The following is a 144179-nucleotide window of genomic DNA, read 5'->3' on the forward strand; positions in this document are numbered from 1 at the left end:
TATATATATATATTTTTTTTTTTTTTTTTTTTTTTACTGTAACAGGCTACAAAGTGCCTAAAAATTAGTTGTTTATGTAACAACTTTAGCAGTAACCTCATTTCCCCTCTCGTCTGTTCCAATCACACAGCATTAAGCATCACCAGCATGCTAATCACCAGCCTGATCATCTATCATCATCTGCACCTGTTTCTCACTTACACATGCCTTAAGTTGGATGTTTTATGCCTAAAGGATTCATAGGTCACTGTGTGGCTTAGCAAACAAAACACATTCCTCTGTCAGATACAGGGACTGGACTGCAAATGAGAGCCAAAAACTTGCCAAAAATGAGAGATGCAAAAGAGCCTGGAGAACTATTCCTCAAACTTACATTAAAAATACAAGAAATTCTGGCTCTTTGGAAGCAAAATATAAAAAAATAAGGGGTGACTGAAGGCTTTTGCACAGAACTGTACATACATTTAGGGGGAAAGAAGTTACAAACCCAAAACTTGAAAACTAAATAACTAAAAATATTTAAAAGGAGGGAGCAGGCTTCACTAGAGATTATGAATGTTTAAAGTAGGCTTTGAGCAACAGCATGTTTAAGATTATGTCAGATACACTAGCTTAAGCCTAGACAGCATTTGGTGGTTGCCTCTGTTCCCTCTCCGTACTTTCTTTAAAAGCAGGCTTTAGAATGGAGCTTAGGAATACAGATGTAAGGCAGAACCAGTTTATGATATCTTCCATGGTTTAACACCTGCTGTGAAAAAAAAAAAGATAACTTCATCCACAGCATGACAACATTTGATCACAGGAAAGTAACGGACATCTGATTATGTAGCCTGTTTTGCATACACCAGAAAAACACATTCCACAATAACCAGTCACGAAATTTGATTATAAGTTAGGAAATAAAATGTTATTTAAATGTTGTACCCTATCTGAATCAGGCTACAGAAATATTAACTATGAGATATTATACTCCTAATAACTATATTAACTACCTGTCAGAGATTTGCCCCCTGTTCAGCGTGCCCTTATTCTCCTGGGATAGGCTCCACCCCTGTACACAGGATAAGTGGTAGTGAAGATGAATAAAGATGAAATTGACATGATTGTTCTCAAATTAGGACAGCATGGCGTTTTAGCAGGTAGCCTTAACATAACACTGCTTTGTTGCTCCTGGTTCAATTCTGCTCTCTAGACCCTAAAAACTACTGGGTTAAAAAACAACCAAACCATATCCCAGTCACTTGGTCACTATTGGACAGAACATGCGCTGGGTTGTTTTGACCCAAGTGCTGGGTTTAACCATTTAACCCAGAATTCTGGGTTGTTTATCTGACCTAACCAGTGGGTTAAATTGACACTCTAGCTGGGTTAAATGTTGAAGTGCTGAGATATTTTATTTGAGCCAACCAGTGGTTAAAATTAACACTCTTGCTGGGTTGACACATTCCATTTGATTATAATTTTTTTTAAACGCAAAATGTACACAACTTCACATAACGTAAATAGTTTGTCACAGAATAAGAAAATGTGAATAACTCAATTTTGGAAAAAATTTCACAAAATGACAAAACTATAAAATCCCAGGGATTAAATATTAAAAAAAATGTAAAACTGATTTGAATTGCATTTAATACAATGTTTAAACACTTTTTATATAAAAGTCTTCAATACAAATCGTATAATGCCCACATGAAACATTCCCCATCTTAATATTTTAAGTATTAGTTATTTAACTATTACTATTTTATTTCCCTCAAAATGACACTAAAAACAAACAAACAAAAAAAACAAATTTCTTGAAATATTAATAATTAAATGTGGGGTGGAAAAACTGTTGTTCTTAAAAATTTAACAGATGACTGGTCATGTCCATCAATCTGATCCACACTATGCTAGAGAAACTTGCAGGTGGGAAGACACTGTTTTGTAGTTAACATCAAAGAAATAAAATTAAAAAAAACACCTTTAAAACAATCAACAGCCTTCACTAAAGAGTCTGTATCAATAAAATTGCCTCCAACAATGGGAAAGGTCCGTCAGGTCCCTCTTGTCTCATTGTCAAGGCACAAAACATGGAAGAATGCTCCAGTCATCTCCATATTTTGCAGATATCATTCCCATCATGCTGGTCCCCACCTGTGGATTACACACCATCACTTAATGTTGCAATATAACTTACATTTATATTGTACATTTATATTTATAACTACATCTCATTTGACCCAACATAGAGCAACCCAACAATGTGTTTAAAGTACCCAAAATGACCCAGATTTTCAACCCAGCATAAAAAACCCAACAATGTGTTTACAGACACAACCCAGCATTTTTTTAGAGTGTAGTCACTGTCTGTGCAAACATTTGCATATTCTCCTCATGTCACTCATATTCTCCTCATGTCACGACATGAGTTCACTGGTTTCCTCACACCTCCTGAATAACGAATGACCCATGGCTATGAATGAGTGAATTATATTTTGTAACAAAAAGTATGCATCTAAGCAGACATGTGAAACAGCGCCCTCGTGTGGAAACACTTTATAACAATCGACCACCCAAGTGAAAGATCAGTACATCGGGACGTTAAAGGTTTCCAGGTATGTAAATGGAGATTTGGACTAACAAATCGTTTGTAATGGAGTGTGATCAAAGGTCAGGATGATGGAGTCAGTTTAAATCTGTTTGTTTAGTTGTATGTTTAAAATAAATGTTTGCAAATCTTTTCTATAATCGGATGTGTTATAATGGGTGCACTTTGCTGGTTTATCAGGCTCCTTTAACATGCATACTTGTGGTGACAATTCTGTACACTCTGAACTCACTCTGAACAATTGATCCGTGTCGCTGAAGAAGACTTTCATTGTATCCCGCACGTCTCTCTGCTGCTCTCGCGCTCACTTCCTCAGCGTGCGCGCGGAGCAGAGGTGCTCTCTGATTGGCTGAGCGGGAGATGGAAGTCCACAGTCTCTGCGCGTGTTTACTCCTCGAGCGAGTGTACACCGTGCAGGAGAGACGGCGCGCGCTCGCAGGATGGACGCTCACAGATAACAGTCGGCACCTTCGTTGTTTTCTTATTAGTTAGAAAGGTGTTTTTTTTTTTTTTTTTAACTCTAGTGGTGTATTGCAATTGAACGCATTTGGTCTGGCTTGTGGATGAAAATGGAAGACTCGTCGTGAAGTTGCTGTTTTTTTTTTTTTTCTTTAATCTGCCGAACTTTACGCATATGCCCTTTGCTGCTGAAACCCTGCCGGCGGAACTTAAGCGTATTGTGAAAGTTTGAGGACGCACACTGATTTTGCAGCTACGGAAGAACACATTTGATTTCACATTCTAAGGAAATTATATCTTCCTTGTGCAGCGGCGCGAATACCGAAGAGACTTTTCAGATCTAGAGCGGCGCGTGCGCTCCGCGTGAGCTGGGGAAGATGCTGTGTGTGGGGGGAGAGCGCGCGCGAGCTGCCGGGCCGCTCCTCGCGCTGCTGCTCATCGGCGGAAGCTTCGTGTACAAGACAGGTAATGTACTTACACACAAACCCCCCCCCCCCCCCACATTAGTAAAAATGCCTCACAATTGGACACACTTTTTACGTCTTACTTATTATTTTCTTATCGACGTGTTTTAGCTTAAATATAGATTTTCTTCATCTAAAGAGAAGCAATAACAGGCTTGTTGAGGAAGATGGTTCCCTGGTCGACATAAATCTTGATAATAAAAAAAAAGGCAATGCTGATTAGTGTGAATGAATTCCTTATGAATCAAGACCCTGCATGACTTCATTATCTCGCATGAGCATCTGACGTGTTGTTATGTTCCGGATATGAAACCCTGCTGTGTGAAGCGGGTGAAACGTGTGTACAGTAGCAGTTTCTGGATTGATAAGCAATACAGGACGCTGGAAGCTCGCGAGGGAAACTGCGCTCGAGGCCTGTTTAACAGCGGATGGCTTGTGTGTGTGTGTGTGTGTTCAACTTTATCAGAATGTCAAGAGCGAGAAGCAGGTGACTTCTGTCATTTACACGGAGGTCATTATTCAGGCCTTGGGGTTTTGTGTGCACTAGAAAAGGGTTTTTTTCTCTAGTAAATGATGTTCACGCCTAGTTTGTTTGTTTGTTTGTTTGTTTCTGCCACTCTGTGTTTTTAGTTAAACAAGGGGACGCACTCTCTGTAAAACATTTTTGAATAAAGTGCTTTTTCTTCTTACTCCACAGTGTGTGAGTGTATTTTAAGGACGTAGTTATAGTTTGAGTGCTCCCTGAGCTTTTTAATGAAGACAGATTAAAGTTTATCTTGGTGTTTTCATCACATTAAACATCAAGAAAAAAAACAACAACAGCAAGTGAGTGGAGAGAATATGTTTGGCAATATTTATTCACCTCAAACATATTGAGGAAATAAACTAATACTTAAATTCTTGACAAACTTTATACAGTTCCTGAGAGTTCATATATTACCTGTAATAACTTGCAGTCTTTTGCAATTAAATAATTTGTGAATTTTTTTTAATGCGATTAATTACTCAGCACTATTGAATCCAGAGCCTACATGTTGGAGAAATGTTTGGGGTAGTTTTATATGTTAGTTAGTGTGTGTAGGGGGGGGTGGAAAAATGAGCAAGAGAGAGAGATTTTTTTTTTGGACATAATTCAATTATTTAAATATTTGAATTTCAATATTGAAATGTGAAGAGTGAGTTTCTGCTTGTTCGCCATAGAGTTTTCATATTCCTGATGCAACATTATATACCTTTTGTTAATGCTGTTTTAATTAAACCAAGTTGATTAAAGTGACCAGTCAAACTTGCTGAGAACCCGTGATTGGATACAATAGTAATAATAATAATAATAATAATTACTATGTGCAACTCCTCCTGGTTACATGGGCTGGACATTCCCCTCAACATTATCTGGATTTCTTTTACAAACCTGGTTGAGTAGTAAAAAATACTGCCAATGCATACAGAAATTTTATTCCTACCATTTTTATTAGAGACGCAAGCTGGTCCAGAAAAAAAAAAAAATCTATTTACGTCTCAGTAGGAGTGCCAAAACAGATTTTTTGCCTCCTGACAGGTTAATGCAGCAGAACCCCCCACCTTGGACAATTTTTGTTGCCTTTGTGCCCCCTATTTACTCAGGGCACATTGAATCATCCGTCACCCTCCCTTGCTTCATGACACTCCTTTATTGTTACACTCTTTAGAAAATTTCACCTGCTTAAAATTTATATTTATATTTTTCCGTATAAGCTCCTCCAGCATATTGTTTTTCGGGCATGACGTTAAAATAAAACAAGATGCATATAGAAAACAGGATAGATTCAGGCTTGGCTTATTAGAAGTTATTAACTTTGTATGAAAATGATACATGGTACTCGAATATGGCATTTACATTATTATAACCTGTTGTACGTGATATATTTAGGTGCTCACAAAAGCTTACATAAGCAGAATGATTTAAAACCCTTCCTCTGTCATCCTTTCTCTGCACGTTTGCACAGGAAAAAAAAAAAGAAGCACAATTAGGAATAGAGTCAAACTAGGACAGCTGGAAGTGAACTGTGCAGAGAAGTGAGGTTGTACATGTTGGTTTCTGAGGGTTTTTTTTTTTCCTGCCGTAACAAATTAGTTGTTACTGATCACTTTTTAGCGTTTGCCTTGTCATTAGATTATCATAAGACATGTTTAATTGGAGCAGTTTGTGCAACTCCCCAGCTGTGAGCAGCCAACCTAGAAAAGCTGCTTATGGTAAATAGGAAGGGCGTTGTTTAAAACAGAATTTATTTGTATGGAACAAGAAAAGCCCAAAGCAATGGGTTCTTGTTCAGGTCAGGGTTTTGAGAGCAGAGCTGTCTTGTCAGGTGCAACTCTGTGGGTTCATCAGTGTGACAGGGACGCCAACACTTATTTCAGTCTATACAGCATCATAGTCGAGACAGATAACCTACCACTGTCTGTTCTGTCCCTTTATTTTTCCTTTCTCCTTCTGCATGTGTGTGTGTGTGTGTGTGTGTGTGTGTGTGTGTGTGTGTGTGCTAAGCTCAGATTTCCTCTATGAAACTGCGGCCTTAGTGTTGACACACACATTAATTACCTAGACTGCCGGGAACCCATGTCTGGTTCCTCTACCCCATCAGTCCCATCACTCATGTGTGTGTGTGTGTGTGTGTGTGAAAGAGAGAGAGAGAGAGAGAGAGAGGAAATATTCAAGTTCAAGGGAAGCAGATAAAAGAAGTGTGTATGTGCATGCATGTTTTGTGTGTGTATGTTTTTGTACATGTATGTTCTTAAGCGGAAATTAGAGAACAGTAGATTTTAATCGTAGAGTAGTGCTTGTAAGTGCCTGGTGTTTAGACAAGAGTAAGTAAGCTGAGTGAGAGAGGAAGGGTCAGAGTGTTTGGTTAAAATAAGCATTGAGGCACATAAAAATAAATAACTATAGAAATAACTATAAGGGTAGCGAGTGTTAGGTATTTGGCTAGTTAGTGTAAATGTATACGTCAATGTCTGTCGTTTTTGTTCTTTTTATTTTACAGTAAATTATATAATTCATGCATTTTTATTATTGAAGATCTGCTGTTTTGCCCAATGTGTGTGTATACAGTACAAAAGTTTGGATTTCTTTTCTATATTCTAGAACAATATTGTATTTGTTCTAAACTATGAAATAACACATTTGGAATTTGGTAATTAAGTGAAAACAACAATCAGTTGTTATTTTATGACATCAAGGACAGCCTTTCTGGAATAGTTCTTGCAATAACAGTATTGTCACATGTATTTGCAAAACTTGTCAAGCACTATGATAAAACTGTCTCTCGTGCAGACCATCTCAGGAAGGCAAGACCAAAACTTACCTCTGTTGTAGAGGAGAAGTTTATTTAGGGTTACCAGCTTTAAAAATCACCAATTAACAAACAGCACCACTAATTAGAGCTGTTATGAAGGCTTTACAGTGTATAAGTAGCAGACACATTTCAAGATCAACTGTTCGAAGGAGATTTTTGCATATTTTTTTGATGCTTTCAGCATTGTTTTACAATGTAGAAAGAAATAAAATTTAGGAAAGATCATGAAATTTAAATCCAAACGTTTGACTGGTAGTGTAGGTGTGTGCATGTGTGTGTTAATTTTAACCTCAGCTAATCTAATATCATGATATGTATCTCCAGCATATCATCGTGCTATAATATTTTTGCCAATTTTTCCACCTCTGAAGGAAGAGCCCTGGAGTGTGTCCTCATGTCTTCTGCATTATCGTTTCAGAGAACATGTCCATTCTTCCCTGTAAGGGTTATACGAGTTGCACTGTAGCGCTCCAGGTTATAAAGGTGCTTCGGGTTAACTATGTGATAAAAACTGTTTTATTTATTTTTTTCTCCTCAAACTGCTCAAAGAAGAATTGTCAAGTGTGAGCAGAATGCATTGTTGTCCATTATAAGTACAGTGCAGTTTTGCAGAGAAGAATTGTTGGGCTCTGAGAGACAGGTTCATAGAAGAGGGAAGATGAGAACTTACAAAGTAAATAGAACTGGTCAAACAGAATGTTCAAGGGAAGTGAAGATTGAAGGAAATGAAGAGCGCAGAGATGGAGAGATAGGCGAAGCGAGACAGAGAGAGAGAGAGAGAGAGAGATTGTGAGCAGACTAGTAGGGAGTACAACTTGCAATGCTGGCTGTGCATTAGTTTAATGGGAGCTTTGGGAGAGAGAAATGGAAGGGAGGAGGGTATTGGCGATCACTGGCATCCTACTCACTCTCCAATCCTGTATTATTCATCAGTGCAAAGTGGCCCTTGTTAATATTTTAAATCTGTTTACGACTCTTTCAGCCTTTTACATGGCAACCAGAGTGTAAGTGAGTATATGTGTCTGTTCTCTAGGAAGCACGTCACACATGTATGATTTCTTATTAGCAGGTGTTATTTTTGTTTGTTTGTTTTGTTTTTGCATTTCCATATACTTATTAAACAGATGCATTTATCCAAAGTGAATTCCAGTTGATTTCATGCATGTGCAAGTCCATGTGTGGTTCATGTGCAAGGACAAGGATTTGGGGATTCAAACTCGCAGACCTCTAAAAAAATTACCCAGGGCTGTAAGCGCTTATCCACCACAACCAATTTAAATGTAAGACGTAAATCCATCATGGTAATTACCTTTTCTTGACACCAACACCTTATAGCATTAGATTAGAAGTCAATAGGACAGACCTTTGTGGTAAATGGTCCATATGTAAATGCATATACACATATGATACAGAAGCTTTAATGATGACACACTTGAACAAGAGTGGAGAAGAGCTAAAATATAATGTGAGATAGATGGATTGAGATGATGCCAGTTTGGTTTTTAAATATCCTTTATTTTAAAAAAAGCCTGAGATATAGAAGGAGAGGAAGTGAGAAGTGAGAAGCAGTGGTATTCAAGCATCATTAAGTCTCTGGCTCACTCCGGGAGGTGAGGAGGGAAAAAAAGAAAGACATAGCGAAAGAGTGAAGGTTAGTAACTGATGAGTAGATCGTTGGGAGGAGATGTTTTTATTAAGGCTCCCGTCGATGGCTAGAGCTCCACTTATTATTGGTGGACACCTTTAATGCTTTGCCAATACTGTACATATCGTGTGCTATAATAAATCTGCAGCAAACAACGTTGCGAGAAAGTAGAGAGAGACAGATGGGTAGGTAGAGGGAAAGAGAGAGAGAGAGAAGTAGTTAAGAGAAAAGGAAAGCTAAAAAAATATCTTGAAATTCTACTGCTTGCAGTTTTTCATATTTTTTATTGCCATCTTTTTGAGGAAAAAAAGGACTTATAAATGACATGAGCTGTTTAATCTGATGCTAAAACTAATCTTTTTATATTCGTCCTTTATTAGGCTCAAAGGTCTGTCTGAATGAGCGACGGCTGTTATTAGAGCCAACACAAAGACCACACACTTACTCACTAGGCAAAGAACACAGGCATGAGACAAACAGGAGAAGAGTTGAGAAACAGGATGCTGTTGAGGACACAGTGAGTTAAAGGGGTAGGTTGAGGGGTGAATGACGGGAAAGAAAAGGAGAAGATTTTAATGAAGTGAAGATGAGCAGGGCATGGATGAATAAGAAAAGAAGAGAAGGAGACTCTTCACCCCAGCTAGGGTTTACGGCAGATGGGTGGTGTGTGCGTGTGTGTGCGTGTGTGTGTGTGTGTGTGTGTGTGTGGGAGGAGGGTCAGATGGGTGGAGAGTGACAGGGTCTACAGAAGAATGACTCAGTGGGGTGGCTTTGTGCCCTACTTGAATGGAAGGGCTGGAAGAGGCTCCTTCTCTGCCACTGTGCGTGGGGTGAGGGGGTGAGCTTGCACTCTTCACTTCTGAGAGATCGAGTTTTTATGTCTGTGTGTGTGTGTGTGTGTGAGTGTATATGTGTGTATTTACTTGGCCTCTGTTCTCTTTTCGTAGTCACACTTCTATTCAGCCTCCACTGAACAATAGCGCCTGGAGCTGGCATGTGAAAGTTTGCATTCTTTCTCCAGCACTGTAGTTATGACAGGCCTTTTTACAGCTTCTCTTGCACTATTTTTCAGTAGCGTCAGCCAACTTAATAACTTCAGTCTGAACAAAGAAAAACTGTTTGACTCGCAGTCGCAGTAGGAAACTACAGTCACAGTGCAGCGAGTAATGCAGCATACAGTCGAGCCAGCCTTAGTTTGTCTTGGGCTGGGATTCTGTCTTGTCTTAGCAGCTTTAAAGGAATTTAGCGGAACTGCCTCGGCACCTGTCAACACACGCAGATCACTGCACGTCCTAATTACATCCACCTCAAACTCATTAACTCATGAGAACGAGCATGTCTCTCCTCATTCTGGTGAGGCATGTGTCTGCTGCTTTTAATTGTTCTGATATGCTTGATAGACTGATTTTGATTGAGAGGTGGATCCAAACTGCTCAGCAGGCGATGTAGGCATGCTGGAACAATCACTGTCAGGGATGGCTTTGTTCATTACGCCCTGACCTAATAAATTTCTGTGCTTATATTAACCTATGCATCATTTCAGCTTATTTTACTCTATGTCTTGTGGCTTGGGAAGATTGTCTGGTCAAATGTGAACATTTTCTACAATATATTATTAGGGTGCTAATCGATTAATCGAATAAACCCCTCAGTGTAAGCTTGATTTATAGAGTTGTAGCGGCACACAGTGTTTGTCCTATACACTGATTTATTTGTTTTGGCTCGACACAGTATCAACTTTGACCTCCACATACTAGTCTTCTTTTTTATTATTTAAAAATGGTACATTTTTATTTTATACATTTTTATCGATTTGCTTAGCCCGTCTCACACACGCAGACACACACAGACCTGCCTGTGAATAGCCCTAATCCCCTGGCATTGTAAAGCACTCGTGAAATGCTCACAGACATACGATAAGTCTGGTTCATTTTAATCAGCTAGAAGACAACCGTTCTGCGTTTGGTAACCATACACAAGTACCCTGGAAAAGGTGGTCTCAAGAATGATCTACTACTCAGGCACGGACCTGTCAGATATGAAAGCCAATCGTACCTGAGATTGACGTAGATGGCTGTTTAGATGCGAAATCATCAGTGCTGTCAGTCTTCTTCCGAAATCTGTCTATTGCATAGCACACTGTAATCTCATACTTTGAACTACACAGTTGCTCTTGACATTTTTTTTTCAAATATCAATAATATTAGGCATAATGCGAAAGTTATTTTCCTTTTTATTTTTTTGTCTTAAGTTTAATGGCAGCTAACAAGCCAAGTAGGTGCATACTGCCACCTGCTGTATCGGAGAGTGTAAATACGCATGTGTACCCAAGAACGGAGAGCAAAGATAATATGAAAGCTGGCCAGCGGGGGAGTGCAACAGAGTTCTCAGGGAAAATAAAGATGGTGGAAGGAGAAGCGTATCATAAACAGGTCGACTCGATCCGATAATCTTTAAAGGAAATCCAGAGACATAACACTTAAAGTTCTTAGCCTGGCTAGTAAAGATAGCTAAGTGTTCTTTAGAAAACAGCTGCCTCGTCAAGATTACCCCTTCATGCAAGAAAAAAACAAAACGTAACGCTTAATACAGTTTTACATTTTTAAAAGCAATTAATGATTTCACAATTAAAAAAATATCCTGAACATAAATCAGAATAAAGCTCATTTAGATCATAATCTGTTTTTGGAAAAAAAAATGCTAATGTTAAATTTATAGGATTATAACTTTGACTGCTAACATCAACCGGATGAGTCTAACTACGAGCCTCATCATCGTCTCTTCACTCATCTGATCTATGTCTGTTCTCACTTTAGTAGAGAAATTAATTCAGTTGATTAATTCAGTCAGTTCTGTCCTGTTGACTACAATTCCAGAGTATGCAATCACTCTTCTGTTTGTTGTTGATGTGACAGCACCAGAGCTAGCGTCTGAGAACAAACTGTCTTTTTTCATGGCTTCACTACGAACATTCACTCTGTAAGAAAATTACTTTTAGATGGTTTTAGACGTCTTTAGGCAAACTAAGTCAGTTGTGTTTGTTAAATCAGCTTTTAAAGTATGTAGCATTGTCAATAGATGTTATGGTCAGAAAAACCCCAAACTTTTTTTGTTGTTGTTGTTGTTGTTGTTTTCCAGAATTCATGCAGAGCGTCATCAGCTTGTTTTTCCCCTATATTCCACTGTGTTCTATCGAATTACATCTACAAGTGAATCTCCTAAACTACATTCTTCTGTTAGTTTCTGAAGCATTCATGATAGTTACTGAGTAATGGGCTTTAAGATGAGTAACTAAATAAGTGTTTAAAGGTTTATATGGGATATTAAAACATTCTCTCAGCTACCATCTTCCCAGGGAGCACTGGAGTCTGTGGAGTTTCTGTAACTCATACCATTGTGGCCACAGCCCCCCCGTGGTTTTAATATGCATTCAGAAAGCATTGCGGAACAACTCTTTAGGGGTCCACACATCCTGCTGGGACCATGTGACATTTTGGGGCCATGCAAATCTCTTTTTCTCATATTTCTAGCTGTTTTTTTTTTTTTTTTTTAGCTTCAAAGGAAATTCCTGACCAGTTTCTGAAGATTAGGCATGCATACATTTATGTATATCTGAAACTGATGGTGGGTAAAATAATTGTGTGAGGATTAGCAGCTTATATAGTTTTGGTCATGCAGAAATTTTAAATCGTAGAAGTCTTTATCAATAAGTATTTGATGCAATTTGGCACGTTTCAGTCTCTGCGAAACTGCGAAGTCTCTGCAGATGTATTCCCTGTTGACTCATCCATCTATTCTGCTTTTTGATTTTCTTTTGCTTCTTATGCAATCATTCTCTTTTCTCTGCTCTTATTTACCTTCCCACTGTGGTAGGGGGCTTGTGGAACTGATTTTCGGAAGGCAGCGTGGAGAATCCTATCACTCAGGGTTTAATGTTTATTATGGCTCCCATCTGCCCCAAGAGTAGCATTGTGGGTGGTGTCACTGGGGGATGTGAAAGGGAGGAGAGAGTATTTATTAGGGTTCTGCTGGGGGTATCAATGCAACTGTGGGGAGGAGTCCTTAACACCCCAGAGAGGGCATACGCACAAACACACATGCATGCTAACACACAGAGCAGCTGGTTTGTCATTGTTGTGGAGTAAGTGTGTGTTGCCGGTCAGTGAAGTGTGATGGCTTGTGATGAAATACTGTTACAACAAGATGCTCAGAAGACCTCACACAGCCATACTCTGTTAAACAGCCAGTCTGACCCAGCCTACTCCTTAAATGGACGATTTTTTTTATTGTTTTACCACAAGAAAGATGCACAGGCAAGAATGCATTTTATAAAAACATTAAATGTTGCAACCAGCACGGCTCTTTTGAATACAACTATACACACATTCGACTACTGTATAACAAACTCCTGTATACCTGACCTCTCCTGTGGCAGTAGCACAATGCATCAAGTCACACTGATGCAGACCAAAAGCATTAACTAATGTTTTTTTAATTAGTCTAAGTAACAAGTGGGTTTTGAGACTAATTTGCTTGCAAAGTTTGGATAAAAAAAGGGCTGATTGGCTTTTCTTTAGTGTTTGCAACGTTTGGTAATGTAATGCCATAAAAATGTGTTTCTGTTGCATGATCACCAGTCATGGCCGATCAAACTGAAAATTGATTCTTTTCCCCCCATCTCTAATAAATATGATATGATCTTAGCGCCTTTGCCTCGTGGTTGGTGGTGTTGGGCTGGTATGAGTGTTTTCGAAACTCCTTATCCACTGGGTTTTTCTATTCACAATTGTCACTTGAGTTTAGACAGAATGGAAAGAGAAAAGAACATCTGGTAAGAGACAGTTCTGCAGATAAAGGTATTGATAAGAGAGTTCAGAGAAGATTGGTTCAAGCTGACGGGAAGGTTAATGTAATTCAGATTGCCACTCTTTACAACAGCAGTAAGCAGAAAACCATCTCTGAATGTGCTTAATTATTTGGTGTTTTCTCTCACCCTTGTAGAAGATTGACACATTAAATCGCAAGGTGACAACACATACTAAATTAATTTCGCTCACCAGTTTCATCAGGATTTCGACATACTGGAATTTTAAGAATTCTGAAAAGATAAGTTTGGTCTTCTCTGCCTGCAGATTGCAGCTCAGTTGAGGTGTGTAGCTTTCTGGAATCTATAATGAAAAGCTTGCACTAGTTACAGCATCATGATGTGGCAACACCCTGTAAAGTGCATTACATTTAAACATACATAATAAGTGAATGCTTTTATATTGCACAAGTCAGCAATTTTTTTTCCTTGCATCCCAACCTTCTGACACATCCAAAAAAAAAGAAAAAAAAGCTAATATGAGCACATAATCTGCTTGTTCCTGGATACTCTGTCCACCTCTACTTGGCCCTGAAGAGAGGATGTCTTAGTGGGACGTGTGCAGTTTCCATATGGCTGTAACTGCTGTCTTAGAAAATTGAGGCTTAGTCCAAATGGAATTGTACACCAATCCTTATTCCTTTATTCATTCTAATGATTTCTTTTTCAACTTTAATTTGTAGCCTGGAAAAATACCTCCTTTATCTGTGCCTGTCAGCTTTTTTGCCTTTTGACTTGTGATGGAGGAAACAAGTGCGAGTTAGTTAGAGAGTGAGGTGAAGAGAAGAAGCGCTTGGATTGGAGGTTGAAGGCTTATTGCAGGTAGAAGTGTAATGATGAAGTTACACTCACAGGATATATCAGCGTGTGCTTTCACACAGCCTTCATGCTTTTCAGTGTGTCTAATTTGACACTTGTTCATGTGGGCTAATAAGTGTTTTGAGAACCAGTTTGACTCTGACTTCACTCACTTAAACAAAGTAATAATTTTGATACTCAATATTACTACATGTCATGATGTTTTAAAGCCCTCGATGTTTTGCAAATTACTAAGGTCTTTTTCTTTATTTTCCTCCAAGGTTTGACTTGGAAAATGAACAAGTCTTGGTTTACAAGTACCGAGTATCATGTATCACGCATACGCTTCTTGTTTTGATGCCGAGCGTCAGGTGATCACAACTGAGACAATGTTTTTTCTTTCCTGTCCTGCAGGTTTTGTCTCCCCTGCTGGGTCTTAGTGCACACACACACACACACACACACACACCTCCTACTTTCGCCTTCACAGACACACACACACACACTCTTTCTTTATGCTCTACACAGAAACACTGCTCTGTGGCAAATCTTTTCAAATATAAAGTGCAGGTTAATTTGTTTTATTTTTACTTTACAGCAGTGATTCCGTTAGTGTTTGGCTTAATCAAGTGTCATTAGAGAGATTTCTTGTATATTTTTCTGATAAAATCTTTTCTGTTTCTGTTGTGGAACAAATTGTGCTCGTAATCCAAGGTTCCACTGTACTTAACTTTGAACCTCATGTAATGGGACGTCCCAGCACAATTCACCTCAAGGTGACTGTGCAATGCTCAGAGAAACACAAAAAACCCAAGAGCTAGATCTCGGACCCTACAGGTCTCACTGATCATGTTAAATGTTTTTTTCTTTTACCCAAAAGCATCTATTGCACTCAATTAAAAGGTAAAAAAAAAGGTGATCTCTAATACTGGTCTGATTGGTGAATCAATCACATAATGGTGTTTTGTTTTACACTGTATGAGTTTGACCAGTGTAAGAATAAAATTCAATTCCTAATTGTTGTCAAGTAAATAGGCAAACATGTGAGTGCAGCGTGATATGAATGCAGGGAAAGACATGCAAGCATTCATAAATTAGATTGCATGCATGTGTGAATCCAGATCATGATTTAATATTATTTTTTATCGTGCAGGCCTAATCCATGATGGCACAGTTAGAAGAAGACTGAACAAGTATGGTTTGTTTGGAAGGGTTTCCAGGAGAATCCTATTGTTTCCAAAAAGAACAGAAAGCACAACTGAGGTTCGCAAAAGCACAAGCCTTCTGGAACGATGTCCTAGAGACAAATGAAACCTAAGTGGAGTTGTTTGGCCTTAATGGCTAGTGCCATGTTTGGGAAACACAAAACAGCACTTTTTGAAAGGCCTTGTTCAGAACTCAATCCAATTGAAATCCTCTGTTGGGATATAAAGAGAGAGAGAGAATCGGGACATTTATAAAGTTAAATCATGTGTCTTTGCAGTGCAAACTGTATCAGCGCCCAGGTATTGTGATAATATTGTTTCAAATGGTCCCTGGTGATTCCCATCCCTAATAACAATTACAACTTGTTAACATTCACACGTTTAGTTGGTATGAAGGCTGGTTGGTTTCTACAATAATGCTAATTAATGTTGTCTTTAAATGTAATTACAAGGAATTTCTAATTACAGTGCATTATAATTAATAATATCTGTATCTTTATTAATTATAATAATACCCAGATTTGTACTAATGTTACAGTGGTGACACTGTGTGCTTGTTAAACATTTATATTAGTATGTGCAATCATATGTATGAATAAGGAAATCCGTTCACCTCTCGCCTGTGGATGAACAGATGGGTGCCATGGCCGGCCTCACTCTCACCTCTCTGCTCACTGTGCTTGTACTCTGGCACTGTGCTGTGATTAGCAGGTGAGCTGAGCTCTTAGCAGTTAAACCCAGCCAGGCCACGCTTAGCCTTCTGTCCCCAAAAAAGTCAGTATGTTTGGACAGTCCAGTGCATTTTTTACTGGGGTTCATTCACAGTAAGCTGCTCACAGCCTCTGTCTGTATATGGCAGCAGTAAGTCAGGTTTATCCGTAATGGCATAGTGCCCTAGCACTGCATGGGCAACGGTTATGAGGATTAAGGAAACAGATGGACGCCATGCTGACTGGTGCAGGTTCATTAACTCTCTTTGCGGTTGCTCTGAACTGCGCCACCCCGTCCCACATCGTACTGTCTTGTTTCGTTCTGCTCACAGAATAGCACTGTGAAGAAAAAAAGAGCTACAAGGGCAAGTGCCAGAGTAAAAGCCGTGAAGATGTCTATTGATCTGATGGCTGAAACGTGGGCTGGATCATTCTGCTTGATCGATTAGTCTTGAAGTGAGGGACTTTTAAAAGACTGTTGATGCATAGCTGTCCGAGTACATCTCACATCAGGGTTTGTGTGCTGTGAATCTTTATCAGGATGCTGTGAGAGAGAAATCAAGTGATTAGGGCCAGAGGAGCTTGTTGCAAGCATGGTAGAGCAGGATCTTGGGAATGACTAAGGCCATTCAATGCACAAGGAAGTTACCAAGTCCTTTTCCTCTGTACAACCAGGTACTGTACACACAGTATTTCAGGAGCTGTGCTTAAAGGATAGGCTCCTGTTACTCTTGTGTAGTGAGCCCCGGCATCTTCCCCTGTGGCATCGTCTGCTTTCATGCGCTTGATTATCTGCACAGTATGAAAGTTCTTTTCCTAAAGAGCGAAGGAAATGAAAATCAGTATTTAGCAGTCTTACATGTTGGCTGCCATACCAAAACTTTTTTAATCTCAGACATTAGAAAAAATCTCAGGCTTAGAAAAATAGCAACACCAATATACGCAATATACATGTATATGGACAAAAGTTTATCAGGATACCAAGGTGTCGATTTAATTTGCTATTCGACATTATGATTGTGTAAGTATCATGATTTTATAAATCATAAACTTTTTTAGTATGCATATTTTGTTACAATTCTAAAAAACCTTAATAATAATAATTTGCTCCTACCACACAGGTTGCTATGTTGTCTGCCGATGTGTGAATAGTTTGGACGACTGTAGGATTATAGAGAACATTTTACCATTTCAGATGCAAACATATATAAATCTGAATAAAAAAAAATAATAATTTATGAATTGCCACACAAAAGCATTTGTTAAGCATCACATTCCAAAGATGTTATCCTCTTTACTGCTTTAAATGCCTTCACTGTGCTGTTAAAGCTTTTCACTAGAATTCATAATATGGCTGTGGGAGTTTCTGCCCTTTCAGCCACAAGGGCATTAGTGAGGTTGGGCACTGATGTCAGGGAAATGGCCTGTGTTCCAGTTCATTCCAAAGGTGTTTAATGGGGTTGAGGTCACAACTCAGTGCTGGCCACTAAAGTTCTAGTTCCTGTTCAAGTACATGTTTCAACAATGTATATATTTATATATTTTTTCTAGATACATAGCCTGTTCATACAGAAAAACCTGGTTTTGTGGGGACTGCTATTTTACAGCTTTAAATTTGCTGGCAATAGTGCAAATATTGATGACTCATGACATTTAAAATACTCTAACGCTTCCCTGGATTAAACAGTCCCTTAAAAGCATGCCTTTCCCAGATCAATTCGGCGAGTTAGTTATCTATAGTATCTAAGGAATGCAGCGCTTGGAATGCCTTTGTTTTTGATGGGCTTCCTCTAATGCATCCTTTTCCAACAGTCCCTTTACTGCCACTGGCTATTCCACCAAAACTTTCTATTTGAAAAGAAAACTGGAACATATGGAATAAAATTCTTGACCTCAAGTCATTTCACAGGTGCTTTAACAGTAACTGCTCATAATGCTTGTTAATATAATGCTTCATAATGGGATAGCATAAGGCTGCATTGATTGATCCGGGCCCTGAGTGCAGGCTTAAAGAAGACGTGCAGACACATGGACATGTAGCCAGCAGACGTTTTAGCAGATTGTGTCGATGGCTTTGTGTGGGTCCCCACGCTCCTGTCAGAGAAGCTGTCTAGGCTGAAGGCTGCTGCCTCTTTTTCTAAAGCGTGAGCAGGTGGTCTCAAGCATGTGGGACAACTGTGGCTGTGGTTCTGGAGCCACAGAATATACTTTACAGTACATGCTTATACCGCTCTGTTTATATGAAAACAAAATATCATTCCTCGAGTATAGTCCTGTATGTATGTGGTTTTGGGAAGACTTGAGTGCTTAGTGTTGCACTTCAGATCCAAAGCACAATTCGTTCCCTGTTTTAATGAGATGTCATAGAAGTGCCACCTGTGAGAAATCTTCTGACGGCAATTTATGATAACAACACAAAGTAGTTGTGCTCTGTTTTTTTCTTCTTCTTTTTTTTTTATTTGTTTCATTATAAAACAAATCAGAGGTTGAAAGGAAGGAGAGACGTGGTGAATCACGATGACAGCTATTCCTCAGTCATTTGCAGCTTGAGAATGTGAGAGCGCTAGCTCATGATTCTGGTGCTGCCTGGAAACTCTTGATTAAGTGCCGGGCTTTTTGTTCTTGATTTAGACTGCCGTGTGTGAGTGACAAGACTGTATTGAGCGTATTGTGTGTGTGTGTATTTGACAGCATCTGTTCACACTGTATTTAAGTGAGTGTGTGTAGCCCCGTGACTGACAGTTATACAGTGGTGTGGAGTGTGTAAATCTTTCCGTAAAAAAAAAAAAGCAGTGTTTGCACAGATGCATTAGCACATGAATTTACACTTCTGTTCTAGAGGCACAGACTCTCAGAGAATAATGAAGTCCAATTGACTGGAGCCACTGTGACCGCCACAGACTAGACACACAGGGAGGGAGGAGAGAAAGACAGAGAGGTGAGCCACAGAGTAAACAGGATATACAGGAACACTAAGTCTCACCCCTCCCTCTGGCTCTCTTCTCTCACTCTCTTTCCTCTTCATTCGACAAGAAAGGGGCAATTACATGCCTGTGTCTTTCATCTGCTGTGGGCAGCGGTGGTGAAATAAAGGATCTCTCGCATATAATTACATAGCGACATCCTGGACGAGGGCGTCTGTCGCGGCGCACAACAGAAGAGAGTCCTAAATGCCTTTGATATATATGATGAGATAAAAAGACCAGTTAAACTCGTTTGATCCTGAGAACTTGTGGCTTCTTTCTCAAAGCTGAGCAGAATGATACTTATTTCACCTGTCCTGACAGGGCAGTAACACGAGCTCTCCTCTTAAGCAGATTATAGTGGTTATAGACAATTTAGTCATTTTTTAAGGATTTAAGATGACTTCTGTCTAACATCTTTTGTTTAAACAAAAAATCTTAAACGTGATTTTGCAGCACATGGACTACCCTTGCTTACTGAACAAGTTGTGTGAGAGCGCAAGTTCATTTAACCACCACCAAAAATACTGTATCATGAGTATACAGTCTCAATATTAAGAGCGTTTGTGTCCATTTTTGTCTGTAATCATATTAGTTATTTCTGCTCATGGAGTATCTCTGAAGAGACGGAGTACACAATGCACTTCACACTGCATGAATCGAGACCACGCATCAGAGTTCAGCACAGGTCTCGGATAAGGTCTGCGTGTGGGAAAACACTGCTGCTGGCCTTTTGTGTCCTCACTTCACAACTCCTGCCCTTGTTTAACTTTTGATCCTTATAAAGAAGCTGGTTGAGAAGAGCTAAAGTGGTGGGTGGAAATATATGGGCCTGGAATATGAGCGGAATTCTTTGCTTCAACACTGGACATAAAAGTGGGAATAAATAAAGAGTTTTGTTCTTGTTGGATGTGTCACTAAATGATTACAGATACTTACCGTATATACTATTACACACTACTTTATATTTCCTGGTTTTATGGTCATACATGGTCTTCTAATGTTCTTTTTTAGTAATTACCATTGAAGGCTTTTTATCCCTAGATTTCAGATTAGTTTACAGCCCTGGGTGATGGATGAGAAAGAGAGAACCAGACAGAACTTCATGCCAGAAAGAGAGAGAGAGAGAGAGAGAGAGAGACTGGCTCATGGATTAGTGCCCTTTTAATGAAATGGTACTGTCCACCTCAGAACCCCAGCATCACCTACAAATGCACACAAAAACAAGTGAGAGTTCATCCCCCACGCCATCATTTTTTTCCTCACTATATTCTGTTTATTCACAGGATTATGATGCCTTAATCTCTTTCAACCATAATTCAGATTAGATATTGTATTATTGTTTATTGCTGGGCCTGTATCCAGCTTTCCCAGAGGATTGTCTGACTGACTGGGCATCCATACCACTCAGGAAATTGATTAAAACTCTCGACCGTGTCCTAGATTTCAAGGACACTGACAGATGCATAAAAACAGTATGATGATAATGAGGGGAAAAACATCTTCTGCTAACATGGATGGATTGTTGCTAAACTGACGCTACAATAAACCACCTGTGACATTAGAAATTATTGCTTCCTGTGACCTAAGAGAAAGAGAGAGACAGTGTAAGAGATGGAAAATAAAGTAGAGGTTGAGATACAGTATATCTTAAATAGGGAGGTTAAGCATGATTAAAGACAGAGATCAAGAGATGAGGTCATGTAATTCCGTTTCGTTCAGTAGAGCTTTTAACGGACGACAGTATCACAATAAAACAAAACTCAGAATGTAGATTTAGATGAGAAAGCCAGTGGTGACAGTGGCAAGAAAGAAGACTCACAATGGAACCTAGTCTCTCTTGGGTGACACCGGATGGTGCAATTATGAATAATTTCCGTACAGGTGTAAAAAAGGCAAACAGAATAAATTAATGCTTAGTATAACCTTATTATTAATTGAGTCAGGACTATCTTTAACAGAACAGTTTACCAGATAACTTCTAAACATTATACACACATCTTGTGAAAATGATTGTGGTGGAGTGGAAAGACAAAAAAGTCTAATGGCTTATTACTATAAACTCCAAACCTAATACAAACTAAAAAAAAACCCAAAATGTTTCAGGCAGAAGGGTGATGGTGCACCCCAGTAGATCGAGGACTAGTGGGTCAAGTTCCCTGTCTGACAGGGAACATGATTAGGCTGAGAAGGATGTCCTAGTGAGGGGATTAAAGCTTCTGATTCCACCCCATCACACCCCAGTAGTGTATCTCATCACATCATCATGAATCTAACACCTGCAAGAACAGCATGTCAAATACTGAGGTATTACAGCACCGGTTGGGGTTTCTGCTACCCAGGCTAGCACTAAAGCACCACCACTTCCAATCATCCTCAATCTTAGGATACACAAGAAGGAAACCCCCCAAACTTCTCTCAGGCATAGTGATAGCACTGTAAACTCTGTGACATACAACAGTACTGCTGTGATGCCAAATTCAAGTCTTACTCTACCTTTATAGGAAACACAGCACATCGTGAATTGATAGCAAAATAGTTTTAAGAAAAATGAGAAACTGATTATATTGTGCATATTTTCTTTGAAACACTTTTTGTTATGGTGATAAACACAAATACCAAAATACCATATTAGAATACTTTTTGTTATATCTTGTCAATTTTGTGATTTAATTTTTCCCCCCCAAAACGCTTTAACTGCCTTCCACAACTTTGGCACAATGGATGAATCCGCCTGCAGTTTAGCAATTTTGTATCAATAATATATTGATTGCTGCTGATTTAATATGAAATGTACTGTCATATACAAGACATGTTAAACATTTGGACACAAGTTCTTCTTTTACATTCCAAAACAATACTGTTTTTTTTTTTTTTTTAACTGTGAAATAACACATATGGCATTAGTTAATTAAGTAACAACAACATCAGTCTGTTATTTCAAGACATGAAGGTCAACTGTTCTGGAATTAATTAATTACAAGAACCTCAAATTAGAGCTGTTATGAAGGCTTTACAGAACATAAGTTGCAGACACATCTCAATATCAACTGTCAACTGTTCAAAGATTATTGCATATTTTGGATGCCTTCAGCATTGTCATGGAAATAAAGAGAAAGAAATAAAAATCAGGAAAGACCATAACTGGAAGGTGCATCTAAACTTTTGCCTAGCAGTGTAGATAACTCCATGAGATTTAAAAAGAAAGTGGAAATAAATAACACGGTCAAAACAACCTCCCGAAATTGGCCATCAGCATTGTTGTTGGTGCCAGGCAAGGTATATCCGAAACGGTTGATCTACTGGGAGTTTCATGAACAATCATCTCTAGGGCTTAAAGAGAATGGGCTGAAAAATATCCAGTGAGCAGAAGTTTTCTGAAAGGCCGGACATACTGATAGAAAGGCCACAGTAACTCAAATAATATCTTTTAGTTTCAGCTTGGGTACAGTATGCTGAAGAGCATCTCAGAACACATAAGCAGGAGATCACACTGGGTGCCAATCCTGTCAACAAAGAACAGGAAACCAATGCTATAATGTGCATGGGCAAACCAACGGAAGATTGGAAAAATGTTGCTTGTTGCCATAAGTCTTGATTTTTGCTGTGACAGTCAGATGGTAGGGTCAGAACTTGGTGTGAACACCATGAAAGCATGTCTTCATCCTGTCTTGTATCAACAGTTCAGGCTGCTGGTGTTGGTTTGATGAATGGTGCACGCGAGATATTTGTTTTGGCACATTTAGTAGTAATTGATCATCGTTTATGTTGAGTGTTTTTGTCCATCCCGATATGACCACGGTATAATGAGCCATGTCACCAAGCTAAAATAATTTTAAACTGAGTTCACAGGTGGCACCTTTGAGATGTGATAGAACAGGAAATTTGCATCATGGATGTGCAGTTGACAAATCTGTAGCATCTGCGTGATGCCATCCTGTCAGTATGGACCAAAATATTTAAGGAATGTTATATTTAAATGCCTAATAATTTACAAGTCAGTTCTTTAAACTGCAGCTTAGTATGACCAAATTATTTTTTTCTGTGTGTGCTTATTTTACATGCATAATATCCTTAATGTCAAAAAGCATATCTGTCAGTGAATTGTGTTTGTCTTAGTTGGTTATGTAACTTATAATAATAATTATGATTGTCCTGCGAATTGAAGTGCACTCTGTTTATCTTGCCTGAGGTATTACTCTGTGTATTACAGTATGCACAAATGCACTTTACCCCCCTTTTAATAAAAATGAAAAACAATCATTCAATGCTTCTTTTTCTCTCTTGCTCACTCCTTCATAAACACTTTCCCTTTTTCACTTCCCCAAAAAAATCCCAATGTGGCACAACTTGTTTGTTTTCTCTTATTTGAAATGAATTATGAAGTGAAAGAAGAGAACAAGAGCGAGAAAATAGAGAGCTGCCCAACCGCAGGCAAAGCACCACAGCGCCAGATTGGGGGAGGCGGGATAGTTTTGTCTTATCCCCTCTCTTAATAATGCATCAACTCTCTGTGGATTACACAGAACACACAAAAGCTAACGATTGAAAGCAAGGGCCTGACTGGATATTAAGCTTGGCTTGTTTTGCCGATATGACGAGGATGGAGGGGCCTCATGCGTGTTTGCGTTAGCTGATCATGAGTCGGGCCCGGGCTGTGGCTGGAGTGCGCATTTCATTAGTTTTGCCTCCTCTCGGGAGCGCTTGAAAGGATGTGGTGGGCCGTGCTGAAGAGAGCAGTATTAGATTATGAGGCGAGAGATTTGAGAGCACTAGCAAGTAATTGGTAATTGGTCACCACTCCTTTTAATATCTGCACCTCTGGCACGTGACCGGCGGGAGAGTGTGGCCCACGCATTATCCAATTCCCGGCCCTCCGCGTTTCTCTTTTCTTCTCTCTCACTCTCTCACTCTCTCTCTCTCTCTCTCTCTCTCTCTCTCTCACCCATCATCCTTAATTTAGCCATCTGCAGTCTAGCTATTCATAGGTGAGGAGAATAGGGGTTATACATGGTCTTTGTGTGTGTGTGTGGGAATAGTTTAGCTTTTGTATAATGTATTTCCTTGTGAAAGTATTTGATATGAAAATATGTCGTATACTGTTTTTACAGTAACTGCATGTGTGAGTCACAATACAGTAGCTAGGACATGTTTCACTCTATGCAGATCAGCTTGGGGCAGTGCTATAAATGGATAACATATTCGTAATATCCCTGAGCTGTCGATAGCTGGTTTAGGAAGGCTCTCGCAAACTTTTCTTAATGGATTCAATTTTACATAGCTTGTTTTACAGGATTTTATTTATATATTTATTTATTTGTGCGATTAGTGAGTTTTGCAGGATTTAATAGCATATCCATTACACTGCGTTGACTGCAAGTAATTGTTTTCTGTTGTTAATTTTCATCATCTTTCATGGGCACTTCTTAGAAACTTGCTTGAGGCTGATGTTTGGCACAGAGTCCACAATAATCTGCAAGCACTTTTCCACCCACCTCTCACCCACAATCTTCCATTCATTTCCACCAGCTTTAAAGGCGAGCGACCAACCCTAATATTATCAGGATTGGCACATTAGAGTGGGCTTTTGCTTTTGTGTCCCATAAATGATCCAATTGACTGGAGCCATTAGAGGGTCGGACATGACCGCCTGGTGCGGCCTTCAGCCGTTCGGCTTATGTGCTGTGATTACTCTGCACTCATGGTCTCTGTGTGGCCCTCGCACCTTTAGAGCACCTCTGTGCTGTACATCCAGTAGCCACAAAAGCAGTTGTGGTTTTGTACAGATATGCTGTTGGTGCTTCGGCAAGGCTTGAGTCTGCCTGTGTGTGTGTGTGTGTGTGTGTGTGTGTGTGTGTGTGTGTGTGTGTGTGTGTGTGTAAAATGGGCTTATTATAGCACTCCTGAGATTTGTCTCAGACAGGCTTTTCCCTTTACCTTTTTATTGCTGACAGCCGTTCAAGCGAGGGTCTTTCCTCTCACTAAGGAACAGTATTCACAAAATCTAAAAGCTTGAAAGCATCCCTGAGGGTATTCATGGTAATAATGTTGGTTTTCGGTTTATATGTATCCGTGCATGTGTTCTAATGTATTTTTACTGTCATAATGTTGATTCTCTCTCTACCTCACACTCTCTCTCTCTCTCTGGTTCTGTCTCTTGTGCGCTCTGCCTCTCTCCGTCTCTGATTATTGAACCTGCAGTAGGTTGTAATTTCAGCGACGTGTGATTTAGCTCTGATTTCGAAAACGATTATGTTTGCTGATGGAAACATGCTCTATGATTATTGCCTGCACTACTCAGGCAGTTGTTGCCACGAACAACTAGAGCCAGTCGTCCACCCCTGCTGTCCTCGCAGACCACCCAGGCTACGACATTTAGCCAAGAATTGCCATACCATGAATTTACTCCTTTAATTACACCTCCAAATGTGCTGGCAAACTCGCTAAACTTTAAGCAATGATGTTGGGTAATTTTGGTCTTTAGCTCGAAATCATTCTAGGCTGGCTAATAGATGGTACACTGCATACAATCATGGCCCACGTTCATAGGAACACCTGTACACCTCTATATTCATGCAATTATCTAATCAGCCAGTCATGTGGAAGCGGTACAGTGCATAAAATTATGCAGAAACTTTAGTTAATGTTTACATAAAACATCAGAATGGAAAACAAAGTTATCTAAGTAACTTGTCAGGTATTTTAAAAGTGCTGATCTCCTAGGATTTTGCACATAACAGTATCTAGATCTCACAAAGAACAGTGTAAAGAAAAAAAACTGCATTCAGTGAGTGGCAGTTCTGAAATGCAACATGAGGCTTGTTGATGAAAGATATTAGAAAATGGGGACATTGATTCAAGCTGAAAAGTCTGCGTAACTCAAATTACCACTCTATACAACCGCAGTGAGCAGATAGTGTCTCAGAACTGGTTTATCTTGAGGGGATTAATTACAACAGCACACTGGATTCTACTCCTGTCCATCGGAAGCAGGAGTCTGAGGTTACAGTGGGCACAGACTAAACTAAACAACTGGAATAATAACCCAGATTGTTTCCAGTCTGTCCTGTCAAATATCCCTCTCACACACACACACACACTGTAACTTATAGAAATGGGTAGAAAATCCGTCACTGGACAGATGTTACTAGGACAGATGTTACTAGGACAGACACTGTTACTAGGTCACTAACTAAGTGCCGTCAGTCAAACACAACTGAGAATTATTTTTTTGTGTGTTTGTGAGTCGTCATTTAAAGATGGTCAAAGACTCTGCTGTAAAGTTATTTAGGATTGTAACTAAAAAATAACAAGAAAGTTATACTGATTAGGGACATTTATTTGGATACTAACAGAATCGCAATCCGGACCTGGGTTTTGTGCTAAAACATACTATAACACTGCAATGTGTTGTTTTGTGCTTTATTTAATAAAAAATAAATTTACATTATAAAAGAAAGAAATAACCCGGATTGTATGTGTTCAGCTTGATCTGTATGTGTTATTTACTGTATAAACAGAAATATACATGAAAAAAGAATTTGAAGGAGTACGACCAAAAGTTATCCTGATACTCGTTATTTTTTTTTCTTTTCTTTTTATCGACTGCAGCCGAATCAATACTGTGCTGCTGAGTCCAGGTCAGACTCATCCTGTATCATTTTCCGCCCTATAATCATCTCCCATATAGTACGCTTGTCTTCATCACTTCTATTCACTTTATTTAATATGCTCTGTGAAGACCTGACGACATTGTGCTCTCTGTTTTACTGTTGAAAAAAAAATCCCCTCTCCTCTCTATAAGAGACCTGTCTACCAACACTAAAATATAGAGTTGGAAGCAAAATAAATTCAACAGTAATAAATAACCACCTCCCTCCATTTTCTCCATCCTCCTGCATTGTGCAGGTTCTCCAGTGAGCTGTTGCACATGACTGGTTGGGCTTGTAGGACACGTTCTCACAGGTAAATCTTGTGTGGGCTTTTGGCCAGAGGGAGTTCTCGATAAGAAGCCTCTTCATCATGTTAACGCGAGTTCAGAGCCAGCCTCAAAAACGCCAGGGGACTGCAATAAGACATGCTCAAGGGGACAGCAGGCACACCCGGCCAGCATGCCTGGAGAGCATGGATAAAAAAACAACTGACCCTAAGAGGAGAACGCCAGAGCGTGTCTAAATCCCAGACACAGACTTTATGTAAGCAGGCTGCGTGAAAGGAGAACAGGCGCTGATAGCAACACAACAAATTATGAATCTTGGAGAACCAAGATTTCAGCAAACAATGTAAGCTTGCAACAGATTGCTGCGGTGACATTTGGAAAGGTGAACAGAGATAAGAGAGATAATATTTGGCATGCTGTCCGGGTCTCTGAACAAAGCTATAGACATGTTAAAAGGGCTTCAACAGTGGAAGTGTATTTACTGGTGTAGGTGGAATGAAGAGTGTAGACGAAGAGCAAAGTGGCAATCAGGAGATACTGTATGGATCATCAAGAGGTTTATTATGCATTTCATTCAGTGTCTCCGCGACGGAGAACCAGGCGTCTGAAATGTGTGGCATGTACTACATATATGTAGGATTGTAAATTTGCAAAAAAAAAAATTTAAGCACTAGTTGACCACAAAAACATTTTCATAATATTTAAATTAAGTGTTGATTCGCTCAGCCCCTCTCCTTCTTACACAAGAACACACAGTTTTGTTTATGAATAGTTCTGCCCTTCATTGCACACACATCAGCTGTGCATGCGAAGCGCTCGTTCCTGCAACGCTCGTTCTTGTACCCAAACGGTCGGTTTCCCAAAACTGTTTTAGAACAACAATAATCAGCTGTGTGACAGGGCTGTTAAAATAAAGATGGCGGATTGTAAGCAGACAGACTCAATCCAGTGGTCATGAAAGGAAACATGAAGACACAACACTTTAAATAAAATATTGGCAAGCTTGTGAGGAATCTGGCTAGTAAGAGTAGTTACAGTAAAATAACATAAGATTGGATTGTCAAGGTTACCACCATATGCAAAACAAACCTTAAATTAAAATTCTTAGCAGCAATTAATCTATTAATTATTAATCATCTTTAATTACTATAATAATAGTCCTCATAACAGAACTGACAGAATAAATTAGCGAATATTTCCTCACTGATGTACAGCACAGTCGAACAAAGAGACGGCGACGCCATCAGGTGTAATTTAGTTTTTGCATTCCAAAAAAAAAAAAAAAAACAGACGTAGAGGTTGGCAGGATTTTTTCTTTTACTGTTAAATCAGGTTAATTCAAGATAATTCCACCTGACATAATATAGAGGTGACTTTAAAGCCTCTTAAAATAATTTATAGTGTAATTATTCACATTTCTAATAGTCTATAAATGTTTACAAGTTCTTTTAGACCGTTAGTGTGTTTTCTCTTTTATTGGAAGTTGAATAAAATCTTTATATGCAGTTTTGTCCCTTTTCACTTTCTATAACTTAAGATTTAAATATGAGTAAATAAGCCACTAGTTTCAGTCGAGGAAACACAGTTTCATATAATTTAAAGAAAATGTTAAAATCTGATAATCGAGAGGTTTTGACAGGCTGCCACAATTATTTCCTTTCTGTGTCCAGCACTTTGTACTACACCTGTTTTTTTTTTTTATAGACTTACAGTATAATACTATTTAAACAAACAACACCAAAACATCTGTGTTCATCGGTTACTGTGTTTTTTTTTCTGATGCTCCACTCTTGTTTGATAGACAGCTGACAGGCCTTTAGAAGTTTCTTTTAGGTCCAGGCATTAGAATAATCCTTTTCCAATCACTGCATCTTGTGTGTTTTTTAGATTTCATAGTTTCAGCCAGGGTAGTCTTGCACCATATGTCCTGCTTTAGACTTTGTTTTATTTCCTCCATTTAGAGAGAAGTGTTAAATCTGACAAGAATCCTTGCATCATAACAAGACTGTAATGCGTTTCCCAGGCCATACGTGGAGGCACAAAGTGTCCCGCACACACGCGTAGTCAAACGCACACAGACACACAGCGTGCTGAGATGACAGCTGTTCATAAGAGGAGAAGATGCACCAGCACCTCAGTGGCTGTTTGTGAATAATTTAAACGCGTGTGCTTAGTCACACCACTGGGAAACAGGCAATAATGTGAGCAAATATCATTTAGTCTTTAAGAGCTTTTTTATGGCTACTTTGATGGAGATAGTTGGAGAGGAACAAGAGGGACGTCTGCAAGTCGAGGTGAGAAAATTAGAAGTTACGAGTAGGTCAAAGATTAGGGCTTAAAAAAGGAGGTTAAAAGATAATGGCCGAGAGTTTAGTGTGTCTGCACAAGGAGAAAAACGAGTCAGAGAAATGTAACTAAATAGAGAGAGAGATGGGAAGAGATAAAGGATGAGGACAGCATTAACCTTAATTAAGCTGAGCAAAGGACTTGTTCACTTAGCCTAGAGCTAATGTAGATCAATCTAACACACTCTTTTTTGCTGTCCTGCTCTCATTCATGTATATAATGTATATGGTAGGGGTGTAACGGTACCCACATGGAAACCGTTCAGTACAGGACATTCAGTCCAGTGTGCGTTGTCATCAGAGTGAAGTCTAGCTTTATCTAGTGCTGGGAGATAATCACACACTAATCAGCACATTAATGTTTAATGCAAATTTTTTAATGTTCTATTCAAGATGTTTATATACAGTATAAATTCAGTATTGGTGTAGGATGTAGAAAATAAAACCAAACTTACAGTATGTCCAAACTTTTAACTGGCAATATATATGCGTGTTTAACATACTTAAAACACACTACAGCCAGCAAGATGAACAGGCTGCATGTAGCAAAAGATTCAAATATCACTTCAGAGGTATGGAATTAAGATGTCAAAAGTGTATGCATGCAGGATTTTGAAATCATCCTGCTAGGCAGTTAACATTTTAGATCTAAAAGTATTCTGTATGCTGAATAATGTCAAGCTTGTATATATTGTATCACTTATTTAAAGGTAAGAAGTTTTACTTTGTTTATTTCTGATGCTGTGCACAGACAGCTTGATTTGAAGTCACTCTGTATACAGGGAAAGCACTCAGATTATGGAATAATACCCCAAATTAACTTTTGTTGATGTTGCGTTTTAGATATCATAAAGGACATGATAGAAGTGTACCATGAGAAAGAAGGGTTCAGTGAGTTGTGCAAAATAGTGACAGTGCCATAACCTGCAGCAAATAATGCAGATAATGTTTTAAAAATAACCTATAAAAGAAGCATTGCTCTAGTGCTGCAAAATTAATTGCATAAAAGGAAATTGTATTACAGAAATGCAGACAATTATTTAATCCCAAAAGACTACAATTTCTTACAGGTAATACACACAAAGACCAGGAATTTTATTAGAATTGTAGAGTTTAGTTTTTTTTTTGGAGTTAAAAATATTGGCAAATGTTCTCATTCTCATTATTTGTGACATTGTACAGTTTACAGTACTTTACAGGTAAATATATCTGTTTAAATTGTAATCGTAATTTGTATTAAAATAATTTCAATGTGATGTATTTTTTTGATGTGTTCAACAAATAAAGACCAATCTGCCTAGTTTATTGGTTCTCTGCTTAAATTTATAATGAATGAAACAAATTTTTTTTTTTTTTTTACGTTAGTGTACTGAAAATGTACTGAACCATGGGGTACATATCGAACCATGACTTTGGCGTGACTGTACAGTATTTTTTCCCACCATGCAACTTGGCTGAGTAGTTTTAGTTTACACTACCTCTGTGTGTGTTGCTGTTGGTGCACTCAGTACCTGGGCATCTGTATGAGACACTAGGGGATCTCTCTGATGCAAGGGGACGCAATGGCATAGAGGAGTGACGCCAATCCCTCCATATCTCAGCCTAACCGGCCTAGCATGTGGGTTTTTACAGTAAATCAAGGCTCTCTTTACACATCATAGTCACTGACCAGGCCTGTCACTCAGACTTAGTGACCAGTCAAGTCTGGTTTCACCCTTATCACTGTTCATAAGTTTCATTTTCACCTTTGTGCACCTGTCCTTCTGCATAGGTGTGTGTACAGTACATATTTTTTGTTTGTGTGTGTGTATGAGATGGTGTGGGTGCAAGAGGGAGCCCGAATGTGTTGATGGGCTGTCAGTCGTTCTGCTCCGTACATCTCTTCATTAGCATGACAGAGGAGCAGCACTGCCAAAGCAGTTAGTCACAAGAATCAGCGCTGTCACAACACATTACAAGAGCACAGCTTTCTAATGGAAGCTGCACTAAAGACAAACACAACCCAAGACTGGTAGCTGTTCTCAAAGCACTCTGGGAATATACTGATCTTTCTTTCTCACTCACTCCCTCCCCGTCTCTCTCTCTCTCTCTCTTTCTCTCACTCTCTTTTCCAGCAGCACTCACTTCATTTTCCCTCCCTGAGCTCCTCACTCGTCTTAGTTACCGGACCACTAAAGATCGTCTTCCCTCTGAGCTATTGCGATTGTCGTGCTTTTATTTTTACAATTAAAATGTTTCTTGCTGTCATATTAACAGTCTCAGTACAAATGGGTTACCCGAACCTCATAATGTCATTTCCTCCCTGCTTACACTTAATCGCTTCTCTCTCTCTCTCTCTCTCTCTCTCTCTCTCTCTTAGCTCGTTCCCTCTATCCTTACTCACCTCACATTGCTCTGTGTTCATTATCACCTCATGAGCGAGCCTGATGTAATTTTTGCAGGAAGTTTGATTCATTTGATATCTCTTTTCTCTGGAGATGTTAGTCACAAGCGCTTATTGTAAACAGTTATCAACAGCTCTCGCTCGCACATCTCCCCTCCCATCATTCTGCACAGCACAACATCACCCAGTCTGTTTTCTCTTTTCTTCTTTTTTCATTTTTCCTCTCCTCTCCTTACTGGGTTTGTCCCTGAAGTGTAAACTTAGAGAAAAAGAACTTGCTGATTTCATTATCCTTTGTTTTATTAGCTCTGAATGCCACGTTTCCTGTGAAACAACACAAATTATTAGAACAGGGCTGTACAAAATCATATTAATAAAAAAAAAATCTTTGATTTGTTCGTGCTCAGGCGACAATGTCATGCTGTTGCTACTGTCGCCCTTGTAGACTGAATAACCTTGCATATTAACCTGAAGCAGGAGTCTAGATAAAAAAGGAGAAACAATGTCCAAAATCTACATTGTGGGTGAATTTTATATTCCTAATAACCCAACCGTCTTTGTATTAGATCACATTAGTTCCAAACAAATGCGTCTTGTATTGAATAACACATTCATATGTACCAAAGAAACAGCTAATTTAATGAACTGATTGAACGGGGTGAGTGAGTCATGGCTGCACATGCTGTCTCGCTTATAACTCGCCTGTGACACATAAGAGGCCAAAAAATGGGGGAGGGTGGGGGGTGGGGGGGACTTATAAACATGTTTATTAAAGCCAGTTTTTCAGGTGCTATGAGGAGAAGAACAGAAACATTGAAATGACTAATGATTTACCCGGCTGTTGATATTAGTTTAAGAGGACACTTGGCATCCTTAATATTATTAATGTTTTATACTAAATACCATGTCAATACATGACAAATATGCACCAAATCAGTCATGCACAACACACACAGGCTGCTGCAGCAATGCTAAAGATAATCAATATGTATATTGTTTCTTATAAAAGGCTCAAAAGTCATGAATTGTAAGGAAAGATTAGTTTGTTTCTGTTTTATCAGGAATTGTATAAGCAGAAGTGTACTGTACTGTACACCAGTACTGTATGTGTCGCTCTGAGCACTTTGTCATGAACCAATGTCTGTAGGAATTCCAAGCACAGTCTATATTCAGTATTAGGGCTGAGCAATTATTCAAGCATTTATTTGCAAACTGACATTCGGAAATTCAAACCAATGTGATCTCGCGCATGTTAGTTATTTATTCTTTTCTTTCATTCACCTTGTATATCCTAATCTGCATGTCTTTGGAATGTGGGAGGAAGCCGATGACGCATGGGGAGAAAATGCTAACTCCACACACACCGGAGGCAGGGATTCAACCCTCAACCCTGGATGTTCAAGGCCATAGTGCTAAACTCTACACCATCATGTAGTCTGTTGATGAGTTATGTTTTTTTTAATTCTGTTAATAAATTCTCTATGGTGCATTGCCATGTATTGTCACCTTAAAAACAATTCTCACACATAACTGTCATGTGTGTAGTCACGTCCAGTTTGCGACATGGAAGCAGCAAGGAGAAAATTTCCCAATTATCTGAGCATATTAAAAGTGCAAACTATAAGGGGGAAAAAACAAATATTGATTAATTATAATTGAGGTAAAATGTTCAATTAATCGTGATATTGATTTGAGGTCATATCACCTAACACTAATCAATACTTCTTTTTTTTTTTACAAATATATGGCTTGACAGCGTCCATGCTAAAATTCTACATGTGACTGGTTAGTTAATACAAATCACACGAGTTTAAAAGTAGTGCAGGAGTTGTAACGCTTCTGTCTGGCTTTGGAGGATAAAAAAAATCCAGCTTCCAAAATCTTAAAGAAGTAGTGTCATATAATTCATTTATTGCAGCTTTTAGTTAAGACTGCAGTGGCTTCCTGAGCTTCAAAATGCTACTTCTGAATAATATTTGTTCACACAATATCCTCCACTATTATATACATTTTTAAAGCTTATAATATGAACGCATTAAAAACGAAATGCATTTATGTTATCATTGTGATAACGTTAAACTTTCCATTTTTGGTCCATTTTTGGTCGACTGTGAGACTGTGTGTCTTTTTTTATGTTGATTGTCTGTGAGACTGGTTCTGGCTTTTTTTCTTACATGTCTGCAGAGCATGCATCAAAACTTGCATTAGACTTACTGTTTTCCTGATGGTAAGTTTGTTGTCTAGTTCATGTCCCTGTTCTCTGCAGTTTTATTCTGCTTCAGGGTTTGTCTTTACTGCTGTGTTTTTAGTACATATGACATTGACTATGTGCTCTGTTTATAGCAATGCAGTGTTACCCATCAATGAATTTCTCTTGGTATCAGATGTAGGAAGACTAACTATTCACTTTTTTAGCTTTTTTTTTATATATATGCCATGTTCAAAAATTAGTACCCCCTCTTTTAATTCTATTTTTTGTGTAAGAACATAATAAAAAATAATCTGATCATGGCATGCCTCAGTATTAGGCCAATACTGTACAACCACAAACAACAGAATATAACGTTTTTTACTGTGCAATTATTCCTTTTAACAGCAAATATGTGCAATAATAAGTACCCCATCTTCAATAGCTTGTAGATCCAGCTTTAGCAGCAATACCTTGAAGTAGTGTTTTCTGTATGATTTTATCAGTTTCTTACATCAGTGTGGCGTCATTTCGGCCCATTTTTCTTTACAGCATTTCTGCAGTTTATTAAGGTTTTTGAGCATTCACTTATGCACAGCTCTCTGAAGGTACCACCACAGCATTTCACATCATTCCAAAACCTTGATTCTTTATTTTTATTTATTTTATCCATTCCAATGTAGATTTACTGTTTTGCTTTGGATCACTGTCCTGTTGCATGACCCATATTCAACCATGCTTTAGCTATCGGACAGTTGACCTCATATTTGCCTATAGAATACTCTAGTATACAAAAGAGTTTATGGTCAACTTTTTGATTGCAAGGTGCCTATTTTCTTGTGGCTGCAAAACAAGCCCAAAACATCACCCTTTCTTGCTCAGTCTTCTTCTAATTGTGCTGTCATGGACTTTAACATGTAACATGCTCAGTGAGGCCTGTATATGGGGCCTCACCTGGGTCTGAGATACAGCTCTTGTTTTTTTTGGTTTGTTTTTTGTTTTTGTATAACTGAGTATTGCACGGTTCAATTTTTGATGTGAATGTGCTGTGACGTCCACTCCTAGGAAGATTGGCAACTATTTTGAATGCTTTCCACTTATGAATAATCTTTCCACCTAACCCTTTCTACACTGATGTGCAGCAACAGCTTCTTAAAGACCATCGCTTATGTCTTTTTCTCTTGGCATTGAGTTAACCCACCCCCTAAATGCTAAAGACCAGCAGAATGCCATAACTTCTGCTTTTTTAAAAGTCTTCACACCTGCTAATGATTTAGCAGTATTATATATAATTATACTGCTAAATTATAGCAGTATAAGTATAATTACTGCATACAGTATACAGTATATACACACACAGGTCTGTCACTATAGCACTGAGGAACTTAGTAACTGCTGTAGGAAGTCCTTCCTTCTCCATACTGTAACAATTAGCAGTTATAAAAAAACACTTTTCAGTGTTTACACAAGTCAGTGTCTTCAGTTGCATTTTACTTTTGTACGATTTCCTTTACACCGTGTTAGCTGTAGGAGTCCGAGGAGTCCTTCACTCCTCTTCTAATTTAAGGCACCATTTTATTGCAAAGTCTCACACTTTACAGTATATGACGTTTTATTGTTAGCCAAAATACTTCCACATTAGTTCTTTATGTAATTGAGTAGCAGCTACTTTTCTCCTGATCATCCCATGAGCACTTTTTGCTTTTTCTTCAGTAGGACAGAGTGTGTTTGTCTCATGTCTGGCTTGCATCTGTTGCGTGAGGCTTGCTGCTTCGGGTTTAGCGATGAGGGGGCAGATGGAGGAGAAGACTGCTCGAGGCTGATAGTGAATCTGCCCTGAGGGCAGGGAAGGGGCTTTTAACAGTGCGCAGTGGGCAGAAGTAGAGCTGCTGATCTGCACTACAAATTAACTTGCTCAAAAATAATTTAAAACGCAATGGGTATCTTACTCTTATTAATTCCCAATCTGTGACTGTCAGCAACTGTAGTATAGACAGTGTGTACTGATATAAACAGTAGACGTAGTAAAATCTGGTAGACAGAATTTTACTCCGTTAACCATTAAACATATTTTTAAAAAACTCAAATTTTATTTTAATTAATAAGTATTCCGGACCATCTGGACTTCAAACTTAAGCGCAAAACATTATTGTAAGATGCCCTTCAGGAAAGGCATCAGCCTGCCGTGCTATTCAGGCAGATTTAGTTAAAAAACTCTGTTCATTTTGTTTACAAAGTTGCTCAACTAATTTGCTTATTGATGATGGGTTTAAAAATGTTACCAGCACTAAAAAAGTGAGAGAAACTTTCTGCACCAACTGTGCAATGGTGAAATATATTCCAAAGACATCAATACATCAAAATTCTTTAAAATATAAATAAATATTTGAATAAAAAAAGAATTAATTCTGAATAAAAATGAATAAATTATCCAATGACTTGTTGATTTACTGTGCATTTTAAACAATTATGTAATTATAATTTTTTTTTTTTATTGATTTAAATTGTTAAAACACATTCCTATATACTGTATAATGACGGTAACTGCACATGCTCACAACATGGTTGTGTATGGCCATATCGCTAACCTGGAGCTAGCTGTGTAGCTGTACTAAATGCACCAAACTTCTAAGATACCAGCTCGATTTATTAGCTTCATATGAGTCTTAACCAAACCAAACCAAAAATGGAATCTGGCCCTAATTATTTACTTCCATTGTACTCACATTCCGGATAACAAATGTCACTGTCAATGTGCCGAGAAAGAAAAATTTATCAACCAAGACTTAAAGTAAGTATTTCTTATATTTATCTCCATTTTGATTAAGGACGGACTTGAAAAAAAACAAAAAGATCATCAGAGGAGCATCATACTGTGCAGTTAAGCTGTTTATTAAACTATCATCGATTAGTTTACTCAAATCGACTATGGGATGGTTAACGTCTGTATCACTAAACAAAGAGAAATTTATGTTCTTCTAGCAGAAAATTCCATCCTGTATCCTGATATTTAGATGACATTTTCATCAATAAGCTACAACTGAAGGCGGAACGGTGGATTAGTGGTTAGCACTGTTGCCTTGCACCTCCAGGGTCCAGGTTCATTTCCCGGCCAGGTTCGATTCCCTCCTGTGTTTGCATGGAGTTGCATGTTGTCCCTGTGCTTGGTGGGTTTTCTCTCACAGTTCAAAGACATGCAGATTAGGCTAATTGGTGTTCCCAAATTGGCCGTAGTGTGTGAATGTGTGTGCCCGCAATGGATTACGCCGAACTAGGGATGAACAAATGTTCTGACATTTGAAGGAAATATAAATAACTGGTGTGAATATTTTACCGTTATTCCCAGTTTCAGAACACTTGAGAACGTTCGTAGGCTCAGTTGTAACTTCTGGTTGTGTTTATCAGTTTACATCTAAAAAAATAAATAAAAATACACAGCAGGTTGAGTTTAATTCATGCAGTTCGGTCAAATTTCTTTCTCTCCTCTTTCTCTTTTTTGGTGTGATTCTTTGTGGTCTCTCACCTGCTTAAATGAACACACAGAGGAGGAAATGCACCAGGGTTTGATTTAATAAGCAGCATTTGTGAAAGCGGACTCACAAAAGTAATCTTATAAACAGGGTTGTGTGTGATTTTATGTTTGTGTACCTTGGAGACTCTTTGTTGGTGAGTGAACTTGGTGTGTTTGTGTTTTGTCCTCTGTGTGTCCTGTTGAAGAGGCTTGGGCTAATCAATTAGAGTGGCATGTAGAGGAAGGGAGAGCACAGCCTTTTGGCCCTGATGAGAGGTGTGTGTGTGTGTGTGTGTGTGTGTATGTGTGTGTATGGACAGGAATGGGTAATTGTAGGGAGTTAAGAGAGAGAGAGAGGGGGCCTGTAATCACTTTGCCCAAAGCAAGGAATGCTGCTCATCTTCTCATGTAATTACACCCATTTAAAGCAGCCTGGCTCCAGAGACCCGAGAATCAGGAGAGGTCTGGTTCTGCATTTGTTTGTGCTTATTTAGTAGAAGAGTCTAAGGAGGTTTATAAAGTACGTCAACACAAAGTTAGAGATTGAAAATAATTCTTTCAGTATCTACTTCCTGCAAGTCCACCAAAGTGTTATTACTGCTCATTATTTTGTTTGGTCATAACTTGTGTTGTGAGGAAGCGAGGGAGGAGTGAGTGTGGAGAAGAAGAAAGAAAAAAAAAAACAGAAGCCTTGTGCTCCATGGTGATTTGAGTGTGAATCAAAGGCCTCTTGGGAGATCAGTTGCATGTGGCACGCAGAGCGTCATGACAACCAGTCACACACACACACACACACACACACACGGGATACACATACACAGAGCAGCTCTATGACATTAGCATCACAGCTGTGCAGAGCGTGCACGCAGACACACGGGATTTGAGCGCTGCTTCCCGACTGTGTCCCCAACAACCCCAGGATTATTCATTTTAAATTTCTGTCAGGTCTTACGTTGCCGTCAGCACAAATGTGGAGCCTTGTCTGTCTAGTGTAAAAGAAAAATCCACCCCGAACGACTTGGATATTAATCTTCTTAATGAGCGGCTGCTTCTCAGTGGTGCAAGATATATACTGAAGAAAAAATAAACAAATAAATAAAAAATCCCTCGAATACGTCTTCTCGTATATGCAGGGTGTTCGAGTCAAACCAGGACTGAGTGTTGCCTTAATGTTTTTTTTAGCAATATATTTTGTGCTAAGATTCCTATTTAGAAATGTTTAAACATCAACATTATGAAAATACTGCTGCATCCAAAAGATTAGCAGGAGATAAAGATATTTAATTTCAGGGCGAGGTTTTCCTTTAAGGCTCCAAACTTAAAAGCCTGACACTTTAAATCAGCATCTGATTCTAATACCACTCATAATTCTATTTATAGTATTTATAATCTCTCTCTCTCTACCTCTTTCTTTTTCTTTCGTTTCATTCTGTGTATGAGTGAGATTGATGGCATTAGGGGTGTGTGCTGGGTTCCCAGGCCGTAGGTGGTGTGTGGCGTAGAGAGAAGCGTGGAGACAGTGGAGGAAAGGCGGTGTGGTGCGGGGCAGTTATTGATGGGGCTGATAAATGAGCTCAGTGGGGGGTGGCGCCCTCTAGCAGTGCTCTAACACACAGGCAGGAAGACAGGGACACCGCAACCCCAAATTTCTTATCCGCTAACCATACACACACACACACACACATGCACAAACATGCATACACAAGCACATTCACACAGATGTATAATGGAGGCTTTGTGAAGTTAATTCCACATGTGTGTAGTCATGCTCTCTTTTTCACACATGTACGTACACATTAGTCACACGTCATCACCAACACACAGTTCACATAAAAACGCACATGCACACACTCTTGGACTTCACTTTTCTGCTCATATTTACTCGCTTTTCACCTCACCTGCCAAGTAGCAAAGCCCCAGTGCCTCTCCCACTTCTCTTTCAATCCACAGATGTCTCCTCCTCACGTAGAACTTCACACTTTGCCGTGTTATTGACAACCTTTAAAATAAACATTCTATATAAACATCCTTTTTTTAAATTTCCTATACGATTTATACATGTAGAGGGAAAGGTTTCCACTTTTTGTTGAGCAAAGAAAAAACATTTTGATCCAGAAAGTATGTTTTTTCAGAATCATGGTTTTTTTAAATATATATATATATATATATATATAAACTGCGATCGAGCCATCATTCTTACTTTTTGCTCCTCTTTTCTTGGCACACACATGTACCACATATTACTTGCAATGCTTATTTATCATAGTGCAAAGTAAAATGTTACTGCCACTGTATGGATATATATTTGGGCCAAAAACTCTGCTTTGCGATCTGCTTTGCCAGATTACATTGACAAAATCTCCCAGACAATAAATAGAATGGAATGGAATTCCTACTATTATATTTTTATTTATATTCCTAACATTATAGTCCAATTATATATGCACATAATTTGTTTCACTTTGTTTTTTATAAAATTAGACTAGTGTTTTCTTTCAAAGATGTTAAAATGTAGCTCAATCATTGTTAGAATAGTTTTTTTGTTTTTTATCACTATACAGTAGTTCAAAGGAAGTAAAAAAAAAACATTGTCATCAAGCCTCATATCATTGTGCATTTCATTTTAGTCATGTCTAGACATTCAAATGGGTTTCCAGTGTATACAATTTGTGAGAAAATGTAATTATTAATATATCCATTTTTGTACTGGCCAGAGCTTAAACAAGCCAAATGAAAATGCCCCCTAATGTGACCTCATATAAGAGACATCCTCCCCCAGTTTGTTGCGCAGCACTGCTGGTTTCTGGGGGGCCGTGTCTCTTTTACATAGAAACGGAAACAGCCTATTTACAGGAGGAGTGAATTACAAAGGAGAATGTGGTATATATAATGCTGAGGGGTACAGAATTTCAGCGAGCATTAACACACACTTTGGGGGGGACCCTGAGACCGGTGTTAACTTGGTAATTAACTTGCTTCATGTGTTCCCTGAGTTCATAATGTAAGCAAGAATCCAGATCGGACATCTTTAGCTCATCCACACAGATGAATATTTCAACAGCACACCTGCACCTGATCCTCAAGGTTTTGCTGTTATGCATTTGGGACTCTGATTTTCTCTCTACTACGACATCCTTTATTCTCAGTTCTGTGCAGAAAGTGTTTAAGTTTCCGTTACAGCATGGCTCTGACAGAAATTCTGGCTACAAGGCAAACACACAGTGTGATAACAAAACTGTGCTTAATTCTTTACTTAATTAGAAAATATCACTGCGGTATGCTACTGCTTACAGCATAAATAGTTTTAAGTATTAAGGTGGTTTTGAAGGTTTTGCAACATCAGCGTTAGGAGCATTTGTTCAACGTTGTTTATCTTCTATACTGCTTATCCCAAGAGACTTAGTGCACTAGGTGGGTTACTCCCTGGACAGGGTGCCAGTCTATTGCAGGGCGCACACGCGCAATTTGGAAACGCCAGTTAACCTAACCTGCATGTCTTTGGACTGTGGGAGGAAACTGGAGTACCCGGAGGAAACCCAGCAAGCATGAGGAGAACATGCAAACTGCATATACACGGACCCAAGGCGGGAATAAAACCCTCCAGACACAAAAAATATTATATACTATTATTTTAGAATAATATTCAAACAGTAAACTAATGTCTGACAGCTCTAAGCGTGACATCCCTGAATTTGTACTCTAAATAATCATCACAGCTAAGTGTGTTTTTTAGGAGTTGAGAGGTTTATAGGAGCTCTTGGAGCAGTATGTAACATACATTTCTCACGCTGGCAATGGGTCAGAGCGGGTTCCCCTGTGCACCTCATAATGAAGGTTAGAGCGCTCACACACACACACACACACACAACATATTGATTAAACCTTTATGTTTCCTGTCGAAGTGATGAAGATATTCATCTTATGGAGGACTTGTAAAAATGCTGCCTTAGATTTTTATACAGTACAAGTAAACAGGTTTCAATATTTACAATATGTCTCAGCACCAATTCAACACACCTGGGAAAGGTTGAATGCAGTCAATATGGGTGTCTCAGTAAAGTGTGACAGCTGAAGCCCATCTGTTTTTATTACTACTATAAGTACCGTGTGTTTTTATCTCCCCTGCTCCATGCTTTTCTGTGTCATTCCCAGTGTAGGGGCGTGGCCTCTGTGTGTGTATGGTTTAGGAGTTTGATAAAGGTGCTTTTTATTCAGATGATATATACTGTATATCATCTAAAAGCTTTTGTTTTTCCACATTTGTGCATGTGCGTAAACAGAAGAGAGAGAAAACGCTCATCCAGGCTTTCAGAAGCACGCCATTATGTGCAATTTGCGGCTCGGCATAAATATTTACGAGTAAAGCAACTCGACTCATTTGAGTCAGTTGTGCTTGGAGATTTATGTAACTCTTACCAAATTATGATTTGTTTTCCAGCAGCAGGTTGTTATTTTATGTCAGATTGTCATTATTTATTATTATACACTGTAATTTTAATCAAGCTAGCATTAAAAACAATGCAAAAAATGTCACTCTGTAAACGGATCACAAACACACAATTTGGATTGTATCGCAGTTTTTAGACACAGATCAGATCATCAGGGAAAAAAGTAGATAGATAGATAGATAGATAGATAGAATTACAATTAAGGTGCATCAATGAACACTGTTAACAATTTAAGGTGCATTAATGAGGTAGAAAAATGCTATCAAATCATATATGAATATGAAAATACTGCCTGTATGTACACATGCATGATGATTGTAAATACAGGTGGGATTAAAATTGTACATAAGGTGCACCAGCAAATAGTAACAGAGAGAATGAACCAGCATGTATATAACCAGCAAATACTAATAAAAAAGAGGATGCAATAAACGAAGGATGTGGCCATCGTGCACTGAAGGCAGAATGAATATGAACATATTTATTGTGATGTCAGAGAAGGAGATCCCTCTCTTGACACAGAGCAAAGTTATTGTAAAGTCTAATTGCAGTTGGCAGAAAAGACTTCCTGTAGCGTTCTTTGTGACAGCGGAGCTGCAGAGTTCTCTTACTGAAAGTGCTCCGCTGTTTAGCCAGTAGGTTATTTTGCTTTTCGTTAATTACTTGTAGAACATAATATACACACTTAAAACAAGGAACTTCCAAGACACACTTTCAAGATGGCCAGATGTCCAGGTGTTTAAATTGACCCATGAAATAAAGTATTCAATACTGACTTTATGATTTTTTAAATATATATATTTTTTTATGTGGACACAGGCTGTCTTTATCATTGTATTTTTTCTGTTGTTCAAAGTAAAAACGTACTTGAACAACTGTGAATGAAAAAAAAAATATATATTAATAATAATTGGGATAGTTTGTATCCTGTTAATAAACATCCAGACATATTTTAGTGAAACAAAGAATGTCCACATATAATTAGGCCTAAGTATGAGTTCTAGTACAGATATGATTTGGTCTGGTTTTATTTTTGGTCTTAGGCTTTTTTTTTTTAATCGGCACTGTATAAGGGAGATTGTTGATGTGGTCTGGCAACCCATTTGAGCACCACAGGAAGAGAAGAGTTTAAGTGGGTGAAACAATAATTTGTGCAGTTTTTCTCTGAGAAATGGGCCCAAATATAACACCGTACATCTTCTAATAGATTAAATTTCGTACTATGATGGTTAAACATTGCAGTTAATCCACGATTCAAGTGTGTGTGCCAAACAATGTTAAACATAGAAATCCTGGATTTGTTCACTATTGTTCTCCTGAAGTGCAGATTTAGTCAGAACGATTATTCTTCATCCTATGATGAAACATTTCGTTCTCTACGCACAATAATTTTCTCTGCTGGACAATCATTTTCCCAGTCACATAACATGTTAGTTTTATCATCATGAAGAGCTTCCCACCCCATTTACTGTATACACTTCTGTCATCAGTTCACGAGTGTTTATTTTTAAATGTGGCAGCTCTACGTAGGAAGAACCTTAGATTATGCAAATCCCGAGCGACATGTTGAAGCTCACAATCATTTCTAAATGTATAATTGTTTCAGTGCTCAGCTGAGACGCACACACACACGAATCATACATGAGTATGATCATACTGGAGTACCCGATGAACTGTCTAGTCACATAAGTGTGGAGAACGTTGTCAAGTTTCAGGGTGTGACTCCAGCACCCTGGGTGCTGTTAACACACACGTCCATTCATACAGACACTACATGCACACTCTTAGACACATCATTAGTGATGATTACAGGACTGCAACGGGGGGGTGTGTCTGTCATTAGAGAAAGGCCATGACATGTTTTATCACGTGCTTCTGTGCACACGAAGTGTGTGTGTCTGTGTGTTTGCATAATCTATATTTATGCTTACACCCCACCAACCCCGCCACTGTCCCCAGTGACTTGTGTGTCTGTGGTGTGTGTGTGTGTGTGTGTGTGTGTGTGTGTGTGTGCATGTCACTTGCACTTGAAGATGTTTACGGGTAGAGTGACTTGAAGCATACCTGTCAATAAAACATGCTGAAAAACCCAGCAAAGCGTTTCTGTCACTGCATCCCTGACATGCACGCACACACACATACACACACACACACACACACACACACACACACACACACACACACACACACACACACACTCACAAAAGTAGAGGACAAAAATAGCTTGGTAACACATGATTTTCAGAGGCATGACAGTCTGTGGGTGTGTGTGTGTGTGTGTATGTGGGTGTGTGTATGTGTGTATGCAGGAGAGAAAGGAAGAAGAGAGAGAAGTTTGAAGTGATAATAAGCCTTATCATTGCACTACTTCATTCTCATGCTCTACTTCAGTCTCAGTGTGAAGGAGCGTCAGTGGGGGATTGACAGCGATGCAGAGGGAGGAGACGATATGAGGGAGAGATGGATTGTGGGGAAAAAGTAAAAGTCCATTACAGAGCACACTATTTAAATGGAGGTGCTGTGTGTATTTAAAAAAATATATTACATACCTTGCCATGTCCTTATTTAGTTCGCACTGGTGTATAAAGACCTCAGATGTCAGCGGCAGTGTCTCCCACACATAGAGTATACTCTGGTGGGCCGCCAAAGCACATAGACAGCTGACCAAGTATATTTGCCCACCTGTTTTTAAAATTTGCCCGGGAGAACGATGCCATTCGCAGTCGATTAACTAGTAGCGTGTGTGTGACAGTTCCCTCTCAAGCTGCTGCTCCTCTACCTGTTTATTCTGCTGCTGCAGGAGCGGTGTACCGAGAGGACGTAAATGCGGCGGATGAACAAGAAGGGCATACTCACGGTTGCACAGGCTCTTTAAAAACAAACAAAAAAAATCTGTAAGATTAATCACCCTTAAAACTAAAGCGGCACACAGACCAACACAGTATTGGTCAATTACTGATTAAATAAAAGTACATAAATGCTTATACAGAAGTCCTATGGGGTAAACATCAAACCAAGAACACGGGAGTGACTCACACAATGTGCAATGCCTAAATGACCCATATTTCTGGTTGTATAGTTGGTTAAAATGAATACAATTCAATTCATCTTATTGCACAATTCTGACCCCATAAACATTTATTAAAACATTGTGATGCAAAAAAAATGGCACAAATGGCATGACTCTGGTTTTCTGTGTCAAAAAGATTACATGTTCTCACCAGCAGTGCCATGTTTGTACACCAAAGAGTGTTCTTTTTTCTTTTTCTTTTTTTTACTTAATCTTACTTTTTACATATGGGTAGATGGAAGAGATTGTTAGTAGGTTTGATCTCTGAAATGTGAAATAATTACAAATATCAAATAACTAAAAATATTGTATTAAAGCTCATATGTATTTGTTGTTAGTCATCAGTTAATTAAGGAGATTTTTACAGGATTTCATTGAATTCGGTTTTATTTAAATGGTGATTTTCACAGTAGTCATTGTCACAAAACAGCTTTACAGAAATAATAAAATATAATAATGAGTTTTAAAAAGTGTGAGGAAATATGTATAAATCCTAATTATCAGGTCGGCCCGAGCCGAGAGCAAGGTGGCCAGGAAAAACTCCCTGGGCTAGCAGTACATGAAGAAACCTGGAGAGGAACCAGACTCAACAGGGAACCCATCCTCATTTGGGTGATATCGGTTAGCAGGGATTGAGCTGCAGTCATACTGTGTGTGTAGGTTTCTGTTCTGTGTGTTCATGTACTGTGCAGCAGAGGAACACACTACCTCAGATCAGGCTGACATTGACGTGCTTGTTGTGTGAATGTAAGGTTGACACTAGTGTAAATCTTTAGTTTAAAGCAGCTGTGTGAATTTCACTCTTAATGCCTTTACACTACTTTACACCACCGCTGACAGTAACAGGCTTTGTTTAATGAATTGCTTGTTAATTAAACACTGATTTTAATCGGTTCAGTTAAAGGTGGTTGTCACCTTGTGAATAGCACACACAAACACCCACACGCAGACATACACAGAGGGTTGTCTTACTATCCTTGTGAGGACCTTTGTTCATCCTAATACCTGACAACAACAATTTACTGAGATTGGAAAGCAGCCAAAAGGGTTTAAAAAAACCCTGAATGTCTGAGACCTGTTTTGTGAAACAGCTATGATGGAGTTTGAATACTCTACAAACACCATATAACAGAATAGTAATTTGGGAGCCTAGATGCAGCTTACTGTATTATTTCCGAAAGAAAATTTAACACAAAGAGGTACCATGACATCACTAAGAGATACACTGATCAGGCGTAACATTAAAATGGCAAACATTAAGCTCGATATCATGTGGGTTTCCCTTGTGTCAGGGCAGCTCTGTCCCCTCGGGGCATGACTCCCAAGATCTATGGGGTGTGTTGTGGTATCTGGCATTGGGACGTAAGCAGCGGATTCTTTGAGTGTTGTGGGTCGAGGCATGGAGCCTGGATGGATCGGATTTGAGAAATTCTGCAATGAGAGCTGCAGAATTTAGAGGCCGGGTCAACAAACTTGCACTGATCGTCTGCTAAGCCAGCTGTGGAGCATCTGTTCATAGCATTACCGGTATGAACTTTTTTCATCAATTTGTGCTGCATTGGTTTTAATTTGGGGCTGGACCAGATTGTCCTGCTTTTGGTCCCGACAGGCATAGACGAGCTGTGGGTACATGTGATCGTGTCACCACGTTTACTCATATTTAATTGATAATCAGTGTTGTTCAGTTCACCTGGGGGTGGTGTTAATATTACGGCTGATGCACGCAGTGTGTTCAGGAAGCTGTTGTGTTCGTGAAAAAAGTTGAAATGTTGTTCTGCTTCCAAAGTTGTACTTGAGTTATTCATTCTTCTGTACCGCAACATAATTTTTTAATTTATAATAAATAAAAAATTGTTGTTTTGTTGGTACAGTAGATGTCATCACAACATCATTACAACAATATTATAACCATCATGGTTCCTGCTGTGAAGTTGCAAATGTGCATTCAATGCATGGCTGAATAGCATCCTTCACTATTATTATTATTTTTCTTATGTTTCTCTTATACTTCACTATTTGTCCTTTGCTTGAATATATCTCATTGAGGTTCAGATGTAGAGAGTTATAATACACATAAGCACATATACACGCACAGACATACACACACAGACAGTTTTTATAGCTTGGCATTGTCCGATGAAATAATGTATTAACCCAGTACAATCTGTTAAAACAGGGTGACTTTGACTTTTATATACACGAGTAAAAGCTGAGGATAAAGGAAGAAGCAGAATAAGAGACAAAGACACAGGGGTTGTTTGTGGTGGTTTATCTAGAGACACTCTGGAGCTTGCAGAATTATACTGAGGCATTATGTGCATGTGGTGTGTGCGTGCATGTAGCTTTTATCTTCGCTTTAAAACAATGTTGTGTATGCACAAATATTTAAGCGATATGTAGGTAAATATTTTATAAATATTTAGCATATTTGCATCTGTGCCTGTTATTGGTGGTTTTTTAGGAGTCAGGAAGCTCTTCAGCCACTTTGCTGACTGTCATTACTGTAATAAAAGACTTGCAGTGAGGCCTCTTAAGAGCTTGTCTCTATTCAGAGAGCTTCAGTCATTCCAGCCAAACAGTGGGCTGCCGGTTGGGGCTGTGATAGATATTTGTGGGTTTGTGGCTGCGCTCCAAACCATGTGTGTTCTCTTTTGGCTGCCAGGAGCACCTCTTTTTCTGTCTCCCAGCAGCAGGTTAATTAAATTTGCTCCCATCTACGGCTACGCTCTCATTAGCATCAGTTCCTCTGCTCGAAGTGTTGTATTATCAGTCATAAACACTCATATTTGCAAAATGAAAAAAAAAAAAAAAGGATAATATATGGGATTAACAATCCATTAGAATTTGGGGGAGATTGGAGACATGAATGCAAGAAGATGTTTATTAATACTGTTATTATTATAATTTATTTGAATTTTCTTTATCCAGAAATGTTTTCTATATCGTTAAATTGTCACTGGTACATCTGATTGTAGGATTACAATATCCCAAATACTTTGCCTTCCAAAAAAAGGTGCAAATAAAAAAGCTATTTATGTAATATGCTGGTCATTCAAGTCATCAGCTGCACTTTATTGCCACATAACCTTGTTTCACCTAAACCTGACCAACTGAAGCGACCACAGATCATAACACTGCCTCCAGAGGCTTGCGCACTGACCCTTTTACATCATTCTAAAGTCCAAACCTTTGCAATGACCAACCATGGAAATTCATGATTTTATTCTGACCACATTTCTTCTGCAAAGTTGATGGTTCAGCACTATCCTTTCATGTTTTAATAATGCAGTGTTTCCCACACATACTGTAGAGTATACTCTGGCAGGCCGCCCAAGTATATTTGCCCATCCATTTTAAAAATCTGGCCGGGAGAATAGTGCCATCAGCGATCGAGTAACTGCTAGTGGACAGTTCCCTCTCGCACTCCTGTACCTGTTTATTCTGCTGCTGTGAGAGCGGTGTACTGAGAGGCAGTAAATCCAGTGGATGCCATCTGCCATGAAAAGAATAAAAAGGTCATACTGACGGCCATACGTGTGCACACCGATTCTCGCGGTAAATTGGCTCTTTTTTTTTTTAATTAGGAGGTTTAACACTTAAAACTCAAGCGACCCGGCAACACAGCATTGGTCAATGTGTGTACTAATGGGGGAAACATTAAACTGTGCGTTTGGGTTTTCTGATATGTTATGTAGGGCCAATGTTATTATTACTTTCAAACCATGTAAATTTTACTGCTACCAGAATATGGAATGACCTTTTTACATAAAAATGTAAAACCTACAAAATGCGCATCAAATTCAAATTCAAATTTTATTTGTCACATACATAGTCATATACAGTACGATATGCAGTGAACTTCTTATACGACCTTAAAGTAGAAATAATAAAAATAATTTATGAAATACAATAAAGAAATAGTATATAGAGAAACTTAGCTATAGAATTATTAAACACCAAAGAGTGTTTAGTTGTTAATTTTGCATGTAGTCGACCACTTTTGTGCTGGTAGGTAATGCTGACCCGTTCCACTGGCTACCACCACAAGGATTTGGATACTGGATAATTCTTAGCCCAATTCCATTCATTTGAATAATTTTCTTTGCTAGATGTAGGTCAATAATTTGAGCTTTCTGAAATGGCGGTACATACTGTATGATTTTTTTTCACTATTTGTTAGATAACTTTGCAATTGATAAGATTTTTTTAGACAGAAGCTAAATTTCTTTGATAGAATACATAAATGCTAAAGGCTTTAGCATAGTTAAAATGGCATGACATAAATGTAATTATAATTAGATGTTTGGTTTATTGTAATCTTATCACAGAAAATAGTAGATAAATCTTACAAAGGTCAAAACATTTTTACTTTCTGAGATGTCTTTTTCTGTGCATTTAAACAAGCAAGTTAGATTTTATTCATTTCATTTCTAGCATTTTAATTTTCCCTTGCTGTTCTATTTATCCTAAAACCTGTTAAACTGTTTAGTAATGTTGTTGTGAGCTGATGTTGTCTTTCTGTGACCCTTCAAAAGGTCTGAGGAAGGAAAGGCTCATTTGCATATGAATATACAGTAAGACCTGCCTTTGTTTACTTTTCAAGCGGACCTTTTTCATCCCAGCCCGAAAACTAAATTAGAAACAGCCACTTCAATTTCCACACTGATCGATGGTTAGGCTTGCCAGAACAGAGCTGACTGGTGTTCAGTCATGCATCGAGCCCACACGGCCAAGCCCAGTGTTAGATTGAGTGCCTCCTGCCAGATTGGTGCCAGACAATCACACATATGTGTGTACACACTCCATGCAATGGTGCGTGTTCATCAACGTGTGTAAGGGGTGCATCAAAAGAAGCAGTGATTTGAGCACAAATTATGAATCAGCTTGACGTGCGTGTACCAACTTTTCTGTGTATTTACACCGATTCACACTTTCTGCTTCATTTATTCACACTTTTCCCTCCATCTCTTTCCCCGTCCCTCTCTCTCTCTCTCTCTCTCTCTCTCTGTGGTTGTGTGTGTGTGAGAGAGAGAGAGAGAGTGTTTTGGGGTACACCTTTGAGTACAACAATCAATATGGAGTGAGCGATGGCAAAAAAGGAAACACAATTACTTATTGACAGAGAAGTCAAAGCCTGAGAAGACACAGAATGACAGTTGAAGGCAGAGGATAAAGAAAACGAATGAGAAATAAGAAGAGAGGGAGAGAGCGAGCAGGCTGACTCAGTCACTGACACAATGCATGTTTGTGACATGAAGTGATTTCAATTGACTGTCTCTTTGTGAATTCCACCTATTGTACTGAGCGCTGTATAAGTGTAGCTTTTGCAGATTGGGAGTGTGTCGGGTTTGACCAGACAACTGTGTGGAGGAGGAGATAATGTAGTCTGTGCTTGTAGCTACAGTGTGTGTGTGTGTGTGTTTGCCTGTGTGTCTGCGTGAGGTATAAAGGACAGTGCTGTCACATATGGAGACATAATGGAAATGACAGTTCCAGCCAGGACCTTCTACTGGCCTTCCAGCTACTGCTCTCTCTGCAGAATACACAATAAGATGTTTCTATGTTGTTGATAAATCCTGATCTTACCCCGTTACCTGTCTTCATTGTTGCACTGCGTTATCTGATTTAAATTGCATAATACATACAGTATGGTTTTATTTTTTCCACTTTTGCCTGCTGCAATCCTCTCTCACCCAGACTAATTTTATAATCATTCTGAATTTTGAATGATCTGGCTCCTGAGTGACTGGATGCATGGATAAGAAATATTGGTTAGCGCTCCGCAGCGTGAGTAGGTCCATAATCCTTTTTGTCTGCAATTCCATGTGAATCATCTGTATGATTACCAAGACATTAGCATCACCACACAGCACAAACAAGAGGTCAAATTTTGTGGCGTGCGTTCTGTGATGCAAACCTACAGTAGCTTGGTGGACTCTGCATATGCTCGTTAAAAAAGCAGCTGGTTGCGTCACACCAAGAAAACTTCTACATACCACATCCACATATCCACATACGATTCTCCTGCAAAACAGACAGACTTACCAAGTTTTCTCTAACATTTTTGAGTTCATGATTGCTCTCTGTTTTTGACACATGAATAATGCACATATCTTCATCTTTATTGAATTTATCCGTACAGGAACTATCACCAAACAAACCCATTTGTTTAATTGTACGGTGTAAGCATGCATTATCAGTGTGAGCAGATAGCTTTTGACTATGCGGAAAGACGGATTAAAATGTATGGTGTGGGTTAACTACTCATACATTATTGATAAAAATTGCACAGTGTCTGTCCAGCCTACTATAACACAATAAGTGTGACACAGGGAGGATGCAAGCTAAAATGCACGTTCTCTAAACACACAAAGCCAACAGATAAGCCTGCTTATGCTGCTTCACAGTGCATCTGATCAAATTCCCTACACTGGAACTAAGAAGCCCAAACATGTTCCTGCATGTGTACAAAGTCAGGTCCATGAAGACACAATTTGCCTCGGTGCCATGGTGCGGTGAACTTAACTCCAATAAACATCGCTGGGATGATGTGCAATTCCTGACTGCACACCAAACTTCTCCTATGATTCATATGACTCCCTTTTTAAAAGAGTGGAGCTTATTACAACAGCATAGGAAACTACACTTGGAATGGGAAGTTCAAAAAGCAAAAATATGTAATGGACTGGTGTCTACAATCTTTTGTGTTTTAAGCATCGTGATATGATGATATCTACATTATTATACATGTACAGTTTTACATTAATTTTTTCTCATTTAAGCCTGCGCAATTTAATAAAAAAAACATGTTATGATTATTTTGACATATTACAATTGCTAATTAAACTGTATTATGTAACTATTAAAATATACTGTATATTTTTGCATTTAAATGTATTTATCAAGGCTATAACAGCAAAGAATGGCACAAGTGATCTCATTACGTGCAAATACATAATGAGAGCAAATACTTAAATTATTGACAAACTTTTACATAAATTCCCAAATAGGCATATACTGCTGTAATAAATTGCAGTCTTTTGGGATTAAATAATTGCATATGTCCACGTAGCGATTTCAGTTTTGTGCAATTGATTGTGCAGGACTAATCTCATTTAATAGTTAAAGTCTCTCTCTTTTCATTATACGATGGAACCTCGGTTAACGAATGTCCCGGAGTACGAGCAAATCGTTTTTTACGACCAAAAAATTAGCCTAAAATTAATTTTTTTCTTCACAAGCTCCTTCTCAGAACACGACCAGAAACCGTCATCCCAAGCTGCCACTATCAGCTGAACAACGTTTTTGCTTAGACCGTGGTCCTGAATCGCGCACATGATAAAAGCATTTTGTGCAAAGTGGAATGATGTCCAAGCCTTTGCTAGAGTACTACGCCTTATGAACGATAATGCGATGTCCTTTATGTGCAGCACAGAAAAAAAAAATCTCTGGATCTTTAGTGAAATCGGCTGCCACATACGAAACAGAGGCCAAGAAACAAAAAAGAGAGAAAACCCCTGAAGGAGAATTACCCAGTGTCATTATGGAAGGGGGACTCTCATTCCAAACACTAAACTTGTGTGTTTTGTTATATAAACAAACAAAAGTTAAATATGGTTCATAGTGATGGAGAACAAATTAATTCCATTTACATGTATTCCTTTAGAAAAAACTGAATCAGTCAATACCAAAATCGAGTTATGACTGGAACTTAGCAACGAGGAATTAGGTTTGTGAACCGAGGTTCCACTGTACCTCTTTACATACAGTATGTGAATAAATATCACATTGTGTTATGCCATTTAAAGACGCAGTGATTTAATTATTTTTTTAAATAAAAGATTATACAGTACACCTCTAGTCTTTAGTTCTCCATAAAGGTACACTCAAAAACCACAAGCATATAAATTCCTGTATTAGGTTTGTGAGTGGAGGACATGACAGAAGGACAAATCTGCTCTAACTGACCTCTTGTTCTAATGATTTGAATGTTGGGTGTCTGCATGAGTAAAATATGTCAATATTCCAAACTAAACCAAGGTCTGTATATATATATATATATATATATATATGAAGATGAAGTAAGATTTGTTACAGCTGATCAGTTATTCTCCATAATGTGTCTGTTAGTTTTACAGCTGAAATAAGGCTCAGATCATGCATGTTTGCTTTTGCCCTAGAATACCCCTGTGTGGATGTGCACTTTTCTAACTAATTAGAACCGGTAACCAGCAATAGATAAAAAAAAAAAAACTCTTTTAAACCCATAGGGACATTTATAAGGCATTTCTCCCACTGCATTTTCCAACCAGTATGTCTAACTAACAAAAGCTGGAATGGTTTCTCAGTAGCAACCATATTGTATAAGTATATTTAGGTCTTTATTCACAATGAAATCATAAGTGTTCAGTAGAAATGGGGGGAAAAATCTATCCAGTTATGAATCGCGATTCTTTTGTGTACTGATTCACATATTGCCACACTGACACCACACTGATTTTTAAAAGATTTATTCCATTTATAATAGAGATGCACCGGTCAATCAGCCATAACAGATCACGTTGGACTTACCGACTATGTGCCGAGTGCACAACTGCATTGTGCAACAGGAATGCATTTTATGGCGTTTATTTATAAGGCTACAGCTGGTACCCTCTGAACTATTCCCACACACTGGCATCCTGTGTGGTAGGAGTGAATTATTAAAGTTTGTTTAGAAATAGTAGTTATATAGTGAATGACTCAGTAAATGCTCAGTAAAAAAAACTGCTTTTTGTTTATTTTAGGTTAAATTTGAATCTCTTCAGATTTGAAGCAACATATATGTAGCTTCATATCAACCTTTATTTCATATTGCTATACATATCATTGCAAAATACCACTTTAATATCTACACACAATGGACCTACAATGGCTACATCAAGCACATAAAATTGGCCTAAAAATATTACACAGATTCTTTGGTGGATTATGTTAATACCAAAAATTTCAAAATTACTATCCCCAAGATTTATCCTGGTTTATAGAAGCTGTTTTATACACGATTTAAATTAAGACAAATCTGTAAAAAGGGAGATTTTTAAACTTTGGTATACTTGTTTCCAGCCCACATCTGGGTTGGCTGATGAGCTACGTGTACTGTACTGTATGAGTGTGTGTGTGTGTGTGTGTGTCTGTGTGTGTGTGTGTGAATGTCTTGGCTGTTGGCTAAAAGGTTAAGAGCACTGTGGTGTTGGATGTGACAGGACGCAGCACGTTGTGGCTCTGCCATGCACAGCACCCTGGATGAGTTGCACCGCTGTGAGAGATGTGTCACTGGGGAAATGTCAGCAGATAATGTGTGATCACTGGGCCTTTCAATGGAAGGTCAGCCTGTCCCTCCCATGCTCAGTGCCTCTTTGCACTCCCCAGGGACGCTGAGCCGGAGAGACTTAGGCTTCTGATGCCACTCTAGAGTAAAAATGTCAGACTTACAGATACAGACTCTCACACCCTTTTATGATGGTTTGCTGTTTGTTTTTTTTGCCATGAGTACAGTTCTGCTCCACATAACTACCATCTTGTATGTATACGTTCCTTTTAGCATATTCTGTCCAGAAAGGAAGCTTACAGTTCTGAGTTCTGAGTCAGTACTTTATTGACTGGTATCTCAAGCACTTTTTGGTATTTTTTAACATTATTGATTAATGGTGTGTTGGTAGACAAAATCTACAGTATGACAAAGCAAAGTTAATCGTCCTCTTATAGGAGACTGTCTGGGTTGTCAGTGTTGGGCAAGATGGAGGAAAAACAACTCACAGTTCACAACATAAAATAATAATTCATAGACATTTAATTATAAATATACACCAGAAGTCTGAGCAAGAATATAAATGGAAGAACAAATTTCTCAATGTTTCGAGACACGTTTTAAACAACACCTTCTGATTTTAGTTTTGGTCTCAACGATCACAGTTGGTGGAGGCGGGGGGGCAGTGAGTTTTCTGATGGATGGCAGTAATAACTGTGAAAATGTGGAAGGAGACCTTTTGTATGCGGCTCTAACCGTTGCCACGAGGCAGGTCTGAGGTCTCTCATAATCTTCCAGTCACTAGCATAGGACTTGAACAGCTTCTGTGCTCTCGTCTCTGTTTAGATGGCAGTGACTACAGCGAAGTTCTGCCGGACTCCTTCCCCTCTGCGCCAGCTGAGCCTTTGCCCGAGTTCCAGAGCGAGCCGGAGGACACGTTCATTGTGAAGAACAGACCAGTGAAACTCTCCTGCAAAGCGTCTCCCGCCACCCAGATCTACTTCAAATGCAACGGCGAGTGGGTCAACCAGAACGACCACGTCACCAGAGAGAGCCTGGATCAGGTCACAGGTACAGTACCTTACACTCTCATACAGACAGTCTGCTCTCTTACTCAAAGATATTGTTTTTCTGTTTTTAAAAATATAGGTGGCAAATAAAGATTCGGAACAGATAATAGTGTTACATCTGACCCGTGCTAGTGCAGGTCTAAATGTCATTTTTACCACAGTGTTACAACAGACTTTCTGTCAGTTTAAACCAATCTTTCTATTCTACTCTGATATTTCTCATCAAAAATTTATTTTTTTATAGAATATATATTTATTTATGTTTATACTATTCTGTTTTTTTCTACCAACAACCAAGCCCCTGATATCAGTTTTTTTCTCTCATTGCACTGTTGAATATAAAGATTAAGGGGGTACACATAATAATAATACATGCATACATGTACTTATCCTACAGTATATAGGGTCAGAGAAAGGCCTAGAGTCTATTCCAGGGAACTCAGGGTATGAGGTGGAGTGCATCCTGGACGGGGTGCCAATCAAACACGTGGCACATAAAAACATTCACACACTACAGGCAATTTGGAAACTGCAAAATACCCTGCAAGTCTTTGAACTGTGGGAGGAAAGCGAGGTACCCAGAGAAAAGCCTCCAAGCATGCAGAAAACACGCACACAAACACAAGGAATGTGCAAGGCCACAGTGCTAGCCATTATGCCACCATGCCGCCGTCATAATAATGATAATAAGAAGGAATTGAATAATGAGATGACAAATAGTCAGTGTTTGAAAATGGTCACTTAGAATTTTGGGTTTCAGCTTGTAAATGATTATCATAAAATAGGCAAATATAGGGAACCGTATGAATACAGGAAGCCACATAAACCCTTTTTAGTTTCCCAGGAGAAAGAGGTGAGTGTTTGTTGAGAAAAGAATGTGTTTAGTTTATATGATTTCCAACTATTTTTAAATATTTATTGTACACTTTTGGAGTGGCATCGTGATATAGTGGTTAGCACTGTCGTCTCATGCTGCCAGGGTTGAGGGTTAAAATCTGACATTCGGTTTGTGGATGGAGTTTGCTGGTTTACCTTCCACATGCTCTGACATGCTTTATAGACTAATTGGAATGTCCAAATTGCCCAACTTATGCCACTGTGTGTGTTTGTTCTTTGCAATGGGGTTGGCTCCCCATACAGGGTATGCTTTGCCTTGAGCCCTGATTCACAGTGCCTGAGATATGCTCCAGACCAATGTACGTCTACAGTATACCCAGGATAATTGGTGTGAATGAGGAATGGATGGATTTGACATTTATAGTAATTGTCAAAACAGTTTTAGAAAGTGGCATTTAATATAAACAACAAAACAAGATCATTAGTATTGTGGGCCTTTACTGTAATACACTGGTTAATATGTGTGGCTGTGCTTCAGGTCTGGTGGTGCGTGAAGTAGACATTTCAGTGTCCAGGGTTCAGGTTGAGGAGCTTTTTGGCTTGGAAGATTACTGGTGCCAGTGTGTAGCCTGGAGCTCCGCGGGTACCACCAAGAGCCGGCGCGCTTACGTTCGCATTGCATGTAAGTCTGATTATAACATGCACTTATCCTGCAGGGATGTATTTTAAATCAAGCAATATTGACTTAAACAGAAAAAAAACAACAGAAGTTTGGAGAACCTTTTAGCTTATTTGTTGGCTAGTGTTCTTAAAAGCTTTTCTCACCACCTGTCATACTGTGCAGACCTCAGGAAAAACTTTGAGCAGGAGCCACTCGGCAGGGAGGTTCGTCTGGAACAGGAAGTTCTGCTGCAGTGCCGCCCACCAGAAGGGATCCCACCTGCTGAGGTACATTAACTTGATTCCTTTTCCTCATCTTTTTCCTGCATGTGTTCATTTCCTCTCTCATTTGGATTCTTTCAGTGTCTCCGGTTCCTGTTATTCTGCTTGGTGTGCAGCTCACAGCACACAAGATAATACTGTAATGTTGAAACATATCTCCAAATGTTTCACGTACCTTAGGCTCACAGATGAAATAACGTATATACTCAGCCAAACTGAGTACAGTATTCACGCAGTCTCCTCTATTATATGCTGTCTGTTAAAAGGGGATTAGTGGTTTGCAATACTTTAATACCTTCATACCACAACAAAACTGGTACGGTTGAGATTGAATCTGATTGGTCAGTAAGTCTGCATTATTTTTGTACTGTATAACAGTATGGCTTAGACAATATAAATAATGGGTTTATAATAATGTGCTTGGAAATGTCAAATATGTTGTCGTTTCTATAGTAGCACCTTACAGACGGGGTATTGCATAGTTGGATGATTTTTATAGTCTAAGACTAATAATAAATAGATGAAAAAATGTTTAATCATTGATCTGGTGATTTAAAAAAAAAAGAAATTAACTGAATATTTATGGAAAGAGTGTTCCATAAAAAGTTTAAAAAGATGAAAACTCAACAAGCAAAAAGCAAGAGTCAAAATCTTCAAGTTTAGTCTTCAAGACAGAGAACGTTTTGGTAAAATTACAGGCTGCTTTTTTTTACATAGAGAGAGAAAGAGAGAGAGAGACTATAGTGGGAATGACTTTTTATAAAACAGTAGCTATATCGCATTTCAGAACAGGAACTTACTTGTCTCTTAGCCGTTCCAGAGTATTAAATTTATTAATAAACCAAAAATGTGAGGTACGTGATTCATTAATAAATTAAACATTGCATTTGTTGGTAACTTGGTGTGGTAGAAGAAGAAAAATACACTCCAGACTATGCTGTTTTAAAAATGCACTTTGTCTAGGTTTTAACAAAACTATAACTTTAACAGCAACAACCTCTTGTGAACACACTCACTGTATAAACCATCATTTTTCAGGCATCATTTCTGGAGATACTCTGCTGCACCTCTGGCTGTTCTTTGCAGATGATTTTGACGTTTGTTCAACAACATCTCTTTTAAATCTTTCAGTCCGGTTGGTTTTATTGGTTTATTTTTTCGGACTGGTTAAGCCGTTCAGCTCAGCACAGCAGTGTCTCCCACCTCTTCAAATACCTCTGATGTAGCTTGAGGTGTGTTTGCGGTTGCTGGCAATCAATCAGACTTGTACAATAAGTTATAACAGACAGCAATTCCCTAAATAATACAAATGTGTAATGACTAAGCTAAAATGTTTCAAGTTATTTTTAGAATGCAAGATTTTCTTTCGCCTTCCTGCGAAGCAAGGGATCACTATCCACCATCCCGCATCAGCGGCATCATACTTTTCTTCTATCCTAAAGTCCTTCTAAACCATTCATGGGAATTCGACCAAACCTTTAAAGAATCCTGATTATGAAGCATAGATTTGAGTTAGTCATTTTCTAATATATGTTTTTCAGAGAAAAAAATTATACATTTTAAGCTTAAACAAAAGAAAAAAAAACTTTTTTTAAACAAAACATGGAATGTAATGCATGGAATTGCTCAGTACCTTTTTCATTAAGCATAGATGTGCACTAGTTGTTTACCTATTTTAAACATTTCTTTAATTCTGTCCAATATACTGTAACAGTCAGAGGTTTAGTCATGTGGCTAAATGATAATACCGAATAATGGGTAAATTGCTAAAGTGCTATTATCCGGAGATCGCAAGTTCGATTCCCGGGTGATGCTGTGAACACACAGTTGGAGGCCTAGAAAGAGCTGATCGGCCGAGCTCTCTCAGAGGGGAGGGATGAGAGGTACTTAGTGCTCCCACATTAATTACAGCTCTACAGCCAATCAGGGGCGTCTTTGAGCTAACGCAAGCGGAAGGAGCGGATAGCGTGTGTGAGCAAGCAGTTCGAAAAGATGTGGTCGGCTGACATCACGTGGTTCGAAGGAAACATGTGAAAGACTTTGGTCCTTCCGACTGAGTGGTAGTAGTAGCTTAATGTGGGAGCCCCCTAGTGACAGGGATAAATTGGACATGACTAAATTAGGGAGAAAATCAGGGGAGGGGGGAAATTATAACACCGAATAAAATCATAAGATGCCACTTCGATTTTGTTGTGGGAGACCAAATGTGTGTTCCGTAACCTTTGCAACAAGGCAACCTTTATGAGCTACCTCACTAAACTTACTTCAGTAACAAGCTGTGCAGGATATGATTGCTATATTCTACAGTACATGTAGAACTAATGGAGTGTATGCACTGTCTTGGACAACTGGCTTGTATAGATATGGTATAATTCTATAAATGTGCACCAGCTATTTTATTGTCACCTGCCTGAGAAGTGACACATAGGAATCACTATCCATCATCTCACATCATCGCCGTCCTTCATCTGTCATCGTCATACTTTTTCTCTATCTGCAACTTTTCCTAAAGCATTTGTGAGGATTTGACCAAACCTTCAAAAAAGCATAGGTTTGCACTAGCTATTTAATTTTTAGAAGTAGCACATTCAGGGGCAGGTGACACATGTCTTTTATGGACATATTCTATATACATTTTGTATTAAGTAAATTGTAGCTTTTTTTTTTATAATTCCACAGGTAGAGTGGCTGAAGAATGAGGAGCTTGTTGATCCTGTACAGGACTCGAACTTTCTTATAACAATCGACCATGACCTCATTATCAAGCAAGCACGTCTTTCTGACACTGCTAACTACACATGTGTGGCCCGAAATGTGGTTGCCAAGCGACGCAGCAGCACTGCTACACTCATCGTCTATGGTAATGAACCAAATAATCTTGCTTCTAAAAATGTAAAAAGTTCCACATGTCAGTTTTGTCAATTTAGTCATATGTGGTCATTATTAGAAACAGCTTATAAATTATCACTAAGCTGAGAATTTGCTTGTTGTATTAATTACAGTAGTGTTATTTATATTTTTTTAAAAAAATTTAACTTCTAGAGACTTTTTGACAGTACGTCAAACTCTAATAGACACATATGACTCAAATTTATGGTGTGGAAAGAGTCCGTGTTTCATTCCCTGTCCAATTACTGTGGTTAACTTGGACCATTCGCCTCACAGTACACTGCCACACCAGCTGCTGTTTTGACAGGAAGTCTGAGTGAATCTAGAAGGTTCCATCATTGCATGCCTCATAATGTGTGTGTGTATGTGTGTGTGTGTGTGTGTGTCTGTGCGTGCATGTTCTTCCCCAGTGAGTGGAGGCTGGTCATCCTGGACAGAGTGGTCAGAGTGTAATGCACGTTGTGGGCGGGGCTGGCAGCGACGGACACGTAGTTGCACCAATCCGGCACCACTTAATGGGGGTGCTTTTTGCGAGGGCTCTCCCTTTCAAAGAGTCACCTGCACCACCCTCTGTCCAGGTGAAACGGACTGACACTTGTCAATCACTGACTCACTTATATACACAAAAGCACTATATAATCATACTCACTTTTGCCAGATGTTTTATTCTCAAATTCACACCTACACAGTAACACAATTCTCCAGAGTCTTCATGGAAGCTTTGCTGTGAGATAGTAGTAAGTTATGTTATGTGCTCATCATTGTGTGTTGCCCCCTAGTGGATGGAGGCTGGACAGAGTGGGCTAAGTGGTCAGCGTGTGGGACCGAGTGCACTCATTACCGCAGCCGTGAGTGCCAGGATCCTCCCCCACGTAACGGAGGACGTCACTGCAGCGGCAGCATGATGGAGAGCAAGAACTGCACTGAGGGGCTGTGTGCTCGCTGTGAGTCACATGATTTTAGGGGAGGAGGGGGGGCAAAATATTTTGGTCCACCATCTTCAGCTTTGATCACAGGAGACAATTTAGTGGGTCAATCACATGTTAAAATGATTCATGCATCTAGAACCCAGTCACAATTTATGTCTAGTGCCATTATGGAAGAAAAAAATCAATTTATGTTATATCTTGGTCATTCAGTACATTCAAGTCATCAGCTCACTTTATTTTATTGCCACATAACATAGCTGAGTCTAGATCTCTGCAACAGAAGCAAAATCAGATCATAACACCACCTCAAGAGGTCATAGTGGCCACTATGCATGATGAGTACATTTCCTCATGTGCTTCCCTTATTACACTGACACACCCATTGCTCTGGTAAAGGGTCAGTCTGGACTTATCAGATCACATTACCTTTTTCCCTTGGTCAAAAAAATCTTTATGTTCTCCAGCAAATTGAACCATTTTTACATTTATTCTCACTAATAAGTGTAACAGCTGTTTCATTTTAGCTCTCATCGCATTGTGTGTGCAAATGCTCTTTCACTATTAAACATACCTGGAATTTCTACTATCCATTTTTTTTACTAACTTCAAATGTTTAGGTGATCTCTAATTACATCATTAATGATTTTATCCTGACCGTTTTTTTTCTTCCTGAAATGAAAAGAGGTTTACCTCTGTTCTTTCAGATTTAAAAATCTACTTGACAATTCATTATCTGGTTCCCTGAACTTAAATGTTTTTATATGCCTGATGCTTTTAATACTTAGACTGGCCACCTTTTTGGTATGTATTGTACATGTTTCATATGCCTGACCTCTTCTTTTAAAAGAAGAGGTCAGGGAAGCATCATGGTCAAGAATAGACTGGTTTCCACAACAGCCAATAGTGTTAAAGACACACTACACTTCCTGCCAAATTTAAAAAGACTTAACAGTCCCTTAGCAATCTAACTAATTATGCAGCAGAGAGTTTAAAGAGTTCTGTGTAGGATTTTACTTCGACAGTTTGCCAACTGCAACTTTGTCATATTCAGTCAAGCAGAGGTTTCCAACCACTGGGCCTCATATAGTATAGGTACCATGCCATGGGCCATTTATTTTTTACCTCAGGTTTTTTTTTTTTTCAGTGAATGTATTTGTCGCCCTATGGAAATAGGGGAGAGGGAATATATGGAAAAGAAGAAAAATACATTGAACGATTAACCAAGGCAATAAAATAAATATTTTTAATGAAACAAGTTTTTTGAAGAATTTGCACACACAGTACACCAACATGCCTCAGTAGATCCTTTCACACACCCTGTACAAGGCAGGAATATTGCGCTTTCTTTACACTTAGGCATTCTGCCTAAAAGGCACAGGGACTGAATAGAGTGTTGCTGTTGTTTTTGCTTGTAAACTGGCAGTAAAAGAGGAGTAGTGGAAGAGGCAAAAAAAAAATCAGTTTTAAAGTGGAAGTGGGCTTTACAGAACAGAGGTCTGGCATTTTGAGACCAGTGCTACAGTACAGTATGTGCCCCCAGGAGATATAAATGACAGTAAACAGCTAACCATATACAAATGAAATGAAGTAAGTGATCAGTTGTTGTTATAAATGGCAGTGAATTGTGGAGACAGTGAGGACCAGGAACTCCTCACCCACTAAGCAGAGAGTTGCATCTGGTGAATGATGTGAGCGGGTGCTAATTGTGTTTTTGAAAGACACATTCCTGACATGCGTTATACATCACACTAGACCCGGACAACATCATGCATCCTCTGACACCTGAACCCCAGCGTGCTCCTGTTCTCTGCCCGAATGGTGGTTTCAATGTAAATTACCAAACACAAGCAAAGACTGCATGTTTAGGGGATCCTGCACTAGGCCGAGATCAAGATCACTGTGATCTTTTCAGCTCACAGTGGTGTGGTTTGGAAAAGATTTTAACCTGTAGGGCAATCAGAATAACTGTACTTGAATTACTCATGTTGGTGGCTGAGTCTTCCTGAAATGATAAGCTTTAAAAAAATGTTTTAGTATTTTTACACATTGTGCTCACGTTCCGGATGACAAATTTCATGGTTGTGTACAGAGCAGGAAAATGTATAACGACCAAGACGTATGGTACTTATAGTCACCTTAGCTTTGATTCAAGGCAGACTGTAAAAAAATCAACAGTCCCTTTAAGATTTTAAAATCAACAGAAAATAGACTTTTTCCACATTTAAAGTTTGTGTGTTTGCTTTCCAGTATAATTGTCTAGTATGTCATACAGCTTATGTGTTTAATACAGTTAAATAATAATAGCTTTGCTGATTACTGTTCCAGTAAGTAATTCAACTATGGAAGGGTTGTAATTCACCACTTGCCTGATATAACCCTAATTATATAATATTATATTCAATATAGTTTATAACCAAATGAATTAATACTTCTCTTTAGAATAAACAAGTGGTTACATTTGAAGCATTTTAATATTTTAACAGAAGTAAATTGAAATGAGATAAATTGTTAAATAAATCATTCAACACAGGTGCATTTATTGCATCAGAGTCAATAAAACCCTTATATAACATTTAACTAACTTTTCTAAGCACTACAATATTGCATGACTCCATTTCATTAACCAAGAAGGCCAAATGTCATTCACACTACAAATGTGCACAAATAATTTAATTAAACATTCATGGGAGTGGATTTATGGATTTATTGATGCATGGGGGATTTAGGAGAGACCAAGTCTTTTAAACGTTTAATACAGGAACAGGCACCAATCAGGTACCCCCAGGTTTACAGCCCCCTTTTTACTCCAGAAGCAAAGTGTCCCAACTGGTCCACCATGCATTTCATTTTACTGTGGCCATTACTGTCACATTTCATATGTTCTATAATATGTTTCATAGGTTCCATTTACTGGTTAGTAAAAAATAATGTGCAAATATCTCTACTGACAGTTTATTATAAACATGAGATCACATAGTGTGAGCAGAAAATATAAAGTTAGTCGTTCCAATGAGATTTTTATTACTAAATCTCTCTAGCATTCAGAACTAGACTGATAAGCTGGAATTTTGATACAAATGCACTCATACAGTAGAGCTGCAGGTTAAAATATTGAGCTGCAATTCAGTACAGACATGACTGTCTGTTCAGTATTTCTGCCCACTACTTCTGTCAACCACATACTGTACATACACATGCGCACACAAACACACACCACTGCCTGCATGGGGGAGTTTATTTGGCGTGTAAAAATGCTACTTAATAACACAACATAAATTTTACCCTCTGTTAATTCACCAAATATTTATTTACTAAATTTAATAGCTACACATTTCATAGTGCCTTTCTTAGCCTAGTTTAAACTTGAAGATTATTGTAGATGTTCATCTGAGCACCATTTGTGAAAATACATTGGTGCTGCAAGGGCAGATCTTCTTACTCGAAATAGCAGTAGCACTGTGTAGGTGTTTGTGTTGGAGTTGATTATGCTTACTTCTGAAACTTAGAGCGCAGACAGTGAATCGGATAAATGCCCATATTTTAGGCGGCAAGGTGCTTAACTTGTGAACACTGAGGGATTGAAGCAGATTTATTCTGATAGTCAGTGTGCAGTGGACGAGCCAGTTTTATACTACAGAGCCTTGCTGAACATGCAGGCGCTGTCATTAATAATGCAGCCCACACACTCACTCACTGTTTCATTTACTCACTGATTCCTTCACAGTTTATGCATGTTCAACTTTAATTTTAGCTTGCTCTGTCAGATGTGCTGCTGATGATTTATTTACTAAATGTGTTATCATTTTGCATTCATTTTGTTTGTTGTCTCATTTTCATTAAGATCATCTTAAAGTTTCTGACTGCATGACACATTTGTTTCTTGTCCATTTTCTTTTATTTTCTTTCAAACAGATAAAAAGGTTTCTGTTGAGCATACAAACCATCGTAAGTTTACATTTTCATGTGTTTGTGCAGCCATTTCTTCACTACATGTGTTTGGATGTGATTTATGTGAAGGGTTCTCGTCATGTGTGTCTCATCTATGCGCTCATGTCTCATCTAGCTTCCATGCTTCGCTTGCTCGCTTTTTTTACTCTCTAATCTTAGAACATTCTCTTGTATTGCATAATTGTAGTAGGGACAATACTTCAGATGCTGATATTCATTCCAGGATTTGCAAAGGTCAGAAATATCAATTTCACAGTCTTTCGAACATGGATAAGCTTATATAAATTGAACAGCAGGAAGAAATAGACGAGGATATGCTTTTACAGTAAAAGGCACCACACCCATCACATCTAAAGGAAAAATCTAATTTTAGTGGCTGAGTAAGATTTAGTCATAAAATAAACATTAAAATAAACTACAAACTCATTAACCATTCTTAGGAGTAATAAATTCCCTGCCTAATGAACTCTAAAGGAGTAATGGCAATAATACGATTAAACCTTTTTTTCTTGTAGACAATGGAAAAAGTAATTACAAAAACATTTGACCAGAATTAGGTGGTTTTGTAATATCAGCAGTCTTCTGGGGGCTAAATAACTATTCAGTGGAGAATGGCGCATAAAAAAATGAATATATACATATTTGGAAAATAATATATAATGCATATACCAGCTTCAAGTACAGCTTGGAGTCATTTAGGAGTTAATGAGTGCATAGCTGGTGCTCTATGAACAACATCGTAGCTTAGAGCTGCAGAGATGCTAATATTTATATCACCATGACCCTGACAACAGGGAAATCTGAACAGAAATCCTTCATCACTGTTCTGTCTACAATTAAGATATGAAATTTAAGCCCACTACTAATTAGTGTCATATTCTTCTATATTTTGTCTTCTATTTCTTTGCTCTTCTCTGTCACCTCTATACAGACTTTGTCATTTACAAATAGGCTTTTGTATTTGGCATATGGTTCTTAGTCTTCTACATACTGTATATGCCTTTGTCATGTATATATAGTCTTCTAAATATATGTATTTTTCATATACACTATAAAGCCAAATGTATGTGGATACTTGACCAAGACCCACATATTTGGAAAATAATACATTTTTGCACACAAATTTGCCACTAATTCAAAGGTAATGACTAAAATGACTACAGTGTGTCCTCCTTTACTAGGACTAAGGGGCCTCGCCCAACCCTGTTCCTCCAAGGTCAGTTTTGAAGCCTTCAAGGTTTCTGCACAAAGCTTTGACCTCAACCCACTGAATGTCTTTGGGATGAACTGAAACCCTGATCGCTTGCCAGGTCTTCTTCAGTGCCTGGCGTCATTGATGCTTTTGTGTTTGAATGGGCACAAATCCCCAAGCAACATGCCAAAATCTAATGAAAGGCCTTCCCAAGGGAGTGGAAAAGTAGAGGCTGTTATAAAAGCAAAGGGGGGATTTTTCTGCAATAGGATGTTCAACAAGGCCACCGATGTTTAACTATGTCCGGATGATTTTGACCAATTTTGAATTTAATTTCTACATTCTAGAACAATATTAGAACTTTCACATAACACATATAGCATTAGGTAATTAAGTGACAACAAAAACAGTCAGTTGATATTTTAAGACATGATGGTCAGCAACTTTGGAACAGTTTTTGCAAAACTGTATTGTCAAGCAATTACCCATCGAGCACCAGTCTGAAGACCATCCCACCAGTATGAAGACCACCAGTATGAAGACCATCCCAGCAGGACAAAAACATATCACTCCTTCAGCGGAGAAGAGTTACCAGCCTCAAAAATGACATATTAATAGAATCTCAGATTAGAGACTTTATATCAAGGCTTTACATAGCATAAGTAGCAGACACATCTCAATATTAACTGTGTAATGCAATTGTGTAGATTATTGCATATTTTGGGTGCCTTTAGCATTGTTATAATTTTGACTGGTTGTATGCATATGGGTCTTTGGTCATGGATTGGGAAAAGGATATCAAAAAGCACATCTGGCTGTGATGGTCAGGTTCCACATACTCTTGGCCATGCTTTTGTCACATATATACTGTACATGTATTTTTATGTACTTTATGTATAATTCTGTGCCATATCTGTACATATCAATTTTAGCTTGCCAGATATTGGTCTAATTTTCTCTTCCCAGAGAAAACTCCCATCTCTTTTGTTTCCATTTCTATTTATATTTATTTCCTTTTAAAACTTTTTCTGAATTGTATCCCCCACATAATTTCTTTCATCTTTTATCATCATTACTTTCATCTCTTGTCTCCCTTGGGGACTGGTGAGGTGTCGAGGGGCTATGTGAGTTTGCCGGAACATTAAGACAGTCATGAAGTCTAGAGCTGTTTTAGCAATTCTGTTTGTTCATGTAGCAGATGAGATTTAATTAGTGTTCATGTAGCAGATGAGATTTAATTAGCGATGAGATTTAATTAGCGTTATATATATATATATATATATATATATATATATATATATATATATATATTTACTTATGTGTAAGGGGTAACATGCAAATACTCATGTATGGAGCTTGTTAGTCTAATATGGTGTGTGTGTGTGTGTGTGTGTGTGTGTGTGTGTGTGTGTGTGTGTGTGTGTGTGTGTGTGTGTGTGTTCTAGCGGATTCTGGGGCAGGTGTGGCTATGTACGCAAGGCTTGTGGGGGCTCTGTTGTTGTGTGTAATCCTTGTGCTCAGTGTGGGCATCCTGGCTTACCGCCGTAGTTGTCGCAATTTCCACGGAGATATCACAGATTCCTCTTCTGCCCTTGCTGCTGCCTTTCATCCTGGCAAACCACCAAGACAAGGTGAGACCCCACTCTCTATTTCTCCATATCCATCACTTTCTAGCTTGTTACATCTCAATTTTATTTGAACCCAGTATAAACTGCCTCTTTTTTAAACTTTATCTAATGTTCCTAATTCTCTTTAGCTTCTTACTCACATTTTCCCATCCATCTCTGGTGCTTTGTCTCTCTTCAACTTAATCACTCCTCCATATAAGCACTCTTTCGAATCTCTGGCTCACTTTAAAGCTGTTCTTTTCTCAGGCAGCTCCTACCATAACTGGAAAATCCTATTACGTCTGCTCTGTCCTCAGAGAAATGTTCTCTCTGTGTTTGCCTTCCTTCTTTATTAGATAACCTTCATGTGCTGCACTCCTCAGCTCCCCCCGACCTCACTGCTAGCGCAGGAACGTTCAGAGGGCCGATCTTCTCCTCTCTGCAACAAAGCACACTTGATTCGCACCACAAGATACCCATGACCAACTCACCTCTGCTGGATGCTCTGCCCAGCCTCAAGATTAAAGTCTATGACTCCTCTACCATGTCATCAGTGGAGCTGCCCACCAGCCTGGGTTGCGCTGATGAAGACATCATGAGCTTGAAAACAATGGGCAGCGGTGCACGAGAGCCTCGCACACACACACTGCCTGCTGAGCCAGGCCACAGCACCAGTGCCACACTAGGCAGCCTTGGCGGGCGCCTTACCATCCCTAACACAGGCAATTCATTGTCACTTTAAACTATCAGTTTCTCTAAGTGTGGCTCTTGAATATGGATTTCAACTTTTAGCTAGGCTTTTGAGTTTCGAGTTCCTCCCGAAATAAAATTATCTTCCTTTCTGCTTGTGTCTCAGGTGTGAGCCTATTGGTGCCGCCAGGAACCATTCCTCAGGGGAAATTCTATGAAATGTATCTCATCATCAACAAATGGGAGAAGACTACGTAAGTCAGCTCCAGTTACAGATACATTTTTTTGTATCCATTTTTATGCTGGCTTTTCTCTCTCTCACTCTGTGTTGTCACAGTGCTGGCTTTCATTTAGCTGTCATTTGCACCTTCACATGTTGCCAGAGCCAGCGGCCTAATTCACTAAATCGTTACAGCCATAGCAAGGCTGTTTTTAACTGCAGAAACACTGTTGCATAAGTGACTGCACTTCAAAGCCCAGGAGGTGAAAGCAGTACTAATATGAAATGAAAGCAGCACTGCTTGTGTTTTTGTTCCAATTTTCTGCTGATACACATTTTTTTTTTTTTTTTTGAAGTGTCTCATTAAGAACTTTTGTCAAAAAAGAGCTTTGCTGGAGAAGAAGCCTTCACAATTTGCACTCTGACTCTGTAGAGCCTGTCAGTGATGTGTGTGTGTGTGTGTGTGCGTGTGTGTGTGTGTCTACTGTACTGATTTAAGTTGTCTTTCTCCACTACTACTATACATCACATAGTCCTATATTGTAATGACAAAATAAATTGATTATACACATAACTTTCCTAGTGTTAACTGAAACACATTGTTATAGATTAAAGTTTTGTGTACCTTATGTCAGGTTGCCATCGGAGGGTGGTCAGACAGTCTTGAGTCCGGTGGTGAGCTGTGGGCCCTCAGCCATGCTGCTAAGCCGTCCAGTCATCCTCACCCTGCCCCACTGCGCCTATCTCGAGACGCCCTACTGGAGCCTCACTCTTAAATCACAGAGCAACCAAGGTGTCTGGGAGGTGAGCATCAAATCAGAGATCAGTGAAAAGCATCTTCTAGCACACACCTTGTCTGTGCAAATATTCATAACTCATTCCCATACGAACTCCCCGCCATCAGGAGGTGCTGACTGTCGGAGAGGAGAGTTTATCCTCACCGTGCTACATGCAGCTGGAGGAGCAGAGCTGCCACATTCTGGTGGACCACTTAGGTACCTACGGTCTGGTGGGACAGTCGGTTCCTCCTCAGCCTGCTTGTAAGAGGCTGCAGCTCGCCATGTTTGCTCCTAGAGCTCCTTGCCTTTCTCTGGATTACAGTTTGAGGGTCTACTGTATACAAGACACTCCATATGCCCTAAAGGTTAGCTACGTCCTTTCCTAATGTTCAGTCAAGTATAAATGTACTGTACTGCTCTATTTCCCTATTTTTATTATTTTTTGATCTTATTTTTTCTGGCTTACAGGAAGTGTTAGAATTAGAGCGAACACTTGGTGGGGTTTTATTGGATGATCCCAAGTTACTCCTCTTCAAAGACAGTTATAACAACCTACGACTGTCAATCCATGACATCCCACACTCTTACTGGAGAAGCAAGCTTCTTGCCAAGTATCAGGTGAGTTGTTTGGTAATACTGTAGGCCTGTTTTGTCACCTACACCACTAGTATGTAATCTAGTACAGTATACACTAAATGAGCACTTTATTATGAACACTATGCTAATATTGGGAAGGGCTAAGTTGGTCCTCCAAATAGCTTACATTTTTTGTGGCATGGATTCCACCTGATGCTGAAAACATTCATTTAAGACTATTGGCTATGTTGAGATGATATGAGACTATTTCTGTAGATGTTCAAGGTACAAATATTCTATTATACGACATCCCAAAGGTGTTCTATTGGATTCAGTATGTCAATCCTATGTGAAAAAAAAAATCTCTCTCATGCAATCAAACTTGTTCTCTTGTACTTACTCACGCTGTGGCACTGTAATAATTCTGGCACATTTTTAGCCAGCCAGGGACTAGAGGGGGGTACATTTTGACCACCTGCTTCTGCTTTGGCCATTCCATTGTTCTCCACTTCTGGTGTTGAGTTTAGTGGCTGTAGTACAGTAAGTCCCCAACATATGAACAAGTTCCGTTTCGAGAGCATCTTGGATGCACGTGACAATGTGGCACGGGACATGTGATGTAACTTCCACAATTTAATATGCATGAACGCATCTTCATATTTTTGTAACTTAGTAACTCAAATGTTATTATATACGGGACTTATTGTATATGCTTTATCATTGTTTGTCTAATCAGATATTATTATTTTATTTTCATCAGCATAAGGTAAATTTCAGTGGTTGTGAAATAGTTTAATAATGAATACATGGCAAATTGTTAGCAAATGTTTTATTGCTAAATCTTATAAATTTCTAGTATGCTTCTAATGTCGCATAATTTTATGTAGTTTTCACCCTGTTTTCAGAGTCTATTTGTAACAGCTGGAATAAACACACCAAGTTTAATTAACTCATGCAGTTTATCCCATTTAGAATTGTAAATGCATGTCTCTGTTTGGACAGTTATATATGTATGTCTATATACTTATGGAAATATAATGCCATAATTCAGATCCAGTGACTGGAAAGTCCACTGATAAACATTAAGCACTATTATGAAAACAAATGATACCATCTTAAAATACATTTTGCTTTATGCACATCATCATGCTGGAAGTAGAAATAAAAAGATGAGTGAATTGTAGGTATGAAGTGATGCACATGGTCAGCAACAGTACCTAAATGGGCTGTGGCTTTCAAGCAGTGATACCAAAGTGTGCCAAGAAAACATTCCCCACACCATTACACCACTTCCAACAGCCTGGAATGTTGACAGAAGGATTCATGGAATTATGCTATTGGTTCCAAATTCTAACCCTATAATCTGTGTGCCTCAGCAGTCTTCAACTGTCCAGTTTTGGTAAGTCTGTGAGCACTGCAGTCTCAGCTCTCTGTTTTTGGCTGCTCAGATAGACAGCGGAACCTGACTCAAGGTTCAAAGGGTTCTGAATTATGAGATGCTTTTCTGCTCACACAATTGTACCTTTCTGTCCGCTCACATAATTCTTTCTGCCTGCAGAGCTGCTCACTGGATGTTTTTTTTTTTTTTTCATTATTGCACTATTGTGACTAATCTCTAAAGACCACTGTGTGTGAAAGGCCCAGGAGATCAGCAGTTATAGAAATACTCCAGCCAACAATCCTGCCACAGTCAAAATCACTGAGATTAGATTATTTTTTCTCTGTTTCGGATGGTTGATGTGAACATTACTCAAAGCCGCTGACCCTTATTTATATATATTTCTATGTATCTCATATTTAATTTTAATGTTTTGCACTGCTGCCACATGATAGGCTGATGCGATGGTTATATGAATGAGAAAGTGTACAGGTGTTCCTAATGAAGTGCTCTATGAGTGCACTATAGTGGAGTACAGTATAATTAAGTGTAGTTTTGTGACTTTTTTTTTCAACAACAAGAACTATATTGCCTTCTTATTGGTGTTATTGTATCCAAATTTTGGGAAGTATTAATTAAAACTTGTACACACATAAACATGTAAGCCGTTTGCAGATTTTTACTACTACAGCTGCTAGATTTATGATTATGCTTAAGCTGATGTCCTGATCTTGACAAGACAATTTTTAAATACAGAAATAAGACCATTTTAAGATTTTTTATAAATTTGACGAATTGTTTAAAATGCATATAAGTCTAGTACATTTTGTAATAAATTTACTGCAGTGTAAACTTTGTTGAGTTCAGTGTTAAATAATTGAGCAGATTTCCATAAAGGGTTAACAAAAGAAAAAAACTATGTAAAAGAAGGTTTTTAGTCAGTAAGGACACCTACAGTAGAAGAGGTACCACACACACACACACACACACACACACACACAGATACAATTTGTTTTTTCTTTAATTTGTTATCAGTCTACATGTATGTAGAAATAAGGGGATGTCATTCTGATGCCATTTGGAAATTACAAGTAGATGTGTGTTCATTTGAATGATTGCTTACATGTCATTTTGCTGTGTGTATTCTAGGAGATCCCATTCTACCACATCTGGAATGGGAGCCAGCGGCCCCTGCACTGTACCTTTAGCCTGGAAAGAGGGAGCCTAGCGGTGTCCCAGCTCAGCTGTAAGATCTGTGTGAGGCAGGTGGAGGGGGAAGGGCAGATATTCCAGCTCCACACAGACATCCAAGAGGTAAAAGCACTGTGAAAAGGGTTTGATTGCAGCACAAATGGTATTTAAATGCATTACTCCAAACTGCTTATTTAAATGTTACATTTATGCGGGTGATTGTTTGTGATTGTGTGTCAGACCTTGCCCCCCCATTCACCGCTGCCTGCAGCAGGAACAAGCCTGCCATCATCTCAGGTGGGCCCTTATGCCTTCCGCCTGCCAGGTTCTATCCGCCAAAAGATCTGTGCCAGTCTTGATGCCCCCAGTGCCCGCGGCTGTGACTGGAGACTGCTTGCACACAGCCTGGGCTTTGACAGGTGAGTGGATTAGCATGTGTGTGTGGTGGTGGTGAGGGGGGTGTCTTAGTGGATTCCCATAAGGATTAAAATGTCTGACCATTTCCTTCCACAGGGGAAACCTGTTTTGTTTTTTGCAACTAACAGACCAACATGCTAAAGTTGGCATCTGCTTAATAAAAGGTCCTCATCATAAGAAAAGAAAGACAATTGTGTCTGCTTGTGTATTTGCCCGTCATAGATCACATTTGATAATAATCAGGGTGTTGCTGGCTTAAGGCACAAAGTATATAAAGATGCAGCATTTTAAATGTGGAGATTGACTCACAAGATAAAGTTTAAAAGATGTGATTAACAATTTAAAACATAACAATATCTATGACAATATTTGTAACAATGTTTATATGTTTTTAAATATAAAATAAATTCCAGAAATAATTGATTAGTCTACATTTTATTGCCATAAACCCCTGTCCAAAACAATGACTGCCGGTTTAAAAATAAAGAACTACTTTCTCTTGTGAAGGTCGAATGATAGTTAAAAGTTAAATAGCATAATTTAGACCACATAGCTGTGGAAGACAGTAATATAGTTTAATAAATTGTCTATTGTTTCTTTATTCATTTCTTTTTTCATTTCTTTATTCGTTTCTTTATAATTCATTCATTATAAGCCAAAGTGGTTATGTTGTGCATTAGATTTTTATCCCTAGTTGTTCAATGTGAGTGGGGTTTATCATATTTAATACCCAAATGTGTAACTTATATATGTAACATTTACTGTGTGTCTAATATATAATTGTACTGTATACGTAAGACCACAGTGTGTGTGTGTGTGTGTGTGTGTGTGTGTGTGTGTGTGTACACGTATTACTGATACAGGGTAAAGATGGTGTTTCAGAAGAGCCAAATTATTGGCCTGCTTAGGCCAAAAAACGAGATTTGCTGAACTCACTGGAAATGGGTCCAGAATTTTCTCATACACATTGTGATAAAAACTTAAAGGATTTAAAATAAAGAGTCATAATGTTTGACTATAAGAAAATTATTTGTTATTGCACTTAATCAGGAAATAAAAGGTTCAGTTTGCTAGGGAGCATTTAAGATTGGAGATTGTGAGTACTGAAGTACTGAGTACTAAAGTTGTCATCAGATATGGTACCAGGCAAAAGTTTGGACACCCCTTTTTTTTTTTTTTTTTTTTAACATTGTTAAACAATGCTGAAGGAATCTAATATTTGCAATATTCTCATGTGAACAGTTGATATTGAGATATGTCTGCTACTGTAAAGCCTTCATAATGGCTCTAATCCGAGGTGCTGTTAATTGGTGATTTTTAAGGCTGGTAACTCTAAAGGAACTTCTCCTCTGCAGCAAAGGTTTAAGTCTTGCTTTCCTGGGATGTGAGCCAGTTTCATCATGGTCCTTGATGGGTTTTGCGAATGCACTTGACAATACTGTTTTTGCAAGAACTGTTCCAGAACAGCTGACCTTCATATCTCAAAAAAACTCAAAAACTGACTGTTTTTGTTTGTTGTTGTTACTTATTTACCCAATGCCAATCAAAGTATTTAAATCTCCCATATTGTTCTAGAAAGTAGAAAATAAATCACCAAACAAAAGATTTAATTAAATTAGAAGGTGTGACCAAGTCTTTGACTTGTACTGTACATATAAAGTCTCTTTTTCTTCTTGGCCAATATTTTCTGTGTATTTGAGTGCTCTTTCCATGTCTCTTGCACAGGTACCTGAACTATTTTGCCACCAAGCCAAGTCCCACAGGTGTGCTGCTCGACCTGTGGGAAGCGTGTCACCACAGTGATGCCGACCTGGTCTCCCTGGCGACTGCTCTGGAAGAGATGGGCAAGAGTGAGGTCTTAGTTGTCATGACGACAGATGAGGACTGCTGATTGGGGGAATCAAACCCTGTAAAAAGGAAATAAATGTGCCACCATGAATAAAGCAATCATTAATGCAAGTGGAGGGGCATAAAGATGTGAGCACCTGACTCGTCACTGTGCACGTGCACAGAAGATACAGAGCTGCAGGCCGCTGGCTCCATGATCTCTAAGTCTTACACACACTGCTGCACTGTCACAAATAGACATGAAGAAAAAATATATGATGTCATTTTAACAAGAACCTTTTTTTTTTAACTAAATGCAGGTAGCAGGTTTAAATCTTGGCCTGTCTGCATCAATCATATGTACAAGCTCATGATTCAAGGATGCTTTTTGCTCTCTCAGACGTGAATAATTTTTTCTTTTAAACACAGGCGCACACACTTAGACTACATACTGGAAGCCAAGTGTGAAAGTGCATGATGAAGCATCACTTAAGGTCGTGATTGAGCTTTTGTTTCTTAGTGATTATTGAAGGCTTAAAGTCACCGTCAGACAGACTTTGGAGTAAAGCACTTTCTCAAGCTGCTCCCACACGCACACACACACACACGAAGATGTCCTTACGCAGTTACACAGAAAGGAGTGTTGATAAAGCAGACAAACAGCCAGATTAGCCAGAAATAGACTCAGAAACAGCAGTACCGCAGTAGTTACTGGTCCTTGCCATTTTCATTGATAAAATATTGAAAATAGTGTGTAGTGAATATGATGCTGCATTTCATCAATTTAGCAAAATTCTTCACGTTAGCAAAAAGTACGAGAAAGCTTTTGTTGCTGCAGAAAAGTAGCGATATACAGACATTTCCAGGTTTCAATACATTAAGTATTGCATATTGTTTGTTACCTGATTCTGATTCAGTACTGGCGTCCCCACAGGAAACAAGCCAAATTTCTGCAAGCTGCTGTTGCCTAGTTATGCAAAATACCAGAGACATGATGGTGTCGTGGTCAAGTCAACATCACTCACCTTTATGACACAACACGTCAAAGGATCAGATATCAAATCAGATCCTATAAAAGAACCATCGTTTCAAGCGGGTTTCAGTACATGTCTAGAGGAAAGCTTTTATAAACTGCAGTTCCCTTTTAATTTATTCTACAGGGTGTCCCAAAAATTTCTATATATTGGGGAAATTAACACTTTTTAGCAAAATGTAACTTTATTTATAGAACATCCCCTACATGGTAGCTATTTCTTTGTAAATACACAAAGACAACAAATCTGATGTTATGCATTTTAATGCACTTCAGATGTGTTCTTTTGAAGTATAATTAAATTAATATAAGGTTTAAAACCTTATATTTTGCTAGGAATTCTTAGTTTGCCTATGTATAGAGATTTATTGGACACTAAGCAATCATCTTTGTTGCTTTTTATGACATTTTCTCTTCAACACATCTTATAAAGTGCAGAAGAGCTATCACGCAAGTTTCCTATAGGGAACACACTTTTTAATTTACTGTCCATATTAGTGGATTATCGTTTCATTTTCTCTGGCTGTATCTACTGTAATGTTATTGAGTAAAACACGCGCATCATACTAATATATATATATATATATATATATATATATATATATATATATATATATATATATATATATATATATGTTCTTAACTGCTGTTACATTACCTTACACAAGCTGGGTGAGTTAAAAGGTGCTTAAAGGATTTTATGATATGTTGCAAGCTAAATTCTAAATGCTGTGTAATATGTCCTGTGTAAACTGTTATTTCAGGCATTCAAACAGACATGAAAAATGTAAGCTCTGATTCTGTGAGCTTGTGTTTGGGTTTAACTCAAGCCATTAATCACTGCTTAGACTCGAAGGTCAGCCAATTGTAGGCCTTGTGTTAAGTGTCTTTGAAAATGGCATGGCTGCTCTTTGGACTGTATTGTGTCACGTTCTTTGACTGTGGGTTGGAAATGTTACTATAGTGTGAGACTAACAGCCATGGCTGTCATGGGCCCTTAACCATTTGTCCAATTTGATGATGTATCATTAGCATATTGTGACCTTAATATTATAAGGTTCAGTCTGGCATTTTGGCCAGAAATGAGTTCAGCATATTAGTTGGAACATAATTTCTCATTTAGTATTATTATCTCTCTCTTTCTTTCTCTCTCCATTTTTTATTTGATACATCTCAAGTTTTGTCTTACAATGTTTTAAGGAAAGTTACACATTTTCAATTTAAAAAAAGGAAAAAATAATTAAATCGCATCTGGTCATAACTTTAGATTAATTATTAATGACAATTTTATTATTTCAGATAAATTGCTAATCAAAATCCACCCGGTAAATGAAGCATTGTGGTGCTAGCAGACATTTAAGTGGCACCTTAGTTTTACTTCGAAATTCTAGTGTAGTATAAAAATACTTTGTCTTAGACAAAAAAATTATATATATATTATATATATATATATATATATATATATATATATATATATATAGCTTGAAAGATAAGTTAAACCTATTTTATAAACATTTAAACGCCTCATCCAAAGTAGAAAGCTTAGTAATGTTAGCAGTACATATTAACCAACACCAACCTACCTCCAACATTTTTTCATTTTTTTTATTTTATTTATTTATTTTAGTAGCTCAGAGTGGAAGCAGAAGTAAATATTTGCTAGGTATAGCTATAGTATATTAAGTAGCTATAATACATGAATAACACATGTGATGTCTATTGGTGTCACAGCTTATAGCTTTATACATTTCTCAGTCATTTTTCCCCCAGTGCATATTTACTGTATGAATGATCATTTCAGGAGTGAAATATGAGGAAAAATATAAAGTGCAAATGAAGTGCAAATACGTTTATGTGCCATGTGTTTTAAAACGAATTACTGAGTCTTAATCATGTTAATAACTTGATAAACACATTTCCTACCTGGTCAAATAACCACTTTTGGAATAACTCAGGGTTTTAATAATGTGAAGCACCTTTGAACTCCACACCATACTGAAATATAAATATAGATGACGGCACGGTTGCTTTTTGCTAGCTGAATTATCAAATCTGTGATGCTCAATATCAAAAGACTGATTTTCAGCCAGATAGAACAATATAATTCTATGGTCACAATATGTCTTTTTATTTTTTACAGCCATTTGTTTATCAAAGTGTTGTGAGATCCTCCAGAAACAAACAGTATCTTTCTGGAAAAGTCATTTTCATGGTGTGCATACTGTAAATGTGCTGTTGAATGCGTGCTGGTGGAAGAGCCTCATTTTGTAGCAGTTTCCTTATACCTTTTGATGTAAATTCTATGCAAGTTCAAAATGAGTAAATTTGCAGACCTCCTTAAAGTTTTCCATTGGATGTGCAAGTGGCAGTTTGGAAATTGTGTATTCTGGAACTGCCCTTAAGGGTATCAACGTTCTCCAAGGCTCATCAGCAGAAACAAAAAATATAAAATGACTCCAGGAAGTTGGGATTAAAACTGGTTACCACGTGCTCTATGCTGCATTTCTGAGCTGTGTGAAGGAAATCTGCCATCAATAGTCGAAAAATATACCTTTTGAGGAGTGAATGAAAAGGATTGACGGTTATGACACTGTAGATTGTACAAATTAATTAATTAATTAAAATAGAACCTCCTAAGCACATGGATTTTGTTTGGGGAACCCTCTTCTAACCAGGACAGAATCTTAGGACATTCTGCAGGTATGGGACATGGGACTGCATCTGGTCTCATGCTTCGGAGATCCACCCTTTTTCTGGATGTTGGTTGCTTTTTACAAACCCTGAGTGATTTTGTTCTGATGTCGTACCAGAACTCTGAGGTCTTTTTTTGTTTCTTTGTTTCATTAAAAAAATGTAAATGTCTAATGTACATAAATGTTAAGCCTTCTTACTGTAACTAAATATAATTTTTATGCAATAAATTATATTTCTTAGTTTAACAAGAAATAAGGATTTATGTAATCATTTTCTGAATTTGTCTACACAGTTTTAGCAATTACGATAAAACGTGTGGGAAAAAACAAAATGAGTAAAAAAAAGAAAAAAAATTTTTTTCCTTCACTGCAGAAAAAGGGTGTCTGACATCAGTGTCTGTCTTCACTAATGCTTTTGTCACATATCAACTGTGTAACTCCTATGAGGGTTTTTTTTTACTGTTATTGAATCAGTACTACTTCCTTGCTTTCTTTATTATGCAGTGTTGCATGTATTGTTTAATACAGAGACATTTCGAATCAGTCTCATATCAAACAGAATAATGCACCAATCATTAGGGCCCGATGGATGGATGGATGGATGGATGGATGGATGATAGATAGATAGATAGATAGATAGATAGATAGATAGATAGATAGATAGATAGAAAAAAGTAGCAACTCAGGTAACAGAACTTTACAGAAATATACTGTAACATTCATTCCCCTCTAAGCTGACTCATATGCTATAAAAGGATATTAGAGGGCTGCCTGAAACTCACATCAATAAAGTTTCCATAGGGATTATTTTTCAACATTTTTAACTGTCTTGCCTTCGCATTAACAAGGTTTTAAAGAAGGCATTTGCTGGTCTCAGTCAGATTAAATAGACGATTGGGTGAGGAAGCTTCTCTCCTCTCTCCTCACTGGCTCATTACAGAGAAGTGGAGAACAGACTCTCCTCCATTTATCTCCGTGATAAAAGACTTCACAGTACACCAGAGAGGAACAAGACAGCAATAGAGCAAGTGGAACTGAAAAGCTTTTCTCAGCCTGCATCCAGTGGTTACTTCAAGTACACAATATGTGCTTTTATTAGGAGAAGACTTTCCCTCAGCTGTTAGAAATGGTCTCTCTTGGTGATTAAACAATAGTTTTGTTGTGTGTTTACAGCTTTTATATCTCTAGGGTGTGCTTAATAGAACACAGCATTTTGATTCTTTATACTTAAAGCTTGTTTTCATTATTTTTATTTCCTTATTAAATATTTTACACATATACATTATATATATACATTATATATATATATATATATATATATATATATATATATATATATATATAATGTATATGTGTAAAATATTTAATAAGGAAATAAAAATAATTTGGCTTTTTATGATTTTCCCCTCTAAACTTCATCGAGGTAAGTCAACTTGTTATCAGTTTTAATGTCTCATGTCCTTGAGTTTCTTCTCTCAGCATCAGATCATCAAGAAGGGAATAGTGTAGGACACTGATTACCTGATTCAGGCACAGTGGAACTAAATTAGCACTTAATAAATTGCCTCAGTGGGAATGAGGACCAGAATGGAAATCTGTCTTCCTGCTTCATTTACACAAAATATTAGCTACTCTACAAAGCTGCCCTTTGTTCAAAATAAGAAGAACACCTTTACTGCCATCTACTGGAAAAAGATTGTGATAACAGGCTAATAAAATATTCTAAACTGTATGAATAAATGCCACCCTCTGTGAAACCCCAGCTAGTCTTTTATTTTTAATTAATTTTTTTATGAATCAACGCTTTTTACATAAAATCATTTTACATATGATTTTTGTTTTGTAGAAAACACTAAATTAGAAAAGAAAAAAACAAGCTTTACCTGGGTTTTCACAGAAAGGTTCACAAATATGCAAATATTATGGTTTTTATATTGTTCACTTATTATTATTATTATTATTATTATTATTATTATTATTATTATTATTATCTGTGTGTTAATTTGTTATAACTATACAAAATTACAATTTATGTTTCTAGATTGCAGTCTTAGTACCAGTCTTTACAGACTACAAAGATGTTTATTATATATCATGTACATACTGTAAAAGATTGAATTATACTTATACTGTATACTTGTACTGAGATATTACTTATAATGTAATTACAGCTTTATTGTCAAGAAATAATAATAATGCATATTGTAATAACCTTTTAACTTTGCTCAGGCTGCTTAAATTTGCTACAGTTTGGTTGGAGATTTACATATGTATGATGTTTTGCATGTCCCACAAACATACCAGTAAGTGAATTGGCAATGGTGAATTGCTCCTAGGTGTGGACTAGCATCATATCCAGTGTACACACCCATTGTCCCTGGGATATGATCAATAATAAAGATAAATGAATGGAAGAATAAATGAACAAGAATGAATGAAATAATTAATTAATTACTTAATGAACTCCCATTTGTGCAGTAGAAATTTCCACATTACCCATATGATGCCATATGTTGTGTAGTAAACAATTTTCATATTAACCATATATTTCCATAAATCCATATTTTTGATTTATATGATATCCCATACTATAATGATTACTGAGTGTTTGATTTGCTTAGGTTGCTTGAGATCGCCCACTAAAGCCATGAGCCAAACGGCTCATTCTACAGTATATTCAGGGGTACACGTCGTGTCCATGAGCTTTATTTCTTAATTTTACTACTACTTTCTTAAAGCAATGATGAGTTTTATATTGGACCACATTTCTCCTTCATTTAATACAATTAGTCCATAGTTGATGTGACAAATAGTCACATCAATTATAAAAAAAAAAAAAATACATAATATGTGCTGGAATTTTCTATTTTTGTGCTATCCTATTTTCTAAATTTCGGGTTTGGCTTTTCAGATTAACTCTAACAAACATTTTCATCAAAACATATTCATAAATATTTGTTCAAAATAATGAATCAAATATGAGAATTATGTTTCAAAAACAAATTTTCTCAATCATTTAAATGAAATCATCAAGTTTGTGTGTGTCCGAGAAATCTCTGTCAACTGTGTTACCCATTGGAAAATTCCCTATATTTTAGGAATAGTTTGCGCCAAAGTGACATATCTATCATGTGATATCACTTCCTCTTTAGGAGGAAAATTTGACGACAGTGTGGTAAATTTAGACTCCACCTCTTCAATACTTTATCAATATACAATAATTGTGTGTAGCAACACGGAAGAGCAAAAGAATCACAAATAAGTGTGAAACACTATAAGTTGTATCATTTAAAAAGAACTGTTTTGTGAATGAAAAAAAAGAAACAAAAGAACAAGGAATGAAAATGAAATAAAATTAGTCGGATGAGTTGGGCAGTACTATAGTAGAGAGATACCACAGAGACTCAACTGGACTGGAGACACATCGCAGACACATCTGGACTGGAGAAACACAGATAGAGACACACATCTGGAGTATACACACACCAATCAGACACACACCTACACTAGAGAGACACCACAGACACTATGGATTTAAAATCTTTAAGTTTGCTATGTTTGAGGTTCAATAAATTGTTGACTGCTTTGGTAAAGTTCTTTTATTCTACTCATTTGAACTCATCAGCCTAATTGCATAACAGAGTTTTTGCCTTAAAGAAGGGTTTCTCCTCTTCTGCTAATTTGTCCTGTCAACTGTGTTACGTGTGGTTTTTGTGTTATAAATCTTTTGATTGTTGGCTAAACTGTAACAAAAAAGATGAGGGGTATCTCTGGGGAGAGAAGTCTTATAAGCATTATAATTAACGCTAAATTCAGCATCATGTGGATTTATGTTGAAAAAAATATTCATCTGTCATTATAGTATCCCACAGAATGTCCATTACCCGGTATAAAATTAGTATTTTCAAATCCGTTAGATAGAAAATCTCAAAACCAATGAAGAAAAGTATAAAAAAAACTTTTAAACAAATGTCACTAGAGCTTAAGCTCAGCAATTAATGATTTTAGCAGACTAGGGGGGTATATTACAGAAACAGTACTGATTTATTTACTTTTTGGTTGATATGAAATGTTTCCATAATTATAGAATGTTTCAAATGATGACATCCTTTAGATATTTTATTCACACTTTTACCTGCTGGCCACTGTTACATTTGGTTGTAGTTATTTTTACAGTATTATATAATTACTCTAATATTATACAGTATAATTACATAGCAATCTGTCTCACTGCCTTGAATAAATTGCATCCTGTATACGATTTGTGCTCTGAGCCTAAATATACTACTATATTTAAAAAATGGTCGTTAAACAAAACGTCATGTCATAATTAGCTTTTTATTGATACGTACTCACTGTTTTACCAGACACATATAATATGTATATGGTAATGTACACAAGGTATACAATATATAAATCTTTTCAGCACTTATTTATCAGCATTTATTTTAACATGGACATTTCTCGTGTTTTACAAATTCTTAAACATTTAGTGACTAAAAACAGAATATCTTAATTGTGACTCTGAGGTAAATATAATACGTACATCTTTTTTGTATTCTGTCATACAAGACCTCGACTTTGTTGCTATTTTTCGTAACAGCCGCTAGATGGCGCTTGTGCAATTTGTCAGCAAAATGTAGCCAAGACAATAAAATACACCACAGTCCATACAAACACACAACACTCTGCAATCTAGTTCTTTTCACCTTTAAAAATGTTGAAAGTTTTTTTTTTTTCTTCATTTATTTATTTATTGTACAGTGTTTTGCTCACCTGTATTATGATAGACACTGCCCCTGAAGGACAGATGAGTCTTTTCAGTCAAATTCGGACTCTAAGGGTGGATCCCGGTGTTGCACTGATGTTCTTGCCTAACCGAAGCTCGAGCTTCATCACTGCTCCCTCCTCTCCTTGTGCGCGCGCTTCCTCCCTATGCGCCGCGAACCTACCGAGAGGAAAAACTGAGTGAACTGGACACTAAGCAGGCACCATGCTGAAGGTGGTGGTCGAGTCTGCTAAAGCAATCCCCAAAAAAACACTCGGTAACCCGGACCCCATCGTAGCAGTCTTCTTTAAAGGTCAGTTCACACTTTTGTCTCTCTTCTCGTCCTTCTGTGTCGCTACTGACAACAACAACAACAACAAAACACTGTGTAGTCACTTCATAAGTAGTGTTTTCCTTTTTTTTTTTCTTTGACCAAAGTGAACTAAAACTCGACTTGAAAGTAAATCACCTTTTGAAATAAGCTTCATTCTTCTCGTTTGTACCTTGTGTAAATGTATCCACTTGGATACAATAGTCTTTTATATGATGTCACTGAGGTACAGTAGTGGATTCCCTTATAAGGAAACAAAGGCGCTGGAAAAATGCCCCTTCTCAGAGTACTGAATATGCCTGCTTAAGTCATTTGTGAGGTTGTGTGTATTCTGAGCCTGTAGTCTCCACTGTAGCATAAATAAATGATAACTGTCCCTGTCTTTACTCTGAATTTGCTTGACTTCTTCTAGGTGAAAAGAAGAAAACCAAAGCTATCACTAGTGAGTTAAATCCTGTGTGGAATGAGGTGAGACCCTGATGCTCAGACACTATAATCGAAAATGAGACGTCCTAACATTATATGACATTTTTTTTTTTTTTCTTCTTTGCCTTGTTAGGTTCTTGAGTTCGATTTAAAAGGTTCGCCTCTGGACTCTTCTTCATTCATCGATGTGGTGGTTAAAGACTATGAGACTATTGGCAAGGACAAGTATGTATTTCTCATAAGCATGTCTATAGGCACGGATGCACCAAAACACTTGTTTTATAGACTAGTATGTACATTGGAATGGTTTTAAATATAGATTGAAGCCTTTTGTCATTTCGCATTTACTTATTAATAATTAAAGTTCAAACCTTTTTATGTTTATGCCATTAAATTTCTCTCTTTATTATCAAAACATAGTAATAAACCAGTAAAAGCAACACTAGTGAAAACGTGGGTACCTGCAGAGAAAACACAACTTGTAGAGCCCTCCCCCTGCTGCCCCACCCAGCTTCCTGTCTGTACTTGCTATGCTATGTGAACTCAGAGAGCATATGAAATCAGAGAATGACAAAATAGTGTTTAGGCTCTTATCTTGTTCATTTACATTTATATTTTTACCTACATTAGCCTTTTTAACTAGAGTGACTGTGTTTTATTCTGCACTGGAAAATTGCACCTTAATTTTGTTGTACAATGTCTCATTGCTACAAAGATTCTGATTCTGATAAATCCTAAAGCAATATGTTATTCCAGGCATAATACAACTATTTCTGTTATTACTTCCTTACTACTATATTTTTTTCTAGATTCGTATCTACAGGTAATGCTTACTTGTAATCTATGTTTTCTTAACCTAAAAAGTGGAACAAAAAATAGCTGCACCTTAATATTGTTGGGGTTGTACTGATTAGAAGGAAACATAAACCTGGCTAAAAGGTTCATATTCAAAAATGAATCCCCCTTTTCTGAGACAGATGGGGGACTAAATACCTTTTTTATTTCCATTGTCTGAGAGAAGCAAGTAGCCACATTGCATGAGGGAAGTAATGGGAAGGTGCCAGTCAAGACTTGTTAAAGTGCTGTGTTAAAGTGCTGACCTCTTTTACAGAAACATGTGTAATGTGGAAAGAAATGTTCTTACTGTATGCTGGTCTACATATATCTTTGCCAGTACCTAGTGTACAATTCCACCATAGATCTACATATCTATTTTGGCTTTTCCCACAAAATAGAGTGGAGCAAGTGAAGTGTCTTTGAGGAAATTTGATTCTTTTTTTGTGTTTTGTTAAGATGTGACTCATAGATTACTCAAGAACACTTGGGATTACATTCCATTGATTTGCCAAACAATCTAAAAATATTTTCCATAAGGAAACTGCCACTAACGAACAGTGCTGCTACGTTTGACCATGTTAACTTATACACACATAACTGGAAAATATTCTTCTAGTTTACATTTAGCAAAATTCCACACTTAAGTCACTTTTAGACCTCACTTTTGAATACAAATGAATATTTAACACAATTTAAAAGACCCATGTTATACATGATATTCTGTAGATTATATAAAATGAATGTTGTTAGGAAGTTTGAAAAAATAACTGTACTTTTAATGCTTTACTTTATACTCTTTTGCATAGGTCAGTGGATTATAATTATGAAGTTAGGCTTTAGACACACCTACTGAGTGGACATCTACAGCTACATGCTACTACTGTACCTGTAGCATGTCTGTCTTTGTCTTGACCATGCTATGTCTTTTGAGCACCCACAAACAAAACAACAGGTCATTTAAGATAAATAGAAATTGATCATATTTTTGTCAGCGAAGCTTATGTATTGTGCTTACAAGTCGGGTGAATCTGCAACCCAACAGATAACTCCAGAGTGAGACCTTATCAGATTGGGCAAAGAAAGATCCAGATAGAGCATTAAATGTAGATTTAATCAATTACTTTTCCACTTTGTCACTGAGGTTACTAACATTAATGATAGCTAGACTGTGAGATATTATATTTGTTGTGCTGTAATAATATGTGTAGATATATTTTCACAACCCATTTCATGTCCAAGCTTAGACTTTAGCAGGATATCACTAGTTGGTCTAGTTCTGCCATTTGGGGGAAATGCCACTGTGTGGTCATAAAAGGGCATGGCAAAAGATGAAAGGAGTTGTCACTCCATGATTCAGTTTATCATACGATGTAATGGTGTGCTTTTTGTTCTTGAACCTATTTACTGTGTACAAAATTCTCGAGCAAAAACTACATTAAAGTACAATTAAATCAATAATAAATAAATCAAAAAATGTTGTGACTTTTTGCCAAATTTGTATTTTTAATACTGTTTACACAGAGCACTATGGCAACTCCTTCTGTCTACTTACTACAGATACGACAATAAACGTTCGAAATCTTATTTACTATAGTTATAGGGTTAGCTATTGTTTCTGCTTTTTGTATCCTGGCACCCGTCAAACTCTTTAAGTGTATAACAAGCATAGCCTTTGTCTAGACCCAAGCACCTTAGTCCTGCACGATTAAGGGTTATTATTATGGACAGTGACAGAGGGAAGAGGAACGTTTGTTTCCCCCTTATTCAGAACACGCATACTCAGAGTGTGTGAAATTATATAATATAAGGAAATCGTGACCCCTATGATTGCCTCTTCCTTTTTTCTCAATTTTCCTCAAGTTCCTTAAAATAGCAAGAAAGCTAGCAGTAAATCCTTAGGTCACAGATGTTTAAGCTCATTTTACCATGATCAATCATGCAGAAGAGTATGTATGAAACATGAACGGAGTATTAGTGCAATGTTGGGTCTAGGGCTCCTCCCTTTAAAGCTGGTGGTTAATGCAGCCTGGAACATCTCATGCCTGTGGCTCACTGTAATTACTCACAGCTTTGTGGGTTTTTTTCCTCCCTTGCCTCCCACTTGCTTCTCCATTTTATTCTCGGCAGAAGTTTCTAACTCTCTATATATATATTTTTGTTTTTATTTAATTAGATGATTACACACACACACACACACACACACACACACACACTACTAGTCAAAAGTTTGGACACACTTTCGTTCCTGATTTTTATTTATTAATACATTGTATTGTAAATCAAAGCTGATCCAAAGGCATCAAAAATATGCAATAATCTCCTTTGAACAGTTTATATTGAAATGTGTTTGCTACTTATGCTCTGTAAGGCCTTCATAAACACCTCTAATCATTTTCAATCTGAGGTGCTGTTAATTGGTGATTTTTAAAGCTGGTAACTCTAAATGAACTTCTCCTCTGCAGAAAAGGTAAGTTTTGGTCTTACTTTCCTGGGATGGTCTTCATGAGAGCCTTCAGTGTATCGTGCGTTCATGAGAGTTTTATCATGGTTACGTAAGTTACCAGTCTCAAAAATCACCAATTAACAGCACCTCAGATTAGAGCCGTTATAAAGGCTTTATAGATAATGAGTAGATAATTTCAACATTAATTGTTCAAAGGAGATTATTGTATATTTTGGACGCCTTCAGCATTGCTTTACAATGTAGAGAGAAATAAAAATCAGGAACAACCATGGGTTAGATAGTTATTCTATACATTTGAGCGGTAGTGTATGTTCCATGGGCAATTAGTCTTTTTGCAGATAAGTCAAGCTGAAACATTTGTAATCATACTCTCAAGTCTGTGCATGGTTACAGTGACTCACCTACCATTGCAAAGCAAGAGCCACTAAAAATTTCTTTTATTAAGCAATGGGTATAACCCTCTGAGGACCAGTTACAGATGGAGTTTTAGGAAATGAGTAGTGAAAATGAAAACCTTTTTGTACATCAAAGAAATCATGAATAAAATAATATTAGCATAACATTTAGCAAGAGTCCATCTTAATAATAAACACTGTGTGTTGTGTATTTTTGTCCATGGCAAGTTGTTTGTGCCGATAAGTTAATCTCTGTTTTTTTTCCATACATTCGCAGACCTATCGGCTCTGCAAAAATCCCTCTTCGAGATCTGGCCAGTGGTCAAAAGTCTCTACCATCAAGAAATGTCCCTCTTTTCAATGAAAAGAAGCAAGATACAGGGGTAATTTGTGGAAGGAGTCTCCAGTATGATTTCTTTGTTTTCTGGGTTTCTCAATAAAGAGCTATAAAGATTAAAGAGTTTTGGTAAGAGAATGACTTTTTTTAGCTTTGATGATATAAGCAACAACAGGGATCGTAATGTTTCCGATTCTCCACAACATTAATTCAAATTTTAAACATTAAAAAGGAATTGTTTATGTTGATAAATTGCTGCTGTGTAAAAGGTGCAAGTGATGGACCATATGGTGACATGCAGGATGTGTGTGGATTTGTATTGTTCCAGGCGACTATAAATTTAGTTATTGGATACGAGCCTCCTGCCAGTACCATTTCTAACCCAAATGCACAAGTCGATGGTGATGCCAGTGCTACAGATGCAGGTCAGTTGCTTTAATTTCCCTTGTACACTTTCCTATTTTAACATGTAGAATCTTAAAGGGCACTGGTGGTACAGTAGGTGTTTTTCCCACCATGCATAGAGGGCCGGGTTCGATTCCCATACAGTACCCAAACCCCAGCCACTGGATGCAGTGCCGGTCCCAAGCCCAGATAACGTGGCATGGTTGCATCAGGAAGGGCATCTGGCGTAAAACCTGTGCCAAGCTTGGATATGTGGACCGGATGGTTAACTGTGGCGACCCCTTGCCGGGAGCAGCCGAAAGACCAACAACAACAATATGTGTATAATCTTAAAAGGGTTGACCAGTACATTTAGCTAATTTCCTGAGACTCTAATTATGTTTGCTTTTCTGCATTATGAACTTATGCCGAAGTATTTTTAACTAATATGAGTCACTGCGCTGGACTGCATTTGAAAGATGCCTTTCAGTGCGCTACTGTTGCCGGCCTACAGTATGGAAATGAAAGATGCAAATCAAAGGTGGAACTTGCAAAAAAGTAAAAATAAGCTGACAATACGTGGCAACATCTCCTTGTGTCCTTGCACTGTAGTAGTCATATTGTAGTCATTCGTTTGCAGAATGTATAGTTGAGTTTATTAGTCTCTCACATTATGTTGAAGAAAATTTGGCTCCCCTGTTCTTTACAACATCACTTCAGTTCTTTGATGTTTGAAGGCATTTCTTTATGCACAGCTTTCTTAAGATCTCCCTGCAACATTTAAATAAGGTTGAGGTTTAAACTTTGAACTGCCCTTTCCAACACCATAATGTTTGTCCTAGAATCATTGTTACATGTTGCATAACCCAATTCTGACCCAATTTAAGCTGCTGAACAGATGGCTTAACATTTTTCTCGAGAATATTCTTGTATAAATTGGGGTTTGCCAGGCTCGATTTCCGGCTCTGTGTGCATGGAGTTTGCATGTTCTCTCCGTGTTTGGTGAGTTTTCTCCGGGTAATCCGGTTTCCTCCCGCAGTCCAAAGACATGTAGATTAGGCTAATTGGCGTTCCCAAATTGCCCATAGTGTGTGAATAAGAGTGTGTGTGTGTGTGTGTGTGCGTGTGTGCTCTGCGATGGATTGGTACCCTGCCTCGTGCCCTAGGCCTCCTGGGATAGGCTCCAGGTCCCTGCGACCCTAATTACAGGATAAAGCGGTATAGAAGACAAGTGAGTGGGTGAGAAATTGGGGTTTGTCATTGTCTCAGTAACTGCAAGTTTACCAGGTCCTGTGGCGATAAAACAAGCCCAAACCGTCACTCCCTTCACCATTACGCTTAAAAGTTGGTATATGCCTGTAGGTCACATGACATTGCATTTGGATGCTTTTCATTTTACATAATTGTTTTAAATATATTACTAGTTAATGATATTACTTATTTTCTTTAGATCATGGATTTATGAGTTACTTCTTGACGGACATGCCATTACTGTTTTAAAGCAATTAAAGCTGAAATAAATAAAATAAATACATTGTACACATCTAGGTGGTGGTGCAGCTGGAAATGAAGGCGGCACTGAAGAAACTACAGACATGGGAGGTCCAGGAGAGCCCCTTGCTCCTGGCCAACCTGGAAAATCTTCTCAGAAGATCGTCCGAACAGGGCAGAAGAGACAAAAACCTCTCTCAAACAAACCTCAGGATTTCCAGGTACATCACCTCTCAGACACGATTTATGTGACAAACATTTTGGCAGATGTTTGAACTCTGAATTCACAACTCTGGTTGTTCATTAGATTCGCATTCAAGTCATCGAGGGTCGGCAGTTACCCGGAAATAACATCAAACCAGTCGTCAAAGTTAGCGTGTGTGGTCAGACCCACAGAACAAGGATCAAGAGAGGAAACAATCCATTTTTTGATGAAGTAAGATGAGTTTTTAATATTATTATTATATCCATTTTTTTTCAGGATTTTATATTGAAATGTTAAAATTCAGCATGTTTTATTAAATTTCTCTTATAACTTTCTCGATCTTATCTGGGTTTCTGGGAACTGCTCTGTGGCTCTGCTGTTCCTGTTCTACCACTGTTATTTTCTATTTCTGCTGGCTTTTTGATTCGCTCCCTTTTGAGCCCTTTGGCCTCCTTCAGCTGCTTAAGTGAGTCTCTCTGATATTTTTGCGACTTTTTTGTGACATTTCTGTGCACCTTGCCATCTTTATTTTTTATGTGCTGTTAGCTGGTAGTTAATCGGATAATTAAGTTATATGACTTTGTGATTGTGATATCCTGCGAGTCATATTAAGATGGGAGTCAATATTTCTACAGATCTTCTTCTACAACTTTAACATGCTACCTACAGAGCTTTTCGACGAGAACATCTACATTCGGGTAAAATGAATGCCCTTTCATGATACTCTCTCACGTTTAATTTTTGCACATAGCATGACATCACCTGCAATATAATTTATGCGGCTTTTATACTTTATAGGTTTATAACTCGTCCTCCCTAAGATCAGACAGTCTTCTGGGAGAGTTCAAGGTAATCTCCTTTGAGTTGCATTACTTTGTATCCACAAGATGACTAATTTTAGTTCACTTTTTTCTTTACCTCTCTCAACAGCTGGATGTTGGCTATGTCTATGATGAGCCTGGTAGGCATCATCTTCGAACTTTACACAATATATGTTTAATGCAATATATACTGGATCATTGCATGTGACCCAAAACTTTGTGACTATTAATACTATTTAGTTATACTATTAATAGTAATAGACTATTAATCATTTCCATACCCTTCACTGATTTTTGTTCTGTAATTTCTTAAGCTCATGCTGTAATGAAGAAGTGGCTGCTGCTGAGTGATCCAGATGACTCTAGCTCTGGAGCACGAGGTTACCTAAAAGTCAACATGATCGTTGTGGGAACTGGAGATGATCCTCCGGTACTTGTCTATTTGTCAAAATAATTTTAAAAAATTAAGAAAACAGTGAGCATCTGTGCAATGATGTCATCAGATTCCTAAAGGAAGTTGCTTTCTATAGCTTCATCTATTTTAATATTCTTAATTTGAGCAGTTTATGATCAGGGTTTGATTAGTGATATTGTGGATTCATACTTTGGGGTCCAGGTGATAAAGAAGGATGACAATGAGGAGCAGGATGACATTGAGAGCAACCTGCTGCTGCCTACTGGGGTCACTTTGCGCTCAGCAACACTCTCTCTCAAAGTGTATCGTGCAGAGGATATGCCACAAAGTGAGTCGTGCAACATGCAACAGCCAAACAGAATTGTTATTGACATGTTCAGAATGGATTTGTTATTTTGCTTTCTAATTTTCTTTCTCGATGTGTTTAGTGGACGATGCATTTGGAGAGACCGTCAAGAACCTTTTTGGAGGAGAGGGTGATAAGAAAAACCTTGTGGATCCATTTTTGGAAGTTAGTTTTGCAGGCAAAAAGGTAAAAACCTGAATTAATTTAAAAAGCTAAATATTATATGTATTGATGACAGATAATGTATCATGCACTTTTTCAGTATGTTAGTGTCATCACACCATCCTCATATTCGGGATATGGGAATGACATCACAAAAATGTAGAACGCACAAAATGTTTATATTTTTTCCCATCAAAATGAGTGGAAACAACCATTAAAAATCTTTATTTATTTATTTATTTATTTATTTATTTTTTGTTCAATTATTTTTACACAGTTGGATAAAACGAAAGAATTTTATTCCATCATATTGATTACAGTAGGTTATGCCGTAAAATGATATGACACTCAGTATCACATAATCTATCAAGCCTGTGTCTACTCATTAAGCAAAAAACAAAACAAAAAACTGAATACTCTGGGTTTTTAGGGTTAACCCGAATTTACTGGTTCCAGGATAATTTTATTTCAATTCAATTTCATTCGTATAGCGCTTTTAACAATTGTCATTGTCACAAAGCAGCTTTACACAATCAAATGAATTATTTACGTTTGTATGGAATTTAAGTGTGTATGAATCTAAATGGTCCCTGACGAGCAAGCCGAGGGCGATAGTGGCAAAAAAAAAACTCCCTGAGATGGCAATAGGAAGAAACCTTGAGAGGAACCAGACTCAATAGGGAACCCATCCTCATTTGGGTGACACAGAGAGCAGGAAGTGATCTGCATTCATACTGTGTGTTACTGTAGGTGTCAGGCAGTTCAGATATAACAGTATAACAAATTTCAGCTCAATACCTAGTGTATTTAGTGTAATTGTTCATAGAGTAAGTGTGGGAAACCATAGTTGCTGCCCACTGGAGTTGCTCATTGGAGTTGCAGTTCCCATTTCTTTTGGATAACTACTGTATATGGAAGCTGAGTGGGGCAATGCACACACTGTTTTGAAATTGCCCAAGATAAGCAAAAAAAAAAAGCTTATTCAAAAAGTGAAATATTGACACTTTTTGAAGACTTAACAGCCTGAATTTGATCACAGATTTATTATTTCTGTTTTATGAGATGAAAGTAAGACAAGTTTAAAAAGCAAACTTAGCTAGCAAGGCTTTAAGTCAGACAAATTGTTTTATAGCCGGATTTGTTCAGCTAGCTTCTTATTCGGTGTGAATTACTGCACATGAACTGTCAAACAACAGGGTGTCTCAAACGTCTCCATACTGTACATAAGACGAAATTTTTAGTAAAATATTTAAACTTTATTTACATCATCTATATGATTAATATTTTCTTGAAAACACGTACTGAGTCATTTCTCCCACTCACAAACTTGGGTTAAAAAACGTCTGGTGTTATGCATCTAATTGCATGCGTTTCAAATGCAACTGCTTTCCGATCTTTGGCATTTGAGAATGATTTCAATATATTGCTGTCAAAAGCATTCCAAAGAGCTATGTGAGAAAATATTACAGCAGATGCAAGACGTAGACAAACTGAAAAACCTGTAACCTAAATACGCAATCTGCTTATCGACAAACTGAAAATATGTGCGTAATTTGCCAGTATGTGACCCGCACCTCATGGCGCTCCTTTGACACGAAGCCCTTTAAAAGAGTTCTCAAGCATTTTTCTGAGCTAAGAGTCCTGCTCCAGTCAGAGTACCTCTGCTTTTCTCAACTTGTTACTTTTTTATTAAAGTGCTCAAGTGTTTAAAAAGGAAATGTTATGTGCTTTTTTATTGTTCTTCTATTTATTTTAAGCTATGCACTAAGATCCTTGAGAAAAATGCAAATCCAGAGTGGAACCAGCTGATACACCTGCAGGTTAAGGTGAGAATAAGGTGACAATGTGGTACACCTTAATAAATGCACTTAGTGGAATATATTCCTGATAATTGTCTTTTATATATATATATTTGTTTAGTTTCCGTCGATGTGTGAACGTATCAAACTTACAGTGTTCGACTGGTAAGTTTCTATTCTGGATTATTTAATACACAATGTATGACTGGTAATATAGTTGCCCTCTTGTATGCCATGTGATATTTAACTTTTTTTCCTCTCCTCCTGGTAGGGATCGCTTTACAAGTAATGATACTGTTGGAACCACATATTTAAATCTGTCCAAAATATCATCATCTGGTGGTGAAGTAGAAGGTAAACGTCTTTAATTCTGTCTGCAGCTAGAAAACATTATGGATGACACATGAAATCATTAATTGGCTGTTTTGTTTGTTTGTTTGTTTTTAAGCTGGGTCGCTTAATGAAAATGGAGCTTTTCCGGGATCTGAGGGTATTAATTTTTAAGATCAGATTATTATCATAATTATTTATAATAAAGTAAATCTCTATTTACAGTGCTTATATCTTTTGTGTATATGGGACCAAAAAACAAAAAAAAAATTAAATTGTTATTTATTGAGCTTGTTTTCTGTCCCTTTGTCGCTTTATTTCAGTTGACAGAATGGCGACTGAGGTTGGCTTTCTTCCAGCCTTTGGTCCTTGTTACCTAAACCTTTACGGAAGTACAAGGGAATTTTCTGATCTTCCTGATCCATATGATGAGCTCAATTTTGGAAAGGTAAGCGCCTTACTTGCATTTCCTGAACTAAATCCATTTTAAGACTCTAAACTAGACATTGTCAGCAACACTCTAAATTTTAAGAGTTGCTTTGTAAATCATTCTCCGTGCTTATCAGCATAAACCATTGACAGTTTTATTTGTTAAATTCCATAATTTTATACAGTAGTAAGTTTCATCTACATATGAACAGTTTGATAATATGAACAGTCATCCATATGTCAATTTTGACAGTTTTGAAAAAAAAACTTTCAAATTTGTCTTACATCAGTGTCACTTGTGTGCAATTTTGCAAAATGCTTTAACCTCATCTAACACGGTTTTGTCTCAAATTAAAAAACCTAACCTGGATCCATTGATTCTGTCTAACTTCAGACCAGTATCTAAGTTATCATTTCTTTTAAAAATTCTGGAAAAAATTGTCTCTGTACAGCTTCAGTCTTAGTTGCACATAACATTCTTGAGGTGTTCCAGTCTGGTTTCAAAGCTCTCCACAGCACTGAATCCACCAACTTAAAAGTTCTATGATCTCTTAAGAACTACTGACACAGGGAATTTCGCCATTCTTTTACTTTTAGATCTCACAGCTGCATTTGACACTGTGGATCATTCCATTCTTATATATCCTCTGCAACACAGTGTGGGCATCTGGTTCTGCCCTGGACTGGTTCAGATCTTATCAAACGGAAAGAAGTTTTTCTGTTGGTCTTGGTTGGTCTTTGTATCCTGAACAGTAGTCCTCACATGCAATCTATCGCACAACGGTCTATTCTTGGGCCTTTATTATTTTTACTTTACTTATTGCCATTGGGATCTATTATTAGAAAGCACAGAATGTCTTTTCATTGTTTTGCAGATGATATTCAAATTTACCTTCCTTTAAAACAAAGGTAGACAAATAGTTTAACACCACTTTTGGAATGCTTAGAGAATGCCAAGCATGGATGGCTGTATAATGTACAATAAAAGTCTTAATGTGACTAAAACTGAAGTGATATTTGGACCCAGTGGTGCATGTGTTCACTCTTTCACTGAGACATGTTCTTAAATCTCATGTAAAACCAACTGCTAGAAACTTGTGTGTTTTATTCAGCTTAGGCTCTTGTAGAAGATCAAGCCATTTTTAACAGAAAAGATCTGGAAAAGGAAATACACGCTTTTATTTTAAGTCGGCTTGACTATTGTAAAGCCCTTCATGTTTGTGTGGGCCAGGCCTCGATTGCACGTGTGCAATTGGTCCGAAACGCTGCTGCACTTTTTTTAACGGGAAGTCGTAATGTCTGTCTGTCTTGGCGTCCTTACACTGGCTCCTTGTGTAGGTTAGGGTCAAGTTTTAAGTATTATAGCCTATAAATCCCTGAATAATTTAGCACCTCAATATATTTCTTACCTTTTAAAGCCAGACAGTCTAGGTTAGGTCTGGTAAGCAACTTTTACTTTTCAGTAGCAGTTCCTAAACTTTGGAATGAGTTGCCCCTTTACATCAGACAGGCCCTGACCATTTTATAAATCTCAGCATTTTAAAGTTTAAAAAAAAGGAAGAAAACTAAGGCTTTAGCTCTTTTGTAGTGTGTGATGGCAGTAGTTTATAGTGCAAAAAATTTTTATTGTGTGCCTGCAAACAATAGTTTGTCCAAATGACTCGACTCGTAAAATGTGTTTATCTTCTTATCCTTTCAATACACTAAGTTCATATCTCGCACATTCCATATACACCCCTCCCTATCCACATACAGAAATAAAAAGAAAAAAGAAATACAGATTAGACAAAAAAGGAGAACTAGAAAAAAATTATAATCTATATAGAAATGATAACAACGATGAACATGGTTCAGTTCTCTTCACAACCTGACTGCAGTTTTTAGACTGTTCAGACAAAAAAAGTTTAAGAAATAGTACTGTAATAGGGGCGTGAGTAAGTTAAATACCTTGGTTTGCATCCTGATTGTGCAAGCATTTGCACGAACATGCCCGTTTTGATTTGTCACTGTTTGCTTTACATAAATAATGTTTCGAAATGTTTTACTGGCAGTATTTTCCCTGTACTTAGGTTTTACACAATGGTTATAGATGTTGTGAGTCACAGAATTTCTGTATGTGACAGGGTGAAGGGGTTGCCTACAGGGGCAGAATTTTTGTTGAACTTTCTACTCGCCTGGACGACAAGATCGAAAAGAAAGTCGAAGACCTCCATAGCGATGATGTCCTCGTAGCCCAGGTAACAACATGCAGTGCAGGACATCCCCAAATGAGTTTCACTTCACTGCTTTTATTTAAATGAGGACATTCTCAGAAAAGTAATAAATTATGAAAGAGCAAGTTAGAGGATATAAAGATCATTTTGATCAATTTGGAAATCTTAGAGGAACTGTTTAAAGTATGAGCTTTGGTTTAGGAAGTAATATAACTCGTGGTGTGAAAATAAGTTCTGCACTTAAATCATTGTAATATACAGTACTGTATTGGTTGTGTACTGTATACATGTTTGGAATTAGAATGTTTTATAATGATCTTGAGTTAGTTATGAATGTATAGTTTTATGGATTATTACTTTGCCTTAGACATTATTGTGAGTTTCTGATGACTTCGATATAATTATCCTAATGCTATATTAATAGTTTTGTAACATTGTAGTGTTAAATCTTTCTCTGTGAACAGAAGTACCAGAGGAAGAGGAAGTACTCCCTGTGTGCAGTGTTCCACAGTGCATGCATGCTACAGGAACCTGGTGAACCCATTCAGTTTGAGGTCAGCATCGGCAACTATGGCAACAAGATGGATTCAACATGCAAACCGCTTGCCTCCACGACCCAGTACAACTGTGCTGTTTTTGATGGTGAGATGACGATGATGATGATGATGATGATGATGATTAAGTCTACTTGGATATACAGTATGACATACACAGTATGGTTATATACATATGAACACTAATTATGTGTTTTACAGGAAATCGATACTACTACTTGCCCTGGGCTGACACTAAGCCGGTCGTTATCCTAAACTCCTTCTGGGAGGATGTCAGCCATCGCTTGGATTCCGTGAACATTATTCTCTTCATTGCTGATAGACTGGTAGGGTTTTTATGGAGTCCCTATAACATATCAAAAGTCTTATAATTACAAAACCTCAGTTATGTTAGCTAATGTCTGCTCTTGTTTTTACCAGCAATCCAACATTACCACACTGAAGACTGCGATACTGGCTAACGTTACTGAGACACGGTTAGCTGAGATCTGGCTGAAACTCATCAACCAGCTCATTGAAGACCTCACTAAGTAATAAACATGCTTTATTTTGAAATGGTATTATACCTAACTTAAAGCAGGAGTTTGTAATTTTAGCACGATGCTGTTTGCTACTTTTGTACTCCCCTTCTCTGGCCCTTGTTATTTAATGAAAATTCTGTCTTTTAGTTACCGGTTGCCGAACATGGACACCACATCTAACCTGACAGCACTGGATGTTCAAATCAATAAGCTACGAGACAGAGCCATCATCAACATTAAAGATGCTGCTTGCCACATGAGGGAGGAAGCTACCGATGTTAAAGCCACAATTACCGACATAGAGGACTGGCTAGATCGCTTACAGCAGATTGCAGAGGAGGTTGAATACTAAAGCTAAATTTATCTTTAGTTTATGCTGTACTTTACATAATAAAAAAAAATAATAATAATTAAATACAGTACTGAGATACATGAATTGTTGAAGTGTGTATAGGTTCAAGCATTTCCATTTCCATTTACAGCCTCAGAACAGCATGCCAGATATCATCATTTGGATGCTTAGAGGAGAGAAGCGTGTGGCTTACGCACGTGTACCAGCTAATGAGGTCCTCTTCTCCACTTATAGCGAAGAGGCAACTGGAAAATACTGCGGCAAGACACAGACCATCTTCATGAAGGTAAACCAGAGATATGTATACTGTATATGTATAGCAAAATCATAAATTTCATGCATGAGAGTGAATACTATAAAAAAAAAAAATTCTTAGGACACAAAGGAGGGGAAAATATTTTTAGAAATTAAAAAATAAGCCTTCTTCAGTGTTCGAGGCAAATATGCCCTTGCCCAAAATACCTTTGTACGCATTTTACTTCCCTCAAAAATCCATGTCCTAGCCAGCTCTCCAATTGTTATATACTGTAACTGAGCCAGAAACAGTAAGGACAAACACATGGTTCCTTCCACACGTATAAAGGCAGACAACCTAATCATTTTAAGCTGCTGCACATACTGTCACAGGGCAGTGAAACACACTGGGACCGTTCCACATACATAAATACTCAGATACACACAATTGGTAAGTGTCACTGCTCTCTTCACAGTAAAAGTCCTAGTGTTGATTGGTATGGATATAACTGGACCTATGTGAATACTGTAGGATGTTTATTTAACTAGGAATTCATGTTAAGTGGCTGTGGCATTATTAAGAATCAAACTCAAACTCCCAAAAATATGGTCAATCAATATCAAGGCCAAATCCCCAGATAAAGTTTATTATTTAAAGATTAGTATGTGCAATAAAACATTAAAGAGTTCTATGTTTTTTAATGATTATAACTTTTTATTAACTGTGCATGACCTGTAACATTACCATGTTTTTTTGTTTATAAAATAGTAAGTTCCAAGCAAGTAATCTGATTGGATGAGAGCCATTCCACACATGCTATATATATATATATATATATATATATATATATATATATATATATATATATATATATATACACAGTAGAACCTTAAATTACGAGCATAATTTTTTCCGGAAGCGGGCTTGTATTCCAAACCACTCGTAAACCAAATTAAATTTTCCTTAAAATTTAACTTAAAACTTAAATTATTCATTCCACAGCCCAAAAAAATAAATACATAAAAATCATTAATACAAAATATAAAGTAAAAATAAAACTAATTAACCTGCACTTTACCTTAAAAAGTAAAAATAAATCCAGACGGAAAAGTGTTTCTATTTGTGCGCACAGGTGAGTCCTGCACTTAAATCCAACTAAAAAAACTACTGAAGAGAAAACAAAACTCAGGCTCTATATCCTAGCTTACATCTCGCATTCGCGTTCACACACACCAGGCTGAATTACCCACGATGCATCTCCCGCACTGGACTACACTTCCGTAAACAGCTGTCATAAATCAATCTTTCTCTCCCGCAACACTGTTTTATCAGAAAAAAAAGAAGCTGAAAAGAATCACTGATAAAAATGCATGGATGGTTGCCAGATGTCTGTTAAAATAATAAGCAGTGTTGCATTATGCATGAGAGTGCCACAGGTTAGATAAAACAAGTTGTGTTTTCCTTTTACTTGTGATGCCTTGATTCAAGTGACCCTGTTTTGTCGGAAAAATTTGCAAGAAACATCGCTAATGACACTCGTGTGAGCGAAAACTAACGGAATCACTGCTGTAAAGTAAAACAAACAAATGAACCCGCACTTTACCTTTGAAAAGAATCGCGACAGAGCAGAGTTCCTGTGTAGACCAGAAAGTGTTTGTGTGTGTGTGAAGCAAAGAGGGGGTGTAAAGTGTAAAGTGTTGCAAGTGTTCTAAAACTTTTGAACAGTAGTGTGTATGTATGTATATTTATATATATAAAACTCCCCAGGCGTACACGTATATTTGTTGGTGGAGCAAAATATCAGGTTAAATAAAAACATTCATCAGCATTTGTTGATAAAAAATGTTGTTTAGATATGTTATATAAATGTAAAATAACACTCCAGGTCATATCCCATAGCCATGCTGATATTCAGTACAACAGCACTCCCTCTCTTGTAATATTGCCTAAAAGTTTAGGCAGTAGTGTATTGCATTTGGGGAATCAGAATGCAATCTTATATGTCTGAGGGCTTCTTTAGTTCTTGTTGCACTTTCATTTGGTGTTGTTCATGCATGAAACCATAATCTAATACAGAACTAATGTGAACTAAGTGAATTTTTTTAGAACAAAATGCCATTTGCGATGTAATAAATAAGGAGAATAATGAAAGTCCTAATGCAAAACCATTTGAGATCCACCTCCATAGGTGATGCTGACACACGTCCATAAAATACTCTCATATCTTTTTTTTTAGTACCCGATGGACAAACAAAAAGGGGTGAAAATTCCTGTGCAGCTTCGTTTAAACATGTGGTTGGGCCTAGCAGCTGACGAAAAGAAGTTCAACAGCTTTGCAGAAGGAACATTTAGTGTCTATGCTGAAATGGTAACGCATGCATGTTCGTTTGTTACTAGAGTAATACTGTAGTGCACAGAATGTGATAAATCTGAGTTAGACTCTGCAGAGAATGGTTTATTATTATTTAATATGCACTTTGTTTGACAGTATGAAAACCAGGCCCAAGTTTTTGGGAAGTGGGGAACCACAGGTCTGGTGGGCCGCCACAAGTTCTCTGATGTGACAGGGAAAGTTAAGCTTAAGAGGGAGTGCTTCTTGCCCCCACGTGGCTGGGAGTGGGAGGGTGACTGGTACGTCGACCCAGAAAAGGGGTAAGTAACAAAAAGTCAGAACTTATTACACATTTATTTACTGATTTGTTATTCTGAAAAACAATTCAACAATAATTCAGGGGCATCTACAAACATTGTATGATAAGAATGTGTATGAGCTGGTTTTAGTTTCCTGGGATGTTATTTAGACTTTCCAGCTTACAATAAGAGGAAATGGCGGCTTCTGGCCTAAATTGGCACTTGGCATGGGAGATATATACACATTCCAGCGAGCTTTTCACTTTGGCTCCAGTGTTTATTCTGACAGCAAGACTCTTAAATGTTCTGTTAGGGTTAGGGTTAGTGACTCAGCTGCATATCAACAAATCTATCTGCTAAGTCAGTGCATTTCTGTTGATATTTTGTTGTTCTGTGTGTGTGTGTGTGTGTGTGCGTGTGTGCGTGCGTGTGTGTGTGTGTGTGTGTGTGTTTGGACTAGTCTTCTGACCGAGGCTGATGCAGGGCACACAGAGTTCACGGATGAAGTATATGAAAATGAGAGCCGTTTTCCTGGTGGCGAGTGGAAGCCAGCAACTGAACCTTACACTGATGTGGTGAGGAAGTAAAAAACCCTCTAACAGACTCTAACAGCTCACACCTTCATTAAGTTTGGAAGTGATATTACTGAAAAAAACATTAACACTGAAAATTACCGCCCCCTTTTTTTTTTATCGTTTTTTGATAAGAAAAGATCTAATGACAGCCAATTTGGTGTCCATTTGTGTCAGTGGCTGTAGGCTGTTTTGAGGCAGAGACTAAACGATATGCATGCAAATAAACACAGGTGCACAGTGCATTATGAACAACCGTCTGGTGCAATGTAAACTTGAGCATGTGCTTGTCATCCTGTCAAAATTCTAGTTTTTTTTTTTTCTTTTATTGAACATGACTGTTTTCTATTCAATTAGTAGTTTTAACTAAGTAGAAGTTGTATGATTCGATATTGAAAACCATGCAAGACTAAAGAATGTTATAACAATGTCATAATGATGTTTAATTACTGGCCACAACAAATAACAAATAAGTAATTGCAGATAGACAGACAGACAAACAGACAGACGGACAGACAGACGGACAGATAGACAGGTAGATAGATATATAGATAGATAGATAGATAGATAGATAGATAGATAGATAGATAGCAAAAATCACACAAAAATGTCTTACTTGTATTTGTGTTCATCCTGTGCAGTCTTCCAAATGTGATTTTACAATCAGATTTAGATTTCCCACAGGCCACTCACTCAAAAACACATAGCTTATGCTATTTGTAAGTCCACGCTGACTGAGGCGCAGATGCTGTCATTTAAACCGCTTTCCCAGACAATAGCTAGACAAAGCGAGCTGGAAGCAGCTGTTTGTTCAGGATTGAGTGATATGTTTGTTCTGTGCAGAATGGAGAGAAAGCACACAAACCCAGCGAGATTGAATGTCCCCCAGGGTGGAAGGTGATTCAGGACTGGAGTTTTGACAGCAACAGGGCTGTTGATGAGAGAGGTTTGCGATCACAGTTTCATTCATCATACAAATTTGAAACAATTACGTTTGACAAATTGCATACGCCTATCCATGGTGCCCACATTCCTCTATTATATAAAACCTATCAATTTTAGAATGGACAAGACAACAAAAATGTAACATGAAAAATATGACAATCATATTTGTGCTTTTAACAATAGGTTGGGAGTATGGTATCACTATTCCTCCAGATGATAAGCCCAGCTCCTGGGTAGCAGCAGAAAAAATGTACCATGTTCATCGCAGGAAAAGATTAGTCCGACCGAGAAAGAAAGTAGAAAATGTCCCTGCTTTGGAGGTGAGTACCTGTAATGATGCTGTTGTTGTTTAAAAGCAATGATGTTACTAGTTTTGGTTCATGTGGAATGTTTCATAAAGATTAAAAAGGATGACTTCAAACTGGAGTCTACAAAGCATGTAAATAATGAAAGACAAGGGCTAATGAGGACTGATTTCTTGAGAGAACCTTTGCATGATTTTCATTTTGTACCTGACAATACCTATTTCACATGGACAATATTTTTCCAACTGGACTAAAATCATTAAAACTTAACTGTTTACATCGACACTGATCTGATAAGATGTGCATTTATATGCACAAAGCTTTTAATTGAAATAAAACTTTTTTGACATCCAGAATTATGGTTCTGTCTAACCGAAGAGTTATTTTTCTAAGGTTACTTAAAGAGTGGGTTTGCCAACTTTTCCGGTAACTTCAACCTTTTGCATTATAATTAGGTAAAAGGATGCAGTCTCGTCTATGATTGGTTAGATGTTTTGCTGCATATAATATGGCAAGCCAATCAGTGCCCCTTCCTTAGCCAAACACCCAGTGGGGGTTGTTATTTTCATGCCGTGTAATAATCAGGAATAGAAGTTAAATCTTTCTCTTTAGTCATCACCTAATTTTACCCTACTGTGTGTGGATCAAACATGCCGAAAGTAAATATTAATTCTGACAAAAGAGGAAAAAAATTGATATTTACTTACTGAACAGGTTATTAAAGGTTTACACCACTCCTTTTATTATGATTGCAAATTAATTTTGATCAGGCCACTTTTTTTATTAGATTTTTATTATTACCATTATTAGCACAATATTAGAGTACATGTAAACACACCCTCTGTCTCTCTCTAAACATTTATATCAATTAGTGAGATATGGTGTAAGCCAGAAAAAAAAAGTCTGTTAAAGACACCGCCATACTTATACTAAGGTATACTATACAGTAAGTGCATCCACTTTAACCATGTTCTGTAATCAGATATCTGTCTATGTTTAAAAATTTTTTTTTTTTTTGCTGGAATAATCTTGCTGGTACTGTCTTTTATCTCTGATTTATTCTATCATAAAATCTCAGTTTATTATTTTATATTTGCTATAGTGTATTATAGAGTGTTATTTGAGTGACAGATTTTATTAGCTGAGAAAGATTATCATGTTATGATAGCATGACTAAGAAATCTTAAGTAAATCAAAAAATGTTAAAGGAACTTATTGCCTTCCAACTGGTAAGAAAACCTCAGCTGAGAAACCATTATTTGAGTAGTGGATAATAAAGTACCTGGCCATAACTCTACCTGAACATATACAGCAAGGGAGTCAGTAAGAAAAATTTAGAACTTATTCAGATGGATGATTATTAACAAGGTTATAAGCAAAACCAGATTGATTCAGTGTCATGTTTTCAACTGACATTTCATAATGGAAATCATAGCCTGAGCTAAAATAGATATACGGTACTGTATATATATATAAATCCCCCCAGGGTGAATGTGAGATAAAAATGCATGGATGGTTGCCAGATGTCTGTTAAAATAATAAGCAGTGTTGCATTATGCATGAGAGTGCCACAGGTTAGATAAAACAAGTTGTGTTTTCCTTTTACTTGTGATGCCTTGATTCAAGTGACAATAAGGATTTGTGTGGAAATTATAATAAATATTCTTTTTTTGTCCTTCCCTATGTGCTGATAGAAAAAAGAGATGGGAGATGGCTGGGAATATTCCTCTTTAATTGGCTGGAAGTTTCACAGGATGGAACGTTCCTCTGATACGTTCCGGCGTAGACGCTGGCGGAGAAAGATGGCCCCTTCCGACCGTTTGGGTGCATCAGCCATATTCCAGCTAGAGGGGGCTTTGGTGAGCATTCAGTAACAAAATAGCATTAAGAGACTACGTATCTTGAACTTTACCATACCATACTGTAGCATAAAAGATATCATCAAGTCGTTCAGATTTTGTATTGGTTTAGATTTATTTCAAGAAAGCTTAGGGTATTTGGGAATATTTGTAATACGCAGTGTTACACTGAATTAGTGACTCATGGTTGTAATAGTTTCTTTGTGTTTGGATTCTAGGGGGTGGACATTGATGAAAAAACTAGCAAAAAAGAGGCAGCCAAGCTTTTTGGTGCCAACACACCCACAGTTTCCTGCAACTTTAACAGTGAGTAGCTGGATTCATACCACCTAATTAAAGCCCTTGGTAAAAGGATTCTGATATACATCCACTTACCACTCCCTTTCCTCAGCGGAAGCCTGGACTCCTGATAACTAGTTCAATTAAAGTGCTGCCAGTGTGGCTTCTGAATGCGAATGGTTATTGATTAAATAATTACATAACCAAAGTTTTGCATGCAAAGAACAAATGTTATCAGGTCTAGGAGAAGGACTGACTGATGCATCAGATCTTTTATTAATAGCAAACAGATTTTTGTATGTTGGAAATTTATGTAGTCTGTAAATGAATGATTAAACTTATTGTCCTCACAGAGTCATACAGGTACCACCTCAGAGTGTATGTTTATCAGGCTCGGAACCTCCTGCCCATGGACAAAGACAGCTTTTCAGGTGAGACATTTTCCACTAAAAAGACATTGCTATAAAATTAAAGAAATGAATTGCAGATTTCATCTTGTGCTTTTCATCTGATAATAAGGTGGTATCTGTAGTACAGCTGGTATAGGTGTCAGCAGGTTTTGCATTTGGTTTTCCTACAGATCCTTACTGCCACGTGTCGTTTCTACATGTAAGCAAGACCACAGAGATCATTAAAGCCAACCTCAACCCCACATGGGACCAGACACTCATCTTTAATGACATTGAAATCTTTGGAGACCCACAGGCTCTTGCACAAAATCCACCCAGCATTGTCATGGAGATTTTTGACAGTGACCAAGTGGTATGACTGCTTACTTACTATGATGATCTGCTTAATTACAATTACAGTATTTATTAGATGATACTGAATGCACTTAAACTCATTTGATTTTAAATTGTCAAACGAAAGTTGCTACTACAACCAGCTAGTGGAAAATTATAGATCAGCTTGACTCTCTTTTTCCCTGATGAGCCGTGGCCCAATGTTGGCCTTTGTTAAACAGCACATCTGCACTACATATTGCTGTGGAATGATGGCAGTGCTCTTGGCCAAATCTGCCTGCCACAACACAGTGAAAGCTCAGCCTTAATGAGAGCACATGTCCGTCATGACATGGAAAAATCTTACAGATTAGTCAATGTCTTCTCAAAGTTGCATAAGCATGGCATTTATTTTATGACTTTAGTATTATATGGTTAAATCTGTTTAATGAATAAATGTAAGATAGGACCTCATAACACAAATGTTACTATTTAGACACTTTTGACACTTATGTCAAATAATGTCGGTTGCTCAACCTATTTGTCATGCCTTTTCTGGTAAGCTACTTTTCTGCCAGAAAAATTCCTAGAAAATTTTCCCAAGAGTAGAAACCTTGTTGTTTGTGTAGAATCGTGATGTTTAACTTGGCTGTATAAAAAGCTATTGTGGTGATGTGTTTTGGTATTGCAGGGGAAGGATGAAGCCATGGGCAGGTGCACATGTCCACCAGTGGTAAAACTAAACCCGAGCACACCGGTGACCCCAAAGCTGCTTTGGTTCCCCATCACCATGAAGGGCAGAAATGCTGGGCAAATGCTGGTGGCAGCTGAGCTCTTGCTGCAAGATAGAGTATGGTTTTATATTTGCATTATTAATTATCACATATTGATTATTTCCCTTGTGATTACAGTATTGTGACATGATGGGGTATTTTGTTGTTAGTGATGTATTCGTTATCCTCTAATGATCAGTTTTGACCCATTCTGCCGTGTCCAGGGAGCTGAAACGGAACTGCCAATTGTGCCACCCAAAAGAGGAGGAAGTCTGTTCATGGTGCCTCAGGGGATCAGGCCTGTGGTACAGCTCACTGCTATCGAGGTAACACACTAACGAACAGCATCAGTGATTTCCCTTTAGCACTGGACATACAAAGCAGGCAAAAGAGAGAATTAGTTACAGCAGTTCTTCTATACTGTATGTGATTCTGTGTGTGTGTGTGTGTGTGTGTGTGTGTGTGTGCACTTGCACTTTTTAGATCTTGGCGTGGGGTTTGCGTAACATGAAGCCATATCAGCTGGCTGCTGTTTCCTCCCCCAGTCTTATTGTGGAATGTGGAGGGCACACTGTTCAGACAGCCCTCATCAAAAACATCAAGAAAAACCCAAACTTTCCTGGATCAGTTCTCTTCCTCAAAGTGGTATGCTACATAACCTAAGATGTCAAAATGGCTTTTTAATTGGGCTCTAACTTTTAACAAATATTTTATAACCGTATGAATTCCAAATGTGCACTGATCAACATTAATCTCTAGTTTAGTCTGGAGTTTAGTGGCGCATTATTGTATCTTTCCATTTTTATTGTTACAGTAAATAAGCTATCTTAATAAACCATCAAGTAACTAATCTTAACCCAAAATAAGTAACTGGTTTGTCATATTGGTTTTACTGCACAATTTCTGAATTAGCATTTATGTTGAATGGGTTCATGTTTTAAAAATATCAAGAGTTACAATTATATAGTTATCCCCCATAACTTTAAAACTACTTAGGTTTTAGTTTCCACTGGTGGCACCAGGGTGGCTCTGGTCCCTCAGGGCATGGACCTCTGGGGGTAATCATTAGTAGCAGAATCTTTGGGTACTGTAGCTTGCACTGTGGGCCCTCCGTGAATCGGACTTGTATCTCTGCTTGAATGGATTGGGACATGGGGAATTTGGAGACCAGGTCAACAACTTTGAACATTTTGCCTGTTGTGCTCCATGTGTGGTAGTCTGTGATGCACTGGGGGTTCTGATACCTTTCTTTTGTGGCCAGTATTGACCTTTTTTAGAGGTATGTGCTGCATTGGCTTTTTTGTAGGATTGGGCAAGGCTTTGGTCCCTGTGGGAGTAGATAAGCCTTGGGTGCCCATGATCCTGTTACCCGTTTCCTGGGATATAATGATAGTCATTGTTATTTGATTCAGCTTAAAGTAGTGTTAATGATATGGCTGTATTATGTATTTTTTACTGTCTAGTATCAATTAAAAGACAAATCTAGACCTGTAGTAACTGCTTAGCCAGACAAGTGCACATGGCTTTATGATCATTTTGATTTAAATCTGGGTGGCGTGCTCGTCCAGCAGATTGTAGGTTTGTATCCTTGAAGTAAGTCCTAAGATTTTTTTTTCTTGTTAAAAAAAAAAAAAGATCCACATGTTCAAAAACTCTTTTTTTTTTGCATCTAAACATACGCATATGAATTTAAAATATAAATATTTCTCTCTTTAGCTTCTCCCCAAAGAAGAGATGTACACACCACCCATAGTGCTAAAAGTGATAGACCACAGGCCCTTCGGCAGAAAACCTATTGTCGGCCAGTGTACTATAGACTCTCTGGAAGAATATAGGTGTGATCCCTATATGGGAAACTCTGAAGTATCGAGAACTGCAAAAGGTAAGAGATCTGACACAATGTGAAAAATGACTTTGTCTACTAAATACCATTGGCCCAAATATATGAATTCCCTGGGTGTTTCATGTTTCAGTGGCTATGATGGTAGCAACCTCTCGAGATGTGATCATTAACATAGAAGACAAAATACCAGTTACAGGCAGCATGGTACAGATATCCTTCTATGACTTCTCCTTCTATCACTATATATTCAATATATATCAATATATTATTAAAATGTTTTACTTAAAATTTTAATTTGTTGCCAATGTGGATAAAATCTTACTTCTGATATGCTGCTTGTTTCTACAGCGTCCTGAAAAGGTATGTTTTTATATCAGTTTTCTATAAATAATAAATAAAAAAATAAGCAATCCTTTTTTTTAACAGCACCATTTACTTTATAATAATATTGTAACTGTATTTTAGGTAGATGAAGCTGTGGACTGGTGGAGTAAATTCTACGCCTCTGTAGGAGAACATGAGAAATGTGGCCCATATCTCCAAAAAGGTTATTCCACTCTAACAGTGAGTGTACTGTCTATTCTTTACTATTCTATGTACACTAATCTGTGAACTTTACAATTGTGATTAAACAGGATCCATATGACAAGTATGTTCCTTATGCAGGTTTATGACAAGGAACTTGAGCACATACCAGATTTCCATGGTTTGACAGACTTCTGTAACACATTTAAACTGTACAGAGGAAAAACTGATGACGGTGAAGAAGACCCTTCCGTAGTGGGGGAGTTTAAGGCACGTATTTTGCCCTTAAAAGGCACCATGCTTTTAGGTCCAAACTGAGCTGAAGGATTTGTCTGCAAATACTGAACAGCTGTACTAAATTAAACATACTACACTACATCTTGGTGAACTTTTAAACTCTCATAAAAGAAAATGAATGATATTCTGCCATCTAGTGGTGGCTGTTGTAAAACTGAATATTTTCTTTTAATTAAGGTCAGAGTCATTTCGTGGTACATTTTCAATTTTAATTTAGGCTTTAATACGGATATTTTAACATATTCACAGGGTTCATTTAGGGTATACCCCTTATCAGACGACCCTGGTGTCCAACCTCCTCCTCGGCAATTCCGGGAGTTACCTGAGAGCGGGCCTCAGGAATGCGTGGTTAGAATTTACGTGTTGCGTGGTATTGACATGCAACCCAAAGACAGCAACGGCTTGGTGAGTTTACAGAAAACGTGTTTAAATTAGCGTTTATTCTATGTTATAAATCAGTGTTGGTTAGTGGGTTTCTGTTTACAGATTTGTTTTTGTTTTTTTCAGTGTGATCCTTATTTAAAGATTACTCTTGGAAAGAAGACCATTGATGACAGAGACCACTACAAACCAAATACATTGAACCCTGAATTTGGAAGGTCAGACATTATTGAGTGCTACATGACATAAGGGCCTAAATCTGTGTCATAGAATACATTATTTATATTTATATCTGTTTGTGTTTTTGCAGAATGTTTGAACTGCCTTGCTTCCTGCCGCAAGACAAGGACCTGAAAATCAGCGTCTATGACTTTGATTTGCTAAGTCGTGATGAAAAGGTTGGGGACACGGTTATTGACCTTGAAAATCGTCTCCTTTCTCGCTTCAGTGCAAACTGTGGTCTTTCCCAATCATACTGTGTGTAAGTGATTTTTACCTTTTAAAGCTTTCTACATTGTCATTTGCTACAAAGGTGTATATGTAGACACATTATTTATGAAAATAAATTCAGCTCTGGAGTGAACCAGTGGAGAGATCAACTGAAGCCATCTCAGATCCTGGAAAACCTTGCGAGACTGAGAGGACTCCCGGCACCACAGGTTGCAGAAGATGGCAGCTCACTATCTTTTGGAGGACGTGACTACAACCTTCAGGACTTAGGTATTCCAGGGTGATAACTACAGTGTGCATGTACTCTTGGATGATCAGTGGTTTGTAAGTCTTTTTGTGGTACTGAAAGTAACTTTTTTGCGTGCGGCACTGCATTGCTAGAGGCCAGTAAAACACTGCACCAGCACCTGGGTCCAGCCAAAGAGCGAATATGCCTGCATGTACTGCGCAAACAGGGCCTGGTGCCTGAGCATGTAGAAACCAGGACACTGCATAGCTCCTACCAGCCCAATATCTCCCAGGTAAATGTACTGGATAAGACACAGCATCTTATGCTTCTAGCCACTATAAGCTCATGCTATGTCAGTTCAGAAAGCTGCAAACTAGCCTGAGCTATTAATCTATTACTCTATCTACTGTATATATAAATCTATCTGTTTTACAATGGTATTTCTATCTGTGCTTTTTAGGGAAAAATTCAGATGTGGGTGGATATATTCCCCAAAAGCCTTGGCAGTCCTGGTCCTCCAGTCGATATCAGTCCACGAAAAGCTAAAAAGTAAGAAACATAATATTCCTCATGTTCTGCTGCTTTGCTTGTAGTCCTTTAGTGCTGAACTAAATCTTGTCTGTGTTAAAGGCATTTACTACGGGCTGTCATTTGGAACACCACCGATGTTATCTTGGATGAAACCAGCATTACTGGGGAAAAGATGAGTGATATCTATGTGAAGGGGTAAATTATAACTTTTTTATAAAAAGAGCTACATTAGACTTGCATGCCGCTGATTGATTCATTGCTTAAAATTATGTATAAATGCCTTAAAGGAAAACATTCCGTTCACTGCATGTGATGTAGAATAAAGCAGAGAAAACAGTGAAATGCTGCTGTCAGTCTGACAAAGTGTGTGGTTGGTCTGCAGGTGGATGCCAGGTATGGAGGAGGACAAACAGAAGACTGATGTCCACTACAGGTCACTAGATGGAGATGGAAATTTCAACTGGAGATTTGTCTTTGGCTTTGACTACCTACCCGCAGAGCAGTTGTGTCTTGTGTCAAAAAAAGTGCGTACACCTCTGTTAACATTTGTAACATTTGTTTGAAATAAAAGGTGAATAAGGGTCCTCTCTGCACCAGTGTAGAAAAATTCGCAAACCTTTTTATTATTGCAGCACATGTTTATTTTAACTCCTCAAATACTATGCTGTGTCATGCTGTGTTAAAATGTGGATTCATATGAATCTGTTTTATTCATATTTTAGATAAATAACTTTCTATGAAAAGCACATAAGTCATTTTTTCAATTGTTATTATTATTATTATTATTATTATTATTATTAATAATAATAATAATAATAATAATAGCTACAAAAAGAAAATATGGCTATATTATTTTTGTATTGCAACTGCATTGGTGGTAGTTGATAGTGACATCATTACATCACTGTATGAAACACTAATAATAAAAATAAAACTGAGGAAGTCCTGCATAATAACACTTTGTTCTTTAATTCTTTTAAACTGTTTTGTTATCAGGAGCACTTCTGGAGTCTTGACAAAACTGAGTTCAGGACCCCTCCCAGACTGACTATCCAGATATGGGACAATGACAAATTCTCACTGGATGACTACTTGGGTGAATCTCTTAAGTTTTTTACCCTTCCCGTATGTATAAGGATTTGCATAGCAGTTCACATTTTACACTTTGCAGAGACTTATAGTTTCATGTCAAATATTCTGATATTAAATGATTTTATCGAAAACACTGCAATTTTTTTATAAAGAAGTAAAAAAAAATGAAAAACATACTTTGTATTTGAGGTGGAATAAAAATATCATCACAGTATTTTCATTCGGCAGAACTATTAAACCAGGAGGAATATCTAACATGACTCCATTGATTTTGTTGTGCTTGGTGGGTTTCCTCCTAGTACTCTGGTTTCCTCTCACAGTCCAAAGACATGCAGATTAGGCTAATTGGCGTTTATAATTGCTCGTAGTGTGGGTGGGTGTGTGTACTCTATATGTGTGTGTATATATGTGTGTGCCCTGTAATGGATTGGCGCCCTACTGTATCTCTATTTCGTGCCCAAATTCTCCTGGGATAGGCTCCAGTCCCCTGCGGGCCTGTACCAGGATAAGCAGTATAGAAAATGAATGAATGCCAGTTAAGGAATAGAACAATGGAGCATTCAAATAAAATGTGCAATTTATAATAAAATGCAGTTGCAAAACACTTGAAAATCTCAAGCATAAAATATATTATGATGAAATGTAAACTAACTCATTACACCATGGATTTATGCAAGTCTATTTAGAAAGAATAACTGGAATTGTGAAATTGTGCTGTTTTCATTTCTCTAACAGGTACAGTGGAGTTAGATTTGATTAACCTTATCCCTCCAACCAAGACTTCAGAAAAGTGTAATCTTGACATGTTGATCCAGCAAACAAACAAGAACTTGCCTCCCAAATCACTCTTTGCCCAGAAGTGTGTGAGAGGCTGGTGGCCCTGTGCCATGGAGGAAGATGGCAAGAAAGTTCTAACTGTAAGTAAACAGTAAACACTATACACTGTCCATATGCATATAGAAAATAGTAAAGTCTTACATAGAAAAGATAAGTGATTAGGCAGATAGAAATCAGAAAGAATTCTGACTATGTGAGACCTTGTGTTGTATGTCAGGGCAAAGTGGAGATGACTTTGGAGATCGTGGATGAAAATGAGGCAGATGAAAGGCCTGCTGGGAAAGGAAGAGACGAACCCAACATGAACCCTAAACTGGATCCTCCAAAGTAAGAAGCTGTTATCTACGTCATAAGAAAATCTACAGGACGTTTGCTTGTTTTATATGATACCAATCTTTATTTATTAATTTCTTTTAACAGCCGCCCAGATACATCATTCCTGTGGTTTACGAATCCATGCAAAACTATGAAATTTATTGTGTGGCGCCGGTTTAAATGGCTGTTCATTGGAATCATCATTCTTGTACTAGTGCTCCTGTTTCTGGGAATTCTGCTTTACTCTTTGCCTGTAAGTTACAACTAAAGATTCTTTATCAAATGCTAGGACACTAATTATAAAAGTGGCCCTAATATGGTTTATTAACAAACCTACATATTACTTTAATCCGTTTACATGCAGTGCACATGACCTAACTATACCTTTTTCTCTTACAGAACTACATCTCTATGAAAATTGTGAAGCCATTCTGATGTATTGCAAAAGAACATTTTTTTAGGATTGGGTGTCCTGTTTTTAATACACCAGCGATACACCACATTACATTAAATTTTTAATAGGAAACAGTTGTACAGTACTTAAAAAATTATTAATTACATACTGGACAAAAATGATGTTTTTGCCAATGTTTTTGCGCTTTTTTGCTGCACTAATGTTTTACACAATGCAAACACTTTAAACAAGCAAATCTGATCTGGGGATTTTTTTATAGCAGTCACTTCAGCAAATCAGTGCAATTTCAGCCTATAATCTGTTGTATATATTTCTAAACCTAAAGGCACTGAATGAGACTTTTCTGCCAAAGTCTCAATTGCTTTTCAAATTATATCCAACACATATACAAAGATTTCTGCATGGTTTATAGAATATATTAAACCTTTGTTGGATTTCTGTGTGACTTATTCTTCAGTATTTATTTGCTGACTGTTATTGAATGGTTTCTTTGTGAGGATTGTTCGGCACATCTGATGGCTATTGATCTTTCAACACCAGACACCTTGCTCAATTTGCCCAAGTCAGGTTTTCCAGTATACATCTAATCTGCTTTTTTGCATTCAGAGAGGAGATTGAATTCACCTGGAGGTTTTCTATTTTACCATGAGATAATAAAATAATAAATAATGAATAAAATAATGAGGAATTAATCATAAAAACCAGACAAATTAAAACAACTTACAGAAGTTCCAGGATATTCCACATATTGATAGATCCCTGATGTTCACACATCATATACAATACTTTAATATGATATAATACTGTACATGATATGATACACTGTCCAGACTAAAAAAAAAACTCACTATCTGGATTTAACTAAGCAAAATTTTATGAGCCATTAAATAATTACTGCAGTGAATAATATGGTCCATTTTCATTTAATCCTACCTAATGCAGTAAGGAGCTTCTCATTTCTTAAACAACCATATCAGAAAACATATCCTGCAGTTGTGGTGAAAATTTTACTAAGGAGAAAAAATTTGGATAAGAACTGTAAAATGCATTATACTGTAAAACCTTAAAGAATAATGTTGAACCATCATCTAAGAAATGGGGTTGGAAAAACATCTTGAATGAAAGTGATGGAAAATAAAAAATGGAAAATTAGTGATATCAGATTGTTTAAAAAATATATGTCTATGCATTTCCACATGCAACGTAAAGAAAACTCATGGGATTGCTAAACAGACTTATTGGATTATCTAGGGAGCATATGGACTGTGGAGCATTGAAAAAAAGGTGATGTGGTCTGATCAGTCCAGATCTACCCTGTTCCAGAGTAATGGGCAGATAAGGGAAGCAATGCACCCAAAATAAAATGCAAGTTCTAAGATAAGGACGCCAGGATTCATTGGGCCCAAAAAATGCTTCAGATGGGACATTTGAGACATCATTTTCACACATGGATTAGCCACCACAGAGCCCAGACCCGAACCCCATCATTATTAAAAGATTTTGGGGAGGCTTATTGAAATGACGCAATACCTATAATAAGGGCAAAATTTGGTCCAACAAACTGTTAGAGTCAGTGACTTTTTTTGGCTGCAGTGTATAATATAAAATTATAATTATATCATATACAGTACAACCCAAATTCCAAATTCTGAAGCAATGCTACCCCATGGTAAATATGTCCCCATCCCAACTTTTTTGGGACCTATAGCAGGCATCAAATTTTAAATAAGCGTTTTGTTTAGGGTGAAAAAAAAAGGGTAAGAAGTTTTCTATGTTCTATTGTGAATAAATATTGGCTCATGTAATGTAAAGTCTTTTAGTCCTAATTGATAAAAAAAAAGATAAAGATTGTAATTGCCGCACATCAATCTGTTATAAAACCATTTTTATACAATCAATGTTCACCATTCTACAGAGAGAAAAAATAACAAGCTCAAAGCATACAAGACAGTTACCAATCCTCCCAGGACTGAATGTCCTAGCACATCCACCTCAAGGTTAAACTGTGCAAAATGCATTTTAAAAGTTCTTGACAACACAATAATGAATATGCAGTTGTTACTGATTAACTTCCTGGCACCTCATGCTCATGCTCCCAAAACCACACACCTAAAATCCTGGAATCTGCCATATCAAAGGCCATAGATGCGATGACCAGGTCATGTTTAGGTCGTCAGCTAACTTAATTTCATTGCCACATAACGTTGTTGAGTGTAAAACTGACCAATGACAACGACCAATGCATTATGGGTTTCTCACCTCATGTGCTTCTCAAAATCTTCTTATTGTGACATGCCTATTGCCCTGGTAAAGATTCTGTCTGGACCAAATTACCTTTTTACATTGCTCCATAGACCCAGCTTCAAGATAAGATAAGATAAGATAAGATAAGATAAGATAAGATAAGATGGGATAAGATAGGATAAGATAATAGAGATTATTAAGATAAATCTTTACTAATCTCAAGAGAAGTCGCATACTTTTTAGGGAGAATTGCAGGGACATCTCTATGCTCACTAACAAATTCAATTCAATTTTATTTTATTTATACAGTGTATATCTCTTTCAACAATGGTCACTGTCTCAAAGCAGCTTTACAAAATAAATAGAAAATTATGTTAATGTGTACAAGTAAGAAACATGTGTATAGATCATAATGATTAGATTGTGATTAAGCAAGCCAAGAAAATGGTGGCAATGAAAAAACACCTGGAGATAACAATAGGATGAAACCTTGAGTGAACCAATCCTTATTTGGGTGATAAAAGATAGCAGGAATTTTATGCCAACATACTGTTGCAGCTGAAAGTTCAATATAACAGAAGATGTCTTAGTTAAAATGAAGTCCAGTTCAGCAGAAGAATTGCACCAGGATCAGCTGAATTCAGGTGCAGAGAGCAGAGGGCATCTGGATCACTGGGAGCTCAGGAGCAGCATGTGTATCTCCAAACCATCACAAAACAGAATTCAGCTGCTGCTGGTGGTTTTTATCTGGATGCCTCAGGATCCTACCAGGGTGCCTCTTTTTACTGGAGCTGGCACAATCTCTAGATTCCTTAGAATGGGTATAAAAAGAAAGAACTGGTGGCAAATAATTAGCACAGCTGCTGTTCATTACAGTTTATTTGCAGCACTAGATGAGAGTGTGCATTTAAATGTACTAGAGTATGAGGTTATGGGATAAATTATGTGTATGTCAGGTTAAAGAGATGTGTCTTGAGTCTATATTTAAACTGGCAGACTGTGTCTGAGCCCTGAACACTGTCAGGAAGGCTATTCCAAAGCTTAGGAGCTAAATATGAAAACATTCTACCCTTTTTTTTTGTAGATTTTGATTTTCTGGTAACCACCAGAAATATGCAGTTTTGTTATCTTAAGGAGAGTGGCAGATTGTAATGTGTCAAAAGGCTGGCTAGATACGTGGGAGCTAAACCATTTAGGGCCTTGTGAGTATATAATGCTAGTTTGTAAATATTTCTAAGCTTAACAGGTAGCCAGTGCAGGAATGATAGTATCGGGGTTATATGATCTGGTAATCTGAGAACCCTGGCGGCTGCATTTTGCACTAACTATAGCTCGTTTATGGAGGATGCAGGACAACCACCTAGTAGTGCATTACAATGGTCCAGTCTGGAGGTCATGAATGTATGAACCAGCTGTTCTGCATCAGATACAGATAAAATGTCCCTAAGCTTGGCATTATTTCTAAGGTAAAAAAAGCCTATTTTTGTAATATTGGAAATATTATTTACAAGGGGCACATTGCTGTTTAATATTACGCCCAGGTCTTTTGCTGTCGAACTGGTAGTAATAGTACATCCTTCTAAATGCAGGCTAAATTGTGAGAGCTTTTGTGTACTGTTTTTTGTATTACAATTAGTAATGTTTCTGTCTTATGTGAGTTTAGTAAGAGGAAATTATCAGTTATCCAATCTTTTATACAGTATCTCATCCAATCTTTTAAATCTAAGTATTTTTTCCTGATGAGCGCAAATTTAAAAGTTTTGGTTCTAATCACCGTGTCCTGAATGTGTGGTTCCCACTTTGAAACATAATGCAGAAAATAGAATGGTGTGTAGGGTGGCACTGTTGCTGGCTACAGCGACATGCCATTCATTCTAGTTTGCAATTAGTGGGACCATCATTTGCTTTTTAGCAGGAAAATAACTCCAAACACACCTCTAGGTTATATAAGAGGTATTTGCCAAAAAAAGAGTGATGGACTGCTGTATCAGATGGTCTGACCTCCACAATCTAAATGATTGTGAGTTGTACCGAAAAGTTGAAAGAAAATCAGCCAACAAGTACTCAACAAACCATTCCAGATGACTACCTCATGAGTCATCTGGAATCATGAGTCACTATTGGAAAAAATGCCAATAGTGTGCAAAGCTGAAGATGGCTACTTTGAATGATAAAACAACAATATTCTGGGTTCTTTACCATTTTTTTTTTACTTTATAGATCATCCAGTGTAAGGATAGATCTAATGATGCAAATTTTAAAGCACTTTTAGAAGTTGCTCTGGATAATAAGGGCATCTGCTAAATTAAGTTCAGACTTTATTTGTCACTACACAGTGAAATTCTTTCTTCGCATATCCTAGCATAGCTGGGGTCAGAGCATAAGATCAGCCACAATATGGCACCCATGGCGTAGATAGGGTTAAAGGCCTTGCCTAAGGGCCCAACGGTGGAGCTGGGGCTTGAACTGCCTACCTTCCGATCAGTATCTCTGTTCTTTAACTAACTGAATTTAAATGCTTAAATATAACTGTTAGTGCATATAACTACTATGACGCTGAATATGCCAGTGACTACATTCAAGCAATTTATTAAAGTAATTGCCTTATTGGGAGAAATTACTTCAAAATGTTGGTAAATATTCCTCTATATTAATGTTTAAATTTAAAAAGAATAGCTTTTGAAACGATGGTCGTGTATCTGTATGCTGATTGGTCACGTCAATTGTGACGTCATTGATCACGTCACGCTCAGGGAAGAGGCCTCGGATTGAGGCTTTATTTGGCACCGCCCCTTCTGCTCTCCACAATCTCCCGAGTCATGCGTAACTATACCAGTCGCTGTAGAGCAGCTTTTGGATTGTCTTCTCTGCAGCCCGAGATATAATTGGGGAAAAAACCCTGGATGTAGTAGGTGTTCCGTTTATTAAATTGTACTTGAGATGTTTGCATTTTTTTCACTTTGCGACATACATAAGACTTTCTGCTCGGTTCTGTCAGAACTAGCAGTTTAGCAAGTTTTGCTAACTAGCCGCTTAGCATAATGTGTACAACCTTTACTTCTCTGTCTGCTACAGTTAGGTAAGTTAAAGCTCTGAGAGGTGAAGGCGTTTGTTAAACGTTGTTGGCATTGCTGTTAGTGCGTTAGAACAGCGTTATTACTTCAATGATTAGTTTAAGCTAAGGGTGATGCTAAAGATCCATTTAGCAAGCTAACTACTGTAATCTTTTACTGCAGGTCTCTCGGGTTGTAAAATTGCAAACAACAGCAGTTGAGCTAGCAACAGTTTGACAGGAGATTTCTATGTACTGAACCACAGGTTGTAACTAATAGTCATGAGAGAATGAGCACCTTACAGAAGGAGAAAAGGTTGAAACTGGAAGCTGACTGTCACTCTGACTGTTTCTCTGACAGAAGTGTGGAGGAAGCCACTACAACACTCCGAGGTGAAGAACATCTTTATATTCACCTGTTTGTCTTGTCTAGTCTATTCTGGTTGTCTGTTTGTTCCTGCTCCTCCTTTTTGTCAAATTTACAATGCAATGTGTATTCAAATGCTCTCGAGCTGATTTCAGTACTTTTAAACTTTGCAATGTAGATAGCTTGTCCACCAATGAGCCAACATCAAGTATGGATGAAACTGGAATGGAAGTGAACAGGTAACCATTTCTATTCCCCCTGGACACGCACTTCTTGACGAATTCGTTTAATTCCAAAACCTGTTCTGTGATATTTGATGTGTCTTATTTCCACAGCAATATCTGTGGAGGCGGGAAGGAGGACGACATAAGTGATCGGAATATTTTGTTTGAGTGCAACGAGAAGCATACTTGTCAGTCACAAGAAAACCAAGACAGCCATTTTGATGCTTTGCAAAGACAGAAACCGTCACATGACCAAAAATTCGAAGAAACTACAACAAGCGCTAACTTCAACAAAGAGGCAGCAGCATATGGACAGATTTCACCAAGTAGAATTGTGAGCGATAATGCTATCCCCAAGACTGAGACGACTCTTATGTCTAACTCACCGGATGCTAGTCTTAACAAGGCAGCAATTGAATCTACAGAGAAGACAAAGCTAGATCTCAGTTTATCTCAAAACACGAGTGCTGATGTGGAGATGGTGAGCCCAGAGAGCCCAACTAGTAAATCCATGCTGATAAACAGCTCAGAGGAAAGACCCAATGCCTGCACAGAGTCTCAGGCACCTTGTGCTCAATCCTCTTCTCATGTAGAGTCCACTAACATCGTTGACCCTAGAGTCGGACCTGTGACCACCAGTGAGCCTGACGTGACCGATATGGAAACGGATAACTCTGACGTCCCTGTCTCTGGTGAAAATTCGTCATTTGCGAGTGAAGACTCCCAGTCACAAACATGGTATATACACACACCCGCACATGCTGCAAATTGTACACTTAATTAGCATTTGATTTGGTCTCCTTTTTTTACTTCCTGTTCAGTGTGCCAATGGCACACAAGAAGTGTGCGGACGGTGACAAGAAGTGGTTGGGAACTCCTATAGAGGAGCTGAGGAGAACGCCTGGATGTGCTCAGGTCCTCCCCCCACTTAGGGCAACAGATACTCACAAAGTGCTCATCAGGGTAAGTTCTCTACATGTACTAGAAGTAGGTGTCAGAATTTTTTCATTGCTCAGCATGTGTTTTTATAGTTACCAGTCATGTGGCAGGTTTCCCGTTTTAAAACTTATGGTTATTTTTTCATTTATTTATTAATTTTTCACTTTGGTATAATAACAGTATTTAACCTAAAAAAAGTGCTCTCTGTAATAGTTCACATTATACCCTGACCTGCCTCAGCTCAGCAAACATATTTAACCTGCCTCAGCTTAACGATATTCTTGGCATGTCTGGTGTGAACGGCTCTCTTGAGGTCATGGGTTGAGGTCTGTGTTCTGACTGGGCCATTTCATAATGCTGGTTTTGTTTCTGAAGCCATTCAGTAGTTCATTAACCTCAGTGTTTAGGCTCATTGTTCTACTGCATAACCCAGCTTCTTCTGAGGTTCAGGTGCCCTGACCTTGTCCTGTAGGATTCATTGATAAACTTGGGTATTAACTTTCCCCTCTATAATGCCAAGCCATCCAGGCCTGGAGGCAGCAAAGCAAACCCCAAATCATGATGCTCTCTTCTAAGCAATGTCTTCTACTGTGGAGTATGGCCATGTATGCCATGACTTTTAAATATTGTATGTGTTGGTCATGAACAGAGATGTTATCCACCTCAGATGAATCCTTCAAGACTTTATCTGTCAGTCTAAGGTTCTTTATGTCATTCAGCATTTTGTGTTGTGAGATTACTCTGTAACCCTTTCCAGCTACATGCAAATCAACAACTCTTGACCGCAGGTCTTATAAAGTCTCTCTCTCTTTTTTTTTTTTTTTTTTTGTGAGGTGTCAGCTGATGGTGCATATAAATAGCACACTGACACTGTTTGAGTGTTCTTAAAGGTTGAGGTGTACCTCCAGTTCTATTTCATTGATTGGATGCCCTAGGTATCAGAAGTCCAGTGTTTCACTTACTTTCTTAACTTTACATTAGGGCTGCTCAATAATGGAAAAAATCATAATCACCATTTTTTTTGTCATGATTGAAATCACGATTATTTTTCATAATTACTCATTGACTTTGGAAATATGTTGCATTTATTAACAGAACAGTGAATTCTCCTTAAAACAGATTAAGACAGATAAAACAGATGAGGGCAAACAAGATCAACAATGTAGTGCACTTCCACAATCTTTTGAAAACAAGTAATAAATAAAAAAATTTCAGAAACACTCAGCAGTTTTCATAATTTACATAGGTGTTGTACTTATTTTCTCATTTATTATTCATGGCATGCAGTCAACAGTGAACTAGAACGCTGAATTCTGCACTCTTCTTTCATTTCCTTCTAGACCGACACGCTCAAAGAAGGCAAGGTCCCTGTACCGTATCCGAGTGAGTTCCGAGATGCCTGGGATGATATGACTGTCAAGATGCCCTACTCAGAAAAAAACCTTTTTCCTATGGAGAACGGGGTATAGCTTTCCTTCAGTTGTCTTCAAATCCACAAAAGTGGTACATATTAGGGATGCACCGAAATTTCGGTCGCCGAAAATTTTCGGCCGAAATAGCATTATCGGTTTCGGCCGAAACGTAAGAAAGCGCCGAAAATAAAAGCCGAAATTGTCGCCACGCCTCTCCCATCCTCCCGTCTCGCTCGCGCTGTCATTACGCATCAAACACGGAGTATGTCAGCGGTTCGGAAGCACTTGGAAGCAAGTTTTGTTATTGTTAAACAGCCTTATTACTGTTATTTATTATCAATAAAAGTTTGATTGCTTAATTAATTTGTAGTTTTTTTTAATACAAACAAAAAGAAAATATTTTAAACATGTTTTTTAATGAAGCCATTTTCGGTTTCGGTATCGGTTTTCGGCCAAGTGCATCCAAAAATTTCGTTTTCGGCCCAGAATTTTCATTTCGGTGCATCCCTAGTACATATGTCAACATTAGATTGTTTCCAGCACATCTAGGAGATAATATTTAGACAGCTGACTCAATTTGGACACGAGTGCTGACTTCAGTTTCTGTGTTTTCATGTTGTTTTCAGGAAGGAGTGCAGAGTAGGTGGGAGCTGATTATGTCTGCCCTGGAACCTGATTGCAAAAGTTCCCTGGATATTCGGGTAGGTTTTAAGGACGTCAATTTATGTACAGAAATTTGTTGTGTATGGTTTTTATTTTAACATTACCACATTAAAGTGATTAATCGTATTAAGAAATTTTACAGGATGCCAAATTGAGTTTTGTATTGTATGACACACAGTTTAATATGTGATAATAATTGCTGTATGTTAACGATACAGTGGGACCTACAGTAGGAATATGAAGGCCCTCTCTCAAAAATTTTCGCCTTAAAATTTGAAAGAATGTGTAAGACATTTGCATCGGCTTGTGAACATTTTTGCATTCTAATCAAACTATACGCTGGCAAAGTTCCGCATATGTCCAGAAGGTGTTTAAAACTTGTTTATGTCAGTGGAAAGCCATGTCAAGTGAAGTAAGTTTACAAAAACCCTGCTTCGAAAGAGTCAACCCACGATACCAACTTTGTCTTCGGCATGTGTTTAAAATCTGCGTGATGTTTTGCGGCCTTTTCATTTGTAATATTGGTAATATATTTGGGTGGCCGGAACCAATTATCTGCATTAATATTATTTCTAATAGGAAAATTTAAAGTGCAGTATGAATTTTCGCCTTAAGAACTTGCCGGAACGATTTAAATCCCAATGCCAAGGTTCCGCTGTGTGTGTGTAAAACAACTACAATTAAATGCAATCAGAACATAAAATGATTAATGTTGAATGAGATACATGCCATAAAGGATTGAACAAAAACAAAAAACTAAAGTAAATAAATAATTGCAAACCAAAAAATGGAAGTTTTTCAGTTTTGTTTTTCGTTTTTTTAGTCAACTTTACTCTGCTGAATTTTTCAGTTTCGTTCTCAGTTGTTCAGTTTCATTACAAAGTTTATATTTTTGAGGGTTTGTTATCTACTCATTGAACAATAAAAAAAATCATGCTTTTTTATAATCTGGAAATAGGCTATATTTGCTGCTAGGTCTTTAAGAAAAGAAGTGTGCATTAGTATTGGTTTAGTGTTACAAGAACTTAATTACTTCCATGGTGCAAAATGAACTGTAAACACGGCCATTTTTTCAAGCATTAAGTTGCCTTATTTGTCTGGGTTGATATTTGTGGAGACATCCTCATCTGATGTCGTAATTTAGTGTGCAAGAAATATGCACACGTGTCATAATGTTCCTAAATGGAATGTTACACACAGCAAAAACAATATTCATCTTTTTATATGCGAATATAAACAGTGTACAAACTGCACAGCAGGGGTTTCAGGCACCGCCCCGTGCAGGGTAACCAGAATAATCCCAGTTTATATGTTTACAATCCCTTCAAGATTTTCTATGCACAGACACTTCAATTTAGTTACGAAAAAAGGAGAAAGGTGTAGTTTATCATACATTGTTTATGATCTATGAGTAGAATTAAGATAATTATGTACAGTTATTCAGAATCTCCGTAGATGGGCTATAATTGCTGCTAGGTTCCTATGAGAAGAATTGTGTATGAACTTACAGGAACTACAATTATGGTCAAAAATTATTTATTGTTATAAGGAATTGTAAGCATATTGTGGATTTTTATTCCCCCTCTATGGCCCCATTACTGCAGTTTTACCTATGCTTCAGCTCACAACACAGCACTTTGACTTGAACAAATCAACAAATTAACTAGAACAAATCAACAAATGCAACCATTATGATGCACAACATGTGTGAATGTAGTAGTACAACAATTTCTAGAATATTGCAGTAATATAGCATGTACAGGTGCATCTCAATAAATTACAGGATTATTGAAAATTCGATTTTTATTCAGTAATTCAACTGAAAAAGTGAAACTCATTACATAGATTTTTTACTCAGACTGATATATACACTACTCACAATAAGTTAGGGATATTGTTATTTACATAAGTGCTTTTCCTATTTGCTCTTAATTTGAATGAAATGAGTAAAAGTTCCCTTTGATATTACTAATAATGCAACAATGCCGCAATGACAGCTTGACAGCGATGTCTCATGCTCCTCACTAGCCTTATGATGTTGTTCTGAGGCAATGCGTTCCACTCTTCCACAAGTGCTTCACGCGGTCCTGCCAGGTCGTGTGGATGTGGGGTACGATCATCCAGTCTCTGCTTCAACTGGTTCCAGGCGTGCTCTATGGGGTTCAGGTCAGGGGACATTGATGGCCATTGATGACATTGATTGACGACTTCCTGAAGTTGAGCTGTGACAATTCTGCCACGATGTGGTGGACCATTATCATCCATGAACAGAAAGTTGGGGGTGTGCTGGCGGAATTGGGGGATGATGATGCGTTCTATGATGTCTGAAGTAAGAACGTGCAGTGACTGAGCTATGTTTAATAACCAAATCTGTTTTGTGCTGACTGGTAATGCCTGCCCAGACTGTTGAACCTCCTCCACCAAAGCAAACCCTGGGGACCATGTTGACCTCAGCGTATCGCACACCTCGCCTTCTCCAGCAACACTGATGACAATCATATCTGTGCACAAGACGGTAGACCACTGCTGCATTGTCCATGTCACATGGTCTTGTGCCCACTGCAAACGTTCACTGCTGTGTCTTGGTGTCAGTGGAGTCACCTGCAATGGTTTGCCTGGAAACCCTAGTACCCCTCGCATCTCGTAAATGGGCCTGCAGCTGTGTGACAGTTGCATAAAGATGTTTAAGTGCATAGGTCCTTAGGTACTGGTCATCGTTGCGGTCTGTCACTCGTGGGGCTCCACTCCTGGTTCTGTTGTGAACTCTGCCAATAGTTTTGTGTCTTGATGGAGGTCTGCTGATGACACTTTGAGACACACTAAGTTCAAGAGCAACATCTGACTGCCTGCCACCGACCCGAAGGCGCGCCATGGCCAGGTGGTGCTGCTCGTCCGTTAAGTGATGTCGTGTGTTCATCGCTGTTTGAATGATGAACTTGGAATGACTTACTGACAGTACCAGCTGTTTATACACACAGAATGTCGAAATTGATGCCACATTGAAAAAGGTTGTCTTGGGTTTGGCCCCAATATAAGGCACACCTGTTCACAATAAGACCATTACATGGAAAATACAAAGATGCGTCTATCACCCCAATACAATTGCCTCCCTATCCCAAAAATGTCTGAAGTGAAACAAACACCGTATGTATGACATCCACTAAGTCTCTCACAATATTATATCAATATAATTAAGTGTATTTCAAGTGTTAATTTCTTTTCATTTTGATGATTATGGCTTACTGCTAATGAAAACTTGAAATTCTCTATCTCTGGAAATTAAAATATTACTTAAGACCGGTTTAAAAAAAAAAAGGAGCACATATGCGAATTATGAACATGTACAGCACTCAATACTTGGGCTCCCTTTGCATAAATTACTGCAGCAATCGGGCATCTGCTGAAGTGTTATGGAAGCCCAGGTTGCTCTGATAGCAGCCTTTGGCTCTTCTGCGTGTTTGGTCCGCTGTCCCGCATCTTCCTCTTTACAATACTTCATAGATTTTCCATGGGCTTTAGGTCGGGCGAGTTTGCTGTCCAATTAAGCACAGGGATACCATGGTCCTTAAACCAGGTATTAGTACTTTTGGGCGTATGAACAGGTGCCAAGTTCTGCTGGAAAATGAACTCAGCATCTCCATAAGCTGGTCAGCAGAGGGAAGCATGAAGTGCTCTAAAAGTTTCTGGTAGATGGCTGTGCTGACCTTGAATTTAATAAAACACAATGGACCTACACCAGCAAATGACATGGCTCCCCAAACCACCACTGATTATGCAAACTTTACACTGGACCTCAAACAACTTGGATTCTGTGCCTTTCCTTTCTTCCTCCAGACTCTGGGATTTCAAAATGGAAAATTTACTTTCATCTGAAAAGAGAACTTGTGGGCCACTAAGAAACAGTCCAGTTTTCTTTGTCTTTAGCCCAAATAAGACGCTTCTGACATTATCTCTATCTATTCACAATTCTCCTACTTGTGCCTGTTACGTGTGCAAGGATCCATCAGAGCTTGGATACAGCTCACTGTGAACAGCCAATTTAAAGGCTCCGGAAATCTTTTCGTGTGTTAATTGTGACACCATTAGTCTTTTATATTAAACTTTTTTCACAAATTTTTTTTTTCTCAGATATTGAATTTTGGGTTTTCATTAGCTGCTAGCTGTATTAATCAAAAATAAAATTAAAATATCAGTTTGTGTGTAATAAATGAGTTTTACTTGTTGAGTTGAATTACTGAAATAAACCTTTTGATTAATTGAGAATTTATTGAGATGACCCTGTATTATGAACAGCCTGTACATAAATACAAAGTGTAGTACAAGTGTTATTGTTAGATAGAATGGAGTATAAATAATATAATGCAGGTAATAAAAATTTATGTATATGCACTGTATGTACTGTATACATAGATCAATAATGTATCACTAATATAGCATAAATGCTACACAATTATATTAGTAACAATAATCAGACTACTTTTATACACACTTCTTTAATGCACCCAGCAGCAAATATAGACGCATGATGACGTGGAAAAACTCAGCAAAACTTTTTTTTTGCAAAAATTTTACTTTCAATTTATTTCTTATTTATTTATTTGTTTTTTTTTTTTGGCACAAATTTTATTTCATAATTTAAATGCAATATTTCATCTAAGTTCTATTTTGGTACTATTGTTCTTATGTATGGCCATGGATAGCAACAAAATTTTAGTCTGTGAAATTAGTTGTCAGTGTGTATTGTTCACTGGGCCTGACTGCGAGACACAATTAAGCATTACAGCGTGGAAAGCGCAGTGGAAAAGGTTTTGGACATTACAGAGGCGGATCATCTATTTAATCATGATTGCTTCCTGATTGTTGTCTAAAACCACTTCTGAAGTAGCTCAGTCAAAAATGTTAGGATTTGGTGTACTGATTCAAATTTGTAAATCTTAATAGCTTTGATTTTTTTTTGTTGTTGTTCTTTCAAAGTATTTTTAATCACCAGAAGAGGGCGACATTGTTACAAGTTGGTTGTATTTAGGCTGTACTTATTTCAAACTAGATTCTATGTCTGTGTTTCTTTTTGTTTGTTTTATGTTGCTTAATTTTTCTGTTTTTTGTTAAATGTCTGTGAATACATGTATTATTTAGCATTATTCATTAAAACTGCCTTTAATGTTACAGGATGCTATATTAACCTACAACGCAGCACATGCAAAGAAATGGGACTTCACAGCTCTCAATGTCCTCTGCACTGATGTGAGTAACTTCCTGCTACTTTTTTCGTGTCTCTGTGTGTTTGCGCGCACAATTTTTATGACAATTGCTTTGTCATGTAGTTCCATACAATGATTGCCCCTGTTTGGGCAAAATATTTGGAATTTAAAGCATTATTCCCATCCTGAAAGTCAACTAACTAATTTAGTTGTGTGTTTGTGTGTTTATAGAATATGTGATAGCAGTAAATTTATCAGTGTAAAATGAATAATTATAATGATTTTTAGTCTTATTGGCACATTTAGCAGTTGAACTGTGAAAATGTGAACTAAAAAATATAGAGACTTGGCAGACTGAAGTATCAATTGGATATACAGGTACTGTATCCTGCAAATGATTTCCTGGGAAAATGATAAAAACTAAACTGCAATTATGCTTAATTGATGCTGTCACAAATAATACAATGAAGTGTGAAGTGTTAGTTTCATTGTCTAGAGAACTAACAGATTTTCGGAGCAGAAAAATGAAGTAGTTTATGCAACATGCTTTCTAAAGAGCAATTCTGTCTGGTGTTAATTTAATGCCAGAGTTAAAGGCCATTGCTTTGTTTAGTCATAGTGACGGCGCAGTTTAGGCTAAGAGTGGCTGCACACTCAGCAGTCTGTGTCTGGCCCTTCTGGTGCCTGTTCCCTGAAGGCTCACTGCCATCAAGCACCAACCAATTAACACAAAGGTGGGCATTCAGTGTGACGAGCAACAGCTGGCAGGAGAGAGGCACCCTGTTTACCTGCTTAGTGCCTGTAAACACATTCAACAGATGGATTTTAGGCACGCTTTGAAAATGGCATCTTGGTAAATAAGGATTTATACTGAAGCTAAAGATGAATTAACAGATAAAGCTGTTCTGTTAGACAATTAACAGCAAATTATAGATCATTGATTTAAAATCACCTTCTGAGACAGTTTATCTGAGGATAGCCTTATGAATCGGATACTCAAAGCCAACTAATTTAAGTTTAAAGTAAATCTCAAAATTCAACCAGTTTTCGTGATCTAAATAATTTCTTTATGTACTATATGTGAAAGGTGCTGAATCATGTCACGTCTTGGACTAATAGTTAAAAGACATTTCTGTATCTGCCAGGTTTTTAACATTACTTATGGCAGACACCCCACAATTTGACTTAAGTGTTTCTACTTCCTGACTTAATCATTTTACTGGCGAATGGTATCAAGCATAGCTCAATAGCTGCCCAGGTAATTTTATGGCACATTAATTAAAGTGGGCCATTAAATCTATAAGGAGCTTAATCAAAACCATTAGCAAAGAGCAGTTTATTCTAATTAAGGATGTCTCTTTATGTTCATTTCTTTTAAAGTTCCAATCAAAGGGTTTATCCTGATCTCAGTCACAGCAGATTCTGGTTCTATCCTTGCAACACTCGTTCATGCCCATAGGCAATTTATGAGGGGTCTCTAGTAAAGCCTATTGACATTTACAGAAGACTTTAAGCACAGTACAGTAACGAGACTTTTGTTCACAGTAAACAAATTGAATGGTGCAAATTATTTGTTTCTACTATTATGGTATTCAGCCACTAGTAAACTGCCGGGGTAAGTGCTTTAATGTAATGGGATTATATAGAAAAATAAATCTAGAGTTCATTCTAGTAACTGTGTTCTGTTATTCTGCAAAATCAAAAGTCCCAGTTTGATTTGAATGCCCCGTGTAGCTTTATCAAAAATACTAGCATGCTTTTGAGGAAATAAGTGGAAACTGAAAAACCCAGAGGAGATCCACATGGACATGAGGTGGCAATGCTCCTCATAGCACCAAATGAGTTCCACTGTCTGTCCTATATACGTTTTCCTTTCAAGTAATATTCCTTAATTCATGCATTTTTTTTTTTTTTTTTACTATTTCATTGTGGAGTGGATTAACCAGTTTTTGTACAGTGTAAACAAACCCTTTATACTCTTTAGTGATGTTGCTGCCACTGTTGCCCAATGTGCACAACAATCAGTGCTCAGGCTTCATTCACTCTTGTTTCACTGTTAGAAATCTCAGATTGTGGCTTTTATAGCTTTTGCAGTGTATAGTACATGCATTTTATCTTTCCTTTGTCCTTTTTTTCTATAACCACTAAGCACCTCACTGCCTCGTTATTTGTTTTCTGCAATGTCAGAAGCTTTGTGACTGCATGCATTACGTTTTTACTGTAGGTTTAGCTTCATCTTCATTTAATCAACAGAGGGCACTAGCATCTCAGATTTAAAAAATGGAACTTGTGTTCTAAGGCTCTTGTGAAAGAAAACATTATTGCTTTTCTAAGTAAATTATTTGTTTACTTAGAAAAACGTGTTTCCATTTCAGTTTATGCATGGCTCCTTTATAAAAATGCAACCATTACACCCGGCACCTTACTCTGAAGCTTAAAGGACTTGATTAAATTTAAAGCAATTCAATGCGACTCGAATACAAGGACTGTGGCTGGGGTCTGTGATTGACAGTCCAATGTGTAATGGCTATGGAAAGAAGCAAAAATACAAATGAGGACCTGTCTTTTAAAATTGTTGTTTAAGTGTGGCTGAAATCGAAGTGTCACTGAGGTGGTGTCTGATAAATGTCACGTTGCCTGCTCTGTCGAAACCTGACATAAGGCATTTCTATGAATACTTCTCACACTGTATCCTTATTAGTGGGATTTCCAGTTTTACTGAAACATGCTTTAGAAAAAACAGTTAAGCAAATGGTAATTTACCTGTCAGACTGTTTTTGAAACCACGCATGCTGCAGGAATATTTATTAAAACGTGGCTTCTCTTCTGCCTCAGCTACCTTTCTCCGAGGCATAGTAGGAAGGGGTATGAGATGAGAAGTGTGTTAGTCTGGCCAGTTCTCTGAGCTGCATGGGCAGAATGTGGAAATGAGGATGCTTTGATTTAGATAGCTCTAACTCTTGCTACTTCAGCAGAGTCTCGTTTGCCCTGTCAGCCAACCAAATTCATTATGCCCAGAGGAGCATTTTATGATGTCAGCTGGGTCATTCCTTATGACACTGTTTAGTCAGGTCTTCTGTAAAGCCATATAAATGCTCTTTGGCAAAATTTTCAGTCAGTGCTTCCTGTCCAAAAGTTCACTTTAGCCTCGTCGCTGATCCAGTCTGTTTTAGGAATCCCATTTAATCAGCCAAGCATGCCCAGTAACCTTGATAAAATGAGGCCGTTAACTGATCATGGTGACCATTGCAGCCGATATGTTTGTGAATAAGTGTGCTGTAAATCACTCAGAGGGGAAAAAGGACAGCATTTTCCCCCCCTTTTTCTCAGGAATCACATGAGCCACGCGATTGCTGAGCCAGCTAGCACACCTCAAAATGCTTCAGAATGGGAGTGGTTATTGCAAAGCGTTGCTGTGTATTGAGCGATGGGCGGTGTGGGTGGTTTACTTTATTTCAGTTGTGGCAAAAATGAACTGAAAGCTTTCTAAAGCCTACTCTTCTTATTTCCACAGTGATGTCATTCCCGCTGGGGGTTTGTTTGATATTGCACAATAGGTTTCTGTAACTTTCTTCATTATATTTTCATTTGTTACAGTCTCTACAGGTATGAAAGGACTGATATTGGTCATAGTCTTTTTTCTTTTCTTTTTTAAGCTATCTTTGCAGATGTCTTTAAATTGAAAACGTTTGGAAATTTTGAAAAAAAAAATTTTTTTTCTTATTGATTATTACTTGATTATAATGGCATGCTATTATAGCATGCTGCTAGCCTCATAAATGCTTAATATTTTCCAACAACCTTGTATACTGTTCTGACTTTTTGTTTTTAAAATACAGATTTTTACAGATATTTTGTAGTTTTCCGCACCATTATTGTCCGTTAAATAATGTGTTTATTGAAGTGTCAATAACAAGTCAGAGAAGCTAAGTGATTAACAGAATGTTTTTTAACACAGATTCTTAGAACATTTAACTGAAGATTTTTTGTCACATCATGATTATTGTAAAATTAATCCCTTTGTTACAAAAATTTTTCAGTTAAATGTGCTATGAACCTATTGTTGTTTATTTTCAGAGAGTTAAATTCAAACAGTAATGTTTCTGGGTCATCAACAGCCCATGATGTGCATGCAACTACAATTTGTTTCTATACAGTATGTGTGTGTGTTTTATATAATACTGTATTTATTTATTAATTTATTTTATTTATTTATTTTTTAATATACTGTAGATAGAAACAAACATGCACATCATGTGCTGCATATCTTATATCACTCAAATGAGGATGGTCGGCCTGTTGAGTTTAGTTCCTGTCAAGGTTTCGTTTTATTGCCATCTCAGGGAGTTTTCCTTGCCACCGTCTTTGTCATCCTTGGTTTGCACATCAAGGACAATCTGAGCATTATGATTTATATATGTTATCTTACATGTCATACACATTTCCATTTGTGAATGTTTGTTGTCATCCACACACTGTCCATGTATTGTCAGTGTTTGTAATAGCATTTCGATTTTGTACTCCTTTAATTTTTTGGTTTTATTTACTCAAAGGGGAAATTACCTTATGGTCTTGAAGCCACTACAGTTAATACAGATAGTTAATCTTTACTTTCTTATCCACAGGGCCTGGAGCATACAGAGACACAGCATCTGTTTGACGTTGTGCTACCAAGGATGGTGAAATTAGCTTTGAATGCACCCAAAATTTGTACCCAGGTAGGTCCTGCACACACAGACTTTGGAATATGATGCACTGGCTATTGACATTATTAAAAATTGAGCTTTTTACACAGACGTAGTTAGAAGAAAGTGCCTGGTGTATGTGTGCGTGAGTGCGTGCGCGCGCGTACGTAGGTGCAGCTGTGCTCTGTTAACAGGCTCTCAAGTAGGTGGTTAGAAAGTACACTGCCACATCTGCACTAGCCTCATTAAGAGCTGAGCTAATAGAGGCCAAAGGAAACCATCCAGCATCTGCTTTGTTACCCTGAGGCTTTAATACTGCTTGAGAATTATTTGCCAACTGTTGCCAAAAACCAAGCATGCATTTTATCACAGTGATTTTAATTTGACCTTAATAAACACTGCTTTTTAAATTTCTTATAAATATGTAATAAAATTTTTATTGTGATCCCAATGAAAAAAATTTGTATTTCGATAATATTTTTAACAACATTGTTGTTTGATAGATGTAACACAGTACGCCCGCCTGTTTGGACCATCCAGAACGTCTGCATTTATATTCGGAATTAAACATGAAATGCAAAGAAGTAACTTGCTTCTGGGGCCAGGGGCAGAAATGCCACCACTGTCAGCATGCTCTGTGAATCCAGGAGATGACAGTTCCTCAATGTCTTCTACATTACTCGAGTTTATAATTGGTTTTAGTATAGTTGACGTCAGCGAGAGATGTGCATGAGAGGTTATGTTTTTGTTTGTACTTTTGTGTAATATATTAGTATTATTATAATTGTTTTTATTTTCAAAAACTACTTGTTACTTCTGTTTCCCCAAATATAAATAGCCTTATTTAAAACACTTTTGCTCACTGCTTGCTTACATGAAAATAAAAACTTTTGGCTCCTCATGGAGTTGGAAAGATACTGTTGTGTCACAGAAGCAAGTAATAGCTTTAGTTCTCTGTGGTTGGTAGCCGTCATCCTAATGAAGGTGTCACATTTACTGGTGGGAATTACAGTAGATGATTTAAATTAGGCTGTAAATCATGAAAAACAAAACCCAGTATTGCACAGACTATTCTTATTATATAAAAGATATTGACACATTATTTGTTTATTCTGAAAAAAATACTTACTTGTAATCAGGATTTTCCATCACATGGTAAGTCTATTACATCTCAAATGTTTTGGCCTTAACAGGCATGAGAGCTGACCTCAACAGATCAAGATTTTTATTTTTTATATTTTTTTGTAAAAAAAAGGGAATGTTTCCTGATTAGTCCCCCTAATTTGGTCATAGCCAATTCCCACTTGTCCCTAGTATAATAGATGCACTGTGTATGCACCGATTAAAACTATTCACAATAAAACACCCAGATTTTAGGTTCTCCTTTTACCACCAGGTTGGATCTTACTCCCTTGGAGCGTGGCTTTGTGAATCAGGCTTGTGTGTTTGGCACATCCCCTGGATGCTCGATTAGATTGGGATTTGGTTTATTTGAAGGCCAGGTCAACAGCCTTGAACCCTTTAAATGCTGGGTCATGCACATAGCAGGCTGTGGTGCACTGCATGTTCTGATACTTTTCTACTGTGGCCAGTGTTGACATTTTCTCACGCTTGTGCTGCGTTGGCTTTTCTCTGGGTTCACACTAGGCGCCTTGTGTGTCTATGATCTTGTTACCAGTTTCCAGGTATATAATTGGTAATCAGTGTTATTCAAGTCACCTAGCAGTGCTGTTAACATTATGGCTGATCTGTGTGTGTATGTGTATAATTTTCAGTTGCAAACAGGAAGATTAACATCTTTATTACTTGCTCTACATTCATACTATAAAAAGCCAGATTGATCTAGCCATTAGATCGAGTATTTAGAGTGTATGTAGTTAGTATTTACAAATAAAAAGGAAACTTTCATGTGTCTCTGTATAAGCTGCACTTTATGTACTGTTATTAATGCTTCTATTGATTAGTCATGTGTGTTGGCCTTAAGAGGGTCTTTAAGTCGGTTCAGGGAAGATGAATGGCACTTAAATCCTGCTGGCTTATGGTGAAATTTAGCAGGGTGTTGTAATTACTCCTGGCCATTTGCTTAATGCAAGTCTGCCATCCCGTTTGGTCAATTGCTAAACTAATTACATTTTCTTTCGTCTCTGCAGCCAATCCCCCTGCTTAAGCAGCACATGAATCAGTCCCTGACTCTGTCCCAGGAACAAATTGCCTGCCTTCTGGCCAATGCCTTCTTTTGTACGTTCCCAAGACGTAACTCGCGCAAGTCAGAGTACTACAACTACCCTGAGATTAATTTCTACAGGTAACTCACCATTTCTTATCATGACTCCAAAAATCACTGCTTTTGAAAATTCTTATATATTGGAAGGTACAGATATTGATCTTTAAAGAGGTTTAGCTTGCTTGCCAAATTCATGTTTTCTCATCACAGAGACTAAACAATTCCAATTCTCAATACATAATCTTATAAACTGTGACCACTTCAAAGTAATTTCGACTCATTTAAAGAAAAAGTGTAACTCTGTGATTTATGGTGCCTTATTTTTTTATTTATTTACTCATTCATTCACATTGACAATTTAATTACAGTTTACCAGAACCAGACAACCCAGATCATTTTTGTGCGTTTGTGCAGCTAAATGACAGTTGCTTGGTAATCTTTAAATTTAATTGGCTAAAATATATAGTTGTTTTCCATAAGAGGGCAGTGATGGTTAACTTAAGGCTTCATGAATGAAGACTAAATTACACTGTCTCAGAAAATTAATATTTTTGTTTTTGCCTACATACTGATAACTTTTTAAAACCGGTAAGTAAGTTATAATTTAGTGTTTTATAATTCAGCACATGACGTGTTTAGTCAAGTGCAGTGGTGTCACATTTTAAAATCCACACTTTTTATTTCCAGTTGAAAAAAATGAACATTGTGACATCTGTATGTTTGTTCCAAGATGGAAGGGTTATATTAATATAGTATTATAGTGTCATTTACATGCATCACATTGTGTACAATTAGGTGCAGTACAAATTTAAGTCATCTTAATGATATTACCTAATGGCAATAGGATGCTTATCTTACAGCCTAAATATAAAGATGGCATGATACTACCTTTTTCTTCATGATGGTATAACTAATGAAACTTTTAATATCAGCTAATACATATGTCCAGCTGATAGTTTTTTAAAACTTAAAAGTTTTTTAATAACTAAAAGTTTTTTTTTGTTTTTTTTTACAACAACAGAATCTATTAGATTGTAAACATAATAAAACCAGACCTAACAATAGAAAACAGTCAGGTCTCTTTATATAAACATTTCTAGATCCGAAGATTTATTTCTTTTCCAAATCAATTCCAATTTTTTTTTTTTTTTGCATGTTTGTTACAGAATCTGATATGAGATTTTTCTGTTTTCAAAACCACCTTTTTTGGTGCTATAGCATGGTATCACATCATCCTACCAAATATGTATTATCTGATTGTCTCAGTATATTAATTTACAGTCGCACATTATTAAACAGTAACACAACATCTTAATTCTTAAGTCATTATTGCATTTCTCTATGAAACTTTCCAAAGATTATTTCCAATCTTCGCATTCAGTATTGTACCGATATCATACCTACAGTATATTATAATTTTTTTTTTTTTTTTTTACTGCAATGTATTGCTTTTATTTCTTGCAGATGATTATAATGGGTTTTTCTTGAATCTACTTATATCTGATGATCATGTTTTTGTCGTCTGTTTACAATAATATTGAGTCTTATTAAATTCACATGGGTTAAAATGTTGTTATGGTATCATTAGATACCGGCAGTGCTTGCACATTTCTTGTTAGACATTATCTAATTTCTCTTAGAATCTAATATGCCACCTTTGGTTTCAAGGTAAATACATTTCTTGGCCAGGTGAAAATCACAGGATTATGTTTAAAGAAAAATATCCGTTTTACATAGAAATAAAACTGCATCTGTGAAGTATGTTGCTTCACGTACTTTCTCTTGGACACTGAACATGAACAAAGCCAGATACTGCTGCACTGCCCTACACTCCCATTCTAGTTGTTTCTTTGTAAAGGGGTTTTATCTCCCCTGGCTAGAGATGGCTAAAGTAGGTTGAATTGTGATTGCCTGAGTGATTGCAGCATCAACTGAGATATGACTTATTTAGATGAGCACAGCAAAGGGACACCAGCCAGTGCATCAGCTTCTCATTCTGCTCAACGGCAAGAGCCAACCAATAGGAAACAAGTTTTGCAAAGACGGTGGAGATTCCAGACCTGCTGATCGTTATGGCGCAGCCCACTCTAATTGAATGAATGTCCATCAGTTTACTTTTTCGCTCGTGCTGCTCTGCAGTGGAGGACTAGGCAATTTAGAGATTGCTTATTTGGCAGACCTGTCCGTGTTTTGTTTTTTTTTCTTTTGTGACATGATGGATAGACTGGCACTCAGGAGTGTTGTTATATTATGCTAAATATTGGCATGCCAGTACAGTTTTTTCCACTTACCAAATTAAGGTACACCATTCAAAAAGGGTAATTTTGTCTTGGAGAAGTTTGATTGTCTGATGCATGTTTTTGTTTGTTTTATGCAAGTAGTTGCCTTACTAAGTCTTGGGTTTTTATAAAAACAGAATGGTACTTGGTAAATGGATGACACTATGGTGCAGTGTGTAACATTGCAAACCGCCAAGCTCCCAGGTTCCTGGTTCGATCTTGAGCTTTAAGTCTGCTTCTCCAGTTTCCTCCCAACTCCCACAAATGTGCTAGTAGGGGAATTGTCAACACTAAATTGCCTGTGTATGTGTGTGTGGTCTCCTGCACTGCATTACTTTTTTTTTTTTTTTTCACAGCAAGCATTCCCAGGTTAGGCTCCAGATCCTCCACAAACTCAGTCAGACTAAAGTGATCACTCAAGATGAGTAAATAAATATATGAAAGGAATTCTGTTATAATAATCATTGATATTTAGTAGATAAGAATAAAACACCATGCATGATCTTTTTTTCTTTTTCCCTAAAAGACTTTTGATTTATCAGATTTTTTTTGTCTTTTTATTTTTAATACCATTTTTTTTTTTTTATCCCTCTTCTTTTTTTTTTTTTTTTTTTTAATCCATGATCAGCTGGAAGGTTGTGTCCTAAATACAGAAGGCCACACAGGAAGATCTTAACCCTGGCTATTTCGGCCTTTTAAAGTGGACCAGTAGCTCTCTTAATGGCTTTTAAAGAAAGCCGGTTGTGTTCCTCTGGCTGTCGTTTTATTTGTGCACTGTTACATGAGTGCACGATTTAGCCTCAGGACAGTAGCCTCGTGATTATTGTCCTGACTGAGGGGAAGTAAGCTCCATAAGCAAGCAGCATAAAGGATGTTAACGTGTGTGTGTGTGTGTGTGTGTATGGGACGCTGTGTGGATGTCCTGGGCTTAGATTGCCTTTAAATCAGGATGGCCAGCAGAACTAATTTAATCCCATGATGCTACTCCTTTTTTTCCTCTTGTATTTGAGTGTTTTTAGCAAGTTTTGTCTCTTTCGCTTTCAGATTGTTCGAAGGAACCGCTCATCAGAAGATTGAAAAACTCAAAACTCTACTTTGCTATTTTAGAAGAGTCACCACTGAAAGTAAGCCTGGCATTTAGACTTAATGTAAATTATCTTTGTTTTCACATTATTGAGACTTGCACTTACATGCTTATTGTTTCACCTTTAGTGCCCACTGGTCTCGTGACATTTACAAGACAAAGCCTGAACAGTTTTCCTAAATGGGAAAGGTACAAATATTAATACAAATGTAGTATGTGGTGTAAGAAAATGTAAAATTAGTGTTTTGACCTATAAAGCAAAAATGCTAATTTACATTTTTTCATACAGAGTAGTTTTAGAGCCTCACTCATATCTTGTGCCATCCAATCGGAGAGATCATACCTTCAAACCCACTGCTCCCTTGATAAATGAAGCATGGCACTATGTAGACTCTCAGGCCAATTGCTTCCCCAGGCAGTGCACCCTGGAAACTGAGTGAGGGAGCAGGAAGTACAAATCTACTTTACATGAGGTTGATCTGCCTGTCTTTTTAAGCTCATTAAAATCTCAGACGACTGAAAAACTTGTGCTTGGGAATGCATAAAATTCCGGGCTACAGTCTTCCAGCTTCCATTTTAAAAATTAAACTGATGGAGAGATTTAAGTTGTTTTATAGTTCACAAACATATTAAGCTTTTCCAGCCCTTTCCTTTATACAATAACTTACCAAAATGTGTTTACACATGATATGCTCTGATGAGTCATACTTAGATTGTGTATGTAATTGCCTTATACTGTATACATAGATTTTGGAATAAACAATAAAATGGCAATGCCACCTGAGGACAAGTTAGTACTGGTGCATTCTGTGTTAATAGAGTGGATATTTTATTATTCAATAATTTGAATAATTAAATAGAAGCCTTGGTTTTAAGTTTGCCTGTCATCATTAAGAACATTTAGGTACAATTGTGAAGGGGTAAAAAATCCAATTTTAAGTAACAATAAACTAAATTATTGCATTTAAAACATGAGTTTTTAATTAAATGTGGAGTGTGTATCTTGCCTTATGCCTAACAGTACCAAGTACCATAATTAAAAAAAGGACTAAGAGTAGCTTGTATATTGAAACAATGGTATTATGGTGAATATGTAGGAAGGAACAATGTGATGGATGGATGGATTGGTTAGAGCAATGTGGGGACCATATCCTTAAGGAATAACTTAACTCACCAAAATAGGGGGAGTTTAATGTGTCAGAGAATTTCATATGATGTAATGATAAAAATTCACTTAGCATTTCAGCTTATTGTGGGAAGACATAGCTGGACCCTGATTTTGCTAACTACCTATCAGTTAGTGTTTCTCTTCAAGATTTGTAACAGCCATATTTTACAATATTACATTAATGACTTGGTAGATAATTAATTATATGAGATTTATTTGAGCATTTTCCAGAACAATTCAAGCATGATATTAGGACAAGTTATTTAGTTTGACAGAGGACTGGGGTGCATGGCATCTGTGACACAGTATTTTGTGTTTTTCTCTTTAGCTTGACTACCCAGCTTACACAGCTTCATATCGCCTGCGAGGGGACCATTGAGGATCAGGGGTGCGGCATGCTGCAGGTGAGCACTTTATTGCATGTGTAGGTTATGTTTTGTTCATTTGTCCTGATCAAATAAACATGCAGGATGCTCTGTTTATTTAAAATGTAGTAACATAACACATTTCACATGTATTTTATATTAACTGAATTTTCATATAAACAGATTTCCCTATACAGTGAAACCTCAAATTGAGATTAATGCGGTTTCTAAGTGTCCTGCAAGACGAGCAAAGATTTTTAATAAATTTTGACTTGGAAAATGAACAAGTCTTGGTTTACGATTACCATGCATCATGCATGCGCTTCTTGTTTTGACGCCGGGCGTCACGTGATCACAACTGAGCGAACGGTTTTTCTCTTCCCTGCTGGGTCTGCACGTCTCTTACTGGTATAATCAACATCCGTGTACTGTATGCGTGTAGTGTTTACTATAACACTATGACCACATATGGGCGCGTAAAACATATTTTATTTTGTGTCTGTATGCGTGTGTGTACAGTGTGCGTGTAAAGCAAAAGCAAGTCTCATTAGAGAGGTTGAAGATAATTTATCCCTCTGTATCAGCCTGCTCTTTGTGCCCTCCTACTTTTACCTTTACAGACGCACTCTCTCTGCTCTACACAGAAACACCGCTCTGTTGCAATTCTTTTCAAAGGTAAAGTGCAGGTTTAATTTGTTTTATTTTTACTTTACAGCAGTGATTTCATTAGTGTGTCGCTCAATCAAGTGTCATTAGAGAGATTTCTTTTCTTTCTTTTTTTTGTTAATAAAACGGTGGTGTAAGAAAACGGTGTGAAAAGAGTAGAGGAAGGGTATCTGTGTACGAGATACTGTAAAACGAGGAGAGGGCGGGGGCGCTCCTTACTTTAGATTTACACACAGACACACACACACACACACACACACACACACACACACACATGGTGCCTGCACGCACAAACGAAAACACTTATCTGTCGGGATTTATTTTTCCTTTTTTTAAAGGTAAAGGGCAGGTTAATTTGTTTTATTTTTACTTAATATTTCGTGTTAATTATTTTTATGTGTTTATTTTTTGGGCTGTGGAACAAATAATTTGAGTTTCCATTATTTCTTATGGAAAATTTTATTTGGTTTACGAGTGTTTTGTAATATGAGCCCACTTTCGGAACAGATTATACTTATAATCCAAGGTTCCATTTTACTAAAAAAATACCCATATCAAAGCAAATGTTTAGTTCTGTCAATAAAAACATATGAATTTTATCTGTAGTATGTGACTATTTTCTGGCTATTTTTTTAACATAGCCCACATATGTGATAAATACAGAGCAGGTCAAAAAATCTTTTATTTTAAATTCAATATTTTAGAAATTTTATACAAAGTTGGCTTTAATGGCCTTAAACAACTATGCAACTCTAGTAGACTTGATCTACAATATGTGTAACAAGTTTTTATGGCTTTTAATAAAAATTTAATTATTGCTAATATAAAGATTCACATCCTCACTGTTTTGCAGATAATTCACCTTGATGTGTGTTGTTATAATTGTTTTGTAAGGCACATAAACGTTTTTTTTTTTTTGTTCAACAAATATCAACAAATATCAAAAATCAAGTGTTAAAAAAGTGAAAATGGACATGTTCCCTTTTTTTGTGCTGTTTTTACTGATATGTAAATGCAGCTGATGCATTTACTGAAGCTCTTTTTTGTATTGTCACATTGTGTCAGAGTTGATGTTCTTCAGCCTTGCCCCACTTTGGGTTTTAGTGTCTTGACACTACTGCAGCCAGAGTGTCTACCTTTGTCATGCCAGCTCACCCATTCTCCCCTCCTCTCTCCGGGTGGAGCATATGCTGACAGCTCATGCACACACATGAGCAACCCTGGGAGATCCCACTGGGGTGGGTCTGAAGTCCTGTAGGCTTGATTGATGGATATTTTTGGAAGCTTGGGATGGTCTGACAGTCTGTCAGTAGTGTTGAAAAGAGTTTCAGCGTCCTGACCCCAAACTGTGTCACCTGATCGGTGAGAAAAACAAGCAGCTCATCTCTGCAATTCATTTTGCGGCAGTCTCATATTAAGGATTTGCAGTTAAGTAATAATCAAAATCAAGACCACAGTACATTTAAGTTAGATACTAAAAATAAAACAAATTAAATAAAATAGTAAGTAAAAAATGTGAATTAGCAAATGTGGAGCTCTCGTAGGTCAACTAAGGAAATAGGCATTTGTCACTATTAGGGCTGGACGATATGGCAAAAATTTATATCACAATATATTTCTTAATTTTGTTCAATACGATATAATTCCGATATCGATATGGACAATATTAAAAAGCCTCAGGAAAAAACTGCTGAGGACACACACAATGGATGTCTGAAAACGGAAGTCTATAATACCTCCAGACACCTCCTATTAAAATTATATAGTTTTTTCTTTAATAAAAACAGTAAAAAAAAATAAGGTTCACTTTTTATTTGTATTTAGCTTTACAAACAAGAAATGTAAAATAAACGATCAAATAAATAAAACTCTCAGGAGTGTGTGCGCGCGCCCGCGCTTCGCACACACATCGACACACACTCGCCTTTACCCGAAAGGAGTTGGTTGTGTGTGTGTGTGCGCCTTTACAGCCCCCCTTCCACCCCCAACTCCTTTCGGGTAAAGGCGAGTGCGTGTCTGTGTGTTCGAAGCGCGCACACACTTTTCGGCTTCGCACACTCATAGACACACACACTCTCTGCCCTACACACAAACTCCGCTCTGTCGCGATACACGAGAGAAGAGGAAAGATGGATCTTTACCCCTATGAGACTTGCTTTTGCTTTATACGCGCACTGTGCAAACATGCTAACAAACACAAAATTAAATATGTTTCACACACACACACACACACACACACACACACACACACACACACACGGTCAGTGTTATAGTAAACAGTACATGCGTGCATGGATGTTGATTATACCAGTAACAGACGAGCACTAAGACCCAGCAGGGGAGGCGATTACCCACAATTCCACAGTGCAAGAGAGAGAAAAACCGTTGGCTCATATATTCAAATGTATATCGAAATATCGGAAATGTGTTTAAAAATCATATCACCATTAGGGCTGCAACTAACGATTATTTTGGTAATCGATTATGTTTTCGATTAATCGGATAAAACCTAACCACTTCTTAAATTTAATATTTTGCTTATAACTATTAAAAAAAAATTTTAATACAAACAAAAAGAAAATATTTTAAACATGTTTTTTAATGAAGCCAGTTTCGGTATCGGTTTTCGGCCAAGTGCATCCAAAAATTTCGGTTTCGTTTTCGGCCCAGAATTTTCATTTCGGTGCATCCCTACCTTAAATGAAATATAGTATATAATATATACAGTTTTTATATATATATATATATATATATATATATATATATATATATATATATAGTTTAAAAAATACACTGATATATTCAGTTGATAAGATATAAACAGCTAAAATAATGTAATTTTGTATAATAAAACTATGTATGCATAAGTAAAACCACAGTAAATTACAAGTTAACTTTGTAGTGGACTATAAAAAAACTGTAGAAATGCAAAAAGCTAATAGTCACAAATGTACTGTTATTTGCGTTCGCTGAAAACCACACAAAGTTATTTGCACCGTGTAATTTACGATAATTTAAAGTAGCGCCATTTAACTAATCACTATTGCTCATGAGGTGATTGTGCAATGTGATGTTAGCGAGTAGCACGTGAACAGATCTAGCGCGACTGTCCCGAAGTTAGTGAACAGTTTTAAAAAAACCACTTAAACTATACCACTTTTACACGATGAAGAGATACAGTTTTTACTGACCCTGCTGACGTTTCGCCATCCGTAACACCAACATGTTTTCTTTTTAAGTGTTCGTGCATGACATGCCATGAAAGCTCGGTCTTGCATAGCGTGCAGGTTACCGTCTTCTTAGAGGCGTTTAATGTGAACTGCTATCAAACCTTGGAGGACTCGGGGCGCGCGCTTTTTCCTGCAGACGCTCCTGTAACCTCCATTGCGCGAGCGGCTGTGTATCTGTGTGTATTTGTGCATCTTGTGGTCGCGCGCCTCAGTGACGTGAGCAGCCCAACTAATCGATAACGGCATTCGTTGACAACGAATTTCATTATCGATAATTATCGATTTTAACGATTAGTTGTTGCAGCCCTAATCACCATTATTGAAAAAAATTATATCGCGATATATATTGATACCGAATTACTGTCCAGCCCTAGTCACTATGCAGTGCTAACCTAGAAGCTGACAAATACACACCAGCTATTCCAATACTCACTATTATTGTTGGGTTTCATGATTTTAATGTAATATGTTTGTGGCTGCAGAAGAAAATATTTGTACCCGGAGGAATAAAATCTAAATTTGTTCAGGTGTTTTTCTCAGCTTACTTCTCTTCCTTGTATTTTTGGATAAGAGTAGACAACTGAATGTGTTTACATTTTTGTCAGCCAATTATGGGGCATCAGTACGATGCAAAAAATGTCATGCAGTGTGTCAAGTCAAGGGCTTCATTTAAAGTTAAAATCACTTAATGATTTTTATGATTTTAATCATTGCATAGATGCTGTTACTAGATAAGCTGTTGTTCTCCTGGAAATCTCACAAAACGTTTTTAGAGTTGTCACAGATTTATGTGACAAAAAGTGAGTGAGCATCTGGTGGGAGTGCTTTTTCAGTAGGAGATGTCAAAGAAATTGGCCAGATTGGTTTGAGCTGTATAATCACTCCTTTACAACTGTGATGGGCAGAAAATAATCTTGGCATGCACAAATGGGTGGATGTGCTGCAACAGCAGCAGACCACATTGGTTTCCCCTCTTGTCAGGTGCCTGCAGGTACTGCCACGTGATGTGCCGATTAGATAGATAACTGCATACATATGCAGATGTACAGGTGTTTCTAATAAAGTGAAGGGTTTGACTGAGGGTTTTAATGCTCTGTTACTGTTGTCATTCTTTGTGTGTATGTGTTTGTTCCATCTTC

The 144179-nt window shown here is 37.6% G+C and overlaps 3 protein-coding genes across 6 annotated transcripts in view; all 3 read left to right on the top strand.

Annotated features, from left to right (window-relative positions):
• Nucleotides 1-3020: 3020 nt before the first annotated feature.
• unc5b (unc-5 netrin receptor B) lies at nt 3021-76290 on the top strand. Its single transcript, XM_053502671.1, has 16 exons — nt 3021-3514; nt 55050-55274; nt 56649-56792; nt 56955-57058; nt 59732-59912; nt 60352-60519; nt 60721-60885; nt 67456-67641; nt 67974-68339; nt 68474-68561; nt 69163-69331; nt 69432-69671; nt 69775-69924; nt 72410-72574; nt 72692-72870; nt 74594-76290. Exons 1-16 carry the CDS (start codon nt 3427-3429, stop codon nt 74757-74759), a joined length of 2784 nt encoding a protein of 927 aa, XP_053358646.1. The 5' UTR covers nt 3021-3426; the 3' UTR covers nt 74760-76290.
• A 6977-nt stretch (nt 76291-83267) lies between these two features.
• On the top strand, nt 83268-113682 carry myofl (myoferlin like). Its single transcript, XM_053502670.1, has 54 exons — nt 83268-83502; nt 83933-83988; nt 84080-84171; nt 87920-88025; nt 88308-88404; nt 89912-90075; nt 90162-90290; nt 90695-90757; nt 90858-90908; nt 90990-91020; nt 91195-91310; nt 91497-91623; nt 91724-91827; nt 93561-93629; nt 93724-93767; nt 93874-93956; nt 94051-94092; nt 94256-94380; nt 96485-96598; nt 97039-97216; nt 97330-97454; nt 97549-97658; nt 97797-97989; nt 98132-98287; nt 100473-100604; nt 100725-100888; nt 101328-101442; nt 102283-102385; nt 102568-102704; nt 104384-104548; nt 104767-104854; nt 105181-105258; nt 105408-105589; nt 106241-106399; nt 106547-106648; nt 106806-106967; nt 108039-108204; nt 108296-108369; nt 108514-108525; nt 108631-108729; nt 108832-108960; nt 109237-109392; nt 109495-109586; nt 109679-109849; nt 109940-110088; nt 110200-110339; nt 110508-110596; nt 110678-110773; nt 110961-111102; nt 111575-111674; nt 112406-112587; nt 112725-112834; nt 112928-113075; nt 113222-113682. The coding sequence occupies exons 1-54, from the start codon at nt 83415-83417 to the stop codon at nt 113255-113257; spliced, it is 6141 nt and encodes a 2046-aa protein (XP_053358645.1). The 5' UTR covers nt 83268-83414; the 3' UTR covers nt 113258-113682.
• Nucleotides 113683-118267: 4585 nt separating this feature from the next.
• The window catches only part of parga (poly (ADP-ribose) glycohydrolase a), a 37059-nt gene continuing 11147 nt past the window's right edge, over nt 118268-144179 (top strand). The window contains exons 1-13 of one of the 4 annotated variants that reach the window (XM_053501995.1): nt 118268-118389; nt 118718-118926; nt 119079-119139; nt 119236-119862; nt 119946-120087; nt 121404-121526; nt 122102-122176; nt 127308-127382; nt 131965-132057; nt 134175-134329; nt 137572-137651; nt 137740-137800; nt 139108-139183. In XM_053501995.1, coding sequence (XP_053357970.1) covers nt 118824-118926; nt 119079-119139; nt 119236-119862; nt 119946-120087; nt 121404-121526; nt 122102-122176; nt 127308-127382; nt 131965-132057; nt 134175-134329; nt 137572-137651; nt 137740-137800; nt 139108-139183 — 1671 coding nt within the window. In that variant the 5' untranslated portion in view covers nt 118268-118389; nt 118718-118823. The remainder of the gene's footprint in view (nt 118390-118717; nt 118927-119078; nt 119140-119235; nt 119863-119945; nt 120088-121403; nt 121527-122101; nt 122177-127307; nt 127383-131964; nt 132058-134174; nt 134330-137571; nt 137652-137739; nt 137801-139107; nt 139184-144179) is intronic. The other 3 variants (XM_053501994.1, XM_053501996.1, XM_053501997.1) reach the window with 3 other exon arrangements.

This window comes from Clarias gariepinus, chromosome 8 (assembly GCF_024256425.1).
Source record: "Clarias gariepinus isolate MV-2021 ecotype Netherlands chromosome 8, CGAR_prim_01v2, whole genome shotgun sequence".
NCBI lineage: Eukaryota > Metazoa > Chordata > Actinopteri > Siluriformes > Clariidae > Clarias > Clarias gariepinus.

Coding starts and splice junctions, on each gene's coding strand:
- myofl (XM_053502670.1), top strand. CDS start 83,415: ATGCTGAAGGTGGTGGTCGAGTCTGCTAAAGCAATCCCCAAAAAAACA. Junction 96,599..97,038: donor ATGATGTCCTCGTAGCCCAG/GTAACAACATGC, acceptor CTCTGTGAACAG/AAGTACCAGAGGAAGAGGAA. Junction 97,455..97,548: donor TCTTCATTGCTGATAGACTG/GTAGGGTTTTTA, acceptor TGTTTTTACCAG/CAATCCAACATTACCACACT.
- unc5b (XM_053502671.1), top strand. CDS start 3,427: ATGCTGTGTGTGGGGGGAGAGCGCGCGCGAGCTGCCGGGCCGCTCCTC. Junction 67,642..67,973: donor TGGCAAACCACCAAGACAAG/GTGAGACCCCAC, acceptor CTTCTTTATTAG/ATAACCTTCATGTGCTGCAC. Junction 69,672..69,774: donor ACACTCCATATGCCCTAAAG/GTTAGCTACGTC, acceptor TCTGGCTTACAG/GAAGTGTTAGAATTAGAGCG.